This window comes from Miscanthus floridulus, chromosome 17 (assembly GCF_019320115.1).
Source record: "Miscanthus floridulus cultivar M001 chromosome 17, ASM1932011v1, whole genome shotgun sequence".
NCBI classification, from domain to species: Eukaryota; Viridiplantae; Streptophyta; class Magnoliopsida; order Poales; family Poaceae; genus Miscanthus; species Miscanthus floridulus.
In genome coordinates, this window is record NC_089596.1 from 15,391,513 (window position 1) to 15,535,691 (window position 144,179).

Here is a 144,179-nt window from a genome sequence, read left to right on the forward strand (position 1 = left end):
ACAAGCTACTAGAGATAGGGCTTTGGATGCTATACAGGTGGGAGAATTACAGGATCAATTGAGGCGTCTCACCACCGCACACAGGAATTACGAAAGTATGTTAGTTCGTACGGTGCAAGGAAGAAATGAAGCTTGGCACAGGGAAAATGTAGCTAGAGCTAGAACTCATGAGCTAGAATTCTATGTAGAAGATTTAGAAGAACACAATACATATCTACATGAGGAAGTTTATAGGCTTAGCAATCTTCTAAATCCGAATCATGAGCCTCAAGCTGATGCCATGGACCCCGGTGTCATCCTTGCCGATGATGATGAATTAGGAGAGGAAGAAGAAGAAGATCCTAAAGAATTAGTAATGATCGATGAAAGTGATGATGAAGGCGGTAATAATTCCGGAATGGATATCGAGCCTGAAGTTTGAAGAAATTGAGGAAAAGAGTAGAGTTGTATAATAGTAGCTCTAGTTAAGTTATGTAGTTCTATTTTCGTACTCGTGGGTTTGATTGTACATTAGTAAACTCTATTTAATGTGTCTAGAGTAAGCTTTGGTACAATTCAATAAAGACATGTGAATAAAGTTTGGTTTGTTATGAGCAGATGCGTCGTACGCGGGGTTCGTTTATTCCAGGAACTTCACAAGATGAGGACGGTATTCTAGATCCGCCACCAGTTCCAACCAATTTAGCTGATGCTATAACTGCACTTGTCAATGTGACGGCTAAAAATTCTCGTTTCCTTCATGAGATGGCTCAGAGTAATCAGAATCAGATGTACGGAAACCGTGGATGCCACCATAACCGCCAGGAGGCTACATATGTTGATTTCACAGACACAAGACCCTCGGTGTTCACCAAGGCAGATGAACCATTGGAGGCTGATGACTGGCTTTGAACCATGGAGCAGAAATTTGAACTTATCCCATGCACGGAGTATCAAAAACCTACGTTTGCCGCCCAACAACTTAGAGGAGCAGCAAGTGCTTGGTGGGCAAACTTAGTGGCTATGCAACCTACTGGCATTCCAATAACTTGGGCTGAGTTCCGTACTGCCTTCAGAGCCCATTATATCCCTAAAGGAGTGATGGCTATGAAGCTAGATGAATTCCTTGCTTTGAAACAAGGAGATCAAACCATGATGCAGTATGTGGGAAGATTTAATCATCTGTCCCAATATGCATCCGAACATGTCAATACTGATGCCAAGAAGAAGAGGTGGTTTATGAGAGGCCTAAATACCAAGTTGCAGACTATGATGACCACTTGCACTAATGTTACTTATCATGAGGCAGTAAATATTGCAATTGCTTTAGAGTCAAAGTATCGGCAGCATAAGGAGCTCAAAAAGAAAAAGAGTGTGCCGTCTGGATCTTTTGGGGGAAATCAAAAGAGGCAGAGAGTGATTTATCATCCAGTACAGCATAATCGTCCTCCTTATCGTCCGCCGCAGTTCCAAGCCAGGCAACAGTCAAATGTCCGTCCTGCTATAACCTATCCGAACTCACAATCAACCAATGCTCCTGGTGGCAATGCTCCAACATCCCAGGGTCACAACTATCCATGCTACAATTGTGGAAGGACTGGTCATTTTTCTAGGGAATGTCCATATCCTAGGCAGGCTAATCAAAATTATTAGAAGGCCCCTACTAATCAACAACAGGGTCAGGCACCAAACAAGAACCCCAATCAGAATGCTCAGAAGGGCAAAGATGAGAGGAAGATAGGATGGGTGTTCTATATTCAAGCTGGAGAAATTCCGGAAGGGGAGCTAGTGATGATGGGTATGTTTCCTGTTGCCAATCACCCTACAGTTATACTTTTTTATTCTGGTGCATCGCATTCATTCATCAATAGAACATTTGTCGTGAAGCATGAAATTTCAATTGGGGCAACAAAGGAAAGTTTCTTTATACAGTCGCCCAGGGGACGTCTATGTACTAAGGAAATGGTATACCAGGTACCCGTAAACCTGGGTGGGCATATTTTTCCCACTACCATGATTATCCTTAAGGATCAGGATATAGATGTAATCTTGGGAATGAATTGGATGTATTAGCATAAGGCTGTTATAGATGCTTTGAATAGGACCTTAAGAGTGAGTTTGCCTAATAGTAATTCTCAACTTCTTATCCAACTTCCAACCCTAAGAAGATCAGTGAGCAAGATTTGTGCAACTATTGTCAAAGAGATTAGAGATATTCCGGTAGTGTGTGAATTTCCGGATGTGTTTCCTGAAGATTTACCCGGTCTACCACCTGATAGGGATGTACAGTTCAATATAGAGTTATAACCTAGAATAGCTCCGATTTCTCAGAGAGCTTATAGGATGCCACCTAAGGAATTGGCCAAGTTGAAAACTTAGTTACAAGAATTGATTGAGAAAGGGTTTATCCAACCTAGTTCTTCACCTTGGGGATGTCCGGCAATTTTTGTGAAAAAGAAAGATGAGACCCTGAGGTTATGTGTTGACTATCGTCCATTGAATGAAGTGACCATCAAGAATAAGTATCCATTACCTCGGATAGATCTGCTTTTTGATCAATTGGCCAGAGCCAAAGTTTTCTCCAAGATAGATTTGAGATTAGGATATCACCAAATCAAGATAAAGCCTGAGGATATTCCCAAAACAGCATTTACCATAAGATATGGGTTATATGAATACTTGGTAATGTCTTTTGGTTTGACAAATGCTCCAGCTCATTTCATGTATCTAATGAACTCAGTATTCATGCCTGAGCTAGACAAGTTTGTAGTAGTGTTTATTGATGACATTTTAGTATATTCCAAAAATAAGAAAGAACATGCAGAACATCTCAGAATTATTCTGACCCATTTGAGAGAACATCAACTATATGCCAAGTTCAGCAAGTGTGATTTTTGGCTTAAGGAAGTGCAATTTCTTGGACATGTCTTGTTAGCCGAAGGAGTTGCAGTTGATCCAAGCAAAGTGAAGGATGTGCTTGATTGGAAACCGCCAACCATAGTTCATCAAGTTTGGAGTTTTCTGGGTTTGGTGGGATATTACCGTTGGTTTATTCCAGATTTCTCAAAGATATCAAAGTCCATAACTGAATTGCTGAAGAACCAAGTTAAGTTTGTCTAGTCATCAGATTGTGAGAAGGCTTTCCAGACTTTGAAGAGACTGTTAACCACTGCACCAGTATTAGCCCAACCTGACATTGAGAAGCCGTTTGATGTTTATTGTGATGCTTCAGGTATTGGTATTGAAGGTGTGTTGATGCAAGAAGGCCGAGTCATTGCCTATGCATCTAGGCAACTTAAGCAACATGAAGAACATTATCCGACTCATGACTTGGAGTTAGCAGCTGTGGTTCATGCTCTAAAGATTTGGTGGCATTACCTGCTTGGTAATACGTTCCATATGTATACAGACCACAAAAGCTTAAAGTATATCTTTACTCAGTCAGAGTTGAACATGCGACAAAGAAGATGGTTAGAACTGATTAAGGATTATGATTTGGAAGTACATTATCACCCCGGTAAAGCAAATGTGGTTGCAGATGCCCTCAGTCGCAAAAGTTATTGCAATTGTCTGACAGTAAGAACAATGGGTTTGAATTTATGTCAAGAAATGGAAAAGTTGAATGTAGAAGTAATTCAACAAGGAAGTTTGACCAACATAATTGTTGAAGCCACTATTCGAGATCAAGTTATTGCTGCTCAGACGAAAAACAAGGATATAGCCCATATCAAGGAAAGAGTCAAGAATGGAAAAGCGAAATGCTTTAGTATTGACAATGAAGATGTGTTGTGGTTCAAGGATCGCCTGGTGGTACCAAAAGTTCCTGAGTTGCGGCAGTCAATTCTAGATGAGGCACATGCTACTAGGTTATCAATCCATCCGAGAAGTAACAAGATGTACCATGACTTGAAGCAAAGATTCTGGTGGACTAAAATGAAAATAGAGATTGCTAGATATATAGCAAAGTGTGATACTTGTCAAAAGGTAAAAGCTATACATTTGAGGTCTGCTGGTGAATTACAACCATTACCTATTCCATCTTGGAAGTGGGAGGATATAAGTATGGATTTTATTGTTGGTCTACCCAAGACATCAAAGGGATTTGACTCAGTATGGGTTATTATAGATCGACTCACTAAGTCAGCACATTTTCTTCCAGTCAAGACAATATATCCTACGATCCAATATGCCAAGATGTATTTAGCAAGAATCATGAGTCTCCATGGAGTACACAAGACTATTGTGTCAGATAGAGGTACACAATTTGTCTCCAACTTTTGGAAACAATTGCATTCTTCATTGGGTACCAAACTTCTATATAGTACAGCTTATCATCCGCAAACTGATGGACAGACTGAAAGAGTTAATCAAGTACTTGAAGATATGTTAAGGTGTTGTGTCCTTAACTATTCTAATAAGTGGGATGAATGCTTACCTTTGGCCGAGTTCTCATACAACAATAGTTATCAGAAAAGCATTAGAATGGCTCCATTTGAAGCACTCTATGGTCGTAGATGTAGGACATCATTGAGTTGGTCTGAGCCTGGAGAAAGAAGATTCTTTGGAGTTGACCTTGTGAAAGAAACAGAAGACAAGGTTAGACAAATACAGAGTAATTTGAAGATAGCTCAATCCCGACAAAAGAGTTATGTGGATAGAAGATGGAGACCATTGGTATTTACCAAAGGAGATTTTGTATATCTGAAAGTATCACCAATGAAGGGAGTTACCCGTTTTGGTGTTAAAGGAAAGTTAGCACCTCGATACATTGGACCATATCAAATTTTAGAGAGGTATGGAAAAGTGGCATATCGCTTGAAATTACCTGAACATCTTGCAGCTGTGCATGATGTGTTCCATGTTTCTCAATTGAAGAAGTGTCTCCGAGTGCCTGAACAAAATGTTGAAATTGAAGGAGTAGAACTAGAATTGGATTTAACCTATTCCGAATATTCTATCCGAGTGTTAGATCAGAAAGATCATGTTACTTGAAGACGAACAATCAAGTTCTATAAAATACAATGGAATCAACATTCAGAAGAGGAAGCTACTTGGGAATCAGAAGATTACTTGTTAGAAAAGTTTCTAGAGTTTCTAGCGTCAATATAAAATAGAGTAGTGTTAGTTGTGCTCGGTTGCTACAAGTTGTGTTTTGTAAAGGAACCTCAGCTATTTTATAGGCAAGTTTTGGATGTTTTTGGACTGACACATTTCCTTTTCCATTACTTACCCTATGGCTTTGAATCTCGGGGCAAGATTTCTTTTAGGGGGAAGGATTGTAACACCTCGGGTGTTTAAATATTAAAATCTGACATGTCATCATATGCATTGCAAAGCATTTAGCATTTGGTGAAAACTTTGATGTACATTTACTAAAACAAGTTTACAATTGTGTAATGAATGTTGAATTGTATTGTTTGACTCAAGTTCAATATTTGTTTGGATTTTGAATTTTTCCAGAAAACCCCGCTTTTCAACATTTAAACCCTACCCTAAAAATCCATTTCAAAATCTAAGAATATTTTGGGGTTGGGCCCAAAAGAAAAAGTGTAGAGCTTGGCAAGTTATACAAAGTTTGTCTTTGGAGTTTTTCAAGTTGTTTAGAAAAATTTTGAGTAATTCAAAAAGGCGTAATTCGTTAAATATCCCCTATTTGAATTTAAAAGATCATTTCAAAATCTAGATAGAATTAGGGGTTGGTTATAAAAGCAAAGTTGTAGAACTTTTGATTTTAAACAACTTTTATTTTTGGAGATTTTTGAGTTGTTATACAAATTTGAGAGTAATTTGTGAAATTTGGCGAATGACAAACTTGTAATTTCTATGAACAGTGTTCACCGCTTGCGCTACACCGCCGGCGAGCTTCGGCTTGCTTCCAGTCGTGCACGTGGCCGTCTGGGCGTCGCGTTGGCACGGCGAAGGCTTCCACGTGGCTTCTTTGTGCTTCCTTGGTCGCGTTATAAACCAGCCACCATTGCCGTTCTTCGTTTTCTTTTCTCCTCTGTTTTCCAGTCACCGCCGCCGCAGCTCCGTCGAGCTTTTGCCATCGAACCAGCGCCCACGCCATCACAGCAAAGCGTGCTCTAGCTCCGCCGTATCCTTGCGCATCCAGCCAACCCACCAATTCAACTAGTCTAAGTTGGGAACTCGAGTTGCATCATCTTCTTCCTCGCAGCTGGCAACTCCTCCGCCGAGCACGATTCGCCGCGGCCAGAGCTCCACGGTGCATCTCCATCCCTGGTTTTGGTTGATTCTATTTTGTCTCGATGATGTAGTACTTAATCCATAGCTGGTTGCTCATTTTGACCACTGCGGTCGCCGGTACACCATCGCCGACGACGTTTTGCTCCGCCGTGACTGCTGTCAACATCGACCCGTGTCATCGTAGCTTATCCGGTCTCGTTCTTTGCTCCAACGTGTTCGTGGTGAGCTACTGGACCTTCCCATGCCCTCTGTTTCCCCGTTTTCGGCTTCGTTTCACTGGCGTTGTGTCGCCGTGCCACTGCGTCCACCATGGTCGACGATGAGCTAGTATAGGGTCGTAATCAGTGCTGATAGGGACGTCAATCGATGCGCCTAGTCTTGGTGATCATTTTGGTACGTTGGCCGGCGCCGTTGGACTCGCCGTCGACGAGAAATCGTCGGTCAGCGCCGTCGCCGTCGTAGTCAAACACGCGAGGTTAGGGATGACAGGTGGGGTCACCATGTCAGTGACTCAACGTTCAAAATGAATTTTCTGTTTTTCAGATTTGAATGAATAGTGTCTATTTTTATTATTTTTGTGTAGATTTATTTAGAGCTCCAAAAATTATGAAAATTTTTGAGTGACTTCTCTGTGATGTATATTATTTAATAAAAATATGAAATAATATTTTTCAGTATTTTTTGAATGTGGTAAAAATTGCTCAATTTATTAATAAATGAATTTCCATGATTTTTCTAGGCTTATTTAATTGTCCAAAAATTATGAAATTTATTTTGCCACTTACTTATCATGTAATGAACATGTACTAAAATTTTGAGCTCAATTAGAATAAGTTGATTTATTTCATAATTTTGAATTAAATAATTAATTCATAAAAGCAAATAGTAACCTTTAGTGATTTAGGTTTTGTTTGTAATTTTGAATTGAGTGATGACCTCGGGTCATTAGTTGATAATGATCCTTAGCAATTGATGTATGTGTTACAATAAAGATTTAGTTTATTTGACTTGCAACTGTACCGCGAAGGAAAGTTGTATTCAAATTATTAATTTTGCATCCATCATAGAGCATCATGTTTCGTATTCCGCATCATGTTAAACATGGCATTGTTACTACGTGTAGTGAACGAAGGTGAACACGTGGTAGTTAATCAAGTCATGGAAGAAGTTAATCCGTCTGTTGAGGTCGGATCGAATACTTGTGAAACGTCGTAGGAACCGGACTTTTCCGTCAACGAAGGCAAGCCCCGGATGCATACAACCCTACCTTGTGTTTTACAAATTAATTTCGCTTTTTCTTTCCGTTACTGCATTAAGTGGTTAGGAGTTAAGTAAGAGCCTAATTGGTGTATTACCACCCTTGTTATTCCATATTTACCATATTACCAATCTAAAACCCGTATATGCCTAGTTTTGCTTAGCTATGCGTAGAACGATGAAAGTCGGGTGACTACCTGCCACCTGCAAGTAACAAATGGAACATTGGTTAATTTTGTTAGCATGTGATATGAGAATGTGGAGTAATAAATCTAGACCGGGCGGACTCGGTGTGTGTGAGCCACAAGACATGGAGGTCATGTGAGCGGGTTATTTCCGCCTGTGTCGATTAAGGCATGTCCATTGTTGAATTGTATGAGGTGAGAATTTGTAATACTAACCACATACTCCGGTAAGCCTGAACTTGGCAATTCTATTACGAGAATGGCTACTCGCGCACTGGGAGTGGAGAGATGGTGGGAATAGCGTGTACCCACGTGGCCATGGGCTGGAATGGTAGAGTACTGTGTTCTCAGGTGGCGCGGACCCGTTCTTATTTTAGGGGATCCGAGGGTAGGTTGGTATATGTAGGTCGGGGACCTACATATGTCGTGTGGTCTGGAATCCCTAGCTGGGCTTAATCGGTTCGAATCGTCGTTGCTCCATGGTTAAGGAGACTCAACTCACTGTTCATCATCGTAGAATTAATAACCGGAACTTGAATAAGGCTTGTGAAGGTGTTGGATATGAAGTTTCATGATCTCAGTGCGGATCGTGTCAGCTTTGTATATAATTCTTGAGAAGTTTTCTATATAAAGAATGTTGTTAAAAGAGCTTTTACGCAAAAGAACTTTGATCATTGTTAAAGCTATACCTTGAATCCCTAAGCCTGCATTACTGAGTTTATCAGTTAATATTTTGGATAAGTCTTGTTGAGTACTTTCGTACTCAGGGTTCGTTGACCCTTGTTGCAGGTGAGCCTCATGAGTAGATCTGTTTGGATCATGCTGCATGACTATCATTCGTTCTGACGATGAGAAGTAAATGTGTGATCCTTGGGCAGGATGTTTATTTTGTGTGATATGTCTATATTAATTATGCCACTCCACTACTACTATGGTTTGTAATAATTATCGAACTTAGTTTGTAAGGTTTGAAACAACTGGTTTGTAAACTATGTTATCGTAAGACTTCCGCTGTTTTTACTCTGGTTTTGATATTTGAATAAATGTTGTAATACTGCAATGACTCTGTAACGTGATCCTGCTCGGAAATCATGGATGATTCGGGGTTCCCCGAGGACACACGATAGTCTTTTTAAGTTATTGGAAACATATGCATAAATGTCAAAAGTCATCGGACAGTGATAGGTGCATGTGGGCCCTATAACTTAGGAGGTTCTGCCACACACCATATCATGATGAAAGAGTCCGATCAGCTCGCAACCTTGTTCATCACCCCATATGGTTCATACTGCTACATAACCATGCCTTTCAGCCTAAAGAATGCTAGCGCCACCTACTAGAGGTGCATACAGCAATGCTTCATCGACCAAATCGACCTGCTCGATCAGCCTAATCAAGCCGAACGGCCGAAACCAACAATCACCATCTATGTTGATGACATAGTGGTCAAAATGGCTCAAGCTTGTGACCTGATCGCAAACTTGGCCGCAACATTCACGAACCTTTGGAGGTTCAACATCAGATTGAATCCCAAGAAATGTGTTTTGGGGGTTTCAAAGGAGAAGCTGCTAGGATACATCGTGTCTGAGCACGGCATCGAGGCCAACCCTAAAAAGATCACGGCCATCTCCAACATGGGCCCTATACGCAACGTCAAGGGTGTGCAAAGCTCACTGACTGTTTGGCTACCCTAAGCCGATTCATCTCTCGGCTCGACAAATGGGGGATGCCACTCTATAAGCTCCTCAAAAAGATGGACACCTTCATCTGCCCTGAGCCGATTCATCACCCGCTGATGTCATGAAAGTGCTTTTGCCCCCTATGTGGGTTTTGGTATATTGATGACATCCAAATTAGGGACTAATGAGATCTTAATGAGATATGTCGTAGCTATTAGTCCCATGAAAGAATCAAAGAGTTGATAAAGATGAAATGGCATCCCTCAATTTTTAAAGTTGTAAAGGTGGACGAACTCAAAGCGCTCTCCAAAGGTTTTATTTTTGCTTTTGAGTTTAGGATCCGCCGCACTATAAAGAGGGATGCAAACTTAGTTGGTCTGAGGAAGATAGAGTGATCAAGCATAAAAATAAAATCTATAGAGAGACACTCTAGCACTCCACGAGCATGTAGATTATTTTTCTATGACTGTTGGTGTCGGAAGTCCCGACATAAGCCGAAACTCCCGACCGTCGGAAGTCACGACTCATGCCAGAAGTTCTAACTCCCAGTCACTTAGCCTGCGCGGTGACTGTGGACGTTGGAAGTCCCGACGTGAGTCAGAACTCTCGACAGTGGGAAGTCCTAACCCAAGCTAGGAGTCCCAACACCGGTGGTTCTGTTGGCTGGCTATCTACGCTCATCGGAAGTCCCAGAATTTGCTGGGAGTCCAGACAGCTGGAGCTTTACTAGTTGACTAACTACGCACGTCGGAAGTCCCGACGTACATTGGGAGTCCTGATCATCGGAAGTCTCGATGTTTGTCGGGAGTTCCGACATTGACCTGCTCACATGGACTTCTGATCCTTCATGAACAGTGTTTTCTGTTAACGTCGGAAGTCCTGAGATCTGCATCGAAACTTCCGACATAGATCTGAATGGTTAGATTTTCACTTGGAGTATAAATTCCCCTCTCTTCACTTCTAACCGTTACGAACTCATTGACAGCTGACCCACTTCGTGTTCAACAGCTCCCAAGCAACTAAAGCACCCCTCTCCTCCCCCTTTGCTCCAATCTTTGATTCCCTTAGGGTTTTGAGTGAAAGGAGAGTGGATTAAGTGAGAGCATCACTTTGGAAAGCTTGAGCACTTGATTTCTTTGTCAAGCCAGTTGGTTTTGCGTCTATTACTCTTGGGGTTTTGCCCTTAGCTAGCTAGGTGTTGCCCAAGAGCTTCCATCTTGTGGAAGAGCCTTGGGAAGTTTGTATTACCCTTGATTTCTCAGTGGAAAGCTCAAGTGACCTTTGTGGTCGCTTTGAGAGAGACAAGGAGGTGGAAAGAGACTCTGACCTTGGTGGTCACCTCAACAACAAGGATGTAGGAGCTCCTTTGTGGGGTTGCCGAACCTCGAGATAAATCCTTGTGTCCTGTGTGCTTGTTGTTGTGATTGCTAGAGATTACTTGTATTTGTTTGTCTCTTTCTCTCCCAAACTTTCATTTTAAGGTTTGGACTCGATCTACAGTTTGGAGGCTTTATAGCGTCAAGGGAGTGACCCAACATCTTCACCAAACCACTAGGAAGTGGGGTTGTAAGATTATTTATCCGCAAAGTTAAATTTGGCACTGCTTTTGTAGTTCACGTAGTCATCGGGACTGCTGACATTTGCGCCGGAACGTCTGACAACGTCGGGAGTTTTGACCCAAATGCTGGGACTTCCGACATTAACTGATAAATTTGAACTTAGTATTTGTAGTTAATTTTTAGATACATCTATTCACCCCCTCCCCTCTAGGCATTGTTAGATCCTTTCACGTCACTATATTGGCACTCAATCAAACCGATTGGCGAGCGCCGCTACTCGCCTACCTTCTCGAGGAGGTTCTCCCCCCCCCCCCCGAAAGGACTAAACCCCGATGGATTGCTCGACACGCTAAGACCTTCGTCATGCTCGGTGATGAACTCTACAAATAGAGTCCATTAGGGTGCTCATGAAGTGCATCCCCACCAACCAGGCGAAGCAGCTCCTCCTCGAGATCCATGCCAGGATCTACAAACATAACGCGACCCTGAGGTCACTGGTCAGAAAAGCCTTTCGCTAAGGTTTTTACTGGCCCACCACACTACAAGATGCAGAGTCGGTCGTCCATAGGTGTGAGGGTGCCAATTCTATGCTCGGCAAACTCATTTACCGGCACGGGAGCTTCAAACCATCCCCTACCTGGCCATTCATGGTCTGGGGCCATGACATGGTAGGACCCCTCAAAAAAGGCTCGAACGGCTTCACTCACTTACTCATAGTAGTCGACAAGTTCACCAAGTGGATAGAGGCCAAGCCCATCACCAACATCCACTCGAAAGAGGCAGTCAAATTCTTCCTCGACATCATTTGCCGGTTCGGTGTTCCCAATTGCATCATCACTGACCACAGGACTAACTTCACCGGGAAGAAGTTCTTGGACTTTAGTGATGGATATGGCATTAGGATTGACTGGGCCTCGGTCGAACACTCACGTACTGACAGATAGGTCGAGCATGCCAATGGCATGGTCCTCCAAGGACTTAAGCCACGCATCTTCGACTGACTCAACAAATACGCTAGGCGAAGGGTTGCAGAGGTCCCAGCGATCCTCTAGAGCCTAAGAACAACCCTAAACTGATCCATAGGGTTTACACCCTTCTTCCTAGCCTACGGAGCTAAAGCAGTGTTGCCCTCCGACCTCGACCACGGTGCCCCAAGAGTAAAGGCTTTCGACCGTGACCGAGCCGTGGAGGCTCAGCAAGACATAGTCGACCTGCTCGAAGAGGCTCATGAGATGACCATCATCCTCTCCGCTTGCTACCAGCAAACTCTCCGTAGGTACCACGAAAGGAAAATTAGGGGGAGGATCCTCAAAGTCGGTGATCTCATGCTCCAAAGGACCCAATCAACGAAGGAAAAATATAAACTCTCTCCACCATGGGAAGGACCCTATACGGTGACCGAAGTGATCTGACTAAGCGCCTATCGACTAGAGGACGACAACGGTAATGTTCTCACCAACACTTGGAACATTGAACAGCTACGTCATTCTTCCCCTAAATTTGGTCTTACCGCTTTTTAGTCAACACTTGCTCCTGTAAAGCACCCTAGCCCAAACATTTTTAGCCCAGGTCACTCAGGGCTCCATGAGGGTACAATACTAAATACTACCTCTCTTTTTTACTATCATATGGTAAAAACTTTTTACCCGAACAAAAGGGCATTCCATTCCTTTGATTACCCAATGTGACTTTGTTCTTACTCCCAACCGAACGCACCCCGCCTGACCTATGGTTACGAGCAGTCGAGCCCCACGGGCCATGCCCAAGTTCTTAAAAGCTACAACCTATGGAATGAATAGGTAGGTGTGAAAAAGAAAGGATAAAAACAAAGCTATGCTAGGACAAAAAACAAGGAACAGATAGTGATTCGATCACAAAAATAGAACTGATGTATTCATTAATACAAAAACTATTCACACGAGGGCTCCCCCATAAACTTAACGATTATATTTGTTGACTACTTCTACTCCAAATACTACTATGGCCGCTCGGCGGCATCAGCTGATGCCAAAGGAGAGGCCACGGCACATACCACCGGACATAACCACTGCCGTAAGGGCCCCACCCGGTTCCGCTCCCTCGACTTCGATGAGCACAACGGGTACCTCAAGGACCCCACCCGGTTCTGCTCCCTTGACTTTAGCGAACGCAATGGGTATCTCAAGGGCATCGCACCCATAGATGCTCAGCAGAAGAGCATGGAGCTCCTAACCTTCTCATGCAATCAAGGCAGCTCCTGGGCAAGGACACTACCCACTGAGGTATGGCCACCGTGGCTAGAAGACATCCCATCAAACTTTATGAACTGGCCAACCTAAGCATCTATAGGCATGAAACCCTCCACCAGAAAGAGTCCACGCATGGCTCCATCCCAAAAAAGACCTCGTAGATGAATCTAGCATGCCACCTCCTTTGGTGGAAGCCACCCCTTCTCAAGCAAAGATGGCCATCACCACCTCGAGTAGCCTCCAGCTAGACATTGCGCTCTGGATTCATGAAGGGATCTGTGAGTCCTCTCCCTCGCTTACCCTCTCTCTCACTTAGTAACCGTCGTGGCATACATGCACTCTCAGTGAGGAGGAAGAAGGAGGAGAGGTAATAGTTGGAGAACAGGCAAAGGACTATGATGAGAAACCCTCTCTCTTTCCCTATTTAAGGAGGAAACGTAGTAGCTGAAGAAGGGCAAAGGATCAGAGTGAAAAACTCTCTCCCTTCCCTAATTCAATGCGGATGGGAAACGATGGGACACACTGACGCACACTAACCGACGGAACGGTGCCTGATCAGACGAGACATGGCCTGGGTATGGCCCACCACTATCGCACACCAGGCGCAAGAACCAAAGCTCCACCACGTGCAGGCGGCTCTCTGCCTTCCTAGGCGGGACATGGAAAAACCCAAACAATGGGATCTCCACCAGGAGAGACCATAAGCTCCCTAAAATCAATTGAATAGCTCAAGAAAACAACAAGAGACAGGTAAGAAGCAAAGGGATGCCCCAGGTGGGCCATGCTAACTCCATCACAAATGACGATCACGGATCCCATCGGACATCTCCGATTAAAGCTCTTCAAACCCCATCACTCAAGTCATCAAGGTAACATAACCAAACCCCACTATTTCTTTATATAATCATTCATACATCCATACACGCATTTCATTCTATATGCCCGTGCCCCTCGGATGATTCTTCTTGAATCGCCCGGGGGCTCGGGAACTAAAGGCATTGCACATGTGGCTAAATGCATCACAATGCTCTGTGTTGCTTCATGAAGCGGCAGTTACCTCATTCGACATGAGCAACAACCGACCGAGGTTCGAAGGCTAGCCCACGAAGGGCTCGAGGCCGCCTTGCATCAAATAGAGCCAGGGGAGAAAACACAGATGAGCCCCATGCGGCCCTCGCCTAGTCTACCTCGAAGCAGACATGGTCATCTCAACCTTCTTGTTCGATCCTAAACCTCTGCCAAACCCATAGAATCTCCATCGAGGGGAGGCCAGCAGGCCACCTGGTTCGATCTCTGGAGTGACCTAGGCATCTATCGGGTTGTAGGTAAAGGCGCAGTGGAATGTCACAAGAGGGCTATGTCGACCCCATCATGAACGACGGACCCGGATTCCACTCGATCATACTCGTTAGCGGGCTCACCGAGCGCGTCACTTGAGCTCGAGTGATCGAGGAAAGCGACAAAGCTTAGCCCTTTTGATTGTGAGAAACTGAGGACAGGGTAACGCACAAAACTCAAACCAACCCCTACCAAGCCCAACGGGGCTCAGGGGCTCAAGGCACCAAAAACTAACTGCCTCGGCTGCGTGGGCTGCACCGATGCTAGGATCCACCGATCCCAAAACTAACTGCCACGGCTATGCGGGTTGCATCGATGCCAGGATCCACCGATCCCAAAACTAACTGCCTTGGCTACATGGGCTACACAGATGCCAAGATCCGTGAGCTCCGCCTCGCCCGATCCCAAAACTAACTGCCTTGGTTGTGCGGGCTGCACCGATGCCAGGATCTACCGATCCCAAAACTAACTACCTCGGTTGCGTGGGCTGCATCGATGCCAGGATCTACGAGCTCTGCCTCGCCCAATCCTAAAACTAACAGCCGCGACTACATGGGCTGCACCGATGCCAGGATCTACGAGCTCTGCCTCACCCGATCCCAAAACTCACCATCGACTCTGTCGTGACTAAAATACACGCACACACGTCCACTGACAAAAACCCCTAGACAATTATGCCCGAATCGCCCGGGGGCTCGGGGGCTACACCCACGGGTGCGCTCGCGCGCACCCACTGACAAAACAAAAACTTCCCCCGCTGGCAACACAAAAAAACCCCAGATGATTCCGCCCAAATCAACCGGGGGCTCGGGGGATACACCCGCAGGTGCGCACGTGCGCACCCACCGTCGAGACAAAAATCCCCCAAACAATTCTACCCAAATCGCCCGGGGGCTCAGGGGCTCCTGCCGGGTTCATAAACCTGGGGTCCCTCATGGACTGGCTTCCCAACAAAGGCTCAGCCCAATAGACAACATTACAAGCAATGCGCAACTCATGGGCTGGCCCAAAAACCTAGATGACAGACCAGAAGGCTGATCCAATCTCCGACCGGAAGGCCTGGCCGAGGAGGAACGATGCCCGCTTCCAACTTTGGCCCACCTTTCCGACTGGAGCACTCGCTTCGGTCTCCAGCCCGCCTCCAGATGGCCTCTCCAACCGGAAGGCCTAGCCAAACACCACTTCCGACTTCGACCCGCTTCTCTGACCGGGAATGCGCCAAACCCCTGCTTACAGCTCCTCTCTGACTAGCGCAATCAGAGCTGACTGGGACCAACCGACTAGGGATGCCCGCTCGGTAAGGACCAGGAAATAGACGCAGAAAGTAAGGCAGCGTACTCAAGTCAACCATAATACCAAGGACTGTACCCTATATGCCTACATGATAGTACCATGCGACCTCCCTGACATGACAGAACCCAAGCAGTGTTGTAGGCGCCGACATTTTCTCCTACAATGTTGTGGACGCCGTCAACTCCCATACCAGACAAATACGGTAAGGCTCCCCCATGTGCCTCTGAGGTGTCAACAGTGTTGTGGGCGCCGACATTTACCATACCAGACGAACATGGTAAAACCCCTTGCATGCCTCTAGGTATCAACAGTGTGGCAGGCACTGACATCTACCATACCTAAAGAAGACGACGCAACCTCCCACGTGTATCTGACATTAAATAGTATTATAGGCACCTACCATCATCTTGTACCCGCTGGCGTGGGCAGCAAGACTTAGCAACATACGTACTCTCTCCCTCTCACTTGTAAGGCCACTCCCTTCATCTATAAAAGGGGATGCGCTCTCTCCCAAAAGATAGTTGATTCATATCGATCAAGTTCACTAGTACACAACAACAGAACCACCAGGTTCAAACCTCGAGCACATGCTTGAACACATAGCACATAGCGGAGCTCCCGTCACTCTCAGCCCCTCTGACCAGAGTCCGACCGGACCTCTTATATCCCCATCTTTCTCCTTCTTGTTTGTAACCCCACTACAAACTTCGAGCACCTAGGCTCAGGAATAAAGTCACCGACCGACTCAAACTGGACGAAGGGCACGTTGCCTGAACCAGTATAAACCCTATGTCATTGAGTGCTAGGCCACCTCCGATCACAACATACGGCAAAACTACAAATATTTACGTGTTGATCACTTTCTGCACTAACAAAAAGCTTCCCAAAAGTAGCTGCAAAGGTGTGGCCAAATGGATTGATGTTAAATCTGATCCCTTCGTTTGCCTAGCTTTAAAGCCAACTCCATAAAAGAATCGGCTAAAAAATCAAAGTACACATTTGACTTTAATTTTTTGATCATGTCTTTGATATCTTGCTTAAAATTATTTTATTAGAATCATTGATCACAATGCTTTGCCATCTATTCAAAATTTAGAAGAGCTTACATATTGCAAATGGCACAGTTCTTTTGATCATAATACACTTCTCATTGCAATATGTTTCGTCGAGTGATCCAATCGGCCATTGATAAAGGACGATTGAGATTTTCTAAAGCTCAACACATAAACCAATTGGATTCAATTGGTCTTGATGGCAAACAGGTTTCAAATCGGCTTGCATTAGTCGATTCACTAAAAGCTCAAAGCTTTAATGCCCAAGAGAGAGATGTGGAGCCCTCAAGTGAAGACAAGGTTGTTGTCCATGAACTGCAAATTGAAGATACTCAAGAGGACAACAATGTTATCACAATTTCAAAAGACACTAGAGGGCAGGTGAAGTCTCTCCAGCCAAAACAAAAGTCGATTGATCTCGTTGAGCAAGGGGAATCGGCTAAAGATCCTCCTTTGGAGCATGCCTATCAAGATGGGGAGAAGGAGGATGCCCATAAAGTTGATGGATGTAAAGGCCATGACAAACAAAGAAGTAGAAGGCCGAAGCTTAGCTTCAAGGAACTTCTAGCTAAATATGAGAAGATAGCAAAAACAAATGTCACCAATCGGCCAAAGAAAATCCAATTATCAAAATTGCCTCCAAAGCATAGTCTCAAGAGTGGAATTGGCAAGGAGATAGATCTAACGCAGCAGCAACATATTCTCCTTTTAAGCAGCCATTTACCATGTCATATGGACCACAGCCCATATATTTTCATCCTTATTCATCTTGGGGCTGGTTTGATCAAGAGACACATGTTTCGTCATATTTTAGGCCACAATATATAGAGTATGCAGCTCCTAGACATTCAGAGAGATCATCATCTTGTAAAGACTATTTTGATCAAAACTGGTCTAGAGCTCAACCAAAGAAGAAAGCGGTAAAGCAAGTTTACCGCGTGAAGTATGATGGCCGAAAGAAGAAAAGTTTAGATCTGAATTTAACAATCGAAAAGCTGATTATATTGCTGAAAAATCCGACTATTGATGGCAAAGAAGTGAGGAAATCATCTATTAATATTCTAGGTGCCAAATCTGAACAAAAGAAGATGAGAGTGCCCAAAATCAAGAAAGATTTGCTGCTATCCAAAACAAAAATAAAACCGATATGCTCAATCGGTTTACCAAAGTGGCATGAAAATAAGTTACAGAAGCTTAGTGTAGAGAAGCTAAAAGAAAAAGGCTTGGCATGGGTGCCTAAAGGAAGAATTCAATCTCAAAAGAATGATGCTCAAGCAAGTGGTGCAACGAAGGTAAAGGAGAGAAGGAGATTCAAGAAACAATTACCAAGTTGGAGGTTTGCACCAAATTATCAAAATCATTGGTCATGGCATCATCCATACTCTCTGCCTATGCCTTTGTGGAATTTATTCCCTGGTATGCATGGTTATCTCTCAGCTCATTATTTTGATCCTTGGTATGGATCTTTATGTTATGGAGGGTTGCCAAATTATTTTACTTATCAATGATCAAGAGCCAAAATATTTTGTTTTGACTATGCATATTAATGTAGATGAATTCATATGGCCGATATTTTAATATCGCCCTTAGTGTAAAATATAGTCGATTAATGCTTGCAACTATCGTGCTATTAGAAAGCCCCCATGGAATTTACTTTGATGGCTTTAAGGCCCGGGGGGCATGATATATGTATTTTTATTTCATGGGTATGACAATATGATTAATCGGCTTATAAAAAGGGTCAAGGTGTTGGTATGATCATTATTTCTCACAATGGTATTGTTTGAGATATCAAGCCGATTAAAATTATATTTGCACCAACATTTGAGCCGAATGTGAAGTTTTCTTATTCGGCTTAGCCATATTGCAATCCATGGGGTATGACATTTTGAAGCTTTTGGTGATTCCTTGCCAGTGGCACAATAGGTAGCTGGTGAATTTCAATATTTAGAATGATCACTAAAAGCTTGTCTTGATGCTTGCCTCGATGTTATCGACTATTTTGCCGAATTCTAAATTTGGCATATTCTGAGGCATGAAAATCAAAAGGCCAATATGTTAGCTCAACAAGCATCTGGCTATGACATCGGTGGACGTAATTTTCATATTCAAGAATAGCCGACGCATAAAAAATTATTTTTTCTCGTGTAGGTGCAAACCAGTTGGCTAAGCCGACTGACCTAGTCGGCTCAGCTGACTCCCCCTCTAATCTAGCCAAGTCAGCTAAGTTGACTACTCCAGTTGGCTCAGCTAACTCCCCTATGACCAACTCGATCAATTCGCCCGAAAAGCTACCAGATCGGCCCGACGCAACTTCTAGTGATGTTGGGGCCAATTTAGAAGATTGAAGGACTCCCTTGCTGAGATATTTACGTGATCCAAGTGCTAAAATTGATAAGGGTGTTCGACAGAGCGCTTTTGAATATGTGTTGCATAATGATGAGCTCTACAGGAGAACCACCGAAGACTTGCTGCTTAAGTGCTTAGGATTTGATCAAGCAAGAGTGACTATGGGAGAAGTCCATGAAGGCATTTGTGGTACGCATCAATTGGCCCCGAAGGTGAAGTGGTTATTGCATAGAGCCGGTTTCTATTGGCCTACTATGATGGCCGATTGTTTTCATTACTACAAAGAATGCGAAGAGTGCCAGAAGTTTAGAAATATTCAGCTTATGCCTGCTGCTATGCTTCATAATATCATCAAACCATAGCCTTTTCGTGGTTGGGGGCTAGACTTCATTGGCCAAACACATCCCCCATCTTCGAAGGGACACCCGATTTGTGTTGGTTGCTACGGATTACTTTACTAAGTGGACCGAGGCAGTTCCTTTGAAGAATATGACACACAAGGAGGTAATTGAGTTCATCACCAAGCATATTATTCATAGATTCGGCATCCCTCAAACATTAACTATAGATCAAGGGACATTATGGCCCGATCGCGTGCCCTTAAACCTGGCTTGATCCGCTTCTTTTTCCATCCAGAATAGTATTTTCCTCTCACAAATTCCTCCAGATTCCTCCAGATTCTTCCAAAATTCCTCTAAGCGAATTTGTGTCCAAGAAGGTGAGGGAATTTGTCGAATTATATAAGATCAAGTTGCTCAATTAATCTCCATACTATGCTCAAGCCAATAGCTAGGTTGAGTCTAGTAATAAGATTTTGATCAAGCTTATCAAAAAAAAAGATTGAGGAAATCTAAGGAGGTGGCATGAAGGGCTCTATGGTCACATCGCATTTCAAGGCATGGTGCTACAAAGGTTACTCCTTTTGAGTTAGTATATGGTCAAGAGGCCGTGTTGCCCGTCGAGGTAAATTTGGGTGCATACAGGCTTGCTAAACAAAATGATCTATCAGCTATTGTGTATCATGATTTGATGATGGATAATATCAATGAGGTGACTGATGTAAAAATAAAAGCTCTCAAGGAAATAGAGAAAGATAAAGCTCGAGTTGCCAAAGCATACAACAAGAAAGTCAAGAGCAAATCATTCTAAGTGGGAGAATTAGTATAGAAAACCATACTACCAATTGGATCAAAGAGCAATCAGTTTGGCAAGTGGTCACCAAATTGGGATGGTCCTTATAAAGTGATAAAAGTCATATGCGGTAATTCTTATCTACTAGCGACATTGCAAGGTGAACGTCTCAATAAAGCATTCAACGGAAGGTACTTGAAAAAAATACTTTTCAAGTGTTTGGCAAGAAGCCTAAGTGCTCTCCAAATAATTGCCGATACATGTATCGCCCTTAGAACAAAAATAACTGATGTATACATCGCCCTTAGCCACTGAACAGCCGATGAGATGGGTATCGTCGCTGTTTTGATATGTGTTTTCAGGTTCTTGCATCATTCACCTAAAAATAGGGGGCATATGTTGATAACCAAAAACGTTTCACCTGACAGCCTGAAGAAACCTACTCAGGTGTCTGGAGTTATCCTCACGTCGAGAGTTCCAACAATGGTCGAAAGTTCCGACTATCAGGAGTTCCGACCCAAGTCGGGACTTCCGACACAAAAAAAACCCTGTTCGGATCTGGTCTTTTGGATTCCAATCCAAATTATTCCAAACTCATGAGAAACTTGGAAAATAAGGCTTGAAGAGGTTTTCTACTGGGATAAGACCACCCCCTCTATATATATGAGAGGATTATGACCGATTGAATTTCCATCTATCCAATCGACAAACAAATCAATCTATTACCTCTACCCTAACCCTTTTACTCTCTTCTCCAACCCTCATGCTGTTCATCTCTTAGATCCGACGACTAAGGATGGTGTCCTAGGCTTGCCGACCGACCTAGGGCAACCCGACGACGTCCTTGCCCTGACGGGGTTCCTCCTGGGCAAGAGCTTCGACGGTTTCTTTGCTAGTTTACCTGAAAACTAGCCGGTTCTTCGGTACGCAAGCACGTTGGTTATCCTTGGATGGTTTGCTTGTAAACCTATCCGTTCTTCACCACGAAAGCATGACATCCACGCTGCGTTCTTCGGTTCGTAGCGGCCCGGACAGCCAAGACCCTGTTGATATGTGATTTGGACTTTCGACGTCAACACGTAGCATTTTTTTTCCAAACCTTTTAGGACTCGTGTTTCATCGTAAAATTGTAGCAGTAGTAATAGTAGGTTCCATGTTGCAATCCCAACCAACTCGGAAATGGCCTCCTCAACATCCACACACACCTCATATCCCTACCACCTTTAGGTACAAGGGACTGACTACTGAGGGTAGATTAAACTAGATTTGATGCATGTGTATCATACAAGTGATGAGGGCTAAATAAAGCTGCATCCCACCTAATATTCTTCTCTCGGCTGATAGCCTGTCTGACGCCTCTTGTGAAATAGTAATGCTAAAAAAAGATTTACGTATGTAATAAGACAATCAGTAGCAGCAGCTGCTGCAAGGAAACAACTTGAATATATACTCCATTGATCCTGTGGTGGAACGAAGTATATAAATATACTTATGTATATATTATAACTGAAAGAGGTACTTGAACTGTCGTTGAAAAAAAAAAGATAAACTGGAGGCTGTGAGAAACTGAGAGAATCCAATACATGCATGGGGCTTTTTTACCTTGGTCCTCTTCCTGCAACTGAAGATGGTGCTTTGGCCTGTGGCTCTGGTTTTACGGCTGTTTGCTTCTCCGCAATGGAATCCTCAAATCCGGGACCAGCCAAAGAAGCAGGCAGGGCAGGGGCAGGGGCAGGGTCCAGGGCATCTCGCTCCATTATCTGATTCTCATATCAGTCGGTTCCAGGCTGCTCTCCTACACAGTTTGAGAGAAATAAACATGATTTTTTTTCGTTAATCATGCTTGGAAAACATAGGAGGTGCCCACTCCGTTACAATTGCAAACTGATTTAATATTTTTATACAAATATTTTTTTTATCGTACATTTAGATATGTGCCACACACACCTCTAGCACAATCTAGTCAGGGTAAGCGAGCGACCACATTCGTCCCAAAAGCCTTTTCAACCATAGAAAAAAATCTCACATAAACGTGCTCGGATCCCACATGACGTACGGGCACGAACATCGAGGTTCTGCATGTTCAACCTAGGTGGTGTTTGTTGCCCCCTTCTAAATTTGAGTCTGTCTACCCAACAACCATGTGTTTTATATAGTTTCAACACATGAATTTTTTTACACCATAGGATTAAGATCCAACAGCCTTCACCCTTCTTCTACCTTTAGCCTCCACAGATCACACATCACAGATTACAGATCACAAATTTTTTCTATGGAATGACAAAAAGACAGAGTCAGTGACACGTGGGGCCCACGGGTGAGGTGGCAGCCGGCAGTGATCTCCTCGTGGCTGGATGCGACTGCGTCGCCTCCCGCGCCACTCCCGGTCGCGACGACAGCGCCTGCAACTGGCGGCGAGCCCTCTTCTCTCATGGCGGACGATGCAGTGCGCGTGCGCCGGCGGAGGGAGATGGAGCTCTTAGATGGACAGGTCAGGCCAGCCCAAGCTCCAGAACACGCCCTCCGGCAACGCCTGGGACACCGTCGGCTGCTGCTGCGGCGCGCGGCGGCAGAGCAGCGACAGAGGCCGGTGCCCAAGGCAGGACCGCCGGCGCGAGCCCGCCCCGCAGGAACCCGGCGGAGAAGTGGACGACGACGTCCGACACCCCGGGCGCGATCAGCTAGGTGAAGCTGTCGCCGAGGTCGAGCAGCCGGCGGTCCGGGTCCACGGCAGTGAGAGGCGACGCCACAGTTGAAAAGAGTGAGGGAGGGAGAGAAAAAAAATCGTGTGCCAGCTCTTGATAAAAACACCCGTGTGGTGTTTAGCATTTCTGCTAAATTTTAGTCGTTGTCCCATCAAATGTTTGGACAAATGTATAGATTATTAAATATAGATTAATTACGAAACTAATTGCATATGTTGCGACTAATTTGCGAGACGAATTTTTTAAGCATAATTAGTTCATGATTTGACAATGTGGTGCTACAGTAACGTGTACTAATGATGGATTAATTAGACTTAAAAATCGTCTCATGGAGTACTAACGGATTATGTAATTTATTTTTTTATTAATATCTAAATACCCCATGCAACATCCTCCCGACACACCTCCTAAATTTTAGTTACTGGATCCGAACACCACCTCAGTTCATATGAGTGCGTGTTTAGTTGGGTGAATTTGGGAATTTGGGCAACTGCAGCACTTTCGTTTTTATTTGACAATTAGTGTTCAATCATGGACTAATTAGGCTCAAAACGTTCGTCTCGGAGTTTCCAACCAAACTGTGTAATTAGTTTTTTTTCGTCTATATTTAATGCTCCATGCACGTATCGTAAGATTCGATGTGATGGGTACTGTAGCACTTTTTGAGATTTTGGGTAGCAACTGAACGCGCTGATTTTGGATGAATACCACCATTTCATTTCGTTGCATTGGATGATTGGAAGCAAAGCATGCATGCCTCCTGCCCAAGCCATACCACACATCTCGTGCATGTAGGAGTACGTCGTACGCCAAAATCCGGACAAGCAAGCGTATGCTGGAGCAGCATCGCTATCAGCCAATTCTTTCCAGCTATATTTCACTGTCCAGTCACTCGAGAGTCTGGAGTGACGCGGAACCACACCTCACCTTGTTCACCTGTAGCCGTTGGTTGAGAAAGGCAAGTCGCACCGCACTCCACTTCACCCGGCTCCCGCCAGCCCTCTCCCTCAATCCTCACCAACCACCCTCCCCTTCCCAATTTCACCTCGCTCGCCAAGTCGCCAGTTCACCACCACCTTCACTTCGCACCGGGCCACCGGCCGTATTCATTCCTCTTCCACCTCCCTCCTCGCCCTACGGCTGCAGCATCTTCCCCTCACCCTATCGCCCCGCGTCTCTCCCTCAAGATACTCCTTGGTCTCACCATTCCATTCCCCCGGCCGTACGCGCATTCCCTGCTAGCTCCTCCTCCCATCTCGGCTACCGCAGCAGCACGGCCATGATCTTGAGTTCTTGGCATTGATGGCGTTCTGGTAGCGAGCCTTCTTTAACCCACATTAACAATAACTGCGTGCCCCCACCTCTCCTCTCCTCTCGCCCTGCAGCCCGAGCTGAGGTGAGCTGATTCGGCGGGCTCTGCTCCACATCCACCCGCCTTCGCCCAATCCTGATCCAGAACCCTGTCGGCGCGGCCATGGGCACGGGCGCGCTCGCGGTGGCGGCGCCGGCGCCGGACCGGGCCAACAAGCAGCGCCGGGCCGGCGGCGCCCACCTGTGGAAGAAGGCGCTGCTCCACTTCTCCCTCTGCTTCGTCATGGGCTTCTTCACGGGCTTCGCGCCCTCCTCCTCCTCCTCCTGGAAGGCCGCCACCACCCACCCGCCGCACCGCCCCGGGGACCGCCTCGCCGCCTCCCGCGTCGCCGTCGACGCGCGCGCCACCCTCCTGCCGTCGCCGCCCGCGGCCGCCGGCGACGCGCTCTCCGCCGCCGCCTCCGCCGGCGGCGGCGCCACGGTGGACGTGGGCGACGACGACGAGGGCGACGCCGGCCAGCGCCGGCTCCTGATCGTGGTCACCACCACGCGGTCGGGCCCCGGGGAGCGCCGGCGCCGCCGTGGCGAGCTGCTGCGGCTGGCCCACACGCTCCGCCTCGTGCGCCCGCCCGTCGTCTGGGTCATCGTCGAGCCCGCCGCCGACGCGCCCGCCACCGCCGAGGTGCTCCGCGGCACCGGCGTCATGTACAGGCACCTCGCCTTCAAGCCCGAGGAAAATTTCACCACCGCCGACGCCGAGGCGCACGCGCAGCGGAACGCCGCGCTCGCGCACGTCGAGAAGCACCGGCTCGCCGGCGTCCTCCACTTCGCCGACGCCGCCGGCGTCTACGACGTCGGATTCTTCGACCAGATCCGACAGATCGAGTCAGTGCCCCCTCTTCCTTCGATTTCATGTCATGCTTGCTTTTAATTGATGAATGAATGATGCTCTGATTGATTCATTCATCTTCCTACTTGCTCCATTAAAATCATTCTACTAAGATGCAGCATAATTAGAATGTGTCAAAGATTGGAGCTTTGCATGTCCCCCTTCTTCAATTTGACATCTAATTCATCTCCATTTCCAGCATGCATCCTGTTCTTCCAGAATGTATGTTGCTTGAATCTGCATCACAATGCCTAAAATTGCAATTCCAGCTCATAAATTTCATTTCGGATCTTTTTTTATGCCCACCTACTAGGACTACGACTAGGGTTCCTCATAACTAATCACCGCTTCTTAATTTTGGAGTACCAGTAATTTATTTTATTTACTCGTCTAAATAAATGGTTTAGTAGCCGTATAGTTTGGTACATAGATAAATTATTGAAAGCATAAGCTGTCATTAGTGGGGGAATAAGGGTGGGACAATGCGTGTCTCGCCTGTACTACTTCTTAATTCTCTTATGATGAAAAGAGAGAGAGAGAGAGAGAGAAAGGGGGCACTGTAGATGCTTAGAGAACTTTAACTATTCTCTCTCCATTTCTCTGATGCGAGGAGTCAATTATTGGATCTAGCTTACCACTTTTCTGAGTCCCTTTCGCCCCAACAAACAAGGCTTCTTTTTCAGACTTAATCTTTCGCTTTTGCTCGCCCCCAACGGACCAATGTGTTCATGCCAACCACTCCAATTAGTTTAATTAAGATTTTAAGCACGTCTCATGAGCAAAGCCATAATTATTTTATGTGGTAGTGGTAGCACTGCTGTTAGTCACTGACAAATGGGCCTGTAACAGTGTCGGTGGCACCTAACGAAATGGAAAGTAAGTGGAAACACGGCATCCTTGAATTGACTCCCGAGATGTTGTTACTCCTAAAATGGGGAAGCAATATGCTGGGGAAAAATAGACACAAAAGATAGCAGGTGGGGAAAAAATAGTAACCGTAATGCCATTATGCCATGGCCATTGAAACTGATTGAACTAAATGGAGAAGGTCCTAGTCCTGTCCACACCATTAACTGCTCCCTCAAACCCCATGAATGTCAATCTGATATACACCACAGAAAGTTGCCCACTTTTATTTGGTGCAGTTTTCCTATAATGGTGCACACAGCACACCTGTGATTTAGATCTGCTGGAGCCCATAAAGAAACTTTTTTTTGTTGCAAAATGATGGTATGAATCTTCATTTTTGTGCAGACCACCAGTTGTCCTTGGAGATTTTTCTCATGAGGAGTTTGAAAATCTTGCAAAGATGAGATTTCACATTTTCATTTTACCAACATTTGATGTTGGTTATTGGGTTTTTTACTTGCATGATCATGAATTTCCAGCAGAGTATGAAATCCAATGTTTTCACCTGAGTATGAAACTAGTAGCATCTGAAGCTTGTTGTTTAGTTCTCGCTCTCTCTCTCCACTTGATCCTAACATGTGACCACCCCTTTAACCTTTGTTTATCCATCCGAAACAATGTTAGCGGATGCTGTTAAAAGATATATGCTTATGGATATAAAGCAATCTACATTTCAAAAAAAAAAAATACATAACACAAATCTTACTCAGCATCAATTCTGAAACTTTTTGCTTCTCAACCGAAAACATCCCTGAAACATTTGACTTACCTTTCGCATTCACTTTTCGGATGGTAGCATTCTAACATTGATGATGAGTGTTTGGGTTCCCAAAGAGAGGGAATCACACCTTGGTTCAGTACAATGGTACTAGTAGATCACTACTACAGCAGTACCCATGCCATGTGAGAGCACAGTGGCAATGTTCCCTGGAAGAACAGTCTTTTTCGCTGAGGGGAACTTGATGGGATAAAAGCAGCCCTCTTTTCCTCAAGCAAGGTTGCATCTGGCCACCAAAACATCTGCACTTGTTTTTCTAGTTTGCCTTCTGTTTTTTTTTTTTTTGTATCCCTTTTAGTTTTTACAGTCCTCGAGATGCGTGCACTCTGCACTCGTGGCCCCTGATACTTTTTGTGGGATTCCAGCATAATAATACAACAGAACTAGGAGCATCTATTATTCCTTGCCGCACATATGGGCCTAGCATGCCTGTCCTAGAACTTACCAGCTACCAGAAACAAACGAGTGCAGGTGCACAATATAGTGACACTGTAAGTGCAGTTTACTAAATGACGGGGTTTGACCATGGTTAATGCCTCTTGTGTCAGGTTGAGATTCTGCATTGGATTCTTTTAAGCCTAGGAGGCTGAAATATGGTTACGGTTTACCTTAATGTTTAAATAAGCTCGTGTGTTTACTATGCCTAGTTGTGTTTGACTGCACATTGGGAACACGTGTGCTTACTTTTGCATTGCTCGTCAACCATTGCATCATCCCATGGTTTGTTTGATCTGTATTGGTCAAGGCTATTCAAACTTTGGAATTGGTAATGAAACAAATTAAGCATCGGCATGTGCAGCCGTGTAGGCAAGTGGAGGGTGTAGCTGTATTGTATAGTCCATGACTCCATGTCCATATATCGGGAGGCAGTTACATGAAATAATTCGGTCTATTCCTTGTATCAAGTGATTTGGATGAGTGGTCCAAAGTATAGTAGGCAGCATGTGGAAGACATGTCAATGGAGCTATCCCCTCCATAATATCTTCTTTTGAGTTGAGGAAATCAGATGTCTCTGTTATTTTTCTTCAAATTAAACTCATTTGGCTGATGTCTGCTTAGTGCTGGTGGAGTCTCATCCTAGTCAAGGTTTGGTGGCACAATGCTTTTTAGTTCCATAATTCTTCTGATCCAATCAAGATGAGATACATAGATCACAGGCATAGTTCACTCTTGCACCACATATGTTTTGGTGCATGTTGCATAGTTCTTGTTGAATTTCATCTCAGATCTGGCGCCTTTAGAAGTTCTTTCTAATGTTTCAAATGCGCAGGGCGTTTGGCACATGGCCTGTGGCAACAATGTCGGCAGGCGAGAAGAAAGTGGTAGTGGAAGGTCCGCTATGCAGTGCCTCAAAGGTCGTCGGTTGGTTCTCGAGAGACTTTAACGATGGGACCACCCGTTCAGTGGCGTATAACGCAGAAGTTGACTTGAATCCTGCTGGTGCTGCTGGTACACGAGCCCACACGATTGACGTCTCAGGTTTCGCGTTCAACAGTTCAATTTTGTGGGATCCTGAGCGGTGGGGACGGCCAACGTCTTTACCAGATACTTCACAGGTTAGTCCACCCCCCGCCTTCTGCATGTTAATAACCAAGCAAGTCTAATCCAATTAAATTTTGTTTTATCGTGATACAAAGTACTTAGCAGGCTATGATATGTGATTGACTCAGTGAAAAGACTGGTTCTGAGATAGCATTTTTTTTAAACAATATCAGCATTTTTTGGCTGTCCATTTCTTGATCATCTCATCATCATATAAAAATTGCAAACAGGCAGTGTACAATAAAGGATCTGTTTGACCGTTGGAATTGTGGAGTGCATGCCTAGCCTAAATATGAAATGTTAAGCCATTGACATTAGTAATTTTGAAGTGTTATTTCAAGGAATGGTTTCATACTCTATGAATTGTTTTCCTTCTGTTATTTGAAAAATGAAAGTCATCAGTTTCTAATACAACAGTGTTTGCGATATGGGCTGGCATATGTGGTGATTGCTGTGCATTGTAAGGTCCTGTAAAGTTTTTATTCTCTTGATAAAAAACATGGTAAGCACGATCTCAAGAAATTAAAGGGTAAGTGGTTGGGACAGACTGGATGCTGACTTCGTCAATAGTTTAAGTCAAGCATGGGCACTCATGTTCCTTCCGAACAAGATACGGTTATACTAGATAAATCATCTGAATTCAATTCACGATTTTTTTTATCTAGAATAACCATAGTACAGCATTACTCATTTTTAACAGAATGGATATATTACCGAGCATCCAGTGCCTTCTACAGATTCTTGTCCTCTCTACATGGACCTTACCTGATATTGTTGGACTGTCCCTGTTACACAAATTATCAACTTAGATTCGTGGATTGATGTAACAACCTAGCGTTACACAAATGCCAAATCCCCCTTCAATGGGACAGATGGCACCCCTATCACTTTCATCCACTCTATAAAATTTCTGGTTCTGATTTTGTTTATATCACCTGCCAACCTACTTGACCAATCCATGAGGTACAGCCACTAATGATACTGAAAGTGGGATGTGCCACTAAACCATGATACTGATTGCTGATTGAAATGAGATAATCAAGCAATATGATACTTTCCCAATATGACAAGCAATCCCGTACAAACCAATTCGTGAAAGGAACCTGTAGATGCAGCCATGCAGGCATTCAAACCATCTGAAGCTCCATTCTGAACTATGAGCCGATACTGATAACATTCGATTTCTCTTCTACTTGTCATGTGCAAGCAATAAGCTATCAACAGTTAGTTGATGGGGACTGAGTCCCATGTTGGTTACCTAGCATTCCTACACCCGCCTGCCAATGTTACTCTTCCATCAGGTCACCTGAATTTCTACTCCCAACTGAACATGATATGTTATTACTGATGTGACTGCAGGACTCCATCAAGTTTGTGCAAGAAGTGGTACTTGAAGACCGAGCTAAGCTGAAGGGGATCCCCTCTGATTGCTCCCAGCTCATGGTGTGGCAGTATAGCATGCCCAGCTCACAATAGAGGGCAGTCAAGAGGATGTACAAGAGCTGTCGCAGCCTCGCAGGAAGGGGAAGAACTGCGGGGATTGGACCTGAGTCGATGTAAATGTGGTGGGCAATAACAAAAAGGAAAGGAAGAAGGTTGATTACTAAGGGTTCTTTTTTTTCACATTCTCCTTTTGGGTTCCCTTTTTCTCTTTCTCTCAGTTTTGGTTTTCAAGTTTGGGGGCCATGAATGATGAACTGCCCATGGGAGAAGTTCGCCCCCCAAGCGGGAAAATATGTGATAGTATTTATTCAGATTCATTTGTGATTCTTTAGCTTGGTCCTCTTGTGTTTGCGAGGCGGTGGCGGTGCCGCCTAGCGAATGCCCCTCTTGTGGGTTGCAATAATACCATATGTGTAGGAAGGATTGAACTTGGTGGAGAAAATGGCAGTGGCATGAGGAATGAAGAAGTTTACTGTGGTGTGGCATGGATTCCAGCAAGCCAGCAATTACCATCTCAAGAACAAAAAATCATGTGCGAAAAGAAAAGAAAATAATAAAGACTCTGATTTGCTCTCATGTCTTGTTGTCATCTATAGAAAGTTAGAAACTACTGTCTAATATTTCCTTTTGGGACAGTTTTTACCCCGTATTTGCTTTGAGGATGTTTGTGGTTGTTGAAAGGGAAGGAAAAACAGGTATACTTTGGGCTCCCTGCAGTTATGTCACTGACAGGTGAGCCTGATTGCAATCATGCCCTGTGAGTGACACAAGTGCAAGGAACCGAAGTCAGAGGAGCTCTCATCCGAAAAGGGAAACATGGGTTTCCCAACGGTCTGTGCCTCTGTGAGGAGCTGGTAAAGCAAAACATGGGCAAACCCAGGGGACCATTTGGGGTAATAAAAGTAAAAAACTCGGCTTGCAAAATCTGGGCACATGAATGATGAGATCCAGTGCTGCGACAACCAGATGGATCCGGTTGTCCAGTCTGAGGCCATGTTTAGTTTCCTCATTTTTCAGAATTTGGCACTATGCAAAAAGAAGATTTCCCATCACATCAAATTTGTGGTACATGCATGGAGTACTAAATGTTGACGAAATCAAAAACTAATTGCACAGTTTGGTTGTACTCTACGAGACGAACGTTTTGAGCCTAATTAGTCAACGATTGGACAATTATTACCAAATAAAAACAAAACACTACAGTGCATGAACAGTGCCGCCGAATCCGACGGCGGCGAATCGGCCTCCAACTAAACACGGCCTGAGACGCTGAGAGGAGGCGGCATATCCACAGGTACGCTGCCGCCGCCGGCGGCGTCGTTATCCCCTGCCTCGGGATTCGCACTCGCCGTGCAGTTGTGACCACAAGGAAATTAGGGGTGCGGCCCATTTGCACATCTATGCGGGCCCAAATAAAAGGTCTTTGAGAGCCTCTTTGGGGCTTGTTAACGTTACCGCCCCAAGGCCCCCAACCCAACCTAAGCTGGACCGTGAAGCCCAGCACACCATAGGTTGGTTTGTCGTCTCCCTTCTCGTCAACTGCACGAAGATTGTTTCAGAAAAGGGAAAAAAAACTGCGCGAACATCCTGTCGCTTCATTCTTCGACGCAGTCGTTATTTGTATTGAGGATTTGTAAAATATTTTTTCTTAACTCAGACAAAACTACGCAATTTGCTGTCATATTGGTTTGCCTAGATAGGAAATTGTATAGTGTTATGCGCATAATTGGTTCTTGCAGAAGTGGTCAACCTGTATACCAGAGTGTAAATATATATGTTTAGTTATTAACTACATAAGGCTTGTTCAAGTTATCCTAGCTCTACTATGGGTGAACATAATAATACCCATCCCATTATCACCCCCGCTCCAGGTAGCAAATCTCAATTGTTCATTGTCCATCCTCACCTCCTTCTCTCCCTCGCAACTCCTCTTTCTCCGACGGCCTTCCTGTGCAGGTGCAGCATGCATGGCCTCCTGGCACACAATGAATAGGGGGGTGTCGTCCCCGAGAACATGAATAATGGGGCATTGATGAAGTCGTCGGGCGGTAGCATAGCCCAGTAGACGTCAACAATCACTAAAGGAGATGAGGGCGAAGTGCTTTAGGATGAAGAGAGCGGATCCTCCTAGGCGGTGTGGGTCTCGATCGAGGAAAGTGGCGTTGGCGTGCGACTAGAGTGGGGAAAGAGGACAGGGAAGAGATGGTCATGGAGGAAGAGGACCTCAAAGACAGTGAGTGCCATGAGAGACCATGAGGGATGGTGCAGGTGGCGCCGACGGAGAGGAAGCCCGAGATGGCAGCAATGAACTTGGGATTCTGATGGGCCCAGAGGCCAAGGAGCGGCGCGACGGAGTGGAGGAAGCGACTGACAACGAAGGAGGACCCGTGGGCGACGGGCGTGCTAAAGCGAGTGGGTGGGGCGGCGGAGTGGAGGAAAGAGGCAGCAACACTGCGTGAACCAAGCCTTAATTCGCGCGAGGAGGGCATGGCCGCGACAACAGGACGTCGAGCGGTGACCCTATCGACAGAGTGAAAGGGAGGCCTGTAGAGCGCATGCAGCAAGTGGGTTACTAGGCTACATAGCGCCGATAATCAAATAAGGTCCAAATTGGACAGTGGAACGTGAAAAAAGGGTTGCATATGCAACCAATTGGACCCTATATTTGATATGAACGAGAAATATAGCACGATACTTTTAAAATGTCTTTTACACTATATAAGAACTTAATTGTTTTGGAAACTAGAAACGAAATACGAAATGGTTCTCGGATCCCGCTCCCGCTGCTAGGATGAGCGTTGCCTTGCATAAATATCTGTTGCATGCAGAGCTCCAAGTTCCAGGACGAGGAATTTACGCCACTCTCGTGAGTGATCGACATTCGACCCATCACCGGATACATATGATACATCGACGTCGTCGTCGGCGTACCACAGTGTTTCGGTCGTGAACCCGAGCCACAGCGGCCGGCAAGCAACGCGTGCAAGTGCGAGCAATGCTCTTTATATTCTTGTTTGGTTGGAGGATTGTGCAAAGTATTCCAACTAGTGTCAATTTTTTTCAACTTTATCTAAATTTATAGGAAAATACATCGACACCTACTACAGTTCGATTGGTTTTGTACTTTTTGTTGGACTCTTCGCGAAATATGTTTTAACAGTGCATTTATTTGACCTTGTACTTGTTAATATATCTTTTGAAAAATCTAGTCAGATAAAATAAGAAAATTTTGACTTAAAATAAAATTAAGATCAATTATAATAGTTTATATTATAATGGTGAGAGGAGCGTATGCCTTACGTCTGGAGGGCAAAAGCAAAGAAAACAGAGAGGTGGGGGCAAATAACTAAAAGGGAGCTGTGTAGCTAACCAGCTTTTAGCAAAGGTGAAAACAGACATCCTACCTACACGTACACCTTCTCAGGAGTCAAGATAAGTAGGTCAATGTTATCATTACACCGCTTGCTAATCTTCTATAGCAAAAGTTACAATCTTGGCTCAGCAGCGTCTTGGCAACAGCTCCTAAGGGCATGTACAACCCAGACAGGGTCCATCTCTAAACGCCTCGAATATATCGTATAGATAGATATAAAGACATGTCATACAACCCACAGACAGAGATCCGTCTCTAAGCTATTTAATGATTTGCATGTAGCTAGGATCAACTATAAATAAATTTTTACATAACATTATGTGGCTATTTGATAGAAAATGTATCAAGGATAAATAAGAGCAACATGATTACAATATTTTTTAAAAGCATCAATATATAATTATATTACATATAGTTGCAACGTCTTTTGTCTAATTTCTTTTGTTTTCATAGTGTTGCCATATACTTTGCCGACCCTATACTTTGCACAAATCCTATCCAACTTGGCTCCATCTATCAGTTTCAGGCCGACTCAGATAGCCTGAACTTGCAAGGAGACTACCCTGTGAGTAACAACTTGTTGAATAAATCGGTGGTGAGAACTGAGAAATTAACCAAAAAAAGTTTGGTTGGTTTCATCATATAGCATATATTGTATTTTAGATGCATTCTTCACCGAAAAAATCAGCATGTATTTTAGATGCTTGAATGGACATTTCAACAAACACCTAAACTACATGTCGTAGCAAGCTCGCAACACGAACACGAAGCTCAAAGTATCAGCCACAATCAGAGGCAAATCATGAAAGCAACACCCACAAGCAATCACATCAACACCTGGATGACCAGGGATTCCATGCTGCAAGGGCCAAAGGCGGAGGATGGCCGGCGAGGACGACCTGTGCTTCAACATCTCGCCGGACCCAAACGGCAGGGCAGTATGCAGCAGTAGCTCTTGGAGAGCGCCTATGTCCGATGACTACGGCTGTCAAGCAGCTTCCACGATGAATGGGTCCTACGGCCTTGCCATTCCTCATATCGCAGTCGGTGGCAATGAGCGTAGTGGCGCTTGGCTTGACGCGGCAAGGAGCAACGCGACCGGCATGAGGAGGAGCGGAGCACCATCCCGCGCGCAAACCACAATCCGCGAGTGCCCCGACAACTCGAGAAGATGCGGTCGTACAACGCAGCTCTCTCTGTCGATTGGGCCTCGGAGCACGGGCCTTCGGCGTCGTCTTGTGAGGCGACGGGGAGTCCGTCTCCAAGTGGAACAGAGGAGTTTTTCGCAAAATTACCAACATGGAGACGGGAAAGGGACGACCGTTGCATGTGCCCTAAGTTGTTGGTGTTTTCTTTCGCAGAGAAAAAGGTTCTTGGTATTTTCACATAAGGGGCAATTTTCTTCGTGCAAACTAAAGGCGGCATGGTCTTGAAACGCAAATATTGACAGCCACACGCCCCCCCCCCCCCAAATGTCAACCTAAATACCAAGTCTGCAATTTGGCAAAAGAATGAGGACCGTCTTGTCCATGATCTTGAGACAAAAATATCACAGGTTTGTTTTCTGTTTTTTTTACAAAAGATATACTCTCTCCATCTTAAAATACACATGGATTCATAGCCAGTTTTTTTTCCAAAAAATAAATACATTCCCTTAACTCTCCCCAAAACAGCAAGAACCATTTATTGGCTTACCCTAATTCTGTGGACAAGATTAGGTGGCTAGCTTGTTGCATGCATCAGTTTGTGAGTACAAGGGATTATCGTGTAGTACAAAACAAGTTAGGCTCATATGAAAACAAATCTAAACTCTATCTATTCTACCAAAGAAATCATACATTTGTAGTACTCTAGTACTATTCCACCATAGTCACAGTGGAAGAGGCGCGGATGATGAGACTGGAGAAGAAGTTGAAAGTCGTAAGCCAATAAGCTCACATCCCCATAGTCATGAAGATCAATCGATCCATCACGGGTGTTCGGCCGGTCTATAAGCCATTTGTGTTGATTTGTACGGCTGATTTGTTGGGAGAGAAAAATATTGTACCATGGCTGATAAGCCAGCTTATAATGGCAGCCAAACAGAGCCGTTGTGGCTAGAGTAGAAGCCAACGAGGTTGCTCGAACAAGGTGGTAGTCCTTTGGGTCCATATCAAGGTAGTCGAGCGCAAGGGCGAGTAGCCATGGTCAAGGATGTCATGTGTAGTATAGCCATGATCAGTACAGTCATGGGGTTGCCGAAGTCAAGGTAACTGCAAATGAAGTCATGAGCGCACGAGGAGGTCCCATGAAGACGGTGGCGCATTGGAGAAGGCGTCGTAGATGAAAGCAGTGATGCATCAAGGTAGTCGAGGAAGAAGGTCGAGTCACCATGGATAAAGCGTGTCATGGGTTTGTCAGGCTCGGGAACACGTCACAGACGAAGGCATGCACCTGTGTTGCCAATACCGGACATTGTAGGGAGGGATCCTCAACCATGTATCAATGTTTGAGGGACCAACTAAGAGGGCCGCAACAACAATTGTGGTGACTAGAACGGTGTGATTATTGGAGTAGACGAAGTAGGTGGGAAGAGATGGTGACGTTAACGATAAGGTTGTGCTAGACGAAGTGAGGACGTAAGTCCAAATGATCTAGCACAAAGCCAATAATCAGGGCATTTATAGTGACAGTGTCTAGAGTGGACGACAAAGAACATAACAACTTGATGAAGTCCATACACGCTGGGTGCGTAGAGACGTAGTCGAGGACATAGTTGATGATGGTGAAGATGCAACAGCGAGCATGACCATGGATGGCAATGTTGCAGCACAACAAGGTGATGCCGTAGAAGCCCCATTGCTTAGAGAGGAGGCATGCAGTACTCCGGGGACAAACTCCATGGAATCCTATGAAGCGAAGGTGCATGCAAATAGTTGATCGGACCGATCATGCAACGAGGCAAAGTAGGTTGCGCGCTCTAAGTTGATCTGACTGATTGCACTCGAGGTTGGAAATAGTAACAATAATGTCGAGGGTGGAGTTGGGGTTGCACTAACTTGTACTGCCCAACGCTAGGTTGGGTGCTCGCAACAAAGAGGTGAGGTCAGTAGCTAGAGCACAGGTAATGGTCTAATGGATCACATCAGGGCGGTGCGAATGGTGACGTATGGCAGAGGTCGTGGTAGTGGCGTCACTATCATTGGAGGCCATGAGGTGCTAGCGGTTGACGATGTGTAGACGAAGATGCGTAGAGGCGACATATGCAGACATCTCCTGGAATGTTGCATGTCGTGCCATACCGCACGCTCAGTGATGAATAATCGAGGCTAATGTCATAGTAGAGGCACATGAAGACAATAATAGCGAGCGACACAAACCAATCTTGGATCAGAAAAACTTCAAGAAATGCTAATCAATGATTGGCGGGAGTGAAAATCCCGATAAATGGATCGGGAAAAGACTCGCTGGGGCGGCCAATCAATGTGATCAACGGCATGAGCCCTAGGAATGAATGGCACTGCCCCGATAGATACCCCCATGGGCGATCTCCGTCAACACGAGTGTAGAAACAGAAGCTTATGGACCTATGCCAAAAGATATTTTATAAAGAATCACTCCTCGTTTCGATGCATGTCAATTGAAAACAAAAACAACTTATCTTAATTCATTTCTAGCACAAAATCACTTAATTTCTTCATAAAAGCTTATTCTAGAGATTCATTTTCAACTGCAAAATCAATCTTCATAGAAATTCAAAAGCTGAGGAAGCTTTACTGCTTGCCCTTAGTTAACTTTGGGAACCACACTTTGTGGGGCCTAGCTACAGTGCTCGGGATGAAGAAAAATAACCATATGGTACTCCGTTGCGCACATATGCGACTGTGAAAACTACTCCATAATAATATACAAACAGATTAAAGAAGAACTCGCGTGTTAGGCTGTCGCTTTGCAGCTCGTGACATATTCATTATTTAAACAGCTGATGGGAACACTATGAGTGAGACACTCAATTCTGTGGACTCCTATATATATAATATATATACGCGTCGATCATTAGTGTTTGTTTGCTAACGCTTGACCTCTAGTATCGTGCCGGGTTATTCTAAGCCTTGTACTGCTATTATAACATGACAAAGCATTAGCAACATGTTTGGTTGGCTGGTTCGAATCGTTGTTGGTTTGTAAAGAAATACTACTGGCTGATTTATGTGAGAGAAAAATACTGTTTCGGCTAAAAATTTACGATCGTTTACGACGAGCCATAGCCAAACGAACAGGTTACTATCCCTGTCCACATGCATGCATGCGGTTCTACCATAGCCTTTGACTCTCAGCCATCTTGGCCTTGGTGCCTGTTTACTAGTAAAAAGATCAACGGGCAAAAAGAGACAATTTCAACGCCTTGTGGCTTGGCTTAATGTGCAGTATAATAATACTCCAGGCTCAATTAATAATAGGCATAAAGAGTTGTTATTTTTCTGAACTACTCCCTCCGTCCCTAAACAACTATCGTCATTGGTGTGCGTGTCACAAGTTTGACTCGATTTATAGAAAATACATGCAACATTTGTATCTCGAAATAAATTTAATAAAAAACTAGATTCAAAGATCTTTTCAATGATACTAATTATGTACCATAAATATTAATATTTTTTAATATATATTTAGTAAAAGTTATTTCTTAGAAAACGAAAATGATATATATTTTGAGAGAGAGGGAGTACCTACTATCAATTATTTGTGTGAAATGACAACTGAGAAGTTTTTTGCAGGGAAAGAGATGAGATTTTTGGTTGGTGTAGTGCATGAATCTGCAGTGTTTAATCAATTGAGTGTTGCCAGCGCAAACACGCTTACATCTGGTCCGGAGCCAGGCAACATAAACATGGCAGAGAAATAGAAGCAGGCCCTGATGCTGAGTTGGCATATCATTGAGCGCCTACCACCAAATGATACCTTGCCACTTGGGCACATATATACATAATACATAGGATAAACTCAATCATTACCATTTGTTCTCTTTTATTTGGTATAAAGTATCTCCATTTTACTTGCAGATAGCTAATGACAGAACTTGAAAGATAGCGTACTGCAGAACAGTGGTTGCTGTCCTGCACCGTCGTACCCAATTTATTTGCATGTACGGTACACAAGTAAGGCCTGGTTTCAAAAATTTTCACCCCAAATTATCACATCGAATCTTACGGCACATGCATTGAGTATTAAATATAGACAAAAAAAAAACTAATTGCACAGTTTAGTTGGAAATCACGAGACGAATGTTTTAAGACTAATTAATCCATGATTAGCCATAAGTGCTACAGCACTGGCATGCGCTAATGATGGATTAATTAGGCTTAATAAATTCGTCTCGCAGTTTTCAGGCAGGCTATGTAATTAGTTTTTTTATTAGTATCCGAAAACTCCTTCCGATATCCCCGAAACATTCGATGTGACGTCCAAAAGTTTCCATTTCGCGAACTAAATACAGCCTACGCTATAGTACGATGAGTATATAGTGCATCCGTGGCTGTACCCTACCTCAGTGTTTATGTGATGCGGATTTCAGCTTTATCTGTCACGAGTAATGTCAGAACTAACCAGTCATTACCTCAGTTCGTTACTACACGCTTAACTGGCACGAGTAATGTCAAAACTAACCAGCCATTACCTAGCTGCAAGTTGGCAAAATACGCGGTGCAAACCACGTACTAAGTGAACATATATGAAAATCGATTTTAAAACACATTTTACATGTTTTTTTTTTTGAAATTTGGTGCATCCATAGTGCTCATATGCAAAAATTGAGATGCAAACTCGCTTTTAAAGATTCGTATAAAATTCACAAATTTCAGGTGTACGTGCACTAGAAGACAAAATCCATGCATCTAAAAGTTTTTTTATTATTGTCTGAATTTTTTTTTAGTTTGAGTTTGCATTCCAACTTTTGCATACGAGCACGTATTTGTATGCGCTATGGATATACCAAATTTCCATTTTTTGAACGATCAAAATACGTTTTTTAAATTAGTTTCTATGTTTTTACCTAGCATATGGTTTTCACCCCTATATTTTCTCAAATTGAACTTGATCTGCATTTCCTGTCTCGTTTAGCATGCGTGACTTAGGGTGAAGGGAAAATTCCAACTACGCTGACCAGACCGTGGCATACTTCCAACGGCCATGCAGGTATGCAGATCCATCTGAATGCCAGCCAGATCCTGCAACTGTTTGTTGCATCACTCCATGCTTCAGGCCGAAGGATTGATTCAGTCGTGTCAGTTGTCATCTTCAGATCTTCAGGGTCACGTCTAGCTGGTTCTGTCAAAGTTTGTAAAGCTTTTACTACTCCCTCTGTCAATTCTAGATTTACTAGTGGTTTATTCAGTTTTATAAAAATAGTCAATATTTATGTCTTTAAATAAATTTACTATAAAAATATTTTATAGTAAATCTAATGATACTTATTTGATATAAAAAATTGAGTATTTTTTCATGTAGAGGTGGTCAAAGTTGAAACTATTTAACTCCTCAAAAAGTGAGTATTTTTTTGGATGGAGGGAATAGTAAGAAGAAGTATTATTCCTTAAAAAAAATCTAATTCTAGAATATTGCCAATTCACAGTTGGTTTGAAATGTGGAAAAAAATTTCTATTCCTGTGCTTTTTCTTATGAAATTAAACTAATTCCTTTAAAATTCATGAGCCATTGCTGCGAAATTCCTATGCTCCACACATGCCCTCAACATTTGAAACATGACAAAATATATAAAAAGGTATTGATAGATATCGTATTAAATAAATATAATTAAATTCATCATAAATATGTTTTTTATAATATACTACACATATATTTAGAGTCATTGATAGTTTTTTTGTAAACTTAGTTAACTCTAAGATACCTTAACTTTAACCAGATCTATAATTACATTATTTAGGGATGGATGTAGTACAAAGATTTCATTTTTAAACATACTCGCGGAAACATAAGGGGAGCCCCAAGGATATGACTATGGGCTTGATTGGTTTCGCGGATGAAGTATACTAGCTCGTATCATCGTGCAACGGCAAAGCTGGAGGAGCCTCGCCTGAGCTAGACTCCACTGGGATGTGGATGAATTGTGTATCCCACGAGTCAGTTTTTTTTTAGGGAACTGGAGGGGCTTTCACCCCTACAGGCATTTTTATTTAAAACTTAAAGTCAACATATGGAGAACAGCAGCCAAGCAAAGAACTAAAGAAACAAAGAAAGAAAGAAAATGAAACTAAGCAAGAAAAATACAACAGATTTTGGATCCACTAATCAAATAAGACTGAATCTTTTGCCTTGGCCCTTAGGGACAGTAGCTGGATTTCTTTCTTGAATACCTCCGTGGCCTGTTCCACTTATGGCTGAAGGTTTTTGAAAGTAAGATCATTTCTGACAGTCCAAATTGCCTAAGTCATCAAGATTGCAGAGATCATGAAGAATCTGTAGTTGGATTGTGATCTTATCGCTATAACAGCCTCTGCAGCAATGATACCATCTTGAAAAGATATACCAATTGAGTTCCAACAATCCTTGGCAAAAAGACAATTCATGAATAGGTGTGTTGAGGTTTCTTCGGTGCTTAGATTGCACAAGACACAATTGTATGAGCCAAGCTGCATGTTTTTCCTTCTGAGAATATCCCTTGTGCTTAGCCTATCCATAAGGAGCAACCAGAAGAAAACTTTATGCTTTAGTTGACAAAAACATTTCCAGAGCCAGTTGAATGCCTGATGAACTTCTCTATGGCCGATTAGAAAATTGTAGGCTCTTGAAGGGAGAAGGTCCCCCAATTTGAATTTCATATGTCCTCCTGATGAGTCAATGAGAAATGCTCTCTAATGAATTTCACAGTTTGCAACTGGTTAAAGGCTTCTGTTGACAGGGGCAGATTGAAAAGATCATGGATTGATTGCTGATGGTAGACTGTATGCACCGAAATCCACCTATTCTTTGCAAAGGAATACAGTTCAGGATAATCAAGTTTGAGAGGCTGCTGCATCCAGTTGTCTTGCCAAAAGAGGCAGGTCTGACTATTCTGCACATTCACCTTAGATAGAAATTCGAAGGTATCAAGTAGATTTAAGATATCTTTCCACCAAAAGGACCCTTTTTCTAGTGTTTCTTGGTAATTTACCATTTGGATAGTGTTTTTCCCACACCATTGTCACCCAAGGTATGTCCCTTCTGTTTAGAAATTTGTCTAGATTCTTCATCAACAATGCTTCATTTTGCTTTTGAAGATCCAAAACCTCTAAACCTCCCTCTTCTTTTGGTTTACAGACTAATTCCCAAGCTGCTTTAGAAGGTTTTTTAGAATTTAAGTCCAATCCTCTCCCAAGACAATGTTTCCTAAATTTGTCAATCTATTTGAGCACACCTTTGGGTAAGGCAAGGGCACAGAGATGGAAGGTGGGAAGGGCAGTGAGAACTGCATTTGTCAAGTCAAGTTTCCTAGCCTGAGATAAGAAGGAAGAAGCACAAGCAAGTCTCCTCTCACATTTATTTACCAGGGGAAGGAAGTCTTCAACTTTTGGTTTGGTGTGACCTAGGGGTAACCCAAGGCAAGTAAAAGGAAAGGATCCTTTGGAACCGCCAAAGGTATTAGCCAAATGATTAAACTTGATTTCAGAGATGTTGATGGGAGCATCAGAGATTTATTGTAGTTAACCTTTAGCCCTGTGGAGTCAGATTTGATTGCCATTTTTTGCATCACCTAAATAAGACAGATAGAAATGTAGCCATTCAAACAAACACAGCTTGCACCACACCAAACAGATTGAGCAACCTCATATTTAAATACCGTACATAAAAATGATGCACCTTGAAAATCCTGGCTCAGCCTCGTGCGATACCAATCAGCCCTAATAATCCTATACTTCCTCCGTACTAAAAAATAAATAAAGTCATTTTGGACAAGACTTAAATATTGGGAATATAAATCACGAACAACTTTTAAGCTGTTGAGTTTGGAAATGTGAAAGCCATATAAATATATTTGTCTTGAAAAATACTTTCATAAAAATATACATATATCATTTTTTGATAAATATTTTTATAAAAACAAGGAGTCAAAATAATACTTTAGAGATCGTGTCGCTATCCAAAACGACTTTTGTCATGTTCGTTTGGCTGATAAGCCATGACTGAAAATACTGTTAGCTGATTTATTGTGAGAAAAAAATAATATTCATTGACTAAAAAAGTCTAACTTTCAAACGAATGGAGCGTTTGTTTTTAAGTACGGAGGAAGTATCCACTACTAGGCCTTATTTAGATTGCAGGTTTTTTCATTCTCTCCATCACATCAAATATTTAGACACATGTATGGAGTATTAAATGTAGATAAAAAAATAACTAATTACACAATTTGATTGTAAATTACGAGACGAATCTTTTAAGCCTAGTCAGGCCATAATTAAATAATAATTGTCAAATAAAAATGAAAGTGCTAGGATAACTACGATGCACATTCCGATGCCATCCCCTTCCCCTCCTCCCCCGCCTGCTGTCTCCAAGCTGTCCAAAGTCCCCAGCTTTCCCCCCTAAAAACTCCTCACCACATCACCGCGAGAGAGGAAGAGAAGGCGGAGGAGCGGCGCATCGCAACACTCACCAAGGTAACGTACACACGCTTCCTTCCAGCTCGCTGGCTTGCTCTCCCTCTCTCGCCAGTCGCCGCTGCTCCCAGCTGTTGCAGCCTCCGAACATCCAAAGCTCCTGCACTGCACCCCTGTCAGCTCCAGCCAAAATTCGTTGGCGTCGGCTGTCCGGTGCCTGCTCCTCCTGCTGCCCCCGCTCCTCGCACCTCCATCCACCTCCCGCTGCCTCCCACGCGACATGATTGCATTGCGGGCTGCCGCGGAGCTCAGCTGTCTCCCCACGACGCCTTCGTCTCTCCCGCCTCTGCCTTCGCACAACCGAAAGAGCTAAACTCTAGTCTCTAGCCGCCCGCCTTCCTCCCCTTTGCTTCCGCGCGAAGATTTGGGCGTTTCTTCTTCCGATAAACTTGTATGTGGTTTGACACCCGTCGTCTCCAGATAGGTGGTTTGGTTCGTGACTTGTTTGCTCCTCTCCAGGTGCCAGGGTGACCGTTTCGAGGAGGAGCGTGGAGTGGCGCCATGGGGAAGAAGGGCAAGTGGTTCGGCGCCGTCAAGAGGGTCTTCAGCCCTGAATCCAAGGAAAAGAAGGAGGAGGTGATGCTCCACGCTTCCCCGGCCCCTTGGATTTCTCTTGTGTTTTGCGGGTTTCGTTTTGGAATTTTTGGGGGAGCATTTTCACTCGGATCTGATCGGGTTCGTGTTTCCCTCCGCCCAGTTCCGAAGAATTCAGTAGTTTCAGTCCAAGTGTTTGTTCATTCATGGTAAAACCGGCATCTTGTTCGCCCTTTTCTAGACTTCTCAGCCGCCGTCCTCGTTTCGATTGGGCTTTCGTGTTTTACATATGGAAAAGAAAATATTGAATTTTTGGTTTGTCATTCTGTAGTTCCAACAGCATTGTTGTCAAGACGGCATTTCCTCCCCTTGCAGATCTGCGATCAAGGCGCCGCCTTTTTTTTCTTGCATTTGTTTTATCACTAAACTTCGACCTGAATTCTGATAATCACAAACCAAAACTTTGCACCTGAAATTAACAGAGACTAAGGAGGAAATCAGCAGCTAGCAACCCAACACCGCTAGATCTGACCCCATCTACCTCCTTGGAAGTCAATGTTTCGGTGCCACCCCCTCCAGCTCCTCCTCCTCCAGTTGTTCACCAGGCCGAGGAGGTCAGGATCCCTGAAGCCGAGCAGGAGCAGAGCAAGCATGTCACCGTGGAGGAGGCCCCTGCTGCCCCAGCACAGGCGTCGGTGCTGCCACCTGGTGTGCCAACCGAAGAGCTCGCTGCAATCAAGATCCAGACCGCCTTCCGAGGTTACCTGGTAATGTGAAATCTCTTCCGAATTCACCTGTTCAGGTGCCATTTGGACCTGGTTTGTTTTTTTCCTGAGATGTTTAGATAAGAACAATTGTGACAGTTGGAAATTGGTTTATATAGATACATGGAAGTGTTTGTTTCTGGTAGCTGCTGATTAGGTCTTTGATATTTTGGGGTTAGGAAGAGGTTTGTTTTTTTCCTGATTTCGTTTCCACATCGACATGACTGAGCATGCAAGCAAATGTCTGTTGGTGTTGGTGTCTACCCTGCATATTTTCTCTTTTCGTGTTCTAGCTTTTAGGTGTCTGCAGCTCGCCAACCTTTGCAAGTGTTAGTTGGCCAGTTGCTGTTACTGTAATTTGGAGTGGTACCTCTTAGCATATTGTAGCTATTTACATGTCATGTTTTCATCTAACTACTTTGTGGGCTAAATGGGAATTTATGGCTAAAGAAGTAGATTTTATTGCTTTAGTTGAACCTGGAGGAGCTGTTAATCTCTGGTTTAATTCCTCTCCTTCAGTTAGCTGTTTACTTTTTAGGTTTGTCTGTTGTTTATGTCAATGTGCATTTGTCCAAAGGGCCTACAAATCATTCTTGCAAAGTGTTAGAAAAATGATTCTTGAACAACTGGCAGTTGGTGGCAGCCACCTTTCATCACTCATTTTGATGTTCTTTTCAATTATTTTTTGATACTGATATCCTGTCTGTCCTGCTATTGAACTATCCTTGAGATAGCAATTAGTGAACGTTAACTTCTGTTCCCTGGGAAATATGACTGCATGGAAATTTGACTCGTTTCATAGTAAAGCATAATCTTACTTTTACGCTTCGCAAAAAAAAAAGGAAAGAAAAAAAAAACAAGAATCTTACTTTTACAAACAATGTTATGCTGAGTGTTTGGTCATTGTGATAATGTAGGCAAGGAGGGCACTAAGAGCACTGCGAGGCCTTGTTCGATTGAAGTCATTGGTTGAGGGTAATTCAGTCAAGCGTCAATCTGCAAGCACTCTGCGCTGTATGCAAACTCTATCGCGGGTGCAGTCACAAATACGTTCTAGGAGAGCAAAGATGTCCGAGGAGAACCAGGCCCTCCAACGCCAGCTCCTACTTAAACAGGAATTGGAGAATTTCAGAGTATGCAAACCTTCTCAAAGCTATGCAGTAAAAGTTTCATGAGCTGGTGTTGTTCAACTAATATCAGTAGCGTTTTTGTCTGATTTGCTCCAAGCCTCGAGATAATTTTAAAATATTATTGAGAGAATTAAAGATATTCTGTCTGTGAACAATGCTATCTCAGATGGGTGAGAACTGGGATGACAGCACTCAATCCAAGGAGCAAATCGAGGCAAGCCTGATAAGCAGGCAAGAAGCAGCGATAAGAAGAGAAAGAGCGCTTGCATATGCATTTTCACATCAGGTAGGAATTCCTGCTCTCAGAGCATATGCTAATCTATATATACTTGATCCTGGCTCTACGATGGTAAGCTTAAAATGTCTCGAAATGTGTTGTTTACAGTGGAAGAGTACATCAAGATCTGTCAACCCAATGTTTGTAGACCCAAACAACTTGCAGTGGGGCTGGAGCTGGTTGGAGCGCTGGATGGCAGCAAAACCTTGGGAGGGCTGCAATGGGGCTGACAAGGAGAGCAACATTGACCGCGGATCCGTTAAGAGTATGAGCTTGAACCTTGGAGAGGGTGAAATCACAAAAGCTTTCAACCGCCGGGACTCAAAGCCAGAAAAGCCATCACCACCAACTCCAAAACCGACCCGTCCTGCCTCCAGGCAATCCCCTTCGACACCATCTGCTAAAGTGGCACCAATACCTGCCAGGAGGAAATCCGCCACGCCAAAGAATGGTGTTTCACAGGTGGACGATGATGCTAGGAGTGTGCTCAGCGTGCAGTCTGAGCGACCAAGGAGGCACAGTATAGCCACCTCGACTGTGCGGGACGATGAAAGCCTCGCAAGCTCCCCATCACTCCCAAGCTACATGGTTCCCACGGAATCTGCAAGAGCCAAATCTCGCCTCCAGGGCTCAGCAATGACCAATGGCTCAGAGACACCGGAGAAAGGAGGCTCTACTGGACCGGTCAAGAAGAGGTTGTCCTTCCAAGGTGGAACTGCGGCTGCCTCGCCAATGCGGCGGCATTCTGGTCCTCCCAAGGTGGAGAGTGCAGTGAAGGACATTGTTGCGCCACCACAGCCAGAGGCCTTGGTAGTCAATGGTGGAAGCAAGTGACTCGTATGACAAGTACCAGGAGGGGAAGCGAATTATGAAGATATGTTTCATCCATGAACAGAAGTTTAAAAGTGATATCAGATCTATGAATGATTTGAATTGTTTTCCCGTTACGACCACATTGTTTGCTATATAAGATTCACAGTACCTGCCAGTTGATTCCATTTGTTGTTTCTGTAAAACAAATATCAATTTGTCACTAGAATATGTGGTGTTTGTTTGTAAACAGGTCCTCTATTTATGTGAGCCATATACTTCTTTTTCAGAAGATCCCCATGAAGTGTGCTACCCTGCAGTCTATTTACTTATTTTATCTCGCAAATTCCTATCTGTCTATAAACCACTAGCCCCGTTTCCAGAGAAGATGTAAAAAATGTAAAACCAAATACACTAACAATCCATCGATCCAAATTCAAATCTTATAAAATAATATTAAGTGATTTCTTCATTATGGTATGTAAAACAAGAATAGAATCATGTTGCCAATCAATAATATACGAGTTACAAAGCTGCATATGGAGTCAAATAACAATGAGCTACATTTCAAATTCATCTGCAGGATTGGTTCTTCAGCCCAGCATCAAATATTTCTTTTCTCAAAAACGCAGGAGAACTGCGCTTCATATTTAGAAGAAAAAGAGGGAGAGACCCAAAATACAACACGCACCACACCACCCCAAAATGTTAAGATTACATACGCGCGTGTGGAAACAAAGAGGCGACCAAAGCTAGACTATCTCCAGGCTACAGAACTCAGCATCAAATATTTCGCCAAGCCACCAATTCAGAGCAATTTTTGTTAGCATCAACACCTTGGAATGGAAGCAATCATTGGGCAATCTGACACAAATTTGCAGAAACGGCACTTCCACCTCTCCTCTTCGGCTACAAATTTAGGTTCGCGGGATCCTATCCAGAAGCTGAGGACTTCCTGGATTTGATCCTTGAACCACCTAGCATCATAAGTGAACCGGTATTCTTCAAGCAGGGAATGGTCTTCCTGTAGTTCATATCTGCACCAGTAAAGGACTAGGAAATTACTCTCTCTATATATCTGTGGTGTCCCATTTGCAAAAGGTATAGTGATTTGCCATTCGATAGTCTGTACAACAGATTACTGCTGTTTAGGCCGTAAGCCTGTAACTCATATTTACCTCAAGAGCAGCTGTTCTTGAGACCGTGGTAGTGTATGGCAGGTAACCTTGAAATATTTCAATACATCTTCAAAGGTCTGCAAACAGAAACCATGTTACAAGTCATAACTCGCAAGGACCATATAACACGTTGTAGACGGTAGCATGAATGAACATCCAAAAGTACAGTAAAAAGCAGTGTTTTAGCACACTTCTGGATTTACTCAATTTGCTAGCACATAGCAGCGAATGATTTCCCATGAATAAACTAGTTGGTCAACCACAGTAAATTGCCTGAGAACTATTAGAAGGAAGAATTACAAAGTTTAAAGGTGAGACATATCACCTTTGCATCGAATCCCAATGAGCTAATGTACCCCTTGACATCATCTGATAACAAGTAGTTGGGGTCCAGGTCAAAATAGCTGAAGAAATTCTCTGCTGGGAATTTCTCTGCGGTCAAATTGTCCCATAGATACTTGTAACACATCAGTTGAAGCCTGTCATAATCGGATAATCATCTATCATACAAACTTCATAGATGCTATCATTCTCCCATGTTCTTCAAGAGCATTCTACCATCTTATTACTGTGAGGCAAAACATTAAAACTTGAAGATAGCGACATATGCTACTAATCATATGGATTTTGTTTCTAAACAGTAACACTCATCAATGTCTTAAAAAAGATTGCACATTAATATGATACATTTTTAATGGCACAAATACAAAGGAACAACATGTGTACAGTCTGTTGTAAGAAAGCGCACTTGCCCAGTACCACCAAATTTAAGCAGTGTTCCACATTCATATACTGAATGATTGACCTAAGAGTTGTTGCTTAAAACAAAACTAACTAAAAACCATAGTTAGCAACAATAGGAACCTGTAGTAAACTGAGCGATCACACGGTTGGTAGAGATTCCAGTTGAGAGGCTGCACACTCAGGCTTCATCCCAGGTGTCATGGTTGTGTGAGTACCTCAGTAAAGAGTTTGATACTCCCATTTCTTAAGACAAAGCCAAATGGATCTCTCTAGGTACAAAGATAGATTTGCATAAACAATACACTCTAGCAATTAATCCCTTTTTTGGGTACTGAAGCTATGATTGGACAATGGTAAACGGGCCAAAAGAGCATTAATACAAGTCCATGCAATTTCAGATCAAAGCAGAAGTCACTTGAAGGGAATCCACTATTCTAGGGAACATACTTGCCGCACGACATAATTGCCATTCTCTAGGTGAAATGGTTAGGAAAGCAAAGTGTAAGGAGCAGACCTTCCATTTCTTTTTTGTGCTTCTGATGGAACTGTTCGCGTGGAACGTGTCTTTGTATCCACCAGCATGGGTTGCAATGGAATGCCAACCGTGGGCATTTGGATTTCATCTATAATTCCTATCATCCATGAACCTTCGACAACCCCAATCCTGCAACAACATGATTTACTATCAGACCTACTGAGTAGGATGCTCCCTAAGATGGAAAGCATCATATATACTTTGGAAACCAACAACATAGCAGAGTATTTCCATCGGTACACAGTATTGGTTTGCAGTTGCACAGAGAAGAGGCGAAGCTGCTGGGGCTTACACTGGAATTTCCCGTGTCATGCCCTCGAACATTAGCTGGTTTGTTCCCACGATGAAGTTCATGAATTTTACTGCCCATAGTTCTTCCGCAGATCTAATGGCAACGTCCACTCTCTCAACAACCTGTTCGAAAAGGAAACAGGTCGGGATGAGATTCGTTCGGAGAAACTTTCATGGTGAAATCATGGTGGAAAAGGCAAAGCATTCCGCTTGGAAGAATCAGAAATGTTGGCTCACCTCTTGCTCGAGCTGGGCATGGCGGTCCAAACCGACCTTCATGGCCACGGTCTTTTCCGGCTTGCCCCGTTCGAGCACGAACTCCATCTGCTTCTCGCACCATTCCTGCAGCAAGAAGTACGGTCACCACCAGAATCACTCGACACGAGCACATCTGATCTGGCCAGAAGACAAGACAACGAAATGCGAAAGGCGCGAGCTTTGGGCGGCGGCGTCACCGTGGCAGTGATATCGGTGACGGCGAGGGCGCGGCGCTCCCGGAACCGAGCGAGCCGAGACCTACGCGGCAGAGGCGTGTCCTCGATGTCGCCGGCGGCGGGCGGGTACGCCGCGCAGGAGAGCGGGACGGCGGCGCGGCGGGCCGCTGCGGAGAGGAGGGGGCGTGCCCCCGCCGCGGCGGCGGCGAGCGCGGCATCGATGAGCGCCATCTCCTCGTCGCTGACGATGTCCACGGGGAACTCCTCTGTCCCGGGGCGCGCCGCGGCGGAGGAGGAGGAGGGGGAGGGGGAGGCGTGGTGCATCGGAGCTGGAGGAGGAAGCGAGGAAGCGGGGAAGCCGCCAGATGTGGGCCCCCACCTGGCAGCGCGGAACCGGCGGCGATCGGCCGCTTGCCTCGCGACTAGCGCAACGGCACGGCAGCGTTCAACCACCCAGGCCGCCCAGTAACAACTAACGTGTGGGGTCGGCCGGTTGCCCTCTGCGTCGTCTCCGACTCTCCGTCGCTAACCCCGGGGGAAGAAGAAACGGAAACATCCGAAATTCCGCCATCGAATTCTTCTTTTCTTTACCCGGTTCTTCGTTTGACGCAACTGTTGGCCTCGCACGTATTTTTGAAATATATATACTCGTGCCATTTTGAAATGCTAATTCTTGTCTATGAACCACTAGTAGATAGATTCGTTTTTGCAAAATGTGTACGGAACTATGGACATTGTCATTTATGCTCCCTCTATTTCAAATTATAATTCTTTGTGGCTTTCTTGGATCATACGCCCTATTCGTTTGGGTTTGTTGGGCTGATAAGCCATGGCTGAAAGTACTGTTGACTGATTTGGTGTAAAAAAAATAATATTCGTTGGCTGAAAAAGTACCGCTTATAAACCAATCAAGCCCAAACGAACAGAGCGTGTGTCCATGCTCGCTGCAGATTTTCAAACTGCAGCTGCAGACTGTGGTTGCAAACGGTGAATTGTTATCTATCTAACGTAGATACTGCGTCCAATAGCCTACGGTTGTAGCCAAAAAATCTGCTGCGAGCAGGCTGAGTATGTATCTAAAAGACCAAATTAACTTATAATTTGGAACACGGAGATATTTCTTATGGTTTATAAATGCAACATTTTAACCGCTAATGAAATTGTAGGATAAATGGCCATGGCCTAATACTCTCTTCTCCAAAAAAAAATATGCAATTCTCATTTTATTTTCTGATGAATCAAAGAATTTTTAAGACTCTATTGTATTTGGATCCCTAGAGCTAATACGAAATAGTTCGGTACTAATAATTAGTTCCTTTAGATGTGAACAAATCTAACTAACAGTCTTGCTAATTGTTACTTAAATATTCTACTAACAAGCATTTTTACTAGTTGGGTCAAATAAGCTAAAAACAACTAATAGTTAGCTAGTTATATCAAATAAGGTCTTGGTTGGATCTATTAGCTATAATAGTTAGGTAGCTAATATTTCATAGGGGATATTAGTTATTACTAGTTCGTAGCTAATAGTATTAGCTAGTTTAATCTAGGTAGTGAAATAGTTGTAAGTTAGATATTCAACTAACAAATAGTTAAACTATAAGTTAGACCTGTTTGAATCTAAGGAGTTAACTATTCTGTTTGGATCTATAGAGCTAAAAGCTATATAACTAATAGTTCGTAGCTAGTATTAGGTAGCTAATTATTAGTTGGTTTGAGCCAACTAGTAAGATAGTTGTTGGCTAGCTATTAACTAACAATTAGCTAGATCCATTTAGATCCAAAGGAGCTAACTATTAATTTATGGATCCAAATAGAATCTACGCACTATTAGATTGGTTAAATATATTTTTATAGTAAATCTATTTGGAGCCATAAATGTTGATATTTTTATGAATAGGTCAAACTTGAGAACATTTGGCTAGTATCAAACATAGAATTGCAAATTTTTGTATGGATGGCCTTTTTTTCAAAATATGTAATCCCTCTGTACTGAAAAAAGTAATTATAATTATGGAATCCGTGTTAGTCAAACTAGCTCAGGTTTAACCAATTTTATAGTAAATAGTATTAGTATTTATGTCTCCAAATAAATTTGGTATGAGAATATATTCTATAAATATTTTTTATCATAAATGTTAGTATTTTTTACAATTTTATCAAAATTCAAAATATTTGATTTCTCAAAAGTCGAGAATTGCATTCTTTCTAAGACAGAGGAGTATACTTATGCCATTTTTGTAATGCTAATTCCTCCATATGAACTAGATACATTCGTTTTTGTGGAACAATGGAAATGCAAAATCTGTAAACTCGAGCCCTGCAAGATGTGAAACGACTTTCCAAATGTATATCCGGCTTATTTTCAGTTTCAAATATACAAGAATAACGCACGAAAAGAAGACAACGAGAATTGGTTTCCACGAAAAGAAGACGATGGTAAAGTTGAAGATAAATCAACTATAGTAATTATATAGTGACTGAAAGCTGACTTGTTCGACTTATTTTTTTCAGCCGGGACCGTGTTTTCCTCTCACAAAAAATTAGTATGAACAGTGAAAATCAGCACGAACAGTAGCACTTTCAGTCTAGCCGAACACTGCCTTGATTCGTCGAATCCCCGTTGTGATCGATGCCCTTTTAACACAATGATCTTGACTTTGATACGCATTACTGATTTGGTCAGTAGTATTAGTAGCTAACCACCTTTATTCACCACTGACTATACTCTTGCTCTCTTAATTTCTTACCTTCATTTATATAATTTATTTGATCGGATAAATTCTTATATATTAATATTTCTAAATTTCAACATTTTACATTTGCTCCTATGGTAGTACATTTATTTTGTCACCCTCCTTAATGGCCAGCTGTTGACTTTATTAATAATCTAGATCGAGTCATAGGCGCTCACATCAACTTCACCCTAACCAAATCAACCTCACAATCAGAGGCAAAGCTAGCAATTTTGACAGGGAGTGGAGGGGCATTGTCAACAACAAAAAAAGAATTGTATGCATGCATAATCTCTACTTTAACAAAAATAACAATACTTATACTATTTTATTATTTGGATATATGTATGTTTTGCACTACAAAAGGCTAATCTACTTAATAAATATCTTAATTGGTGTAATAATTAGAGGGGATGTTAAGGGAAATTTGCAACCTTAGGAGCTGTTTGGCCCTCACTTGCCCCTTCCCTATGCTTCTGTTCACAATATTTGAACTCAGCGACGACTGCATCAATCTCGGATAGCTCCTGGGCGTGGAGACTATTGGAGCCTCAAGCCATAGCGCTTGGTCCCCGCTCTCACGGTGTCGGTGTAGGTGGATATCGTGATGATCACCGCGGCCCTCTAATTTGGAGCATTGATCTAGTACTCCATTCCCCCTCCACTGGTCTCCACCTCCACCATCAGCGGCGCGTCCATCTTAAAGCTCATGGCCCCATGGAGGCAAACCAATTGCTCTAGATGTCTCAGTAAAGAGGAAAGAGAGCACGTGTGATAGATAATACTCGCTTCATCTCATAATTTGGAATTGAGGGAGTATTGTTTAACCTATACGAGCAGTCCATACACTTATGTTATTGAGCTATCTTTCGACGTCTTGAAGGAAAAGGCGTATGATGAAGGAAATCCCGAGCTCCTATACTCTTACTCATAAGCATATCATTCTTGCATGTAAGACGTTGCATAACTTTATTTGTGATAACAATTTGCATGATAGGAAGTTCGATAGATGTGATGCTGACGAGGAGTACATCTAAGCAACTCTGTGACACAAGCACAAGGAGATGAGAGTTCAGATGGAGATAATGCGGATACCATGAGTACCATTCAACGATGTGTTGGTTAGTGCGAGAGGAAGACAATTATGTCGACGAGGACATGCTTGTATATCTTTTGTAACTTTCTATCATCCTATTTACAGGGACTTGATGTTAATGGTGGACACGTAATTTAAAAAAAGTAATTTTCCTTTTCTTAAATGGCTATTTATATGTGAATCAGTGAACAAAGCTATGTTTTGATCGAATTGCATAAACAGTCTCTCAGACATTTAGGAGCATTGCAGGCATTTAGCACAGCTCACGGCTCACCACAACCTCTCTACGACACTTCAAACTAAACAGGTTTCAGCTAGCAATTTTTTCACAGCTTACGGTTTTCCACAGCCACAGCCACAGCCACAGCCACAGCCACAGCCTGTCAGCCCGGCCCATCTTGGACCGGGGTGGTCCATGCCTCCATGGTGACGCCACGAGTGATGCACAGCGCGGGTGGGCAGGGCACGGCACGACCAACCCCCCCACCCCCACCCACACGCCGGCTGGGTGGGTCGCGGACTCGTACGGCCCCGCAAAAAACCGGATTTGATAGCGGCCGATACGTCCGCCGCGGCGGCTGAATAGGAGAGAGAAACCGCCCCCTCTCTAGTCTCTCTCCTCCCCCTTCTCGACGAACCCGTCACACAGGCACGCGCGACGAGACGCGAGCCAAGAGGTGGGGGAGAGAGAGAGAGAGAGAGGTAGAGAGAGGAAAACCCCGCCCCCCGTCCAGGCAGCCGTCGTCGACGCAAACGGCGGAGGCCACAGAGACGCCACGCGAGGGAGGAGCCGCCGCCGCCGCCGCCGCAGCAGCAGCAGCAGCAGCAGCAGAAGCCCCCGCGCGCGGCCGCCGACGTCCCCAATTCGGCGCCCCGATCGCCGGATCTCCTCGCCGGCGCCGGGGGCCCCGATCGGCCCCTCCCCATGCCCGTGCCCCTCCAGGGGTTTCCTCGCGCGGGCGCCGGCCATGTCGGACCTCGCTTCCACCTGCAAGGTATACGCCCGCCCGCGCCCAATTCGCCACTCGATCTCCGCCGATTCCCCTCGAATTTCCCGGGGGATTCAGCTGGGCCCGTGGGATTCCCGCCCCTGCCGCCGCCTCGCTGCCGCCCGGCGGTTAATCCCGTGCCGAGGTTTAGATGGATGGGATGGACTGGCTGAGAGCTCCGACCCTAGTTTTTTCCAGCGCTGGCTGGCACCAGTGCCTTCTTTTCAAATGTGGAATCGCTTCGGCTTCTTAGCCCGGGCATGCTGCCCGTTGTAGTCCAGCCCCGAGCTTTGGATAGAGCTGTGTGTGTTGTTGGGCTGGTGTTGTGTGCTGTCTTAGCCGCTGAATCAACCTCTCATGTGTTGTACTGATTGATAGGCTAGTGCTGGATCCTTCCGTTGCATGACGCAGCACTCATTTAAGCTGCTCCTAGCTAGCGCATCGCTAACCGACAAGATTCGCTCTTTATAAATCGTTCTAGAGTCGGTAGTTCTGTTTTTTCCGGCCCATGGATCAAACATGGCAAGTGTGGCGGTGTACTTCACGTGCGCAGCAACATGGAACGGTGCTCTTGAAGATCTCACACGCTGATTCTTTCCTTGTTTGTCACAGGATAAACTTGCGTATTTTAGAATAAAGGAGCTCAAGGATATCTTAAATCAGCTGGGTTTACCGAAGCAAGGAAAGAAGCAGGTCAGCAATTGTTTTGCTCTCTTATTTTGGCTTTCGAGCACTTTGTTTCTACTCCTGGATGTGTATGATTACATCAACTGAATGGAAGCATGGCATACGAGTGTCCAGGGCGAACTAGCCATCTGGCAGTACATCATTGTTGGGTCTGTCTGCTGTAGTGCTGTGCACAACTCGCTTTGGCAGTAACCATGGGTTTGTAGGACAAGCTTCAATTCAGTATCGCAATTTCAGAAATCAGAACCATCTTCTTCTTTTTTTCTCCTTGAATGAACACATTCAGAATCTCATCTTCACTATACTTGCCTCAGCTTTGCACTTGATGGTATCTGATCCATTTTTCATAATCGTTGATCACAGGACCTTGTTGACAGGGTATTGGCAATATTATCAGACGAGCAAGGTATGGCCGGTCTTTGCTGCATATTTGCTCCCCCCCTATATTGCTGTCTTTAACTGCTGCATTTTTTATGGTTCAATATTACTTTTCAGTTGTGCTCAAGCCAGTAGGTTTGTTATGCAAATCTGTGCCATTGTAGTTTAATAATATGGGTCATTTCTTTATTTGTCCTTGAGCTGATGATTGGTCAATAAAAAATCTCTTCCGTTTTAGAGCATCAGCTAGTTCGCATTTTCTTCTTCTGAATCACTAAGTTTGGTCTTTCCATGAAATCTGGCTCTTAAGCTCAATTTGCTTATTGCAGGTCAACGCCATCATGGATGGGGAAGGAGAAATGCTCCTACAAGGGAGGTGGTGGCAAAAGTTGTTGATGACACATACAGGTTTCATTCCATCTGTTTCTAAATTTTCAGTACAAGAATACATACCAGAGAGTTGACTATGTCAGATGAAGTTGTTGACTTAATTCCTTTTGGTGCCTCGGTGCTTTCATTAGCAGGAAAATGCAAGGATGTGCTCCTGACCTTCCCTCCAGGAGCCACAGTGGATCAGATTTCAATCATTTCAGGCCCAAAGAGGAATCTTCTGACTTCTACCAAGTAGAGGCTAAGGTTCGCTGCCTTTGCAATAGCACAATGCTAAATGACAATATGATCAAGGTATCTTACCCTTTTATATATGTGCATGTATTTTGTTTTCATTTGAAAAGCACATAGGACATGAAACAATTTATCTTAACTGCAACCTGTTTGTTTTGGTGTCATGCGCCTTGTTAATCTTTTTTCTTGCATCTTGTTTCCTGCAGTGCGAAGATGGCAAATGCCAGGTTTGGCAGCATATTACCTGCGTACTCATTCCAGATAAGCCCACGGAGGGTGCTGGCCCTGATATTCCACCTCATTTTTATTGTGAATTGTGCCGACTGAGCCGGGCAGACCCGTATGTTCCGCTACAATCTGTTTGGCTTTCTTTGTTTCACTATACCTTTTTTCAAGAGTGGCTTTTGGCATGTCCTGCTATAGCTAAAATGTTGTGAATGAACTGTGCTATGGTTTTCCTTTCCTGTATGGTTTACCTTTTTTCACTCACCCAGGGTTTATTAGACCCCCCCCCCCCCCCCCCCCCCCCCCCTCTTGTTCTACCAATTCCTACACTTGATTGATCTGGTAAACTGGTAATTGATCCCATAACCTCTGGTTTAACAGCCCATGCTACTGGTTGCTTGGTTGTCTGATTGAATGTTTGTCGTACGTTTGATATGTTTTTATGTCGGTACTTGGTACACATATGGATGCCATTGAACTTGCCATTTTTAACTGCGGTATGCGCTGAACCTTTTGTTGTATTTATGTGAACTGTTACACCCATTGTTTGATTTTTCAAGCTGGATACTTGTATGATCACTCTGTAGGTTAAGCGACACTCTTTGTTGTCTTTGCCTGAGTTAATAGTGTGCCTTTAAGGCCTAAGCTCTTTCTTCTCTTTGCTTGGCTAGAACATGCTGATGGTTTATTTCCTTCTGCAACAAATATAACATGTAAAGATAGCCTACTTATTGAAGACTAAAATGCTTGATGTTTCTAGTTTTCTATGCAATTGAAGTTACTATGCCTTTTGGTTAGATCCTCGAATGTATTATGAACAAAAGCCGCTGATGAGACTTGTAAATCTGTTTAGGTGCTCTGAAGTTGGCATTGCACTTGAACAACTTTATTTAGAATTTCTTATTGTCTGCAATTCTTGTTCTCATTGCTTAATTCCACCCTTCGAATTTGCAGGTTTTGGGTGACTACAGGAAATCCATTACTACCTGTGAAATTTATGTCATCTGGTGTTGGAAATGATGGGTGGGTCTATAATGGAACTTGTTGTGGTGGCAATAGTTTATCTTACAACAATAATCATTCCCTTACCTAATGTGCATTTCTTTAATTGTTTCTTTTTTTTGGGGGGATTGTCAATACAAGTACATTACACGTGTCATAGTTAATGTCAATTTTAGGTTTGAGGGGAAATTGACACTCCGTTGTTGTCAGGAATTATTATTTTAGCCATATGGGTATCTATATTATGCCATTGATGCTGTGCTATACATAAGTATATCCTTGTTACCCAATCAACAAACACTAATATCTTCAACAACAGTCATATATACTTCAGTTCAGGATCTTTGGTTAGTAATTAAATTCCTCTGTTAGATTTGACATGATAATCCTCGCAGTCTTGTTGATTGCTAATACAAGCTTTTACTCATTGATATGAATGTATAACACTAGTACTCATTTGCATGTAGTGCCGTACAATGTTCATTGGTCTGTTCTTAAAAGATGCATTATCAGTCTGACACAGCATCCAATGTATGATATATGTGGCCATTTCTATGATAAGGTGGTCCATAGTTGTGCTTTTGGCCCATATATGCTAGATAATGGCATGTCATTTGAGTAGACTTAAACTATTCTGCTATTTTAGTTTGTATACTATCTGCATTGATGTTACTGTGTTGCTGATGCATAAATGTTTCCTTGTGAAACCTTCATATCTCTAGAGCAAGTGTACCTCAAATTGTGGAGAAGACCTTCCAACTTTCCCGAGCAGATAGAGAAACAGTCCAGAGACCAGAATATGATCTCCAGGTTTGCTCTCTCCTCCACAACCTAAGTTTCATTTGCCTCAATCCTGATAAAAATCTTGCACACTTTATTAATGACATGATGCTGCTATGCCATAAATAAATCTTAGCTGTGGATGATTATGTTCTTTCTTTAACATAGTGTTCACGCATAGTACATGGTGATTATGCTATGCCATAAATAAACCTTAAAGCACTGAGGAAGAAAACATTGGTGTATGTGAGATTAGGTCACTCGGAGTGTCTGAACTTTGTCATTGAATCAACCTCTTTAACATAGTGTTCATGCATAGTACGCTGATGGAAAATAGCTATGTATGATTATGACCTTTCTCTAACATCAAATATCTTTGATTTCTCATGTCTACCCCACTTATGAGTTATCTACGTAAATCATTTGCAAATTGTGTGTGCAATAGAGACTTGAGTGTTGCACATTGAGAGCTTCTGTCAAAAAGATCTTGATTTGATGTATTAAGATTTCTCATGTCCTATCCAACAAAGAAAAAGCGACTGGTTCTGTTGCACAGTCCTGTTAACTACCGATTGTGTTGTTGGTTTGTGGACAGGTTTGGTGCATTCTTATAAATGACAAAGTCCAGTTCAGGATGCAATGGCCTCAATATGCAGAATTGCAAGTGAATGGTAATGCATAAAATTTTATTGTATAACTTGGATTTATTAAAATGCATTTGGGCTCAAATCTTGGCATATATGTTGTATAGATATATCTGAGCCATATAGGTTTAATTTACATTGATATTTTTGCGAAATTAAGTGATTGCCAGTGTGATATTTAGTTCTGTTTGTTCAGGTATTCCTGTACGAGTAATGACCAGGCCCGGTTCTCAGTTACTAGGGATAAATGGACGGGATGATGGACCACTGGTGAGTTTATTCTTACTTTGTCCCGCTGGTAGGATCTGGATGCTGGTTGGACGGACATTTGGTACTACCTCTTTATTTCATTTGGTGGTGGTGGTTTTTTTTTTTTGGGTGGGGGGTCTAACAAGCGTTTCCATTATCTTTTGGGCATGTTCTTTTGGGTCAGTTGTACCTTTTAAATGAACTCCATTAGAACACAGCGGCTTGTTTTTCATCCGTTTTTGTGTGAAGTATATGAAGGGGTTAGTAAAATTAAGTATGTCTGCGTTAAGCTTGTTTTGTGGTCTTCACTCTTGTGGCTTATACTCCCTCCATTCACTTGAGGTTACTCTTATGGCTTATACTCCCTCCAGTCGTTTGTACTTGGTGCTCAGACAGGGAAACCAATCTCGTTTGTTCCTTGTTTTTTTGTCTGTAATGTCAACTATATATGACTGAAGTTAGTAGCATTGTTTATCACTATATGGCACTCTTAACAAGATCTGAGCACATTAGCAATTTGACATTTTTTTTGTACATGTGGGACAGTCCTCTTGAGATTCTTAAGAGCATATGTTTTGGCATGATACAGGATCCACTTGATTTTCTTCTGCTTTCCTGAAGCCAGGAGTTATGGGGGTTGAAAAATGGCCTTTTACCCCCCCCCCCCCCCCCCCCCCCCCCCCCTGCCTTCTTATAAAATGTTGCATGTTCTTGATTCATGGCATAGTCTTGGAAATAGTGTTATGTGAGCCTGAAAACTTGATGCCATATTAAATTACTGGCTAAGATACTGGAGCACATGTTCATACTTTGTTTGTGAAGGTGCTTGCTGGCCATCACCTGGTTCAGATGGCACACATTTTGGCCAAACCATTTACAAATATGGTACTGGTTTTTTGTTTCCCATTGGCTGGCTTTTTTACTCAGTGTTTATAGTTAGCTAGTGAAGCGCATGGTTTACTTCTACATCGAGCTGGATTGTGGCATGTATCATGTCATTCTTGCGATGTGGTGCATGTGAGGATCCATGGATACTATTTTCTCTTTTTTGGCAGAAAGCGTCTTGCCTTAAATTGGCTGAACACACAAGTTTATATTCAATGATGCTAGCCTGCAATCTGCATCATAGGAGTAGTAGGATTGTAAGGCTAAAGAATGCCATTGGGAAAAAGCAAAATAACATAAAAAATAATATGAAATAAACCATGAGCATACAGAATGGCATTATATTAATAGACCATTTCCCCCAAAAAATTGAATAACACATTAGCACATAGCCCTGTAGTTGATTTGAGGCAAGTCCATGATGCAATAGCCATTGTCAGGTTTTATCAAGAGATTTCTAGTGCTGATATGAAACATGCTATGAGGCAAGATTCAAGTTATACTCTTCTATCTGTACATTCAGAGATAGAAAGCAATTGGGTGCACATTTCTAGCATATGGAGACCTAGTTTCAGTTTTGTAGTTGATATGATAATTTGATCGCAATGTTGTATTACTCTGAAATTCTTTTTTCAAGTTCTGTTCATGGGTTAAATTTGTCATTCTTGTATGTTTTTGCAGGTAACCACATGCAGTAGAGAAGGGATCAATAAAATTAGCTTATCAAGAGTTGATGCCCGAACCTTTTGCTTTGGAGTTCGAATTGTTAGGAGGAGGACTGTTCCTCAGGTTTTGTTCCTTTGGCTTTCTACATATCATGTAGTTGAAATGACTATAGGATCACATGATTTCCTGTTCTTTAAATGGTGTATAAAGAATGTATTGCCAACTTTTAGCTTGTTTCATGTTAAATATCATCTAGACAGCAATATTTTGTGTTGACAATTCTTGTTAAAGCTACCACTTTTTTTATTTTAAATTTCCTGTTATGTTTCAGAAAAAAAGAATTATCCTTGAAAGGAAAAACTACTAATTCTATTCACATATTTAGTGCATTATTCACCGAGCTGTGCTCCATTTACTCTTCTCTTTCTCCTTGACACTATTGTTGATGTTCAGGTATTAAACTTGATCCCAAAGGAAGGTGAAGGGGAGTCTTTTGAGGATGCTCTTGCTCGTGTCCGTCGCTGTCTTGGAGGTGGAGGTGCTACAGACAATGCTGATAGCGATAGCGATCTGGAAGTGGTTACTGAATCTGTTACAGTCAACCTTCGTTGCCCTGTGAGTGTTGTTCTGCATATATATGTTTTTTATGACTTTTTTTTTGTTTGGCTTTGTTACATATATGTCAGTACCATTTACAACAACAACAACAACAACAACAACAACAACAAAGCCTTTAAGTCCCAAACAAGTTGGGGTAGGCTAGAGTTGAAACCCAACAGAAGCAATCAAGGTTCAGGCACGTGAATAGCTGTCTTCCAAGCACTCCTATCTAAGGCTAAGTCTTTGGGTATATTCCATCCTTTCAAGTCTCCTTTTATTGCCTCTACCCAAGTCAACTTCGGTCTTCCTCTGCCTCTCTTCACGTTACTATCCTGACTTAGGATTCCACTACGCACCGGTGCATCTGGAGGTCTCTGTTGCACATGTCCAAACCATCTCAACCGGTGTTGGACAAGCTTTTCTTCAATTGGCGCTACCCCTAATCTCTCACGTATATCATCGTTCCGAACTCGATCCCTTCTTGTATGACCGCAAATCCAACGCAACATACGCATTTCCGCGACACTTAGCTGTTGAATATGTCGTCTTTTCGTAGGCCAACATTCTGCACCATACAACATAGCAGGTCTAATCGCCGTCCTATAAAACTTGCCTTTTAGCTTCTGTGGTACCCTTTTGTCACATAGGACACCAGACGCTTGCCGCCACTTCATCCACCCTGCTTTGATTCTATGGCTAACATCTTCATCAATATCCCCGTCCCTCTATAGCATTGATCCTAAATATCGAAAGGTATCCTTCCTAGCCACTACTTGACCTTCCAAACTAACATCTTCCTCCTCCCGAGTAGTAGTGCCGAAGTCACATCTCATATACTCAGTTTTAGTTCTACTAAGTCTAAAACCTTTGGACTCCAAAGTCTCCCGCCATAACTCCAGTTTCTGATTCACTTCTGTCCGGCTTTCATCAACTAGCACTACATCGTCCGCGAAAAGCATACACCAAGGGATGTCCCCTTGTATGTCCCTTGTGACCTCATCCATCACTAAAGCAAACAAATAAGGGCTCAAAGCTGACCCTTGATGTAGTCCTATCCTAATCGGGAAGTCATCCGTGTCTCCATCACTTGTTCGAACTCTAGTCACAACATTGCTGTACATGTCCTTAATGAGCCCGACGTACTTCGTTGGGACTTTATGTTTGTCCAACGCCCACCACATAACATTCCTTGGTATTTTATCATAAGCCTTCTCCAAGTCAATAAAAACCATGTGTAGGTCCTTCTTCTTCTCCCTATACCACTCCATAACTTGTCTTATTAAGAAAATGGCTTCCATGGTTGACCTTCCGGGCATGAAACCAAATTGGTTCAAAGAGACCCGCGTTATTGCTCATTTAGGTATCATTTACCTTTTTCAATTTTTTTCTTCATATAGGTATAGGTAGTAACAAACCACTTTTACTCTGTCAGGTGGTTCTGTGCCTACCTAGCTTAGTAGTATTAGGAGAGTTGCTAACTGTTATGTATTTACTCAAGAGCAAATATAATCATTATACTAGGTCTTTAAAGTATATGTTTTCTGGTTGGCTATAACTGGCATGTTGAGCTAAGCCGCTCCGGTGCAATTTGCAATTGGAATTGTATCTAATGTATTTTTATTTTTCAGAATAGTGGATCCAGAATGAGGATTGCTGGAAGGTTCAAGCCTTGTGTTCACATGGGCTGTTTTGATCTTGAAACTTTTGTGGAATTGAATCAACGCTCACGCAAGGTCAGAATTTGTGCTTGCAGAAGCACATTCAAATATATATTGTAACTAGGCCTGTTTTGAACATCTGTTGTAGTTGGGCTTTGGCCCAGGCCAGGCCTAATTTTTGCCTGCGCAATAAGAGTATGGACTGGTTCAATACGCTTGATCAATGATCATGAATACCCAAGAATGCCATTTTTCTATTATTATTTTCGAGTAGGAAATACAGTGGAGATAGAAAAAAAATGTTCTGTTAATAATTTTATGGGCATGATCACGCCATGCTTGAGATGCATGCAAGGTTAGCCAAACTAGGCTACCCTTGGATAGTAGTCCATGGGGGGTATAGGGACTATGGATGAGGAACCATCTTTACCCTATATAAGTGCTCTTTTCCTCTGCCACACTTGATTTATTTATATCATGTTTTTCATTTTACATGGTTTCATATTTTGTATCCTACCTTCCTGATTGACTGTTCTTAGTTTTGTGCAGTGGCAATGCCCAATATGTTTAAAGAATTACTCTCTCGAGAACTTGATGATCGATGCTTATTTCAATCGGATTACTTCTTTGGTAGGTTTTTGTCTCACATTTTATGCCTTATGCTGGAATTTGTTATGTGAGTTGATTTCTGTTTTCATTTTGGATGTAGTTGCACAATTGCAGTGAAGATGTTAATGAGCTTGATGTTAAACCTGATGGGTCATGGCGTGTGAAGGGTGATGCCGCTACCAGAGATCTATCTCAGTGGCATATGCCTGATGGTACTCTTTGTGACTCAAAGGAAGATACAAACCCTGGTGTCACAAGTGTTAATGAGTTCAAGAGAGAGGGTACTTCTGATGGACATAGAACTTTGAAAATTAAAAAAAAAACTAATGGATCATGGCAGGTTAGCAGTAAAGCAGATGATAAAAAACCTGTGGTTAGACATCACATCCAAAACATCAATGGGTTCTCAACACCAAACATGCCTATTATCAGTAGCCCCACTGGGAGTTACCGAGATGGCGAAGATGCAAGTGTGAACCAAGAAGGGGGTGGTATTCAATTTGATATAGCATTGAACCAAGAGTTTGACAGTTTTGCACATAACTTTGGTCAGACAGACAATACAGAGGATAGACAACAACAGCCACAACATAATGCTGCAGATGTCATTGTTCTTAGTGATTCTGATGAAGAAAATGACCCGATTGTTCGCCCGCCACCTGTCTATGCAAATACTCCTACAAATGGTGACAGTTTTCCTTTCGTCACTGATGCTCCCGGAACTGGATATCCTGAAAGGTACCAGGAGGATGCTGGCGTTGGTACAAGTGGCCTTGGTTTATTGAGCAACAATACTGGTGATTTTGAAATAAATAACTGGCAAATGCATTCTTATCCACAACCAGAGCAAGGGTTCCAGTTTTTTGGGACTGATACTGATGTTGGCAATCCTTTTGTTGGTCCACATAATTCCTTTAATATTGCACCAGAAGACTACTCGCTTGACTGTAATGTTGGCATAGAGGATCCCTCTGCAGCTCACGATGTTTCAATTTGCCGAAACAGTAATGATGTGCATGGAAGCTTGGTTGATAACCCATTGGCTTTAGCAGGCGACGATCCATCTTTGCAAATTTTTCTTCCAAGTCAACCTTCCATTGTTCCCCTTCAGGAAGAACTAAGTGAGCATGCTAATACTCCAAATGGAGTCCACCCTGATGATTGGAGGATATCTCTTACGCTTGCGGCCGGTGGAGGGGGTAATGAAGAGTCTACAAGTGTTGATGGTCTAAAATCACAGCCAAAAGTTCCATCGAAAGAGGCAGGAGTCGAACCTTTACTTGATGCTGGTTTGTCTCCCTTTTATGAATTTAATTCTTCTCTTTTGTGATCATTTTGCTTCTAAGATAACGGTTTGCTACACTTCCTTTTCTTTTTGGTAGCCTGTCAACCATTTCCAGGATCATCAAGGTTAACTTTTGAAGGCAGGCATCTTAGGTCGTACTTTTTTCCCATAGAAAATGTGCAAAGTCTGATATCTTAAAATAGATCCCCATAAACTATTTAATTCTCTAGTCAATAAAATGAATGAGTAGGATTTTAGCAACTTTTAGAATCTGCCTTTGATTACTTCTGGGTAATAGATGACACTTGATGCTGAGTGGCTCAACTTATCCCCTTGTACTCAAAACTGTCAAAATGATGTCTATATGCATACAGCATACCTATGACTGTGAACTGAGTTTAATCAAAACCAAATTTCTGAAGGTTTTCCATTTCTTATCAACTTGTATTAGCTTGTGGTCCTGTAATATCTGTTGGTTGCAGAGCTTTATGGATTCTATGCTTGCATAGGAAACAGTTTTGATGATTTATTAATTACTAGAATAAAAAAGAACTATCTAGCTCAATTGCTCAAATGTGAGTCCAGATTCATTAAACCAAATTTGTAGTATCAAACTATGAATTTGGTTCAATTCATAGTTTGATACTACAAATTTGGTTTAATGAATCCGGACTTATTGCTGCTGTGTTCTCAACGACAGCTATCTGCATACTATACATGTTATTGTTGTAACATTTTTGTTCTCAATTGCAGCTTCTGCTCTCCCAAGCATGAACAGATGTAATGGATCTAATCTAAATCCAAGAAGGATTGAAAATATATTTTCTCATCCTCGCCAACCGCGGTCTGTTAGGCCTCGTCTGTGTTTGTCATTAGATACTGATTCAGAGTAGTTTGGACATCACATTGGGATAGCTGAATTTGCTACTAATCTGGCAAAGTTGGCTTCCAGAATCTTGATTTTTACTGTGGAGGGCTATCAGGTTATTGTGGTTGATACAAAGAGAAACACCAGTGTGGATGCTTTGTTGCATTAAACCTGGTAAGATCCTAGTGTTCTATATGATCCAAGTGGGATCTGCATAGAGTTCATCAAATGGTAAGGATAGACGATCAACTTCTTTATGTGATGGATTAGTTGCTATGTTTTATGAACTAGATTGCAGTTTGTGATTCAAGTAGCCGATGGGTAATTGAACATGCTGAACACTGCATTGGAGATGATTTCCAATGCCCCATGAAATAAAAGTGAAGTTGAGCAGGATAAAAAGAAGCAAACAAAAACTGCTAGGATCTGATCAACAATCTACCGAATGATCATAGCCTACACTTCTCCTGTTAATACTATTTATATCCTTGGTGGCATTGTTAATACTATTTATATCCCTGTGGCATTGTGTAGGGTTTCATCTCTAGACAACTTGCTTGTTACTCATATCCTTCACACTGCTCTTGCTCACGCGCACTCAACCTGGCCTCCGCTCCTCTCTTGCTTCTCACTGCTTCCCCTCACTATTCTTCTCCAACAGACCGATCTCTATTGTGGCCCCCTTCTGGATCAGCTGCTGCTGCCGCAGATGACCCAGGCGGCTCCATGGCCTTTCTGGTTGGTTCCCTATCGATTTCCTCTGTTCTGCTCTCCAAACCCCTCGCTCAAACTGCTTTTGGCTAGGTGTCGGGGACGCCTTGTTCTCCGCGAGTGCTTTGTCACCTAGGCGATGCCTTAAAAACACTGCCTATGTGAAATTTGTCGATTCAAAATGTCGCTTGATTGTTTAGCATGAATCAATGTGAGTGCATGTAGTTTCTTTGCTAGTCCAACTGATGAAACCTTGTGGTAACTGATGTGTTTTGTGTATTTCAGGTTGGTACAGGATATTTTCTAACTGGGAGTGGTTTAATGTGGCTAGTGGAGCAGGCTGTACATTTTCCCTGACATTTACTGGGTATATGGAATAGGGGGCCATCACTTGGCATAAGACAAATACATGTGAATGTTTTGTGTGTACCATCATTGTATTTAGGGTTTGGGTGCTAATTTAGATGTTTATTACCGTGATGTTTGATGGAAAAATAAATTATTCCTTGAAGTGGCGGTCAATAAACAGAGCCCCCTTCGGTTTTTAGTCGGAGCTGCTGACCGTTCATCTGTTGTTGTTGTGAAGTGGTAGCTTCCGCTTTCGTTCAGCTTCAGCTTCCAACCATGCCAAAGTCGTGTCTAGCAGAGGGCAATCGCCATGGTGTCATGCAATACAAGTGCTCGTATATTTTGCTCTACAGGATGATAAGTTTCTTTGTGCATCATGCTGTATTATGCCGGTGTACCCCTTCTCATTTCTCGCTTCACCGAACTGCTTGGCATAGTTTGATATATCTGTCCGTTCATTGGTTCGGTACTCTTTACTAGTATGTGGGTGCAGTGAAGGTGCACAGGGCAGATCGGCAGTCTTCGGACTTGCCTGTGATCTGCCTGGAGTATCTACTGCTACTGGTACTGCCTACCGGCTAGGCATTGTGTGGCATCAAAAGTAAACTTGCAGGTGATGGTGGATTGTATCAGCTTTATGAACCCTTCTGATTAAAAGGTGCAGGTGGTGGTGAATTCGTTTCTTTCAGAACATGACAACACATTGTCGGTGTATGAATGGTGAGACCATACTCTGCGCACAAATATCTATCTGATGCTTAGCTGACCAACCCGATCGGTAGGCCGACAAAACCCGTCTTGTGCAAAAGAATTCCTAACAGTAGAAGGCAGGTTGCTAATTCTAGGTGCTCACTTTTAGCGAGAAGCCATCATGGAGCCCAGACATTGAGTCCCCCACCTTCGGCCATTAAAACTACCTAATCTTTATTCAGCCAGTTCGCCTTGTTTGTTTTAGTCAGGATTTATCAGCCAGTGTTTTTCTTTTACAATAAACCAGCAGCAGTCGGGTTTATTAACTCAGAAACCAACAAGCGAATAGGCTAATTGTTTGTTACGAAGATCCTAGATCAGCTGGTTGGGTTCTTTGTGGTGGAACCTGTCTACCCGGGTCAATTTCTTGACTTTGGCACGGTTGCTCTTATTTTTCTGGATTTGTTTTAGGATTTAATGGCGCTATGCTGACTAAGTTTAGAAAAGCTCTTCGAGATTATCTAAGATGAGCGAGGAACTATAGCACATACAAGATATAGAAAAGTTATTGGAGTGTACAAAGATATAAAAACGATTTTACTCAATGATTCTTTAAATAATGAGTTAGAGATTAAATTTAGAAAGGCTCATGGAGATACCAGGTACTATTTGGATTTGAGGAATTTCATAAGAATTTCACATGAATCTAATTCTTATGTTTTGCTTACATCACATAGTGTTTGGAATGGAGGAATGAAGTTTTCCTCTCCTATGGAAATCCTTGCTTTCCTTCATGAAATGGAGGCACGTGTGCTTGTATTTTTCTGAATTTATTTTAGGATTTAACGGCGCTATGCTTTCAATGGTAGATAACGTCCCCATTGACAGCGAGACACTTATGGTGACTTCGTGAATCTCATGATTAGGCTCAGTCTTTCAGAGGTGCTCATAGAGTAGGACTTACGTACGTGTATTCATAGGGTGAGTGTGCATGCATCTATGTTGTACCGTGTAATTAAAAAAAAAGATTGTCTAGGAACCTTCGATATCTCCTGCAACGCAAGCTTTCGAATAAAGTCTCTGCCAGTTACTTTTGATATTTTTTGTGGATCCAAGTGAAGAGGCCGGTGTCGAAGTTATTGGCGAAGGTTGCACATGAAGGTTACACTGGCATTGTCAAACGGTCCTTCAAGGACTAAGGACTTTGTCAAAGCCTCGAAGGTGAAATTATCACTAGTACATAATTTTTTTTTTTGGAGGCGGTCAAAAATGATTTAGGGAGGTGAGCAAAGAAACTACCTCCAATCAAAGGTCACGATTAATGCTTATTAACCGAGGCGGTTGCTTTGCCCGTCTCGGTTAATCAATTAAAAAAAGATGAGCCTAGACGCGAGCCCATCCAGGGCTACCATGCTCCGAGCCCGCCGCCGTCGTGTCCACTCCGCCGCGCTTCGAGCTAGATCCAGCTGCCTGCACTAGATCTTACCGCTAACTGCCTGGATCCGCTCGAAGGGAGCCGAGAGCCGCCTGGATCTGGGCACGGCCGCTTGGATCGAGCTTCTCGTCGGATCCGGCGGTGCTAGAGGTGCTCCGCCTCTGCCTCCACCGCGGTGCGTGCACCTCAACCGCCACCGCGCAACCCGCCGCCTCCGCTGGCCTGGGGTGCCATGCTTCGTCGGCCAGGGGCGCCGCCGGGGAGGAGACCCGCCGTGGTGGAGAGGAAGAGCGTGTGCCAGATTTGCCTCCTTGCGTCGCCACCGGCCGGATCTAGCCTCCCTGTGCCGCCATCGGCCGGATCCAGCCTCCTCGAGGGAGAGGAAGGGGGTGCTCGGAAGGGACAGGGTGCTCGAGAGGGAGAGGGTGCGCCGCCGTGCTCGGGAAAGAGAGCCTGCGCTGTCGGGCTCGGAGGGAGAGGCGCGTGGGAGGGAGAGGGGGCTCCGACGTCGGGCTTATGGAGGGAGAGGGGCGCGGAGGGAGACGGGGCGCCGTCGGGCTGAAGGGAGAGGGGGCGCTCGATGATAGATGTGAGGCTAGATTAACAAGTGTTGCCCGATAGAAAGGCAGAGATGGGTTTTTTGTGGGCTGCGAGCTAGGGCACTATTTTTGGAGACGGGCCTTATAGAGTGCTCGTCTCCAAAAATAGATTTACGGAGGCGGGCTCCTTAAGACGACTGTCTCCGGAAATAGACTATTTTTGTAGGCGGTTGTCTTAAAATGCCCACCTCCGTAAATTGATTTTACGAGACGGGCAAAAGTGACTGCCTGTGTAAATCAAAATGTCTGCCTTCGTTAATCATCTGGAATTTTTCGAGACGATTGGATTTTGTGGCCGCCTCCGTTAATTAAAGTGCAATGCCACACAAAATCAATTTTGTAGTAGTATATATAAATGAATTGTGTGAATAGCATTTTGCCTTAGGTCATTAAGGGATATTTAGAGGCTATATGTAGTAGTCATATGGGGGAAGGAATTGTGTGAATACCATTTTGTCTTAGGTCATTAAGGAATATTTAGAGGATATATATCTAGTAGTCATATGATGGCGAAACAGTCAATGTGAGTTGGAGTGGTTGAGCCACAGCCTATAAATAGCATGCTTATGTACATGAGAAGCCGATATAATGAAATAACTGAAAAATTCTTCTACAACAGCTAAGTCTTTTGCAACTTTTCGCACTCGACCTCAACTACACGACCTCAAACATGTCTACCAGACTTCTGGGAGTACGATAACAGTTGGCGCCATCGTGGTTCATTGTAGAAAGTCAAGACATCTTGAGGACGGCTCCCGCGAAGGCCGAAGGGTTCCAAAAAGGGTAAACCCCCATGGCCACGACCTCGAAGGGTTCTTTACCTTAAAAATCATCCGATAACAACGAAGCCGGTGACGCTGCAAGAGCTCGAAGATCCATTCAATGCATTCAACTTGATGATTGTACAACCATTAGATAACGTAGACAAAGAGAAGAAGCTAGAGCATGCAAATCGCACAGCTCCCACAGAAGTCGCCGATATACAAAAAAAAAAAAAGATTGCAAAGAGATCTTTCAGGAGAAAGTGTCCATCGCCTAGATAATTCAATTCTTAGACAAATCACCAATCTCACGCAAGTAAAGAAGCATCTCAACAATGAAATTGAAGCAAAAAATTGCCTCTACCTAGAAACAAGTTTTCCTATGACTTTCTGGGGCAACACTTTGTTGTTGGATGAAGATTCCTGCAAAGTGCGACTTTGTAGGCTAAACCGCCAAAGGGCATGTCAGTTCGCGTTGATCGATCCCCAAAGTCCTGAGCAAATGAGGTGAAGCTTTGAGCAGCAAGCCAAGTCCAGAAGCTAGATGATTGAGCTTCCATGGCGTCAAATGAAGGCTCCCTGTTTGGTAGAGCTCCGGGCGGCTCTGGCTGTAACTACTCATCTTTGCATTGTAGTGAGGAGCTATATATATTTTTTTCTCCTTTTTAAATAAACTAGGAGCTGATAAAGCCGCTACTTTTTATTTCACCGGCTCCTCCACGTATTGTAGCAAGGAGCCAGAGCTATCCCAAGCTAGGTCAAAAACTCTAAGCACATAAAGTCTCAAAAGTTAGCAGTTATCAACACTTTACCTTATGTAACGACCTAAATGCCCTGAGATTGCTAGAATCTTAGTCAAAGATTGGTGAAGGAGAGAGGGGTATTTACGTCATATATACGTGTAGTTCCCGTGCTATAAATACCCCTCCCCTATTGTATACATTAGTGACCAAGAGCAATACATGCTTTTCTCCTCCATTTATCTCGTGTACACCGCCGTTGCGATTCTCGGATCCCACCAGAGGCCATGAGGTGCTTTCAGAAGCGAGCTCCTTTGTTCATTGTAGTAAGCTTCCTCCTACTTCAAGCTTGTGTCGCCGGAGCTGCAGCTTCCAGCGTTTCTGCATCTTCGTCCTAGCTCCCTAGTGAAGCATGGCGAGACGGCGGCCGCCGTGCACGTCCGCAAGCTGCTCACCATGAGTAAGCAATACCTCACGTGCACCGTGCGCGGCTGATGCATGCATCTTATCTCTACGCCGCCGGGAACATTAACACACGTACTTGTGCTTGTGCAGCCACTGTACAGGCGGCGGCGGGGATGAGTGCAGACACGGCGGGGAAGACGGCGGCGGAGGCGGCGCCGAGCGAGTGCTCGGAGGACGCCGTGGAGGTGTCCCAGTCCCAGGACCAGCAGGGCGCCGACCTGCCGCCGCCGTCGCCGGGCGGCGTGGGCACCTACTCCGTCACCACCGCCAACACCTGCCTGCACTGCACGGTGCGCGACGTCCACATCTCCTGCGGGGAGTTCGGCCAGGCGCAGCTCGTCGTCGCCCCCGCCGACTTCCGCCGCGTGGCCGTCGGCGACTGCCTCGTCCGGGGCGGCGGCGCCCTGGGCCCCGGCGAGTCCGTCTCCTTCCGCTACTCCAGCTTGTTCCAGTACCACCTCCACGTCGCCTCGGTTTCCTGCGGCTAGCTGCTATAGCTTCTCGTAGTTTGGGCCGTGGCCGTCGTCGCCGTGCGCGTGCGCGTGCGCGCGTACATCGGTACATGCATGCTACTGTGCATGGCAAATAAATCAGTGTGCCTAGAGATTAGAGATCTTGGCAATTCTGTGCAGTTTAGTCGTAATAATGCTTTTTTGATCAAGCCCATTGGAAGTTTATGTATGTGTGTCCATAGGTCATAGGCTACGGACGATCATGCATGTCCTGTTCATATGCGTGGTAGCGATTCGGATTTGGGGATTTATCCATCACAGTTTTTTTGGCTCGAACCTATCAATTCGGATTTAAATTCTTCACTTTACTCGAGCCACGGGGGAGAGACGTCCCCAAGATGTTCCATTAAGAAGATGAACTTCTCACACAGCTCGATAAAATCTCTGAACCTCAGCCCCACCCATATATAGCGGCATCTGCATCCCCGTGAGACAGGACGACCATAGACCCCTGCTTTGGTGTGGCACAGATGATGAGATTGTTTTACCCTCAAGCCTGAAATTTGTCCCCATGAAGAATCGACCTCATGACCTGAGGGGTGCTTTTTACCCTCAAGCCTGAAATTTGTCCCCATGAAGAATCGAACTCATGACCTGAGGGGTGCCGCCGGAGCCATCTAACCAGTTCGTTCTTCACTTTACGTAGATGTTTGTATTTTTTCTAAGTTCGTTTTAGGATTTACGTGTCCGTTGAAGGTTCGTCTACAAGGACTTCGCTAATCTCAATATTTGTATGTTCATTATCCCGAAAGTGCTCATATAGAGGTAGAGTGTATGTACTCCCTCTATATCGTAATTAGAAGTCGTTTAGGATATGAGTGTGATTACCAAGGAGTCATTAATTAGAGGGTATTTTTTTCTGTCTACCCCTATTAAATACGCCTGCGGGTGCATTGTATACGAGAACGAATCAGAGTTGGAGTGGCTAGCGCAGTGCTGTTAGTGCCCCAAGGTCCTAAGTTCGATTCCTGGTGGGCACACATATTTTTGGATTTTGCTATTTTGCATGGCGATTTTGCATGCTACTGTGCGGAACGAGTCCATCATGGGCGCTCGCGCCTGGGCGCATTTGCTTTCAGTTTTGGTGCGGTACCATCGAGTTTGGGCGCCCGTGCCATTCAATTTTTCATTTTTTCGGCCTGGCGCTCGTGCATGCGACGTTTGGGATACATGCAGACAGCTTAATAAAGCGCCACAGTCCTTCAATTCATCATGCCACATCTATTCTTCATGCCACTTCGTTTGAGTAGTACTGAGCCATATCTTTAGCTTAGCATGGCTGATTTGCGGACTGGGTTCGATCTGAACGAGCCCGGCGATGAAGATGACGACGACGCCGCTACGTTCAACCTCGACGAGCACGAAGATGGTGACGGCAACGCTGCGTTTCATCTCGACAAGCCTCAAGATGACGACAACGCTGCTGCGTTCGACCTCGACGAGCACGACGCCGCTGCGTTCGATCTCAACATGCCTCCGATAGAGGATCAGAATAACAATGGTAATGGTATTTCCTTTTATGATATTCACAGCAGCCATGCAAAAGTACTCCGTGCCTATTAGACAGAGTTTGATTTGAACTACAATTGGAGTTGTTGAATTGGATCAGAATATGGAGCTGTTGATTTTGATTATTTACAGAACCATGCTGGTACGTACTACAAGTGCTTGTTAGCACAATCTTTTGAATAGAATATGTCGTCTGTAAGTTGCATGATTGTGCTTGTTTTAACAGATCATGTTGCTGGAACTAATGAACGTGCTTGTTTTAACAGAACATGCTGCTGTGGAGAACCCCACCGTGGAAGAACAAGTTCAACGACCTCACCGAAGGAAAGAAATGTCTGAACACCTTCGAAAACAAGTTTATCAAGCTTTGTTGGCTAGGAGCAACAATGGGAAACTAGGCAAGAATGACACTGCAGCTGTTGCCGAGCAATTTGGGCTTAATATTCGGTCAGTTAAGAGGGTATGGCGGAGAGGTAAAATACAACTTGCAAACTCAGTTCCGGTTGTGGTTTCTAGTCTAAAGAAGGGTAGAGTAGGCCGTAAGCACATTCCTGTTGATTTAGACGCATTGAGAAACATTCCTCTAAAGCAAAGAATGACTATAGATGATGTGTGCACCGCACTAAATATGAGCAAATGCCAGATTCAAAGGTATTTGAAAAAAGGTTAACTTAGGCGCCACTCTAGTAGCATCAAGCCATATCTCACTGAAGCTAACAAGAGGTCTAGGTTACAATGGTGTGTTGATATGGTTAATAGGGAGTTGCTTGATGATCCAAGGTTTAAGGAGTTGTATGACTTTGTGTTCATTGATGAGAAATGGTTCTACCTATGTCAAAAATCTGAAAGATATTATTTGCTACCCGAAGAAGATGAACCCCATCGGACTTGTAAGAACAAGAACTACATCCCTAGGCTCATGTTCTTGTGTGTTTGCGCTCGGCCAAGGTTTAGGGATGGGAATTGTATTTTTGATGGTAGGATTGGATGTTTTCCTGAGGCAATGAGAGAACCGGTCGTGTCCGTGAAGACTTGGATATGAAGCCCATTACATCGATCACAAGAGACGTGATTAGAGATTTCATGATCAACCAAGTGTTGCCGGCCATTAGAGCGAAATGGCCAAGAGAATATGTGGGTAAACCAATATTCATCCAATAGGATAATGCACCCTCTCATTTGAAATTGGATGATTCGGATTTTTGTGAGGCCGCTAAGCTAGGAGGATTCGATATTCGCCTAATTTGTCAACCACCAAACTCTTCGGATTTCAACATTCTTGACTTGGGTTTTTTTCGAGCTATACAAGCAATTCAATATAAGAAGAATGCAAAAAACAATTGAAGCACTTGTTCTAGCCGTGCAACAGATAATTTGATCAAATTGTTCACACATATTTCAATGTCTTTTTCAACAATAAATTTGCTCATTCATTCATTTCTTGCACAATTGTTTTGTAGGCATTTTTGGAGTACTCGCCACGCCTTGCAAACCGGATGTTTCTAACACTACAAGGTGTCTTGATGGAAGCTATGAAAGTGAAATGTTGCAACAAATTCAAGATACCTCACATGAAAAAAGAGACACTAGAAAGAGAAGATCAGCTGCCATCTTGTATCCCTTGTGATCCATCATTGCTACATGAAGCCGAGGCTGCTCTTGCTGCATGAAAAAAATAGATTGATGCTATAATTAGTAGACATTCTTGCTGCATGAAACAATTTGATTGATGCTATAATTAGTAGTAGAGGCATTCTTGTAACAGTTTAGCATTATTTATCTAGAACATGCTTCTTACCGATGCTTTGGCGTCGTCCTTTGTCGGCAGCAAGCCCTTGTAATGCTCCATGAAAAGCTCGCAGTCCACCTTGATGCGGCCGAGCATGGCGTCGATGGAGTAGTCCGTGTGGACAAGACCACAGCTAGGGCATGGATAGAACCGCAAGTGCGCACGGTTCCATGCTTCGCGATCCTCATGGACGAGACCACAACGACCGCATACAAACGCCCCCGGCGGCAAGGAATTTGGCACCACCTCCATGGAGTCCAGCAACTCCGGCGTGATGGAGTCCGGCGGTATCTGCGACTCCGGCACCACCTCGTCCGGCTCCTGCGAGTCCAGCGCCACGCCGTCCGCGGGGACCAGCACGTTGCCCTCATCCGGCTCCTGCGAGTCCAGCGCCACGCCGTCCGCGGCGACCTCCTGCAAATCCGGCACAACGCCGTCCGCGGCGACCTCCTGCGAATCCGGCACGACGCCGTCCGCGGCGAGCAGCACGATGACCTCGTCCGGCTCCTGCGAATCCAGCGCGACGGACAGCAGCGGGTCGACGACGTCCTCCATGGCGACCTCCTTCGACTCTGGTCCGATGTCCTCCGCGGCGAGCACCTCCAACTCTGGCCCGACGCCGTCCGCGGAGACCAGCACCCGCGCGCCGCTGGTCTCCATAGCGATGAAACGAACAAAACAGTACTAAACCCTAGCCGCTGGAATCCACAGGCGAGCGTGAGGGAGATGAAGTAGGCGTGCGGACAGGCGGCGAGCGTGCTGTGGGCGGTCTGCGTGCTGAGGCGATCTCTTCAATCGAGGAGTCCACGATTAATGGCGAGGAGACCATGCGAACGGGCGGCGCGCGTGCCTAGCCAAGGGTAATCGCGTCCAAAATCGCCCTTGTTATCGTGAACGACTTCTTTTGCCGCAACCGGCCTGACCTCCAGAACGACACCTAAATACGATATGGAGGGAGTACACTTATAAGAGTGAGCCGTTTGACTTTTCTAGATACATACACCATTGTTCAATTCATTGTGTGTTCCCGAGGCAAAAACGAAAAAGCCTTTGCTGTCTGAAAAAAACAGTTTCTGAGTGGTTGGAACACAAATGTAGAGGATCGTCCCAAAAATTGGCCCATGCAGACCCAATAAAAGTTGGCCCAACTAGCTCGTGGCTTAGTTCTCTTTGACCGTGTGCCATAATTAATTAATTAATTAATTCCATCTCCAACACTTGAGAATTCAAAACAAACACTTCGCGTGACACACTGGCTCCGTTCGCTTGTCTTAAAAATAGCTTGTTCGGCTTCTTTTTTTAGCTGGAACAGTGTTTTTCTCTCACAACAATTCAGCCGGAACAGTGTTTTTTCAGCTAGTTTCAGCCAAGTTTCAGACCATTGAGGATTTTTCCCGACCTATGCATGCACCATTAATTTCACAACCATGGTTCTTAGGTCCTGTTTGTATTCAAGGGGTTAAAGATTAGCCCTCCACTTTTATCCACTTTTTAGCCTTTGGGGATCAAACAGGAGGGCTAAAAGAAAATGCTAATTTTTAGCCCTTCATTAGCCTATTAGCCATTGCAAGGTAGGCTAAAGAGGGCTAAAGTGCTAACATGGGACTTTACTGTCTTTCTCTCTCCTCTCTCTTTCACCTTTTAGCTACTTTTTAGTCATATATCCAAATAGGTCAAATGGGCTAAACTTTAGCCTCTTTATTTCAAGGGCTAATCTTTAGTCTAGGCTAAACTTTAGCCTAGGGTATCAGGGCCTTAGTTCCTTCACCAATGAATCTGAACTCGCTCACGGTCAAATATTTGAATACCGAAACAAACAAACAAACAACACATTGTTCAATGTGTATTCGGTGTTCCCGAAGCGAAAACTGATTAAAAGCCTATGCCCTCTGGAAAATCGGTTCTGTTGACTGTTGTGGTTGGGCGACGAATGCCGAGAACCATTTCTAATGATCGGCGGCCCATCCTGACCCAATAAAAGATGGCCCAGGTATAATTCGTGGCCTTTTGACCGCACGCCGTAAAATTCCATGCAAACAAACACTTGGCGGTGAAATTCCCAAGTAAACACCGTCATTATCCCCTTGCTAATAAAGTAGTGCGTACTCCCTCTACTCCCTGAATAAAACGTGATGTAGGTCAGTCAAATGAGACATTAAACCATGGAGGATTGGAGGGTGCATGCATGCAAACACGCACAACCAGCGCGAGATCAGCAATTCAGCACCGTCGCGCTACAATGCAAGTTGGGTGTACAACCTTCTCTTTCTGTTAAGAAAATGTTTGCTCCGAAGATGCATCAGACTATAACTATTCCCTCCGTTCCAAAAAAGAGTGACGTTTTTTAGTTTCAGACATCGTGTTTAACCGTTCTGTCTTATTCAAAATTTTTGTGTAAATTATAAAATAAATAATCATTATTAAAGTATCTCTAATGATAAAATAAGTCATAACAAAATAGATGATATTTATACAAAAAAAATTGAAAAGGATGAATGGTCAAACAAGATGTCTAAAAGTAAAAAACGACACTCTTTATGTGACGGATGGAGTACGTATCTCAGGTGTATGTAGCCAAAACATTAGAATTCTACAAATGCATCGCTGATATATTTATGAAAAAAAGAAAAAGAAAATTGAGAGGATGGACACAACTACATATTTCATTTTTAGAGGATTTGGGCCAAAAAAACAATAGCAATTTTTTTAATCCTGAAAGACCCCAACGGGCAGTCCCATAAAAAAACACGCTCAAACCCACGACCTCAGCCTTTGCACTTTCCATACTTAAGACACTTGCGTTTATTTGGGATATTCGTCCACCTCATTTTATCGTCATCTATTTTTGCAATGAGTATATATTTGAGACCCTAAACGAATTAAAATGTAAAAATTATCAACTACAAAGTTTAATAGCGTTTCGAGATATACAACTTTGATTTTGGATCATTTCTCCATCAGAGGTTGTTTGAAACTTTTAAATTTCAAATATGAGAAATTCAAACATAATTTACTTTGCATAGATGAGTTTAAAATAAAATTTGTCAACTGTAAAGTTGGATAACTTTTTAAGATCTACAACTTTTATTTTGGTCATTTCTCCATCCGATGTCTTTTAAAGAATTTGAATTTTACTATACAACTCTTATTTTTAGAGTTAGCCGTCTGAAAATCAATTTTTAAAGACGGCTGGAAATACAACCACCTCTAAAAATCGATTTCTACAGGCGGTTGGAAATAGACCCTCCTCTAAAAATAGGGGCATTCGCAGAGACAGCTGGGAACAGTTGCCTCTACGAATGCTTTTTCTAGATGTGGCACGGTTTGTAGGCCACTGTAGAGGGTGGTGTAAATTGACATGCCTCGATTTAAAAAAGCTCCCATGGTTGACAATCAATTTTGTAATAGTGTGGAGTTAAAAAACTTCACATTACTTATGTTCCTCACAAAACAGCTCTAGCTTCAAAGGAATATTTTGTATTGTAAGGAACTATTTTGCTCTCTCTTTTAGAAATAAATCAAGAGCCAGTAAAACTATCATTTCTAGCTTCACCAGCTCCTTCAAAAGAGCCTGAGTCCAAATAAGCCTTGCCGACCTTTGTAGCCATTCTTTGTGACCTGTGTCATGATGAATCAAGTCAAATCCTATCAATGTCTATATGTGTAGGTTTCAAAAAAAGTGTCTATACCGGAGTGGTCCGTCTACGCCTCCTTTATGAGGACTCAATATAATAAACATCACTATCAAAAACAGCTTCACCAGAGTAGTAGTCGTGAGAGCCGAAGCCCTACTGCACTAGGGAGGTGTCACAAATCACGACTTTTTTGGCTTGGTCTGAAGGTTGCGGAAGCAAATACGTTGGCCTTCCTCTCTGTACTGTTTGCTCGGCAACGAGGCGACGCCGGCGTGGTGCTTCACCAGCATAGTGGGCGGGCAGCAGCGCGGGCAAGCACATCATGGGAGCACGCGGCGGCATGGTAGATGGCAAGCGTTGCGTGGCAAGGGCAAGCGGCGGCGCAAAGGCCCACGTGCGAGCGAACCACAGGGGTGGTGCTCTTTGCACTTCCAACTAGAAAACTACACCCTCCGTTCCAAATCAGCTTCAGCCGAGAACCGAGCCTAGCAGCTCGGGTCGCAAGGCCCGGTGGTTGAGACCTTGCCGGCCGGAGTTCAAGCCCTCGTGGCTACGAATTTTCGGTCTCTCACCGGGTTTGCTCCTAATAAAATTTTATTGTCTCTCACACGTAGAGTCATAGAGGAAATGCGACGTGTCCGTCGCCTACGGGTCCATAGTTGGACCCTGTGATCTCACAAAGGACATGATCTTGTGATCTAGGTATAGTTGTAGGTTTGTCATATGCTACAGCTGTATCCAGATGAGAGGCGTAAAAAAATCAGCTTCAGCCGACTTATCAGTCATAGAACAATGTTTTTCTCTCGTAACAAATCAGCTTTAGCCGGCTTATGAGCTGTAGAAACTATTAGCCGAACAGCTATAAGTCATTTCAAGAATCTTGCAGAGTCAAAGCATCTTAAATTTGACCAAAATTATAGAGAGAATTATAAAGATTTTTTACATCAAATGGGTATACTATGAAACTATAATTGATGAAGAGTCTCATGATACTTAGTTGACATCATAAATGTTATTATCTTATAATATAATTTTAGTTAAACTTGAGATTCTTTGACTCTCCAAGATTCTTGAAATAACTTATAATTTGGGATTGAGGGAGTAGATGTTTACACCCTTCGAACAATTAAAACCGTCCTATTTACCTCCTTGAGCGGTTTTGAAAGCTGTTTTTACTGACGTGGTGCCGTGTCAGTTGCCTACATGGCGTCACGTCAGCCACGAGGGAGATAAAGCGGGCTTTCACGATAGTTCAGGAATGTCAAATATATTTTATCCAGTATGTGAATGCTGAGTCAAAGTGTAAGCGCGGTTCAGAGTTAATGGATTTCTCAAAGGAGTTCTATTCCGCTTAATAGGACGCTTGACCTGGGTTGGTTAATCGTTTGACCTTTGATATGAAAAGTTCTGCGTGGTGTTATCCTAACATTTGATCAACACTTGATAGCTGATTCGTTCTCGGCTCTAATAGCCTGGTACCAGGAGGGTATCACCTCTAGTTCAAAAAATGAAAATCTTCAAAGATAATGAAAGCCGATACGATATGTATCGCCTATAGAGCAAAAACAAAAGGCAAAAACAGTCATACACAAGGGCATTGCACTGAGGCGCATATATGAAAGAACATGAGTTTTTGTTCATCAGATTACTCTAAGTATAGACTAATCAAAGACCTTGTTCACCACATCCTGAGTGGATGTGATGTCTACTATGGCCTTCGCTGCCATGATGAATTCTTCGAGCAGGTCCTCATGCTCCTTAGGGCCGTCGCCCATTGGGAAACCAGTTTTCATGACGTGGAGCTCGTACCCAGTTTGGACTTGTGCCGCGGTCAGCGCCACTGCCGCACCATGACGAACGCCGTGGAGGGTGATTTCCCGAACGCGGACCGGGACGTCTTAGAGACGAGCGTCGATAGGGGAACCCCGGGCATTGATGGCGTCTACGGCCACGTTCGTCGCTAGTTGGAGAGATTCCAACTGCGTTGTTAGGGCTGACAATCACGGGGACAAAAAGACTATCAAGATGAAGACAATGGAAGTCGGAGTAAGAAGCGTTCATGGAGTTCATCTTACCCACCACCGTGGCGTTGGATTCGGCCAACCGTGCCCGAACGACATTGGCCTCCTCTTTGGTGGCATGAAGGGCCACCTAAGAGACCCCGAGACGGATCTCAAGCTAGCCATTTTCTCGAGTTGCTTCGGAATAGCGGTTCTGGGCCACCCTCCACTCTCGGAGAAAGCACCGGGCATCATCGCCATTGTAGTCCTCCTCCTCGTCCTCGTCCTCCTCATCCTTGTCCTCCTCATGTCGTGCTCCGCAGGACCCTTGCCTACATTGATGCGAGTACGAACATAAGAGGTCCCAGCAGCCGTCGTGTTGGAGGAACCTGCTTGTGTCGACATAGTGCTCGAGCATAAGGAACTAGACATGTTTGGGTCATAGGGCATCTCCCATGGAGTATCCACGCAGTTGAGCTTCTATGCCAGCTTCTTGCAGCTCCTCCTCACTTTCTGGAAAAAAAAAGAAAACACAGATGAATGAGTCATGTGAACTATTTAACCATTGTCATGGCTTTGAGAATAGAATGTACATCAACGAAGACATGTAGAATGTCATGTGGCTCCCCTCTGGTCTCGTGAAGTCATACGACTGCTTCATTAGATAGACTTGTCAATTATGTTGTCTACATACATAATCGAAGTAAGTTCGTATCACTACAATTCATAGAAACGCCGACGTGCAGTTGTATTGAAATTTAAATTTCTTACCACGTATCTCTATAGCAGGGCTCTCTGAAGCTGTGTCTCCATCCTTGTCGCCTCGTCGTACGCTTCAACAATATCATCCTCGTCTTTGTTCTCATCAATTGGCTTGTTAGTGTAGGGGGCCTGCATATGTGTGCGGGTACTCCTATGCAACCATTGGAGGTAGCGATCGAAGTTGCATTGGTCGTGTGGTGGTTTCTTGGCGATCAGGACCCTTTGCCTATTCTCCCAGTCGTGGATGTACCCCGCGTGCGTCACGACCCAATTCTTCTCCTTGTACCTGTTCCTTCGATCGTACCTACAAGTTTAACGTAAGTTAGTGGTTGTATATATGCACATGACTGCTAAATTATTATGTTATGGTCACCTCACTAATGCCGAAGAGAATACGGTGTTGGGCGACTAAAGGTAGAAAATCGAAGGGTTCCCTTAATGAAAGCCGTGTTTTCAGACTCAATTGGATTGAGATCAGAAGTCTGAGATCGGCTGTTTTAAATCGGCTCTTTAGCCAAAAAAAGAGATACAACGAGACAACAGGAAAGTATGGTTATCGTCAGTTTTACACAAGATACATATGTTAACCTACGGATTACAAGTTCAAAACATCCTAGATATTTTTCAATATTTCTAGCCAGATAACATCAACTTCTGCAATCTTTTGCTCGTATTCTTTGGCTATTCCAGGAATGTTCTCAAGACTACTACGGATGGCTCTGCTTCCTTTTACTTTGGCCAACAGTTCCTATTTCTTCTGTTTGATGGCATTAGGTATTTGGGCCAGAGTAGACTTGCGACGATCAATAGCAGCCTTCATGTTTTCTAGTTCCTTCTCAAGTTCAGCATGTCTGATTTCTAGTTGGGAAAGCTCTGGGTCGGTCCTGAGGGAAGAATTTTTCAAATCATCAATCAGCCGCATAAACTCTTTAGCCTCTTGCCTGTTAGAGTTATCCTTGGCCATCAGAGCTTCACGATTGGACAGGTTCCTCTAAGTCTTTTTTACCTTCAGGGCTTGATCTTCAAAAGCAGATAAATATGACAAGACTCTAGAGAGGGCTAGAGATGGATCGCCCTTTATAGCCAAGAAAATTCTCTGCATTGAATCAATATCTTGGACCAAATTGGCTACGTTCTTCTCAAGCATTGGCAATATGTGTCTTAGCCGGTTTCTGGTCTCTTCCAACAGAGCTTCGCTAGAGGAAGTAGCTAACGATTTGATCTCATCTTCATCAAAATATTCCTCAAGATTGAGAGAGTAGCTCCGGGCTGGAGGATCGAGTACCTATGTATAAGGAAAATCTTGATTAGAAGGATCAGATTAGCTTATAATAGAATGGACGAGTAAGATGAGATATAGTACCTTTTCTATGGTAACTTCTATCTGAAGGGAAGGAATAGCTAATGATACACTAGCGATATCTGGTTGAATCGGCCTAGAAGTTTCAACATTGGCATATGCAAACATCGGAAGGTTTTTAGTTCATGCCTACCGTAGAGAGACAAATTGAGCGAATGAATCCCTCACCATTAGTTGTTTGCCGGACTGGAGACTCAACAGTCTAAGTGTTGATGGTAACAAGATTACCTTCAACACCTATAGGGTCGTTGAGCAGACTGTCAAGCTCTCGATCTTGCATAGGTGTTTTGTCAGGAAGTATCTAGCACAGTAAAAGGTCAGGTGAAGGGTAAAAGACTAAGCAAATCAAGAAGTTAAAGGAAATACTTCAACAAGCATCAAAGAAAAAATTCACATTTTCTACCGTTGTGGAAGCATCGGTTACTTCTACCGAAATTGGCTCCTTTTGAGGATCGGCCGAAGGAGGTTCGATTGGCGCTGAGTCAAATGCCTGAGACAACAATTCCGCACCAGGGTAGGTTGAGACGTGATGCTCGATAACTATGAATGAATGGGGTCAGGAAGTTAAACATCAGTTCAAGGAAAATATGGATCGTTCACCTGAGCAGCTGATGGCCTTGCCCTGTGGAGTCTTTTTCCAGTAGTGGCCTTCTGAGTTGCTCCTTGGACCGCCTTGCACTTTGGGGATTGACATGTCATAATCGTGAGAGCAGCATGAGTCCTCATCAACTTCTTTAATGAGGGTGCGGTTGATCCCATCCTTGAAACTGGGCATGGCGACTGGTAATCTATAGGACGCCCTCTCCTATCTAGGCTCGGAGGATCGATTTTAATGTCCTAAAAGGGTCGATTAGAGCAGTTGGCAAGAGAAGTCACCTAGTAATCTCTTTAAAAAGGGAATGAAAGATTACCTCACTATCAGAAGCAAACTCCCCGTCCAGAGCTATGCACAGAGGGTGGACCGACCCACAGAAGAGATGAGAGCACCATTCTTGCCACCAAGAGTCAAAGAGATTGGAAGAAAAGCTAGCCCTGACCCAGTCATGCAAGTAAAGAGAAGGAAGGAGAGAGCAAACAGGCCGAATGAGTCGGAAAAGATACTATTGGGACATTATGTAAGATTCGGCCCGGGAAGTCGGGACTCGTGCATATATCTCGGGGCAAATCGGTTGCGGCATGGTAAACGGATAAATAGGAATTTTGGAATAAAATCACTTTTATCCCAAAATTGGGGGGCATGTGTTTACAAAAAAAATTGGGAGAAGAACGCAGGAACTCTCTGGCTTTCGAAATTGTGCCAATCAAGGAATCGATTGCGGAAGGATCGCATCAGCCGATTTAGATACGAATCTAGAATCGGATCTCTTGGGACGACGTCAGCAGATAGCGATGATGAGCTACGGTTGGCGACAGTAAACTACATATCAGACTCTACAAAAGAGGGAAGGGTTAGGGTCCAAGTTATCTTAAATTAGGAATGTTTTCTTTTATGACAGAAAATTGTAATAAATTGTGCTCGAGTAGGATTCATGTTTAGACTCTAGGTATAAATACCAAACCCCAGCTATTGTAAAGGACAACAATCAATCCAATATACAAGTCATTTATTTTTTTGGCTCCGACCATCCCTTAGGAGTAGGAGTAGAGTAGATCCCGGTGAGTTTTTCAGCAAGTACGGCTGCATCAATCTGGTCGACCTCTACTGCTTGTTGTAAGTACCATCATGGCTTATATCTCTATTCGTACGGCTGCATCGATCCGGTCGACCTCCACTGCGGCTCTGGTATAAGTTAGTTATCGATTCTTGCCTAGTTCAAGTATGGCTGCATCGATCCGGTCGACCCCCACTGTATGAACTAGATCAATGTCAAGTTATCAGCTCTACCTTAGAATGACAGTCTTTGGTAGATTCATTAAGTTATCGATATTGCTTATTGCTTTCATTATTTATCTAAATTATAGCAATATTACTCTGCCCGATTGGGATTGATCTAGATCGGCCTTATATCCTGTTTAGCCCATCGTTTGTTAATCTAAAACTGATCTAATCTGTACATTAAATGACGAGTTACGTTTTATTGGCAGTTTTACATCAATCTTGATCGTGCATAGCGTGCGGTTAGAGCATGTTGCATCTTGAGTAGATTTATTGGCTAGCGAAAACTGTTCCATGGCCCATTATCATGGCCTGTGTGATTCTGCCTCACACCCCACTATTAGCACCGTGGAGTAGGGATCGTTATTCGGTAGATCTATTCCTGATAAGGCATGACTTTAACTGTGCGCTATGCCTGAATCGGTTGTTTTAGCCGATATCGAGTGCTTTCACAAATAGTTTGCATCACGAGACCGTTGAAGTAGAGATAGGTTGAAAGATGTGTTAGCCCCATGATCTTAGTATTGTATTACAGCCTGCATGATTCTGCCTCATGCCCAACTGATATTAATAATGAGTTAGGGTTGTTGAGTCTATTGTTATTTCTACAGCCTACATAATTCTGTCTCATGCCCCACTGGTCATAGCGATAGATGAGATCTAACATGTTCATTAGATTTATCTTTATTAAACGGTTAAATGGTGTTGAATTGTTTTTTATATAAAAGAGGTTTGGTTGCTTGTAATCATTGGCTCAGCATAAACCAATCATTGTTGACATCTTATTGCCATTGATTAATATCTACTCAAATAATGACGTTTATCTTGAATGATAATCGATTCTTCTTATACAACCCAATGAGCTTTAACCGATTTATTCTCATGAATATGCTGGAATCGACTGTTTAGTCGATCTCCTTTTATATCGGCTCTCAGAGCCACACATTTGAAACTGTCTGGCAACACGAGCAAGTTCCGCCCTTAATTACTGATAAGCTTTCTCTTCTTGTCAATTACAGAGTCAAATTGACTGGCATGTCTCGGGAGGAGTGCGTAGGATCGACCATCCCTGCGCTGAAGCTAGGCGGATCTACAGCTCCATCGAGCAGACTCTTCCGGCTTGCTGCGTGTGTCCTCGGTACGGGACAAAAATTCTGTGTCGACACCTTCCTTGCCCTCTTCTCTTCTAATGTTATCCATCTCTCCAATCCCCATTTGTCAAGCCCAACATCGATCGGGTTACAAATACCGCGCTGTCTAGCAAACTCACGCATCTTGTCTTTGTGATGTTTAACGAATAGGTTTACGTAGTCAGGTCCATATCCCCTCTTCCGTGCAATTACTTGCTTCCCCTTCAATTCATCTAAGAACTTAGTTTGACCATCGTAACATTCCCACCTATATTTCCTAGTGCTCTGTTCAAACAAAAAATTATATCATATATGTCTTAGCAAAAGAAACAAAATATGATTTCATGGTTACAATAAAAATAACTAACCTCATCATAGTCAACCATATGTCTGCAATAATAGCCTATTCCAAGCTCCGAAGGGACTAGACCGTAGTTGGATTTAACACTACATTCGCACTTGACTGGAGGTGCTTTGTAAATTAACCTTTCTTTCTTCTTTTGCTTTGCCTTTGAAGGTTCTTCTGGCCATTGGTTCTTAGGACCATACAACCACTCCTTGAAATGACACTTCGTCATTGAATACACCTAAATAAGGTGACATTAGTACATGAACACATATAGCTCAATATTTCAACACATACACTTTGCACTTACTTCATGCTTGTTTGGACACACAAACTCCAACGTATTCTCAGGGTTTATCACAGCTCGATCTCCACAATTGCACAGAGGAGGTTCCTCGAGTCATCTAACTATGGCTAAGTGCTTCTCCTTAGCCGTCATTGGAGGGGGGTTCAGGGGAGGTGGAACCCACCGCTCAAAGTGCTCTTGTGGATGTCGCCCTCTCCACCAATCGTCGAAAAGGAGGTACATGGGGTCAAACTTGTCTGCACAGTCAATCCACTGAAAGAAAAAGCACCTATCATGGGCCTACACAACAAAATTCCAACAAAATATTGGTAACCTAGTAATACAAATGAAGAAAAAAAACATACAGAAACAATTACTTACATTAAAACGACTGCATATGTAGAAGCAACGAGCCGCTGTGTTCGGATGTCTCGATTGAAACACGTCGACCGGACGACCACAGTCACAGTTAGGGACAGGAAGTTCAGAAGGGACGGGGGCATCTTTGCTACACTAGTCGGGGTACAATTCTCTAGGACGACCCCATTTTCGCCATAACTGCTCCCAAAACATGTCTTCCATCTAATAAAACAGTTCAAATTAAACATCAATCAAAACAACGCAAATTAATGTAAAATATAATCATTTGCATTGCAACTAAAATAATATAACCAACACTTATAGCAACAAAAATATACATGGTAAACATACTTCTAACTAAATAATTAACCTTAACATTGACAAAATCAACCTAATATCTTCCTCCAAACTGTAGCCCATAGTTCCTAAATATAATTTTTCTCCTAACCTTAACTTCCATTCATAATATTCCTATCCACCATTCAAACGAAAATAAAAAGTGTGTCATTACCTTGAACGAGGATGAGGAGGGAGGGAGGCGGCCGGGGAATGGAATGGAAGGGAGGGAGGGAGGCGGCAACGGAGGGTCGGGCGGGCAGCGGGCGCGGCGGCCAGGCGCGGGCAGGCGGGCTTGCTGCTCGGGCAGGCAGGACTGGCCGTGGGGCTTTTATTCGGCTTTGCCGCGCCATGGATCAGGGCGTGGCACTACCGCACCAAGATCGGTGGCGCGGTAGGCCCTGCCACATCACCGGTCAGCATTTCCGATCGTCGCCACGTCAGACACCCGCCGCGCCACCGTGCATGGCGCGACACAGGCTTTTCACCGCGCCATGGCAATAGGTGCGGCCAAAAGTGTTAGTTTTGAAAAAAACTGTGTTAAATTTAAAATTAGTTTACAAAAAGTGTTAAAATTAAAAAAAAAATCCTTTGAGGTGTACCGGCCGCACGTAGGGTCGCTCGTCTCGTACTCTCGTCATCACTCTCCTGCTAATAAAAATTGAAAAAGAAAAGAAAGAAAAGCCTTTGTCTCTCTTGCTATGATTTTTTTAATTTTTAACTCTTTTTAAACTATTTTTAATTCTAACATTGTTTTTTTTCAAATCTAACACTTTTGACCGCGCCTATTGCCACGGCGCGGGAAAACAACTCTATCGCGTCATGCATGGTGGCGTGACAACGGCGATGACGTGGCACTTCCTCGGGCAATGACACACAGCGCGGCAAGGCTGGCGCGCCCCCAGCCATGGCGCGGTGGTCAAAGCGGCAACAAATAAAATAAGGTACTTCTGTTATGTTCTCACATGAGACAAGTTATTTCGTCATGTCGGTTTAACGAATAGGTCAGCAGGAAGGTTAAGTGCACGAGAAAATCAATACACAAGTTCATTAATACTAACTTGTACACATCCCAAGTTCATAGCAAGTTCGACAATACCTCTATTCGATATAAGTTCAGCAAGTCATAACTACGACACAAGTTCATCAATACATAAGTTCGACATTACTCGACATACTACATGTTCCATCTGTATAAGGGTGTCTAAGTACAAGTGCACCATGTCATCCTAAAGAACTCCTATGACCTAGGAGTATATGGGTACCACGGACGTCGTTGCCTCTTCGGATGTGAAGGCAGCACGTTAGGGGTGAACCCAACGTTGGTATGGTCTTGCTGGCGGTACACCCGGTGGTACTGCTGAGTGTATTTAGGACCCTGCAATTACAATATAGGCATCGTTACTTACAATATTTAAGTAATTGTGACGTATATGGCGAAGGGTTGTTTCAAGTACCTGTTCGTCGAACTGTGTAGGAAATGGTGCATCACCAAGCCAAGACATCCCAATCTCATCATAGTCCTCGTCCTCCTCAATGTCGTGCTCCGTAGGACCCTTGCCTACATTGACGCGAGTACGAACATAAGAGGTCCCAGCAGCCGTCGTGTTGGAGGAACCTGCTCGTGTCGGCATAGTGCTCGAGCATAAGGAACTAGACAGGTCTAGGTCATAGGGCATCTCCCACGGAGTATCCACGCAGCTGAGCTTCTGTGCCAGCTTCTTGTAGCTCCTCCTCACTTTCTAGAAAAAAAAAGAAAACAAGGATGAATGAGTCATGTGAACCATTTAACCACTGCCATGGCTTTAAGAATAGAATGTACATCAACGAAGATGTGTAGAATGTCATGTGGCTCCCCTCTGGTCTTGTGAAGTCGTACGGCTGCTTCATTGGACAGACTTGTCAATTGTGTTGTCTGCATACACAATCGAAGTAAGTTCGTATCACTACAATTCATAGGAACGCCGACGTGCAGTTGTATTGAAATTTAAATTTCTTACCACGTATCTCTGTAGCGGGGCTCTCTGAAGCTGTGTCTCCATCCTTGTCGCCTCATCATATGCTTCAGCGATATCATCCTCATCTTAGTCCTCATCAATTGGCTTGTTAGTGTAGGGGGCCTGCATATGTGTGCGGGTACTCCTATGCAACCATTGGAGGTAGCGGTCGAAGTTGCGTTGGTCGTGTGGTGGTTTCTTGGCGATCAGGACCCTTTGCCTATTCTCCCAGTAGTGGATGTACCCCGCGTGCGTCACGGCCCAATTCTTCTCCTTGTACCTATTCCTTCGATCGTACCTATAAGTTTAACGTAAGTTAGTGGTTGTATGTATGTACATGACTGCTAAATTATTATGTTATGGTCGTCGCACCCGTGCAACTTTCTGTTGGTTGTGAACAACGGCGGTGGGCATGGCTGCAATCTTCCAAACTGCCTATACACCCTTATAAGGTAGTGCATCTTGACCACGTGGAAGAAAATTAGTGGCCCATTAAAAAACCACTCATCCGACTCTTCCACAGTGTGAGGATTTAGGTACCCCTCTAGCTTGAATCTGAGCCAAGGACACCAATTCACCTAAAAGTTAGGTAACTACTGTTAGATTTTTGGAATAATAAAAAAAAACAACACCAACTAGCAGTATCAAAGTGGTCGTTACCTGGTGCTATGTCAGGATGTCTAGCGTGTCCGAGTACTGCATGTACCGCCGCTTCGGGTTCCTTCTAACTACCTCCGCTTCTTGTTAGACGTACAGAGCAATTGGTCCTACGTCCACGTGATTCGATGCCTACATTGAAAAGGATAGTCAGTCACAAGTGCGGCATCAAGTTTGAGGAAAATAAAAAATCGATGCACTTACAGGTAAACCGTGAACAACAGGCCCCCCGACTGGCCATCGCTCCCAACACCAAACCTGTAGTAGGTGGGAACAACCTCCTAGGTTGGCACCTTCTGTACTGCATCGACAGGCACCACAGAGTTGATGATAGATCCATGCTACGACCGCGCTGCCCCAGTTGTACGCTCCTATATTCTCCCATGGCTGGCTTAGTATGTTGAGGAAGGCCCAGCTGATGGTGTTACCCAACGCGTCGAGCAATAGGAAGGCACCTAAGAAGTGCCACAACCACACCCTAACATACCTCTCGATCTCCTGCTCTGGAGCGTCTGGGTGCAGCGGCGCCCTGAAGTTTTATGTTATCTAGACCGAACTGACACCGGATGTTTTCCTGAAATTTTTTAAGGACAATTACATGAGAGCTGAAGGAACAAAAATAAACATTAAATTAGACAAAGACAATACACATCATAAAAGTTATGTACTACACCCTCCATTTAAATAGCAAAATAATTTGCATAATATGTAGATCAACGACAGACTTAGACCATAACATATATTTATGATATAAGAGACCAACCAAAGACTTGCATGTGCTGGTGTCAAAATGGTAAATGTTTGGAACGTAGAAATTCTTACTTTGCTCTCTTAGCATCCTCGTCCTCGGGTGGTCTTCTGCCACAAAACTGCTCCACCAAGTCCATCCAGTGATCGTTATCAAGGATCCCAGTCACTGGAAGACCCCCCAACCGTAGACACAGAATCATCTTCATGTCCTGTATCGTGATAGTCATCTCGCCGCAAGGAAGGTGTAAGGTGTGGGTCTCTGACCTCCACCTGTGGGTCTCTGACCTCCATCTATGGGTTTTTAATTCAATACAAGAAGTTTTTTAATTCAAACAATGAGACAACTCAATGCTTTGTACTTCACCAAACATGTATCAAATCATACCTATCGACAGCAGTAGTGAGAAGTGCAGGGTCAAGGATCGGTAGCCCAGTGTTGAAGACTCGGACGATCTCAAGGAAGCCGGCACGCTGTATGTATGGTCGGTATCGCTCGTCCCAGCGGTGCGGCTGGTGCGTGCGTAGTCTAAGAGGTACCAAGTCCTCCTAAAGCTCCGACAGGTGCTTGGCTCGGTGGTCCTTGTCGTAGTGCACCTCAAGAATGGGGTACTACGAATGATGATCCCCCGTCCTAGTTCAAATTTCAAATGGGTGTATTAGAACAAACATTAAGAGTAACTAATCTACTATTAACACCTATACTGCAGATGATGACCCCCCATCTACAAAAGCATTTCAAAAATCTTCATCAAGTCGTCAAAATCATCGTACGTACTGTCCATAGTAATATTAATACATATAGTAACTATAACTATACTAACTAATCTAATATTAACACATATACAAGACTAACTACAATAACTAATTATACTAAATAGAATAACTAACTAGACTCACTAACTATACTAACTAAACTAACTAACTTTACTAACTATACTAACTTAATATACGACCTATACTAACTAACTTTAACTATACTAACTATAATTTACTAACTATACTAACTTTACTTATTGTACTAACTTACTATACTAACTATACTAACTAATCATTCAAACTAATTTTGCATCTTAACCCTAAGTAACAACAATTTTCATTCAATCAACAAATACACAAGGAGAGTACCTTGACAACGAGGGGAAGATTGAGGCTTAGCCAAATCCACCAATGGCGACAAGGTGGCCGTCGGCGGCCGCCGCGTGGCCCTACCTTGCGCGTAACGACGGCGGGGCGCGTGCGCGGCTGCGCGTCGATGCACGGCGGCGAGACCTGTGGCGGCGGCGGCGCTTGTCCTCGCGGCAGCAGCGTGCGCTCGTCCTCGCGGCGGCGGGTGGACACGGGCGGGTGACGTGGGCGCTGGCCTCGACGGCGGGAGGCGTGGGCGTTGGCCTCGGCAGCGGCGGGTGGACGCGGGCGGCAGCAGCGGCCGCCGCGTCTCTCCCTCAATCTGTTTGTGTGACAGAGAGACAGTGAGGAGAGGGAGGTCGGGCCGCGGTCCTGTGTTGGGCTTCGCCGCGCCGTGGGCCGTGGCGCGGCACCGCCGCTCCTGCCACGTCAGCGGCCATGGCCCGGGGAAGTGCCACGTCATCGCCGCTGCCGCGCCGCCATGTATGGCGCGGCATAGTTGTTTACCCGTGCCGTGGCAATAGGCACGACCAAAAGTGTTAGATTTGAAAAAAACAGTATTAGAAATTAAAAATAGTTTAAAAAAGTGTTAAAAATTAAAAAAAAAATCCTTGCTGTCGTGCCGCCCATGCACGATTGCATAAGAGGAAAGAAAAGCAGATCTCGAGATGACACGGTGCACCCTGTTGCTCATATTGTATTATGAGAGAGAGCTCTTGTATTATTGTAGACTACTCCTGCAGTCGTGCTAAGTTGTCCACTAATGCCTGTCATTTGCGCATGCGCTGGTCAACTCGATGCTCACCTCGATCATATCAGCATGCAGGCAGAGAGGCAGTCTATACCCTGCCAACCTTTAACTTGTACTTGTAGTACTATTTAGGACTTAGGAGTAACACCCGGCCCGGTCTAGCCACATCACATCTTGATGGTGTTTAATTTGTTTCCACGACAAAGGCATCATTTCATTTCATTTCTAGCTATTTGTGGTGGCTGCAAGTGCCAAGTGGATGGATTTAGATTCTGTCTTACTATTGGTTGTACCTCCCTTCTCCTTTTAAGCTGCTAATATACATGGTATATTTAGATCGGATAAAACTAATTAATAGCCGGAGCTCACATTTAGTCGCTTCCGTGATTGGATCCCGAGCTTATAGGTCCATATATCCATATATATCAATAAACCATTCCCCTTGTTAGGCTACTCCCTCCGTCCTGAAATATAGCGTACCGTGACTTCTAAAATTTGTACTAAAATATAATGCATTCTGCATAATGATTATGTTTACATTTGGCAAAGTTTGTTAAAAAGGAAACCATGATTCAAGGAGAAACTCTATAATTGGAATAATTTATGGGCACATGCGCCATTTGGGTGTTCTCTTAAGTTATCTTAGAATTTTTAGAATGCACTATATTACATTATAGAGGGAGTAGATGTGTTTGGCTAATGAGCTAACAACTAGTTATGGACTTAGTTTAAAAAATAGTCCTTTTGTTTACATCATTATAGCTATTTTTAGTTAAAATTAGGATCAAATAGGCCCATAGTATGAATGACAATCTTAGAATAAAATTACTCCCTTTGTGATGTGTTCCTGTTGCTGTTTCTTGCTACATAGTTTTTTTGGCTCATTTATTTATTTGCAAATGCTTTTCTTCCATAATCTAGTTTTGTTCCCGTTGTTCCACGAGAAACAACACGATTGAAAAAAAACATAGGAGGGGCAAACTGGTCTTTTTGCCTTGGACTTAACACCATTACAACCAAAAGTGACGGTATTGTCAATTAGGAAAACAAAAGACGAAATGGGTGATAGATACGGAAGATTTGAAGTTTTGATGTCAAATGGGGAAGAAGATTTTTGGTGTTAAATAATGAAGCAAACTGGGAAACAAAATGCTTTGACCTTATAGCCTTCCTTTTTGAAGAGATAATCCTGTCTACACTTCCTCCCATTTTTTTTGGTATTTATTTGTCTGATTTGCAAATTCTATAAAACATTTTTTTGCGAATTACACAGGTATAGACGCAGATGCTCACAACACGTACGCACACTTGCTTCTATGAACACATGCACGAACCGTACCTCTATGAGTACCTCCGAAAGACTGTGCCGGCACATCTTGAGATTGACGAAGTCACCACAGGCGCCTCGCTGGTCGAGGAAAACGTCGCCTACCACTGAAAGCATACGCCGTTAAATCCTGGAATAAATTCAGGAAAATACGAGCACCCGTGCCAAGCCGAGGACTTTAACTAAACCTAACCAACTGAGGGCTCAGTTCGCATTCCATAAAACAATTTAAACTGGTGGTTTATGTAAGCATGCCGCCATTGTGAATTGATTTAAAAAAAAACTGGACCTGTGAGGGTATGATCATCCCCACGCATTGCATTAAGAAGAAGACCTTCTCATACAGGCTCAGAAAATCTCCGAACCCCTGCCCCCCTACACAACGACACCGTCGCCCTGTGAGAACGGGCTGGTCCTTAGACCTGTGCTTTGACGTGGGACAGACGAGGAGATTTTTTTAACCCCAACCTGAAATTCGCACCTACGGAGAGTCAAACATAAAACCTAAGAAGTGCCACCGAGACGCTCTTACCAGTTAGTTGAACTAGAGGCCTTTGGCATTGTGAATTGATTTACGCTGGTAGCAGCCTTAACCAAATCACCAGCGGAAACATTTACATAGATGGTTCTCAAGTGACGTCAGCGAAACATCTTGATTTTCACTCCTTTCGTACTGGCGGTTCACAAAGTGGAATTCCAAAATATGCCGCCAGTACAAATGTTTTCTTTACTAGTGGGTGTTTTGTGTTTTCCTGCTTAGCGTTACATAGCTTGCATAATAGATAATTTTGCCATTCTTTTTTCTGAAGATTATTTGTTGTTAGTAGGATTTTATTATGCATTGATGCCCAGGCGAGGAATCATCATTTTGGTTCCGCTTTAGGTCGCCAGATAGGGTTCTGTTTTGAGCTGCCCAGAATTGAATGTTATAAGCAATTGTGGCTAATGTACTAGTATTCTCCAGCATTAACTTTTCCGGTTTTCCATCTGATTCGGTCTTACGTTCTGCTGTACCCCTTGAATAACTTTTCATAGTTTTAAAAAATTCTGTCTCTTTGGTTTAGGAGAAATTGGCATGACATACAACCAGGGGTGAAAATGGTATGGATATTTTCCGATCGTATTCGAGACCGAATCCGTTTAGAGGAGTTCAGATCCGTCCATATCCGAGTCTGGGTATTCAACATCCGATACCGTATCCATATCCGAATACTCAAATCGCATATCTATGATGTCGATATTAAATCATATTCTATCCGACATGGTTGACACTATCCGTATTCGAATCCGAATCCGGATAGAAATATAAAAATAAATGTAATATCAGTGATATCCGTCTGTATCCGATCCATTTTCATCCCTACATACAACGGTTGTTCTTGTGAGCCATTTGCACTATGATTTGTTTTTCTGATTGCCTTTCCCATATAAATTTGGGACAATACTTGGCCCTGTCATTTAACCATGCCGATAGCCAAAAACTTGGCCCAATCACCCTGTAGAGCTTGCAATTGGATACCCATAAATAATTACAATTGTGTACCGCTTACACACATGGGCCGAGTGTAACACCCAAAATTTTTCATTCTTTTAAATAAGTAAATTTGATTTAATTATGTTATTAAGTGTGCATTCAATTATAGGAAACTAATAATTTTTAGCGAATTAAAATCAATTATAAGATTTGAAACTTTGAATGCATACATGCTGCTGCACTATTTACTCATGTGCTGATTGTTTTTGAATTAGAGTTCAAATGAAATAAAAAATTATTTGAAAATGCTTTTGGGAAAATTTGTTTGGAAAATAAAAAGTGAAAATGATCATCTCCCCCTTCCTTGTTATCGGCCCACATGGTTTTTTTCCCACGCGGCCCGTTCACCCTCCTCTCCCCTTCCCCGCTCAGCCCAGCCGCCGCTCTCGGCCCAGCAGCCGCGCCCAGCCCGGCACCGCAGCCCAGCCGCGCGCCTCGGCGTCGCCAGCCCAGCAGCCGCGCCTGCGCCCGCACCAGGCAACCGCCCGCGCCCGGGCCCACCTGTCGGCGTCGCCCCCAACCTCCCGCTCGCCCCGCGCCGCAACCGTCGCCCACGAACGGCGTCGTGGGAGCGCCCCTCCTCGCGCCTCGGCCGCTTCAAATAGCAGCCCGACCCCTCCGCGCGCACCCGGCTGCCCCCCCCCCCCCCCCGCTCTCATTTTCGCGCTTGCCAAGCACCGAGGAAGGCCGCAACCGCCGCTGCCGTGGTCGCCGGGATCCGCCATCGTCGAGCTCGGGACCTCCGCGCGGACAGCCTCCTCCGAGCCGCCTCCGTCTCCATTTCCCCCTTGGTGAGCTTCGCCGTCCTCCCCTCTATCTCCCGGTATCTCTTTTTCTCGTTTTTGTTGGCTTCCCGAGCCTTGGCCACGAGCTCCGCGGGACCATGGTCGCCGGCCATGGCGGCCACCGCGCTAGCCCCCGTTTTCGGCCGCCGAAACGGCATGGCCGCGACCCCCTTCTCCCCCCGAGCTCACGGGTGCCCTCGGTGGTCAATTTGGTGAACCGTAGGCCCTAACCGCGCGCTCCGGCGAGACCACTGCCGCCGGCCATGGCGCCTGGCCGCCGGTGTTACTGTTCCGGCCAGTCGACCCCCAGGCCGATCCTAGCCGCCTATCGCGAGATCAACGGCCAGGATTAGAAGATACCCCTTCACGGGTGATTTTGCAAAAGAGCCCCTGGACTTTTCTAAGTCCTAACCCACAGTCCAAAACGTATTTCCCCGAATGCGCAATCTCGATTGGAAAGCGTAAACTCCACGGCTTAAGTCAAAAGTACGCTTTCAGTATTTACAGAAATGCCATTTGAACTGTTTCGCTTATAAAATTGTCGTTTTAGCTCCGAATTGATCCATTCAAATCGCGTTAGCTTCGTAATTTCATAAGCTACATGTTGGAGCTACTGTTAGTCAAGTTTGGAACTTTTTAATTTCATAATTAGATTTAATTAAATATATGGCTATAGGAAAACCCGTTTAAATCATAACTTTTGCATTTTAGCTCCGTTTTTCGTGAACTTCGCGTTGACGTGATCGTAGCGAGACGTAGATTAGTTTTACAAACATTTTATCTTGATTTCAATGCTGTTGGTGTACTGTTCTAATGATAGGAATGTTTGCTTTGCATGAATGCTTTGGAATGTTGTATGTTGCTGTGTTGGTCGTGTTCAGACGGTGAGGAAAACGTTGGAGACCAAGAACTCTTCGACGACCAGCAGGACCAGCACGAGTTTGTGAACCAAGGCAAGTATAACATGGGTCTTCCTTGATGTCCTATTTCACTTTAATCAATTACTCATTTGCATGTGTCTAATTTTGATACCCGTAAGGACATCCTAGTGATTGTTATCCTGTTCCTTGTCTCCTATGGGTTAAATGCATATGGGTAGATTGCTAGTGCTCTAACTGAACTTGATATATATGTTGATGAATGATACTATGGAACAAAGTGAGTAACATGATTTATAACAACTGTTCCATAGGGCGAAAGTGCAAATGACCTTTGTTCATATTGCTCCCGGCCCTCCATAAGGACTTATCTATCGACAAAAGCTGGGACTGACAGTGCAACCGGGAGAGTCATATGGCTCTGACTTTAGCTCAGTAATAGGATCTTTCCTAACTAGTTAGAGGTTACCTTTTTGGCGCAAATGGGGCTTGCCACTTTGGGTATAGGGCTGCCTCTGTTCTTATGAGTATAGCCGCGATGGATTTGTGCCATAGGAAAGGGGGTCCCTATATCTGCCTGCCAAGGAAACCTAGCGATCCTAACTTGTTAGGGAAACCTATGAAATGGCTTCATAGTGTACCCTGCTCGCTCACCTTGGTAGTGACATGGGAGTAATTAACCCGGGCATATGGGGATCACGACTCGCGGTGAATGTGCACCACCTCTGCAGAGGGTAACAAACTGTTATAACAGCCGTGCTCACGGTTACGAGCGGCCCAAAAAACTCACAGAATAACTGGTTAATTGCTGATGATCATTTAAAGTTGTTCAATGATGATATATGGTACACCTGACCCCGATATTTGTTCTTATGGGAATTAAATGGGTGCTTAAGCATAACTTGATAATACTTGAGAATAAAAGCTTGACCTATTAAAAATGCTAACTGCAGTAAACCAGAGTCTATCCTCTTTGAGCTTCATAACCCCATGTTAGCTTGCTAAGTACGGAATGTACTTACACTTGTTTATTTTTCTTTACTTGGATAAAAATCCCGGATGGGTAACAGATGACAACGGGTATGAGGATTTCCCAGAGGATTATTAGGCTTGTGGTCAACCAGTTGACCTTCCCTATGATGATGGCCACGAGAGTTTTATTATCTTTTATTATTCCGCTGTGATGTAAAAGACTAAGTTTTATTATAACTCTGATGTATGAGACACCGTGATGATACTTTATGTAATTTGTCCGCTTATGTGTGTGATTGATTCCTGGGCACACACGAGTTTTGTGCATTCAATTTTATCCTTAAAGTTGGGTGTGACACCGAGAGAGAGAGTACATAAATCACTCTCCGTAACCCATTTCCTCATTTCTTCCTTGGCGATTGAGAATCTGAGATAGTACTGCACCCATTCAAATGCTCAAAAATGTCCGCCGTTAGATAAAAAACCTTCTGAATTCCGCTCATAAGAGATGAGCGAAGGAGATTAGACCATGGAGGTGGCGATGAATCTTACTTTCCATTTCTTACGATCTCTCATTCTCTACTTCTTATCCTCCGAATTTGACACGGCTCCATAGTTCAGATTTAGAAAGTAGTGGAATATTATATTCTAAACTAAATAGCCTAGTTCATAAAGTAGATTCTAATTTAGCTCAAATGAAAAGATCCAAACATACCATCAACTCAAATCGAGGGGAGCCGCAAACCAACACGAATCCGATGCGCACGGGAGTGAATTTGGCAAAAATTCTCCAACGGATTCGAAGCTGCTCGGCCTAGCCCATGCATAGCCGGTGACTGTGGGGTATGACCCCTAGTATCCACAGGATAAGACATGGACTGCACCATCAAAGGTGGTCCAACCCACAAGATCAATGTGTGTGGTGCACGGCACTAGTCGGCATGCACCGTAAGGCTACAAGAAGATATTGTAATACCAAATATGATATTTTCCTTGTAGTCCTCCCCCTCCAGAGTATATACGGAGAGGCAGGGGTCCCCTAGACAATATATCGAATCGGATGATACACAATACAATCAACAAAGACACAGGACGTAGGTTATTACGTTAAGTCGACGGCCCGAACCTGTCTAATCGCTGTCTTTTACGTTCTATGTCACCATCCAGTTTCCTCACACGCACCTCCACCGATTTATCTACTACCGTGGGCATATCCCTCGGTAGACTGCCGACCGTATTTCATCGACAGTGGCACGCCAGGTAGAGGGTGTGCGTGCTGATTCTGTGGCAGACCAGATGGGAATCTTTTCTTCAACCAATATCACCGACAACTCGGCATTCGGCGACAACTCGACGCTGGCACGCAGCGGATTGATTTCCTTGGCGAACGGCCGCACGTGCTGGAGTCCGATGCCTTGCCATACACCTCCAACAGACGCAACACGCGACAACAAGATCGGAGTCAAGCAATCTAAGAAAGCTAAGTCAAGTCGCTTTCTAATTAAATATTCTTATTATACTTCCATATATATCCGTATGTCTGCATGATTTCGATTGGGAGAAACCTAATCGCATCTTGTTATTGCTCGTGATTTATGATCGGATAGGCAAGATCGTTTCCACGGATCACGACAACCAGCAATCAGGAAAGGCGACTGGCGATAACACGATGTGGAGCAGTGTTTCCACCAAAGATGCTGGTCAGTCGTACAAGCTAATTGAAATAGTTGAAGAGATATACAAGCACATATGCATCTGGATCTACACCACCATGCAAGCAACCTCACGTATCTCAGACATGATCTCAGACTGCACCCTCGCCTTAGTCGGACACGCCCAAGGGCTTTGCCTTCCCACGCGGATTGACTTCGTTAGTCTCCGATTACGCACATTCGTCTACGACTCCGCGTACTCGTTCGAGCTGTCAAGCGAACCGTCCAAGCTGTCAAACGAGCCATCCAAATTACACCCATCTACTCGGACATCATGACTCGCCGACTCCTCTACTACACTCGGCGTCAATCAAGATAAGTCATGTTTTAATATTCTTCTAAATATTCTCTAATCTTCATATGTCTCCGATATCGCTCCATGCTGTTTTCTCCATAATTATTCTCCAAACGACTTTTTTCTCCGCGTATACCATCTTAAAGATGACACATGCTTTCGACTCAACAAATCCCCAAACAGTTATGTTGACACTCGGATGTCCCCAGAGACGGCCCTGTCTCTGGCTTCTCCCTTCACGCGCATGAGTGTGTGCCCTCTGCGTTACGGGTGGTCGACAGTGGCTCCTTGGCGACGCTTTGTTCTTCCTACACGTGCACGGGCTCCAGGCTCCGCGCTCTACGTTATGGTTAACGGGTTAGCCTGGATAGAAGACTCAGCTACAAACTAACTGTTCAGATGGTTTATATTAAATATAAACACTTCATCCAAAAACAAACATAATGTTCATCTACAACTGATCGCTGAGCTGAATACGTTATTTCATCACTACGGATTTTCCTCTGGGTTTCATATATTTTATTTTTACATCATGAACTACCCATTCTATATATTTTTTATTTCAGGGCCTAATTCAGTCAACGAGCTTACACTCAGGGACTGGATCCGTTAGGAAGGATAAGAGGATCATCGTTTGGGTGGTCGCGCCACCTGGCACTCGGACTTCACCACCGATCAACTGGTTGGACCGTTCGGTTCATGGACTTCATCGCTGACCAGTTGGTCGGACTGTTCGATGCTCACTTCTGCTCAGGCATTCACTTCACCGCTGATCAAATTGCTCGTTGCTTCGGCTTCATCGACAACTACGCTGGGGAGTGCTCGGCGCTTGGATTCTTCGTACAAGAGTCGCCAGGTAAGCTTGGGACTCCTTGGCGTTTGGATTTTGCTACGTCTCATCGCTGTGCTTTCAAGTTGCTCCATGTTGTTCGTATCAGGGTGCTGATCTTGGGCAACACGTCTAAGATCTTGATAAGTATATGATAGATGGCGTTGGCAAGCTTTTAGATTTATTTTCTTTGACCCTGCTATAAGATTTATTTATTCATCTTCCAGTAGGCTCGTGGACTAAGTGGCTACACTTCACTTGACGGTGAATGTAGTGTTTTTTTTCGATTTACCCTCCTTATTCACTAAGGAGTCTAAGTGGCTACACTTCACATAAGGTGAAGAATTTTCAAATTTTATCTTGAGCCCCTTACGTGCTTCTGGCAAGCCTTACTCGCGCAAGTTCGAGGCCTGCCGACCAGTTTGCTTCAATCTTCACCGCTCAGTTTACCAGTTAAACTGGTCGGTTTCAATCTTCACTACTAGGCTTCATGATAAACTACTCGGACTTGATCAAGACGACGACGCCAAGTGGATACAAGACGCTCGGGAAGTAGCTATGGAGGTATGACCCCTGATATCCACAGGACAAAACATGGGCCGCACCATCAGAGGTGGTCCAGCCCATAAGATCAAGGCATGCGGCGCACGACACTGATCGGCGTGCACCGCAAGGCTATAAGAAGATATTGTAATACCAAATATGATATTTTTCTTATAACTCTACCTCTCCAGAGTATATAAGGAGAGGCAGGGGTCTCTTAGACGATATATCGAATCGGATCATACGCAATACAATCTACAAAGACACAGGACGTAGAATATTACGTCAAGTCGACGGCCCGAACCTGTCTAATCGTTGTCTTTTACGTTCTGTGTCACCATCTGATTTCCTCACGCGCACCTCCACCGATTCATCTACTACTATGAGCATACCCCTTGTAAACTGCCGACCGTATTTGGTCGACAGGAAGCATCAAAACTGTACGACAATTACTGGACTCGTCGTCGGAGAAACGAAACTAAGGGGGTGTTTGGTTGCCCCTCCTAAATTTTAGTTGTTGTCCCATTAAATGTTTGGACATATGCATAGAGTATTAAATATAGACTAATTACAAAACTAATTACATAGTTTACGACTAATTTACGAGATGAACCTTTTAAGCCTAATTAGTTCATGATTTGATAAGGTAGTGCTACAGTAACATATGCTAATGACGGATTAATTAGGCTTAAAAAATTCGTCTCGCAGATTACTGACGGATTATATAATTTATTTTTTTATTAATATCCTAACACCCCATGCACATTCTAAATTTTAGTCACCGGATCCGAATACCACCTAACAACTTTGAAGGCGTTACTAGACAGGACGTCTTTAATAAATTCTTTCACCGGTGTGGAGTGGAGTGGAGTGGCTTGTGGCTGGCATCGAGCTGTAACTGTCATCACTCATGAAAGCGAGCTGAGCTCACTCTTACTCTCACTCTCGTTCTTGCGCTGCGTGCTCCTCTCTTCTTGGTTCATGGTCATGGTGGAAACTGGACACTGGAGCCGTAGCTTTCGTGAAAGCGATTGAGCAATCTCCTGTCCAGTCCTGCATATTCCCCCCAATTTCTTCATCTCACTAAATGCAGCATTTTCTACCTTGGTCAGCTCACTAGATGACTAGAATCCTCTTTGAAATAACACATCATTACTACTACTAATGACCTGCTAATAAATATATAGGAGTACTCAAAATAGACAAGGGTGAAGAAATTTACAAGAAATTCCAAGTGAATGCACATTTATATTTACACAGGAGCATGCATCTTTGCTTGGATGGAAAAAAAAATACTACTACACAGCAGAAGGAATGCCGATTTAACAGCAGAAGGAAACAAAAGGGGAAAACATTATACTGACGGGAGGGTCCCACCACCAGTCCCCCATCTCCATCACTCCACATCTCCATCTCAGTGGCCGGTCAAAGCCACCGCCGGCGCCGCGTGCCTCCTCCGGCCGCTGCTCCCTCCGTGGGCCCAGAAGCACCCGGCGGCCGTCGCATCGGCCGCGGGCCCCGCCGCCATCTTCGCGGCCGCGGTCGTCGCCGGCTCCGACTTGCACCGCTGCAGCACCAGCGGCCGCGCCGACGAGCACCGCAGCATCTCGTCCTCCTCTTCCTCGTCGTACGCATCGAACTCGTCGTCGTCTTCTACTTCATCCTCTTTTTCTTCTCCGCCCAGGATCAGCTGCGTCTCCTGTTGCTGCTCACGCGCCGCCGCCGCTCCTCCTTGTTGCGTCGTCACGCCGCCCTCGTCCGCCGCCGCCGGCTTCCGCGGGGAGGGCGAAGGCGAAGGGGACGGTGACGGCGACAGCTTCTCCGGCTTGCCGGCGGACGGGGACGCCGTGGCGGGGAGAGCGTCCCTGGTCGGCGACGGCGACGGTCCCAACCCCGCGGCGGTGGAGGGGAACCGGGAGGTGAGCGGCGACGTGCGGTTCTGCGGCGCGGACCGGCAGCGCATGAGGAGGAGCGCGTTCTTGGGCGGCGTCGTGGTGGCGGACGACACGAGCTGCGCGTCGTCGTCCTGCTCCTCGCCGTGGCAGCCGGCGTCGATCCCCATCTTGTCGCCTTCCTCCCGGCCGATCGATCCGAAGACCCCGACGCCGACCTGCATCTGCTCCTCCTCGTCCTCATCCTCCGCCCGGCGACCGCTCCTCGGATCGGCGGCCGTCTTAGGCGCCGCAGCAACAGCGACGTCCCTGCTGCTAAACACCCACGGCGACCGCCGGCCGCGCTCCGCCGCGGGAGCCTCCGGTGGCGGCGCCTTGTGCCTGCGCTTGCGCGAGTCGAACGCGAACAGCCCGCCGCACAGGAACGCCTTCTTTAGGCAGCGGCAGTAGTAGTAGTAGCCGCCCCTGGCGCCGGCGGCGCCGCCCTTGTCCCGCTCGGCCCCCGCCGACGACGATGCAGACGCATCAGGCTTCTTCCCCGCCTTGCGCATCCGCACCTGACCAATGCAGGTGACCTTGGGCGACGAGGGCTCCACCCCGTCGGCGGCGGCGCGGGTGCGCGCGCCGCGGGACACGAACATGGGCGACGTGGCCGGCGGCGCCCGGCGCGACCGCGCGCCCCGCCGGCTCTTGCTCAGCAGCAACCGAGCCAGGGCCGGCGGCGCCGGCAGCTGCGGCTTCTCCGCGCGCCCCGGGCTCGCCGCCGGCGGCTTCATATGGCTGGCTGGGTTGGTTGGCTGGCCGCAGCAGCGGAGGGAGAGGGAGAGGGAGAGATGGATGGGTGCTGCGCGCGCGGCCGCGAGCTGAGCGAGGTTATAGAGCGGCGGGCGGCGGGTGGGTGGCGCGCGCGCGCGCGTGCGGGCGAGCTGAGATCCTCCGGGGCTCGCGCTCCTTGCGTTGGAAACGTCGTGGGTGTGCGTGTCCTAGGATTCGCTCGGTGGTGGGCCTGGACCCGGTCCATGGATGCGTGGATGGATCTGTCCTGGCTACGCGTTTATGGCTGGGTGGGCTTCGTGGGGTTGGCCCGTGGGCAGTGCATGGACCGGGTCCACAGCCGTGGTGGTCGGGGGGTGAACATGAGTTGTACTGGCACGGCCAGGGAGAAGGATGGATGTGATTTGTGATGTGAACGATCTCGCCATTGCCAGCCATGCTGGCTGAGCCTCCAGGACCTCCATGCAGCTGTGCTTTTGCTTGCCGCCATGGATGGCACTGACACTGCCATGTGCGATGTGCCCTGGCCATGCACGATCCGTCGATCCAATGGCCTGTTTAGTTTGCAAAATTTTTGATGAAACGGTACTATAATACTTTCGTTGTTATTTGACAATTAGTGTCCAATTATAGTCTAATTAGACTTAAAAGATTTGTCTCGTAAATTTCGTCTAAACTATGTAATTAGTTTTATTTTTTATTTATATTTAATGTTTTATGTATGCGTTCAAATATTCGATGTGACGAAGAATCTTGAAATTTTTTGCAAAACGAGGTGGAACTAAACGATACCCAATCCAATCCTCCTTCGTCTACCTCTGGCTGGCTGGTGCAGTGCAGTGCTGGATGGATCCCTTTATTTCCGCACCCTGCCTGCATACCCGCCCGGCGCGGCTGCCGGCGGCTTGTTTATTTCACATCCATACGTCCCTCACTCTCTCTGCGCGCTCAGGCTCAGGTCAGGTCAGCCTCCTCCACGTCTTTTTTTTTTTCCAGGAGACATTTTCTTTTCTACTACTCGTACTAGGAGGAGTAGCTAGCTGCTCTGAGTTGAAAGGAAAGGAAGTGAAATGCTAGGGGGACCAATGCGCTAGGTCACCACCAACATCAGTACCGTACATGTACATCACTAGCGTCAAATGACCGTGAAACATCCAAGATCAAACAAGCACGGATTGGTTGGTCAACACCTATTGCACGGTAAATATGATCTACTACCATGCTAAACACGCCCGCTTTGAAGTTTATTAAACGAATAGACGGGTGACCTAAATCTCAATGAATGAAGGTTAAATTTGGCGCTCAACGCCCAAGCTACATGTTGTACCGTAACATGTTATCTATCATTTACAAACGTGAAAATAAAAGTAGCATCTAAGGCTTTCCACGGTATGGAAGTGAAGCCTAGTAAAAGTCAGATCCCGCCACGAAAAGACAGCACCGCTCTTCATCAGTTGCAGTGGCCAGTGGGCATGCAAAACCGGGCATCGCTTCCAGGCCCACCAACGCCAGCGATGGAACTCTCACATAGCCTCACAAAATACGTATTTTGCTAACTAGGCACCAACACCTATTTTTGTGCCGCTCCACGGATTCTCGGCAACGCTAGAAATTTGGCACCGCCAGCCACGGTGTGTAGAGTGACAACCCCCCCTCCCCATCGCCTCTCTCAATTCTAGGCATCGCTTTGGCGTCGCATTGTGTAGGGCCTAAATAAAACAATATAAATATGATGCCGGTTGATGATGCCATGGAAGAAATCTCCCATGTAAGACGTCTTTGTGCTCCACCATAAGTTGTGTCTTGCTCTAAGGACTTATTAAAACTAGAAGAAGAAAACATCTTCATCGCAGTTTTTTAGTGCCGGCTTAGGCCACCTTGAGCTCTTCCTTGTGAAGCATCCTTGGAGAGGTGCATGCGTTGCCTCCCACTGGTACCACTAGCGTTGGAGGCTTAGCCGGAGCCCAAGATGACGTCAACCATTATAAACGGGGCTGAAACAGTTGGTCAAACGTAGTAAGTTAAAAAGTACATGATTATATTAGCCTAAAAAGAAACGAGAGTGGCGCGTACCTACTCCTAGCTTGGAGCCATATGCGTGGACACACCCGGGTTCCCGTAGCTTCAAGAGGCCCATTGTCGTCGTCCTCCCTGATTGGACCAGCCGGCCGGCCGGGGCGTGCGGACGTGCGGTGCAGCCGTGCAAGGAAGCCTAACAGCACGGAGTATGGAGTAGTACTGCAACAGTAAAATAAAGGAGGTGTTGCACGAGTGGGTGCATCAGCAATGGCAGCAGCTTTCACTCACTTCACTCTTCCCCCCCCCCCCCCCCCCCCCCCCCCGACCCAAAACTAACCGTGTGTGCTCAGTCGATGGCATCTGTTTGATGATGATTGTTTAGTGATTTGCTGTCAGGGAGAGCACCCATCAAGGCCGTGCGTGTGCGTGCGTCCTTAGCTGGTGCCATGTGGAGGTGGAGAGAGCTCCCTCCTCTGTCTGGGGATCCGATGTGTGTTTGTGTGTGTGTGTTTGGATCCTGATCTGAGAGCCGGCCGTTTCTTTTTGTTCCCTCATGTGCTTAAACAATGCTAATGGTATCTTCCCCACTCCCCAAACAGCTAGCTAGTACGACTCTACTAGTAGCTAAGCTACTGCTTCCTCACCAAGGAAATGCAGGTCACTTGTGGTTGTGGTCTTGTGGACCATGTCTGGTTGGACCGAGGGCCCGTTTGGTGTCTCTCTGCCGGGAAGCCGCACCAAACGCAACAGTAACGAGGAACGTTTGATATATAGAGGCTGTAATGTAAAAGGAGTTTGTTTGGTTGTTACATGCGCCATAAGAGAGTCAGTTGATGATTTCTGTCCGTTTTCTCGCCACACCTGTGGCGCTGATTTTCTCCGCCTTAACTATGGCCGCGCCGCCACACCTGTGGCTTGGCATGACGTGGATGGCATGCATGGCCAACCGTATAAACTAATATAAGTGAAAAATCATCGTCATCGATGCAATTTACATTTGGATGGTTTCGGTACAACCTAAATCTTAGTTATTTCTAAACCAACAGCAAATGGCCCACTTGACTACTTGACAAGTGGCAACTAGAATAAATTAGAGGAGGTAAGAGCTAACTTTGAGTTGTAGAAGTTTCCCAACCTTCTCTCATCCCATTTATATATGTTTGTCCGAATTTGGTACTATGATACATTTGATTGGTATTTGTAAGTGTATAAATAGATATGTTTAGATTTTGAGTGTGAAATTAGTATCCTTCAGCAATGAGTCAAGTTGATCACGTCTTGGTTAATGATATTGAGGCAAATCCTTTTTCTTCTTGTTTTCCAGTTTCCACCATTGTTTGCCTGTGCAAGTTGATTGATTGCAAATTAATTAAGAGGGATTCGTTTTGTATTGATCTTTTTCCTTTTTCAAATTCGGAGCTGCACACATCAACAAGTGCGCAACTTTTGATTTGGACTGAGATGATCGTTAATATCGACGGTGCATAATCTTTTCTCTTTTAATCGATTAATCTCGCAACTTTTAGCTAGGCCCTCTCAGCAAACATGGTGACTTCATTTTAACCTCTTGTAACAATAAGATAACATATCATCTCCACTCATACTCTACGTTGAGTAAATAGTTAATTATATTTGACAAGGTTTGTGAAACGGTATGTAAATACAAGCAAATGAGGTTCATTCATTGCTCACATACATTCTTTTGTAATCCAAATAAAATTTCAGAACTGGGCAGAAGAGAATAAATAACAACAAAATCTGGAGTTTGTGTGTGACCATGGAAATGGAGGATTCCTTTATGTACGCGACTCAATAGTACGGGTACATGCATTTCCCCCCTGACTGTACAATGCAAGTACCATAAACACCTACTATGTCACCTTTCTTGAAAAGCACGCACAGCATCAAACCGGCACAAGATACAGCCCTGCTCGCTTAAACTATTTCAGCCGTACTTTTTAGCTAACAAATAATATTTTTTCTCACAATAAATCAACATAAATATCCACGTAGGCCAAATTTCAGCGATACTAATAAGCATCGCTGCCCTTTCCCAACATGCTAGGCAGAGGCCATGAAACAAAAGGGATTAGGCAAACTAGGGGTCGGTCCTACAGCTACAATCAATACGAGTCAAATGGAAGCATACAAAAAGGGTTCTATCCAAGAAGAATCCAGCACAATTAGGGACAGGACATATAGTGTATGAGTAGCATCTAGGGCATGCATAACATGGTGATCTTTTTTACAACAAAATTTGGAGTGTGACTCCATTTTTTTTTTTTACTTTTTAGCCCCCTGTGGATGCAGAAGTTCAATTTGTACGTACCCCTTGTATGCATGGCAAACGAATTTTATTGGACTGTGCCAAACCTGCAACAGGAAGAGAATAATTAGTGCACACAGGGACAGGGCTGGCTAGCTAGGTCGTAGCTAGCTAGTGGCCTAGTGCCATTATTTACTTTGAGACGGTACGGTGTACCGGACTGGACAGCACGTACGGTAACATCCTTGCGATCACGGCTAGCCGTATGTCTCCCACAGCACGAATGACGTAGCAAACAGATCCATCAGAGGTGCATGAACAACAAGGCAAGAGTGACGATAATCTGCTTGCAAAGAGGGGTCGTCACCATGATCGTACCTACAGTTGATATTCCAGGAGTAAACCAAACAGCCCTGTAAGCAAAGAAAGAGAGGTGTCGCCGCGAATCATTTCTGTAGTAGTGATTCTTGCTCTAAGAGCTGCTTGGCCTTGAAATCCCGATAAATTTATTGAGTGTACTCCGTACACATCTAGGCTCCACAGACCAAATCATGCATCATCATCAAAGACAATATGGCGGCCTCTCCTGGACGGCACTCCAGGAATACCACCTGACCCTGTGACACACCGTGGAGAACGTTCAGCTAAACGAGCAGCCGGACAAGCTTGTATGGAGATGGACTGCGGACGGGACTTATACAGCGAGTTCGGCATACAGAATGTTGCACCACGGTCCACGGCACCACCTCTTCCCGCGGCCACCGGCTTGTTTGGAAGACATGGGCTCCGTTAAGGGTGAAGATCTTTCTGTGGCTGGCACTCAGACGTCGTCACTGGGCCGCAAATAGACGTGCTCGTCACTGCCTGGAAGCTAGGGATACATGCTTCCTCTGCGATCAAGACCAAGAAACAATCGACCATATCATCGCAGCGTGCCCATTCACAAGACAGCTTTGGCATCACATCCTCCAAGCTCTTGGCCTTCAGTTACCTGCAGGGACAGGCTAGCTCATCTCTTGCCTGGTGGCAACGCATCCGGTCATTGACCAATGTACAGTGGCGCAAAGGTCTCGACACACGCTATTTGCTTTGGTCTCTTGGTAGGTTTGGAAAGAGCGGAACGCAAGGTACAGTGGCGCAAAGGTCTCGACACACGCTATTTGCTTTGGTCTCTTGGTAGGCTTGGAAAGAGCGGAACGTAAGGTGCTTCTGCGACGCTACGGCAACAGTCGTCGACCTGCTCCAACTCATCAAGATGTAGGCTGATCGATGGATTGAAGCGGGCGCCGCCGGGCTTGCAGAACTAGCTAGGGGTTAGCCATGCCTAGGGTCTGCTTTTCAGTCATGTAGCCCTGAATGTGCAGCCGGCTTAGCCGGCAAAATCTTGTATTTCAATTTGCTTCCTTCTTGATGAAAATGATGCGCAAATCTTCTGCGTTTTCGAGAAAAAATCATCATCAAAGAAATACTGTAGAGACGAGAAATGACAAAGAAATAAAAGTGATTTCGGATAAACGCGCGCACGAAGAATTTTTGAACAATAAAAGTGGCCATATATCATTCAAGATACTAAGTCTAGTACTAGGTCTTAGGTTTTTTTTTTTTGAGGGGAAGTACTAGATCTTAGGTGGTTGTAGGCCGTACGTGGCATGCATGGATGGGGGCGTACACGACACATGGCGTGGGCCAAGGCCAAGGCCCAGCAGGGCCCAGTACGTTGTGCGGCTAGCAAGGCATCACCAGGAGCCGCGTCTGACATACGGCACGATCCAGCAAAACCTTTTCCGTTCCTCCTACGCTGCATGCAGCTAGTAGCACTGCATGTCTGCATCGCTGCAACTTTTTTTTTTTTCCTTCATCATTCATCTTCATCTATGTATATATTTCCCTGTCCGTTTTGGATACGTGTTGCAAGTAAACTAGCTATGTTACACTGTAGATGTAGATTAAAAAAAGGGAGATACAAAGTCACATGTTTTTTTTTCCATTACTTGGATAGTGTTTTATTAGCTGAATATATATACTTCGATAGTGTTTGGATGTGTGTGTCTCTCACTCTTGGATTGGATGCCCACCTTTCTTGGTCTCTCTTCTCATGAGTCATGAGAGATTGAGAGGACCTCACATCATCACCTATACTGCAGCTAGCATATACTCCTATGGTAAAGCAAGCCCCCTCCTCATAGAGCTAGGGTGCCAACCGCCAAGTGAAGGAAGGGGTCACTTCGCTATGGTGATCTATCTTATCTTGATAGGAGTGGTACATGTATATAGTATAGGACAATGATGAGTTTTGGGGTGTATATAGATGTCACTTTACATATACATACATCCATTCGAGAGCCTCGCAAAAGGAAAGAAAGATTATTCCATTATGGTGCACTGAAAAAAATAAATCCAGAGTCAAGACTCAAGACCTCCATAATGGAGTACTATTGAAGTCAAAGACAGGAGTAAATAAATGGATCGATCGAGACTATTTCCGAATAGGCACATAGAGAATAGAGAGATGCATGCTTGAGCATGACGATGAGGGCCACTATTTCTGAACAGGCACACACAGATGGATAGATATGCATGATGGACCATGAGGGTCAAACCGTACCATAGTAGATACGAACTATGCTCTGGTACTACATAGATTCACAATTGGTGATAAGGCAGTTGAGATTTACAGTTAAACGACGGTGCACAGGTTCAGCACAGCACAGTGTGCAGATACAGCGTTTCTTTCTTTCTTTCTTTCTTTCTTTCTGTGTGAATGGAACAGCTTGTACACCTGGTTTGCTCAAGTCCGTTCCTTGCCGCATATATACATGCATATATGACCGAACATATTCTAGAAGTTTGAGCAGCATTGTTAATTATAGGCATTAACATGCAGAGTATGTTTGTTAACTGACTCTACCAGAACGTACAACAAGCTAAGCTTAAGTAAAATCGGAGCAGACACGGTGTCACTCACATGCGTCTCCAAATAGAGGTGTGGGCGCATGACCGTGTGGGAGCATCAGATCAGAGCATGCATGCTCCCTCAAAAAAAAAAGAAAAAGAAAGAAAGATAGCATGCATGCATGTTACTGGTAGGGTACAACCCTATTCGTTTGTGCTTGTTTGGCTGATAAGTCATGACTGAAAGTACTGTTGGCTGATTTGGTGTGAGAGAAAAATACTGTTCGTTGGCTAAAAAAGTACGGTTTATAAGTCAAAAGCCCAAACGAACAGGGCGGTGATGGTCCAATTAAACAAAGTCAACTTACTCAACTGCGGTGTAATAACGTTGGGTCTGATCGGATCCTCCATGTTGTTGGGCCCGGGCGCCTGGGCTTGGTTTGGTTATACATTCTGTTTGCTACAGGCCCACACATGGCTTTGGGGGCACCTCAAGAGCAAGAACTAGCTAGGCTAGCCCGTTGATGCCATTGCCAAATAAAGCAGCAAACCGCGTACATGATTTCTTTTCTTTTTTCGAAAGATCCGTTACCGGCTTTCATTGATAAGAGGATAGCATAATAATTACAAGAGACTTTAGCGCGAGAGGCGCCCTTTTTGCATGGCGTTCACACTGAAGTGAAGGCCTTGCCACCCCTACTTAGTGTAGTTCAGATTACATATATCTTATAACAACAGCAGCTAAGTAAGTAAAGCATCATCTAACTAAGACACCCCTGGCCCAGCTCGAAGAGCTTGCCAAGTCGATGGTACCACCTCTTCTAGGCATTTGCTTCCCGCTCTAATCCACGCTTTGGCCTCATCTTGGATTGAACGAAACACCTGGTCCGGAGATCTGCCATTCCTGCTGAAAATTCGATTGTTTCTTTCCTTCCAGATTTCCCATGTAGTTAACATCACCATTGAGCGTACTCCCTCCAACTTGACCCTCGGTGCATTGTTTGCCAGCTCTAGGAACCTACCTGCCCCTCCAATTTCCCGGTCTCATCGTTGTCGCCGTGATCCATAAGCCGACCCGATCCCAGATCTCTCTTGGGAAGCAGCATTCCTGGAACAAGTGCGACACCGTTTCTAAGTTTCTGATACACAGGGGGCAGAAGTAATCATTTGGCCATCCTCCGATTTGTAGGCGCGCAGCCGTCCATAGTCTATTCTGGAGCATCAGCCAAATGAAGAATCGACATTTCGATGGCGCTTTTGTCGTCCAGGTGCACTTGGCTGTCATGGATGTAGTCATTCCTACGAACTGCAGTTTGCATGCCGAGCTCGCCGTGTATTGACCATTAGAGCTGTGCAGCCAGTAGCAGAATTGTGCCTTGAAGGCGCTCCCACAAGGACACAAACTCCATAATTATCCTTTCAGTCATATTGTGATCCACGTCTGTCACCCATTTGTTGTCCGTAAGTGCATCCTTAACCGATCTATTCTTCCTTTTGGAGTGTTTGAACAAGGTAGTGTATATCGTTGCAGGTGCTTCTCCTTGTAACCAGCGGGAGGACCAGAAATTAGCCCGTTCTCCGTTACCTATTGTCGCTGTTGTTGCAGCATACACGATTTCTTTTCATGTGTATAAAATCCGTGCATTGCAACAGAAATAAAAAACAGCAATATCATGATCATTCAAATTTAAACATATCTTGTACTATTACCAGAAAACGATATTTTGAGTGTCATGTCCGTGACATTCTGTTTTGTAGTCAATCGTCACTGCTACATGAGTCTTTACGAAGAACGAACAATTTGCAGATAATTGAAGTTTTGATGCGAATCAAAACAATCTAGTTCGTACCGTAACAATCGTGTTTATTACGACTACCTATTCTACTACGTCTTGTGTCTGATGCGCCTAAAATAGTCTTACAGTCCTCAGGGACTTAAAGATCTCCTGAAACTTCCATCATATAGACAATAGCTGGATCACAAAGTCCCTTCACAGACTATCCTGTGCAAAGTCAGATATGAAATCTGAAAGTATCTCATATGCCAATGTGTAGCATACTTGCATTATACAAAATAATAAATTGAAAAGTGCATATGACCGTGAAACAACGTTTACATCCACCAAGAATAGTTCTTGCATGAAAATTGTGACCCTTTGTGCACGTGACTTGTGTGTGGAACATGACAGAATCGTAACAGACACAGAGGACCAAGAATCAGTTGTTGCCTATTCACATTTCCACAAAAAAGTAAAGAGCAAAGATCAAATGAGCCAGCCAGCGAATCAAAGGCATCCCTAACCTTCTTTTGCTGGATACGTAAAGAACTAAAGATGGAGAGAGGGTGCACATTGGTGACAAGTTATATGGCGATTTAGCATATCCCTATTTGGTACAGCTTATTTGGGATGTGCTTCCCAGATAAGCTGCACAAATAGAGTAAAAGCGACGATCAAAATAAGCTGGTCTGATCCAGCTTCTGCTTTTTAGTATAAATGAGAGTTGTGGGAATAAGCGTGGTCAGAATAAGCTGCTGAAAAACGTAGCATTTGGCTGTTGATTTCAGCTTATTTTGGCCATAAGCAGCTTATAAGCTGTACCAAACAGGCCTGCAGTTTTACAACTTTATAAAGGAGAACAAGAACAGGACTGAGGCTTAACTTCATGAGACTACTGGTATGGTAACAGGTTAGAAATGGAGCATGGCTCAAGCATGACCTTCAAAATAACTTCCGCGTAAAGACAGTAGATGAGAGATAAGAGGTTCAACATTATTTCATCAAGTAGTCATGACATGATTACTTAAAATTATTGACCAGTATGATTCATTACAGAAATTATCAACATGAATCCAAAATAAACGACATGGTTCGGTACTTCTTTTAGATAAAAATGGGGAAAAAGTTTCGGCTTCAGCCATCTTTAGTCCACAATTATTATACTACAAAGATGTAGCAAAAGCTACCAAATCCACAGGTAAATGGTCATGACAATAGTCCCACAAACGCAAACCTTAAAAACCAATTGTGCATGAAAAAAACGTGACCCATATACGAAGTGAAGATCTACATTGTTGTTGACTATATTGATCGGCATGCAGGAGTCATCATCTCCTTTTGGTCATTATTTCGTTGCAAGCACTCATAATCAGAACCAATGCACCCCCTAAATAATACCTGCAAATAAGACTTTTGGTTAACATTTACTGTCAAATACTAACTCATTCCTTCTGAGCCACATTGCCCAACACAATAATGCGGATGCCCTGTCGACATTGTAAGTCTAATGCTGGATCCCATCTTTCATCCTCCAGTGATTGACCACATCATTCGGTGATGTAGAGTTGAAGGTAAACTGAAATGCATGCAAAAAAAAAGCACACTGACAAAGAAAAGAGAAGTTGTATAGTTTGATTGCAATTGCAGAAGTTGGAAAATTTTGCTTCAATTATACGTTCTTCTATTCAAATTTCCCTTGGTGAGAATAGCTCCTCTTTTTTGTTAATACCACATAAAGGTTTGAATCTTTAAAAGGCTGAATTTCTTTATTCAGAATTATAAGAGCATATGTTAGAATGAGTCTACCAGCAAGTTATCCTTGACTTGATTGAGCTACCTCCATTTACTATATATATAAGGCTATTCAGTAGCCGGCTACAAAATAAGTTATTCTGTAGCCACCTCCATTTACTATAATTTTATATACTAATTTACCATAATGTCAATACATATTTACGATAGTTGGGTTACTATAACATATGGAGATATTTACCATAACGTTATATTAAACCACTTAGTAAGGAGTTACTATAATCTCGTAAATTAACATAGTAATTATCATAACTCAAAGTGGCTACAGAATAAGTTATTCTGTAGCCAGCTACAGGATAGTAGTTCTATATATATATATATATATATATATATATATATATCGGGGTTATCACACGAAAGGATCCGGTTGCAGAGATAGCTAGGAGAATCGGCTGTGACTTCTGCGTGGACTACACGTTGTCAGAGCATAATCACAACAACGGAGGAGGAATCTAGTGCTGTCTGTTTCCTTCGGAATGACAAAAATGACAAAAGATAAAATGAACCAAGGAAACAAATGTAGCTTGTATAGGGAGCGTACGATAAAGAACTAAAGACGGAAAAAGAGTGACAGAGCTGGCTATATATGGTAATTTAGCATCATAGTCTGGTATATTACTTTCCATAAAAAAGCTTATTTGGTTAATCACTTAATCTCTAAACCGAGGGGATTGGAGGTGGTTATCGGAGATTCAACCCCCTTCAAGTCAAAATCCCCCTCCAATCCCTTAGCTAAAATGCTAAATACTCCCTCGGTCCGATAGTTTATAGGATGCATCTTTCGCAAAAAAAAAGTGTATAGGATGTCTCCAAAAGAGTCAGCAGAACTTAAGACCCAGTTGCAAGAATAGCTTGACAAAGGCTATATCAGGTCTAGCTCGTCTCCATGGGGATATCCTCCTATCTTTGTGAAAAAGGACAAAACTTTGAGGCTTTGTGTTGATTATACGCTTAATGAGGTAACTATAAAAAATAAGTACCCTCTTCCTCGTATTGATCTCCTCTTTGATCAGTTTGCGGGAGCTAAAGTGTTTTCCAAGATTGATCTCAGATCTAGGTACCATCAAATTAAGATTCGACCTAAGGATGATATGATTGTTTTCACAACTCGATATGGTCTTTATAAATATCTTGTCACGTCCTTTGGTCTAACCAATGCTCCAGCTCACTTTATGTACCTAATGAACTCCGTGTTCATACCGGAGCTCAACAAGTTTGTTGTTGTTTTAATTGATGACACCTTGATCTATTCCAAAACCAAAGAAGAGCATGCAAAACATCTATGTGTTGTTTTGAGTCGCTTGAGAGAACACCAGCTATATGTGAAGTTCAGTAAATGTGAATTCTGGCTCGAAAAAGTATCATTCCTTGTCATGTCTTGTCTGCCGAGGGTGTTGCTGTTGACCCTGGCAAGGTGAAAGAAATCCTTGATTGGAAACCACCAACCACTGTCCTCCAAATTTGCAGTTTTCTCGGAATGGCGGGATATTACCATCGTTTCATCCCAGGCTTCTCAAAAATATCAAAACCTATCACTGAGCTTAAGGAATCAAGTCAAGTTTGTCAGGTCACCCGAATGTGATGAAGGTTTGGACTTTAAAGAAGCTTTTGACCACTACTCATGTTCTAGCTCAGCCAGACATTGAGAAGTCTCACTGCAACCGTCTCATAGCGAGACCATTGGATAGCACTTTGTGTCAAGAGATGAAGAAGTTGAATTTGGAAATCTTTCAACATGGAACCTGGGCTAATGTTGCTATTAAGTCTACCACTGAGGATCAGATTGTTGCTGCTCAAAGTGAAAACAAAGGGATAGCTCACATTAAAGAAAAAGTTATCAGCATGTTCGGTTGGCTGGTTCATATCGTTGTTGGTTCGTGAAGAAGTACTGCTGACTAGTTTGTGTGAGAGAAAAATACTGTTCTGGCTGAAAATTTACGATCGTTTATAACAAGCCACAGCCAAACGAACAGGCTGTATGGCAGGAGGTTTCGTGTTTCCTGATTGATGACAAAGGTGTCCTTTGGTTCAAGAACGGTCTAGTAGTACCATAAGTAGTAGCACATCCATCGGATTGGCATGGGCAATCCACGACGGCAAAAGCAAAGCAGCAGCAAAGAGCAGGTACGCGTAGACCTGCTCTATCCTAGCGAGCGACTTCAAGAGATAGGCTCCGTTTGGCCTTATAATCCGCACTATTCAGCTTATTTTTTTTAGCTAAAATAGTATTTTCTCTTACAACAATTCAGCCATAACAGTATTTTTCAGCCAATTCAGCTAAGTTTCAGCAAGCCAAAGGGGGCCATAGACCTGCTTAGCCAAAAGCTAATTTGCCTGCTGCCCTACTCATGTTTCTTCTTTTCCTTTCAGCTTCTCCAATTTTTTATTTCTCTCCTAGCGACTAATAAGCAAAATAGGAGTCAGGATTGGTGATCGGCAATATGCGATCTGCACGGACGGCAAAAGTGCACAAGCCACAGAGCATGCAAAACCGATTTTTTATTTCTTTACCCTTATCGTGATTTGTAATTCATATACTTATGTATCGACATTATGTCTGTAGCAGTTAAAAAAGACTAAATGATGGATCACTCTAGTTACAAATCCTAGCTATGTAACGCAAACGTCTCGAGAGCGTTTCACGCCGCCGCCTAGGGCCTAGTGCAGGACCGCAGACTCCTCGCTCCACCGTCGCACCTAGGGTTTGAGCCCAAATAAATTTATGGCAAAATCAGATGATTTTCGGTCGGGATCGTGTTTCCTGCGATGACTTCGATGATTGCTACGACGAGATCGCCGTTGTAGGCGTCGATTTCATCGACATATGGCCAATTCGTAGCCTTTATCTGCAAGGGGAGGGGTGCTTCTAGGATCCCCCTACAAGGACAGTAACTCCGGATCATTGATCTCATCGTCGATGGTCTCGGAGAGAAATTCAATGTCTTCAGGTGATGATTCTGCAACCTATGTCATACCCGATGATGCAACTACCGATATTCTTTCAGCGGTTTAGATTGGTTCCGAAGCGTTGGATCTTGCGGCATGTTCAATATTTTGGGGTTGGTCATTGGATGCGGTATAAAAACTGCACTTTGGATCCAGCGTTCGAGGGAAGTCATTGGGGAAGAAGATCGAAGAATCTAGATAGAATATTATGTATTTTTTATTTCAAAAATTTTTTATATATAATTTGTTATGTACTGTGCCAAGGTTTAATATAAGTCCTCATTCCCTTGAAAAAAAAAACAAATCCTAGCTACGTACTTGGTTGGCTATTGTCGATGTTTTGGACCGGCGGGTTCTCAACTGACTAGTGAAAATATATTGCGTGCCCCTAATCTCGGATGGTGATGCAAAGAGACATAAGGTTTATACCGGTTCGGGCGATAGGTGCCCTACGTCCAGTCGAAGACAGCGATCTTGTATTCCTTGCACCGAGGTGCTTGTAGTAGGGGTTTACCAGCAGGGCGAGAGAGGGAGCTAGTCCCAGGTCTCTACGTAGAGTGTGAGTTGCTTGAGATGTTGATCTCTTGCAGTGAGGAAGAGTGTGTGTTACAGAGCGCTGCGTTGTTTGCCCATGTGTGTCCCTGAGTGTTTGTGTGCCTAGAAGCGACCCCGGTCATTCCCTTTTATAGTCGAAGGGAGGCACGGGGGCGGTACATGGATTTGCTACGTGGTGTTTTGTGAGTAGAGGCGGCATGTCAGAGCCCTGCAGCTTGTAACTGTGGCGGCATGGTCGACGGAGCGGTCTTGTCCTCGGTGCACTGGAGCGACGCGCCGGTCATGCCCAATCCTATGCGGCGTGGGAGGTCCTGTGATGGCTTGGTGCAGGGCATGGCGCATACTGTGGACAACATGCCGGTCGCTGTATGTTGACAACGTAGAGAGCCGAGGCACAGTCGGTGCAGAGGCTGAACCATTGTGGGGGGCTCGGCGGGCGCGAGTCCCGAGGCTACCGAGACCCCGAAGTGGATAGCCGAGGCTTGGAGGGAGCAGTTGGTCTTTGTACGTCGATTCCGAGGCTACAGGGACCTGGACATGACTCTCCACGCCGCGCTGTCCTCGGAGCAGGGGTTAGGCAGCACAGTGCAGCACGGGTGTCAATCATGGGCACAGTGCCGAGCACAGCAGCCGGTAACCCCTGCCCTGTCCTGTCCTGGGTGGCATGGTGTCGATGTGACTTACGTCTCGTCGGCCACTCCGCTGTATCGAGCCATCATTCGGCTGATGTCGCGGGAGTGGTTGAACGCGTTAGTTGGACGTGACATCCTGTCAGAGAAGTCGATCAAGGCGGAGGCGACGGGGTTGTTGCCGAGCCAGCCTCGAGCGAGGCGGAGAATCGGTACCTTGTCCGAGGCCTTACGCGCGGGGCCTCGGGCGAGGCGGAGAATCGGTACCTCGTCCGAGGCCTTGCGGTTCGGGGCCTCGAGCGAGGCGGAGAGTCGGTACCTCGTCCGAGGCCTTGCGCGGGGCCTCGAGCGAGGCGGAGAATCGGTACCTCGTCCGAGGCCTTGCGGTTTGGGGCCTCGAGCGAGGCGGAGAATTGGTACCTCGTCCGAGGCCTTGCGGTTTGGGGCCTCGAGCGAGGCAGAGAATCGGTACCTCGTCCGAGGCCTTGCACGGGGCCTCGGGCGAGGCGGAGAATTGGTACCTCGTCCGAGGCCTTACGGGCGGGGCCTCGAGCGAGTTAGAGAATTGGTACCTCGTCCGAGGCCTCACGGTTTCATTTTGGGCCGAGCCCGCTTTGGGTGAGTCGGGATACTGTCCGAGGTGGGCCGGGTGATCCAGCCGGGCCTCGGATAAGGTGGGGGTTTGCCGGTGGTTGTCTCTTAGCTTCGATGTTTACAAGGTCTAAGCAATTTTTTCGGTCTTTGCTTAGGGGACCCCTTTTTATGGTACCTGACAGTAGCCCCCGAGCCTCGGGGAGAGTGTGAGCGCTCTTCTTGAGGTTTTGACGAGACTTGGCTCGCGGTAGCTCCTGGCGGGATGGTGTTTCGTACTCGAGGCCTCGGTGGGTGCGCGCGAGCGCACCCGCCGGGTGTAGCCCCCGAGGCCCTGGAGGAGTGGATTTATTCCTCCAGGGGCTTTTCTCACGTTGAGCGAGGGGTTTTATCACGTTTGCCGAGCCCATGAGTGCGAGTTTGGGTCGCTGGGCCTCGGCTTGGTTGCAGGAAGAGCCCCCGAGCCTCTGCTTGGAGCAAGAGGGTGATCAGGAGTTTCCCTGTCTTTTTGGTGCGGCCCTCGCGCATCCTTTTTGTTTAGAAGGAGGGGTGGAGTATGCCAGGCTACCCTCGGTGGGCGCGAGCAGTGACACCTCCGGTGAGCTGTTATCGGGTAAGTCCGAGTGGAGGCCCGTGCCCCATTTGATAGGGGTCAGCAAGCGGTCCAGAGACACACTCCAAAAGTACCAGAGGGCTTCTCTAGTGGGTCCCAGGTCTATTCGATTGGCCCCAGGGGCTCGGTGCCTCTCTACGGTGGGATCCCATTTAGAGACCTCCCTGCCGGTCTTGGACACGACTTAGGGCATCCCAAGCAATTGCTCGCTTGGGCCTCAGCCATGTAGGGCTCGCCCATAGTCATCCCTGACTCTATTTGTCTTGGGGTGGCTGTCGAGACCCTCGGGGGCCCAGCCTTTGAACCCCTGGACCGTGACAGGCTCGGTGCCTTTTATCACGTTTGCCGAGCCCCCGAGTGCGAGTTTGGGTTGCTGGGCCTCGGCTTGTTTGCAGGAAGAACCCCCAAGCCTCTACGTGGAGCAAGAGGGCGATCAGGAGTTTCTCTGTCTTTTTTGTGTGGCCCTCGCGCATCCTTTTCGTTCAGAAGGAGGGGTGGAGTATGCCAGGCTACCCTCGGTGGGCGCGAGCAGTGACACCTCCGATGAGCTGTTATCAGGTAAGTCCGAGTGGAGGCCCATGCCCTATTCGATAGGGGTCGGCAAGCGGTCTAGAGATGCACTCCAAAAGTACCAGAGGGCTTCTCTAGTGGGTCCCAGGCCGTTCGATTGGCCCCGGGGGCTCGGTGCCTCCCATTCAGAGACCTCCCTGCCGGTCTCGGACACGACTTAGGGCATCCCAAGCAATTGCTCGCTTGGGCCTCGACCATGTACGGGCTCACCCATAGTCATCCCTGACTCTGTTTGTCCTGAGGCAGCTGTCGAGACCCTTGGAGGCCCAGCCTTCGAACCCCTGGACCATAACGGGCTCGGTGCCCAGTTCGTTAGTCCAAAAGGAATCGAGTGGGGGATATTCCCCTCCCATCGGCTGACAACGGCGGGTGCACCTTTTGAGGCGGTTCCTCGGGGAGACAGAATGGCGCCTGCCATTGCTGTGGTCAGATGCGATGCGACGTCTACGGATGGGACGTTACTGTGTGCGTGTGGTTAATAAGGAAAAGGTGGACGCATGGGCGGTTTAGTCAGATCCGGATTAACTGCGCTAGATTTGAGAGAAACTTCCCTGGTTTCGTCGCCCATCCATTTCGCCCCCTTCCCTCATAAATACGTGACGAGCCTCGCCCCGCCCCTCCTTACCTTGCCTGCCTGCATTCGCCCTTTCTGCCCTCGAGCAGTTGCTAAGAATAGAGGAAGAGAGCACCGGGGAGAAGAAGGGTGAAGGGGGAGGAAAGGCGAGAGAGAGAGCACGTCTTACCGCCGTAGCCGCATTCTCCACCGCACCCATGGCTGGCGACACTATTGTCATCTAGGTGGATCCTTGGGGTCTGTTCGACGTGTCTACGGCGACGCTGCAGTCGCTTGTCGATGACAGCCTCCTCCGCCCGGTTACCGACCCCAACAGACCAGAGTGGATTGCTCCGGGGGCTGAGCCAGAGCTGAGGCCATGCGATGGCTACATCGTGAGCTTCGTGGCCTTCCATGAGCGTGGTCTCGGCCTGCCAGCAGACCGGTTCATGTGGGCGCTCCTGCATTACTATGGCGTGGAGCTCCACAACTTCAACCCCAAGTCCATTGCGCAGGCGGCCATCTTCGTCGCCGTCTGTGAGGGGTACTTGGGCATTGCCCCCCACTGGGAGCTGTGGCTCCACCTCTTTCGGGGGGGCTCACCACCAAGCCGGCGGGCATGACGGACACGCAGAAGGTGTTGAGGGCCGGCGGCTACACTCTCCAAGTGCGCCAAGACTGGCAGCCCCTCTACATCCCAGCCCAGCTTGCGTTGTCCAACCGTCACTGGTACAACAGCTGGTTCTACCTCCACAATGACGACGGTGGGCTTCCCCCTATACCGGGCGGGTCATGGAGAGCCAGCCGGAGAGGTGGAGGTACGGTGTCCCGATGGCTGATCAGCCCAAGCTGCGGCCGCTCCTAGAGGCGCTGGAGAGGCTACGCAGCCGCGGCCTTATGGCGGCTGTGGTTGTGGCAGCCTTCCACCACCAGAGGGTGCTGCCGCTGATGGCTCGGCGGCAGCGCCTATTTGAGATGACACCAGATGAGCCGATCGATGGCGTCCGGTTGTCCGCCGTCGCCCTCTCCGACGAGGAGATTCTATGTCGGGTGAGAGAGACGGTGGAGGGGCAGCTGAGGAGCAGTGGTCTGACCCCGTTCCCAATGTGCCCGTCGTGGGGGTACATCTCTCTGGTGAGTTACACGCTGCTGCGGCCCCTGAGGCCTCCTTGCTCCTTACATTTTCGATCTATTCCCTTATTTGCGTTTGTCGTTCCTACAGGGGATGAGGGATGTGTGAGCCTCCCCGCCGCCCATTCCCGAGGACGCAGAGCGGTGGGCGATGAATAGGGCACATGCCGAGGCATACAAGGAGTGGAAGGACACCGAGTAGGCAAGGCGCAAGGGGAAGAGCCTCGAGCGCGATGAGCTGGAGAAACATCGCCGGCAGCAGAGGCACGACGGTCTCTCGGTGGAGCCGTCTCCGTCACTGTCGTCGATGGATTCTTCGAGTGATGATGACGAGAGCGAGGCGAGGTGGGGTCCTCTGGACCATCTCCCTGACGTTAGGGGAACGGCGCCCAGGGCATCGGCGAGTGGCTCGGCGTCTCTAGGAGGAGGAGGAGAGGACGCCTCGGGGCTGGCAATCGCCCACCCCGGGGCCGAGGCCGACACGCCTGAGGCATGGGCGTTGGGGAAACACGCCATCAGCCCGATGAGCTCGACGGTGGAGGTGGAGCGGGTGACGGTGGGGGCGACCCAACCGACACCGCAGAGGGTCGAGGGGGCGTCGGAGCCCGGCAAGGGCCGGCTGGTACCGGCGGACATGGGGGCCGTGCAACAGCCGCCGCCACCACCACTATCGAGGACAAGGGACACGGTGCGGAAGCTGTTGTGTCCCCGTTCGAGGTAAGTGTTTTGTCAATGGAGTTTGCAGCATCTTCCACTCGTTCTTTGGCCGTATGCTGACCTCGTGAGTGCTTTTCCTTCAGTCGAAAGTGTCAGGCGGAAGCGCCTGCCCTAGTGCCACATAAGGCGCTCAAGGTGAGCACTAGCTCCACCGCCCAATGGGTGGTGGAGGCGCAAGCCACCATACAGCGTGGCGCGGCGTCGGCCAAGGCCAACCCGAAGGAGTCGGTCACCTAAGGAGAGGCTACCGAGGCGGCCACGAAGCAAGCGGGGGAGGAGGCGCCTACGCCCCGCGAGGCCGAGGCCTACAAGTCAGATGAAGCCGAGGCACCCTCAGTCGCTGAGGCCACCAAGGGCGAGGCCGAGGCCCCTAGGACCTCTGAGGCCGAAGCGGCGGAGGCCGGGGCTTCCAGGCCTTCCGAAGCCGAGGTGGCGGAGGCCGGAGCTCTCGGGACCACCAAGGCCAAGGCGGCGGAGGCCGGCATGGGCGCGGCAAAGCCAGCGGCCCAGGATATAGAGATGGAGGTAGGGCAAGCCTCAGTACTGCCCCTGGTCCAAGACCCGCTGTCGTCGTAGGGGAGCGCCCGGGAGTTGGAGGTCCATTCGATCTCCTCCAACGATACTTCCTGGGGGAAGGAGGTGGCAGACGCTGAGGCGGCCAGCACCACGGAGCAGCCAGCTCTGACCTCTGGCGAGGGGAGCTCAGCCCTTATCCAGGTACAACTTGAGCCCCGCGGGTGGGATAGCCCACGTGTCTTATGGCAAAGCTGGGATGACCCTGAGGGGGAGCCTCTATTCGCCCTCGAGGACGCGGCCGAGGGGGGCGCTAGGACTCCTTCGAGCAATTCCGCTGTTAGGTGGAGCAGTCGCTGCGGACAGCGCTGTCCATTGTGGTTGACGACCTGCCCGGCGTTGCCCAGGTACGCGCCTTCTTTTCTTATGCTGTGTCGTCTTTTTCCCAAGTTTTCTCGCAGTGCTTGACGTCTGTTCTGCCTATCCAGGAGCTCGAGGCCCGGTCCCTCGGGAAGTCATTGTTCCTCCGGTGGGAGAGGGACATCTGGGACTAGCTCCGATAGCAGAAGGACCTGCTCGCCAATGCTAATGAGCTTCTGTCAGTGCGGAGCACGGAGGTGGAGGACTTTCGCCTTTGCTGTGCTGATATGAAGGCCGAGGCGGCCACGGCTCGGGAGCAGGCCGCCCCTTTGGCAGCGCGGATCAAGGAGCTAGAGGAGGAGTTGACCCGGGTGGTCGGCGAGCGAGACACCTTCAGGTCGCAGGCCGAACAAGTGGAGGCCTCTGCCAAGGCTGTCGCCGGGCAGCTGAGGGCAGAGCAGGGTGCGCACCTGCTGATGAAAGGTGCCCTGGCGGAGGCCCTCAAGGTGGCCGAGGCCTCTCAGGTCGAGGCCTTAGCCTGGAAGGAAAAGGCCGAGGGTGAGTCCCGTTGAGCCGCGCCCCATGTTTTATTTGTTTTTCTTGCGTTCGACCCCTAACTCCCCGATGTGACACAGGGCTAGAGAGGGAGGCTTCCATGGCGGCCGAGGCCTCCTGGGTTGAGGTCCAAAACTGGAGGGAGAAAGCCTAGGGTGAGTCTCATAGGCTTGCGCCCCTATTTGGCTTGTTTTCTTTTGTGCATAACCCCGTCCCGCCTGTCTTGGCGTAGGGTTGGAGAAGGATGTCACCCGGGCAGCTGAGGCCTCTGTCGCAGTGCAGGCGGTGCTCGAGGCCATGATCCGAGAGCACAACGTGCTGCAGAGCACTGCCCATACCGCCTGCAAGGCCCTAGAGGTCGGGGGGGGGGGGTCGAGTCGGGCAGCTCCCTCAGGAGCCGCCTGATCACATTGAGCAGCCGAGTCCACAAGCAGCTCCAGGGGGTGCTGCATACGGGCGTCAAGCGTGCCCTAGCCATCGTCTCCTCGCACTACGCCGGCATCGACCCCGAGGCCATCAGTGATGGTTACGTCGTGACTGAGGATGACGAGAAGGCTAAGGAAGAGGTAATGAAGCTGGTGGAGGCGGCTGAGGCCCCTGGCACGGCACTGGCCAAGCTATTCGAAGAGGAGGTGGTTCCTCCTTCGCCGACCGCCGATGCTGGTGACCCTGAGCTTTGACATGGGCCAAAGGGGCCATGTAAATAGATTAGGACTTACATTATTGTATCATAACGCTTGTGGCCGTCGAGGCCTTTTTGAAGTACTTATGTGTATATGCTTTTTAATTGTTTTTATTGTATTTCCAAGCCTCTGCCCTCTGTCTCGTCTTTGAACATATCATTTGCAAAAAACTTCCTCGGAGCCTAAGCTGCCCCTCGGGCAAAAGGTGGTGAGGGAGTTGCCGTAGCCTAGAGGCGTAGGCCATCTCACGGCTTGACCGGCCTTTTGGCCCTAAGACAGACTTTTGGTCCTTAGGTTTTTTACAATCGATTTGCCAGAGTACGCTAGAGAGTTTGGCGTAGAATTTTTTTTGAAAAATGACTAAAAAATGGTGCCTAGGACTTAGGGGGGGTCCCCCCTTCTAGCCCCCGAGGGAGGCTCGGTTCTGCTGAGGCAGAGCCGAGTCTTGTTCGAGCCCCGCGGTGGGCACCTTTGCAGAGGCAGAGCCAAGTCTCCCTTGTAGCGTTATCGTAACGCTGATCCCCCATCGATGGGCTCAGGGGGTTTCTTGAAAAATTAGAATAACTAAAGAATGCTTCTTTATTGTATTTTGAGAAACAATATATATAATGCTTGGAAATTTAAGGGTAGAAGCGACGTAGCTGTTCTATGTTCCAAGCGTTGGTGAGGATTTCACCCTTCTCTTTGGCTAGCTTGTAGGTCTCGGGCTTTAGCACTTGGGCGACGATGTACGACCCTTCCCATGGTGGGGTCAGCTTGTGGCGGCCCTTATTGCTCTGCCTCAGTCTCAGCACCAGGTCGCCCACCTTCAGGTCTCAGCTTTGAATGCGATAGGCTTGATAGCATCGTAGGGCTTGCTGGTACTTGGCCGAGTGTAGCAGCACAACATCTGAAGGCCTGAAGCCTGTTGGCCTAAAGCCCGTTGGTTGAGGGCGTCCTCGCGGGTAGTGCGGTTGCTCTGCTCGTTGTAGGCCTGAAGCCTCAGGGAACCATACTCCAAGTCAGTGGGGAGGATGGCCTCGGATCCATAGACCAGGAAGAATGGTGTGAACCCCATGGCTCGGCTTGGAGTGTTCCTCAGGCTCTAGATGATCGACGGGAGCGGGCCCCTCATTGTCGTGGTGCCGTCGCCTGCTGACCACATCGTGGTCGCCTTGTGCCTCACGTTGGTCATTGAGGCGGCCATGCACCGAGGGGGCCTTGTTGGCTCTCGGTGCCCGAGCAGGCTCGAGGCGAACCGAGGCCTCTCTATCCTGCCGAGGCGGTACTACGGGTAGTTCCGAGGCGCCCCCGTACCGTTGAGAGGCGGAACTTTTGGCTTGCTATACCATGGCAATCTCGAGGAGGTCCCGGAGCTCGCCGCGGACCTGTCACCCCTCCGAGGTAGAGGGCTCGGGCATTGTCTGTAGTAGCATCGCCGCTGTCGCGACGTTCTAGCTAGCACGATTGAAGATAGGGGGTTGCTCGCCCCCTACGTCGTTGTTGATGCGACGGTTGACGTCGCGAGCCCTCCGCCAGACTGCTCCGCCATCACCATGGCCCCGCTGCTCTTGCTTGAGAGTGTCTCGAAGCTGCTATAGAAGGGGTCGGTCTTGTTCGACCTTGGCCTAAAGCTCATAGAGCTGCTCTAGGTCAAGGCATCGAAGTTCCTCGGGGGTGGGGTTCCCGTTCCGCGCTGCTGGAGGCTCGACGCGTGGAGGTGTGGCGTCGCCTGCCCCCTCGTGGGGCGGGAAGCGACTGCATGCCCCTTCGTCCTCATCGCCCACGCTTGGCATCCCGAACTCGACGTTGAAGCACTCACGAGTGGGATCGTAAGTGCCTTCGTCATCAGAGTCGGAGTAGCCGAAGCAGTAGTTGCTCGTGGCCATGAAGCAGCGCATGGCTTCAGGGTCACGAAGCCTAGAGAAGTCCGCTCTGACCCACGCCTCGTCCTCCTCCGAGGAGCCAGCATGGGTGTGGGTCGAGGTTGTGGCGATGAGGTCGAGGGCAAAATGTTGGTGGCATCTTGGGGACTCTACGTGAGCGGAAGCGTAGGCGGAGGCATAGGCGGCATTGCTCAACCCGAAGGGGTACGGGGATGGTGTCATTGTGGGGCTCTGCTCCGCCGGAGTCGACTCCTCAGGAGGTGGCGGGGCAGAGCTTGATGATGAGGCGTCGCTGTGTGCCACCGACGTCTTTCCCTTGCCTCGGCTTAAGCTAGATAGGTCCCCAACCAGGGAATCCATACCAACAGCCAGGCATGGGATACCAGCGGAGGGCGGTGCATCGCCCTGAGCTTGCATGGTGTCGGGGTGGTCCCGCTTGCGTCGTGCCTAGCGAGGGCGACAAGAGCGGTGGCTTGGGCGCCGTCTGCGCCTGGGCTGCTGGTGCGTGATGTCGTCATCGGTCGGTGGGGCTCTAGGTGTGAGGAGTACCATATCGTACTCACATCCTAGAGACATGAACTCTAGGCTCCCGAACCAGATCACCGTACCGAGACGTAGTGGTCGTATGGGGTCTGCCATCCAGAACTTGTTGGGATGACTAAGCTGACACGCAGTATGGCCCCTACCTGGTGTGCCAACTGTCGGTGTTTTGGACCGGTGGGTCCTCAACTGACTAGTGAAAATGTACTGCGTGCCCCTAATCCTAGATGGTGATGCAAAGAGACACAAGGTTTATATTGGTTCGGGCGATAGGTGCCCTACGTCCAGTCTGAGAGAGCGATCTTGTATTCCTTGCACCGAGGTGCTTGTAGTAGGGGTTTACAAGCAGGGCGAGAGAGGGAGCTAGTCCTAGGTCTCTGCGCAGAGTGTGAGTTGCTTGAGATGTTGATCTCTTGCAGTGAGGAAGAGTGTGTGTTACAGAGCGTTGCGTTGTTTGCCCGTGTGTGTCCCTGAGTGTCTGTGTGCCTAGAAGCGACCCCGGTCATTCCCTTTTATAGTCGAAGGGAGGCACGGGGGCGGTACATGGATTTGCTACGTGGCATTTTGTGAGTAGAGGCGGCATGTCTAAGCCCTGTAGCTTGTAACTGTGGCGGCATGGTCGACGGAGAGGTCTTTACCCTTATCATGATTTGTAATTCATATACTTATGTATCGACATTATGTCTGTAGCAGTTAAAAACGACTAAATGATGGATCACTCTAGTTACAAATCCTAGCTATGTAACGCAAACATCTCGAGAGCATTTCACGCCGCCACCTAGGGCCTAGTGCAGGACCGCCGACTCCTCGCTCCACCGTCGCACCTAGGGTTTGAGCCCAAATAAATTTCTAGCAAAATCAGATGATTTTTGGTCGAGATCGTGTTTCCTGCGATGACTTCAATGATTGCTACGATGAGATCGCCGTTGTAGGCATCGATTTCATCGACATATGGCCAATTCGTGGCCTTTATCTGCAAGGGGAGGGGTGCTTCTAGGATCCCCCTACAAGGACAGTAACTTTGGATCATTGACCTCATCGTCGATGGTCTCGGAGAGAAATTCAATGTCTTTAGGTGATGATTCTGCAACCTATGTCATACCCGATGATGCAACTACCGATATTCTTTCAGCGATTTAGATTGGTTCTGAAGCGTTGGATCCTGCGGCATGTTCAATATTTTGGGGTTGGTCATTAGATGCGGTATAAAAACTGCACTTTGGATGCGGTGTTCGAGGGAAGTCATTGGGGAAGAAGATCGAAGAATCTAGATAGAATATTATGTATTTTTTATTTCAAAATTTTTTCATATATAATTTGTGATGTATTGTGCCAAGGTTTAACATAAGTCCCTGTTCCCTTGAAAAAAAAACAAATCCTAGCTACGTACTTGGTTGGCTATTATCGGTGTTTTGGACCGATGGGTCCTCAACTGACTAGTGAAAATGTACTGCGTGCCCCTAATCCCGGATGGTGATGCAAAGAGACACAAGGTTTATACTGGTTCGAGAGATAGGTGCCCTACATCCAGTCTGAGAGAGCGATCTTGTATTCCTTGCACCAAGGTGCTTGTAGTAGGGGTTTATAAGCAGGGAGAGAGAGGGAGCTAGTCCTAGGTCTCTACGTAGAGTGTGAGTTGCTTGAGATGTTGATCTCTTGCAGTGAGGAAGAGTGTGTGTTACAGAGCGCTGCGTTGTTTGCCCGTGTGTGTCCCTAAGTGGCTGTGTGCCTAGAAGCGACCCCGATCATTCCCTTTTATAGTCGAAGGGAGGCACGGGGGCGGTACATGGATTTGCTAGGTGGCGTTTTGTGAGTAGAGGCGGCATGTCCGAGCCCTGTAGCTTGTAACTGTGGCGGCATGGTCGACGGAGCGGTCTTGTCCTCGGTGCACTGGAGCAACGCGCCAGTCACGCCCGATCCTGTGTGGCATGGGAGGTCCTGTGATGGCTTGGTGCAGGGCATGGCGCATACTATGGACGACGTGCCGGTCGCTGTATGTTGACAACGTAGAGAGCCGAGGCCCAGTCGGTGCAGAGGCTGAACCATTGTGGGGGGCTCGGCGGGCGCGAGTCCCGAGGCTACCGAGACCCTGAAGCGGATAGCCGAGGCTCGGAGGGAGCAGTTGGTCTTTGTACATCGATTTCGAGGCTATAGGGACCCGTACATGACTCTCCACGCCGCGCTGTCCTCGGAGCAGGGGTTAGGCAGCACAGTGCAACATGGGTGTCAGTCGTGGGCATAGTGCCGAGCACAGCGACCGGTAACCCCTGCCCCGTCATGTCCCGGGCGGCATGGCGTCGATGTGACTTACGTCTCGTCGGCCACTCCGCTGTATTGAGCCATCGTTCGGCTGATGCTGTGGGAGTGGTTGAACGTGTTAGTTGGACGTGACATCCTGTCAGAGAAGTCGGTCAAGGCGGAGGCAATGGGGTTGTTGCCGAGCTGGCCTCGAGCGAGGCGGAGAATCGGTACCTCGTCCGAGGCCTTACGCGCGGGGCCTCGGGCGAGGCGGAGAATCGGTACCTCGTCTGAGGCCTTGCGGTTCGGGGCCTCGAGCGAGGTGGAGAATCGGTACCTCATCCGAGGCCTTGCGTGGGGCCTCGAGCGAGGCAGATAATCGGTACCTCGTCCGAGGCCTTGTGGTTTGGGGCCTCGAGCGAGGTAGAGAATCGGTACCTCATCCGAGGCCTTGCGGTTTGGGGCCTCGAGCGAGGCAGAGAATCGGTACCTCATCCGAGGCCTTGCTGTTTGGGGCCTCGAGCAAGGTGGAGAATCGGTACCTCGTCCGAGGCCTTGCGCAGGGCCTCGGGCGAGTCGGAGAATCGGTACCTCGTCCGAGGCCTTACGGGCGGGGCCTCGAGCGAGTCAGAGAATCAGTACCTCATCCGAGGCCTTACAGGCAGGGCCTCGAGTGAGTCGGAGAATTGGTACCTCGTCCGAGGCCTCACGGTTTCATTTTGGGCCGAGCCCGCTTCGGGTGAGTCGGGATACTGTCCGAGGTGGGCCGGGTGATCTAGCCGAGCCTCGGATAAGGTGGGGGTTTTGCCGGTGGTTGTCTCTTGGCTTTGATGTTTATAAGGTCTAAGCGATTTTTTGGTCCTTGCTTAGGGGACCCCTTTTTATGGTACCCGAGAGCTATCAGCACTAATCCATCATGGGTTGAGGAACCAGGGACTTGGAATTAGGCCCGGCCCCCTCGCTCTCGATGGCACAGCGTCAGGGTCGCTGGCCCAAACTGGACCACCGTTGATATACTGATTGAGAGGAGTGAGGAGGAGAGAAGACAAGCATTGAAACAACTTGTTCCAAGAAATATGCCCTCTGTTCTTTTGCTTCTTCCTTCTTCTTTTTTCCATCTTTCTGCCGAAGTTGCTGGTTCAAGCCTATAGTTGTTGTGCCTGTGCGCACCTGTGTCATTTAGCCACGCTCGTGCTACCGACAACATAATAGATTATACTCTCGTTATAACCCATGGGCATATTTGTTAATATATATAAGAGAAAAAAGCATTCCCACTTACCATTCCCACACTAGTCGCTCACGAGTGCCTAATCACCGATTCTGCTCCCTCATCGCCTCCGATCTAGAGGATTGATGCGATGTTGTTGTAGTAACAGAGGATTGATGCATTGTATGTCTAGGATTTCTTGTGTGTTTGCTGATGCACTGTATTTCTTGTACCTATGCGTCCTTTGCTTGATTGATGAGATGGTGTTGTAGCAAAAGCAATTTCATACACTTTTTTTTTTGCATTTTTTATGATGTACTAGTTGAGTACCCGTGCGTTGCTACTGGATAAATATAGAGGAATCCTATAACACACAAACACCATTGAATTGGACCAATATTAAGCATTAGTCAATTTTTCCATAAGATTTAATTTATGCTCCATGTCAACGAAGAACTAAAAGAAATAAACATACATAATCGATAGTCTTGGAAGGGAAGCTTGGCTGATGTGGATCTGTTACCGTGTGTTTGGATTGAGGGTTGAGGTGGGATATCCCGGGTCGGACCCAGATGGAATATGCCTTCCAGATGCGGGTTCATTTGATTTCTCCGAATTCGAGGGGCCGTGCTGGATCGACTGGGTTTGACGAATCGAGCTCAGATGGGGAGCCAGTGGCAGCGCGCAGCCACGACGGCGCACGGATGCACAAGGTGGGGAGTACCGGTCGCCGGAGCGAGGGAGCGCTAGCCGAGGCTAGCGCGCAGCCATGGCGGCGTGGGGCGGCACAAGCACAGTGGCCGCGACAGGCATACGTACGCGCTGAGATGTGGAGGAGCGGTCGCCGGTGCCATGCGAGTGCTAGGGAGAGAGGAAGTACGTACTATCAATTATTTGTGTGAAATGACAACTGAGAAGTTTTTTGCAGGGAAAGAGATGAGATTTTTGCGCCATGTTCGTTTGGACTTGTTTGGCTTACACTACATAAAAAATGATTTTTAGCAACGGGACGATTTTTTTGTAGGGGCGGCTGGTGATGGAGCCGCCCCTATAGTGACGTGCTCAGGAGCCCAGACACTAGCCTGCCCCTACAAATGGAACAGCAGGAGCGGCTGGTGATACGAGCCGCCCCTACAAATGGGTCTAATTTGTAGGGGCAGGCTCACTCACCAGCCGCCCCCGGCGTTGCTATTTGTAGGGGCGGCTGGTGATTGAGCCGCTCCCTACAAATGCCCCCATATAAATACCTCTGATTTGTAGGGGCGGCTCAATCACCAGCCGCCCTCTATAAATGACCCACATATAATACAACTGCAAGCACCTTCTTCCTCCTCGGGTCACTCACTCTAATCCCGTGAAAGAAAGGATGGAGAGGCCTTTGGGACACCTCCCAAAAATTGCTCTACTAAGAGGGAAGGTTTTAGTAAGAAAATACTATTCCTACACTTTTTTTGAAGTTTTAATGGTTGGTTAGTGAGTAATTAAAGTTTTGTTTTTCTCTCTCTTCTATGGTGCTTGAGCTACTTATGAAGCAAATTAGACCCAAGTTTTAAATGTACTAGGGATAAATTAGGATGGGAACAAGATTCATACCCTTATTTGGTACATGTTTCTTGATTTTTAGTGAGCAATTAGTTAGTTTTATGCATGTTTCATGTGCATGTAGATCTAGATATAGGGTTTAGTTTTTTTTATTAATTTCGTTTTTGTAAATTTATGGTTGATAAAATTGGACTAGGGTTTGTATGAAAGATATTGGTTAAAGTATAATTGTTGCTAATTGTTGTCTTTGAAATTGTTTATTGTAATCAATAAATATGTATTTTAATTATTTATGGATAAATGGGCCATTAATTATTTTCCTCTACCATGGTGTGTTTGTATGCTTCATGTAATTATATTAGATTTATATTCATATATATCTGAAGTATATACAATTATTCTCAAGTAATTATTAATTTGATTTATTTATATATATATATCTGAATAAGTAGTCCTTTGATGTTTGTTTTGTTGTTGTTGTAAAAGATGGAGTACAGGAACTCTTGGATGTATGGTTCGTTATGGTTCAAGCCAGGTTTCCGTGAAGAGGTGGATAAATTTATTGAAGCCGCAAAGAAGCATGCAATGACATTGAAAGAGAATAAGGATACAATTATTTATCCCTATAAAGATTGCAAGAACCGTATGGCATGGACAGATGTGACTATTATTAGATCACGTTTGATTATGTGAGCATTTGTTGAGGACTACACAGTGTGGATTCATCATGGTGAAACGGTTATTGTTAACGACGAGGATGTGGAGGAATACGACGACAAAACCATAGAATCCCTGTCCCAATATTTAGCAGAGCTTGATGCACGAATGGATTTTGAGTTTGGTAATGAACAAGGTGGTGATGCTGGTGGTTGGGATGGTAATGATGAAGTTGGTGCCAATAATGATGGTGGAGCACATGTCGGGCATGAAGATGATTTGGAGGACATGATTCGAGCCCTTGGACCAGAGATTTTACTAAATAGCCTGAAAGGTCTAGAAAATTTGGAAAGGGTGACAAAAGCATCGAAGAGACTGTGTATGGTGTTGAAAAGGGTTGTCCGACACATTGGACATTGCTACATTTTGTGCTTGAGCTGCTCATCCTAAAGGCTAAGTACGACTGGTCAGACTATAGTTTCAATGATCTATTGCATCTCCTGTCATGGGTGCTGCCACAACCAAACTCAGTTCCCACCAACACATACCAAGCGAAGAAGGTCATAAGTCCATTGACAATGGGGGTTGAAAAAATCCATGCATGCCCCAACCACTGTATACTTTTTCGTGGTGAAACGTTCAAGTCACTGGATAAATGTCCCCGGTGTGGGGCCAGCCGATACAAGAACAATGACCTTTACGGTGGGGACGAAGCCTCCACGAGGAAAAAGAGGAATAAGAAGGGTACAAAAAAGGTGGTACAAGAATCTCAGCCCCTAGAGGACACTCCATTAGGTAACGATGCAAAGCAGAGAAGAATTCCTATCTTGGTAATGTGGTACCTGCTAGTGACCGATGGGATGATGAGCGCAAGCTGGATGATTGTGGTGGGAATTCCTGCTTGAGACGTATCTTCCTAAACCCTAAAGAAGCCGCACTCATGACATGGTGGGATGATGAGCGCCAGCTGGATGATGATAAGATTGCACACCTGGCTGATTGTAGTCAGTGGCAAAGGTTTGATGAGAAGCATAAAGAATTCAGCGATGACCCAAGGAATATACGGTTTGGCTTGAGCACCGATGGAATGAATCCCTTCAATGAGAGGATGAGCGACCACAGCATTTGGCCAGTGATCTTGACCATGTACAACATCCCAACATGGTTGTGTCAGAAGAGAAAGTCCCTTCTCCTCACTATTCTTATTTCTAGCCCTAAACAACCAGGCATTGATATAGACGTGTTCCTCGAGCCTTTGATGCAAGAAATGGAGAGGCTATGGAGGCATGGGGAGCAGATGTACGATGTGTTCTGAAAGGAGGACTTCATATGTAGAGCAATAATATTTATTACTACCAATGATTACCCCATGATGTTTGCTTTGTCTGGACAGATCAAAGGGAAGACGGGATGCTTGGTTTGCTTGGATGGTACTACATGGGTGTACCTGGATGCATCCAAGAAGATAGTTTACCTAAGGAACCGACACTTCTTAAAGACAAGTCACAAGTACGTAGCAACAAATTATTCTTTAGATTTTATGACAACGCCCCTAGAGATTGAACCCCCTCGGAGAGATGTCATAATGGAGAACATGTGTACAGAATGGTGAAAAACATACGCGTCAGTCTATGGAAAGAAGAATCCAGATGGGACGAATAGAGATAGAAGCACACCTCCTATCAAAGGTGTACCTTTCAAGAAACTAATCGATCTTCTTTCAGTATCTGCCTTATTGGCCAGACTTGGAGGCCCCCCATGCCATTAATGCTATGCACGTGCTAGAAGAATGTCTTTGAGAGTCTCATTGCTACCTTGATGGAACACAGGCAAGTCAAATGAATGGTCTAAAAGCACGGAAAGACATGGTGCAGCTAAATGTGATGCCACAGCTTCACCCGGGTACCTGAGGCTAATGAAAATACACTCTACCCACGACGTGCTTCAACCTAACACCAGATGAGAAGAGAGCTATATGCACTTTCCTGAGGGGGGTCAAAGTCCCAATTGGGTTTTTCAACAAATGTGAAGAAGCTAGTGTCGATGAAGGACTTGTCAATAACACACTGCAAGGCTCATGATTGCTATGTGATGCTGATAGTATTTCTACCTATTGCAATCAGGGCTATAAAGCCAGAGTTCTTGAAAATGGCCATCACCGCATGTGTTACTTCTTTTCGAAGATCTCATAGAAGACGATTGGCAAGCAAGAGCTGAGTGACCTACATGAATTTGTGGTGGAGACACAAAACTAACTAGAGATATGTTTACCTCCTGCTTTTTTTGATATAATGCCACATCTCATGATTCACATGGTTCATTAGATACAGGTGCTGGGCCCTTGCTACTTGCATGAAATGTGGTCCTACGAGCGGTTCATGTCGGTTCTAAGTCGATACGTGCATAATCGAGCATACCCAGAGGGCTCCATGATAGAGGGTTACAGTACTGAAGAAGTCGTCGAGTGATGTCAAGAGTACCTAAAAGTACAGAAAGGGATTGGTAAACCCGATTCTTGTCACAAGGGTAGGCTGGCTAGGAAGGGCACTAGTGGTAGAAAAGTGTTCATTGACCATGATTACAAAGAGGTGAGTCGGGCGCATTACAGTGCCTTGCAGAGTACACAACTTATGCAACTGTACATTGATGAACACTTGGTTATCATTATGGTAGAGAGAAATGGTTGTTCGGATGATTGGGTCATGAAACAACACAAGCAATTACTAACTACATGGTTAAAGGACCAAAACATACCGCCTAGAGAAACCATAGACTCTATGACCATCAGTAGGTTGGCAGAGGGGCCATCGAGACAAGTGACATCTTGGAATGCATTTGTAGGGGCGGCTGGATCAGGAACCGCCCCTAGAAATCGTTCTGAGTGTAAATACAAGGGCGCACGGGTGAAAACCTGTAGGGCGCTCTCTTCTTCCTCCGATGCTATCAGGTTGCCCACTTTTTCCCCAGCGCCCTACCGACGCCGCCTCCTAGACCTATCCCAATGCCCGCGCCCCCTCTCTACACCCCCAGACCTCTCCCGACGCCCACGCCCCCTCCCCGCACTTGCACACCCTATCTCCATGGCGGCTAGGGTTTTAGAGCCCCTGGCCGGCGGCGCTAGGGTTTCTGACCTTGAGGTGCCGCGGGCCTGCTCCCCGCCCTCCCGTGGCCTAGGAGCGTCGGCGTCCATGCTCCCTCTCGCGGCGAGCGGCCACGGTGCCTAAGCTCTCCGGCGTCCGCACTCCTTCCCTAGCATCCACACCTCCAACGGTGGGCGGCCTCCGTGCCCCTCCACCAGTGTCCGCACTCCTTCCCATGCTCTCCGGCATCCACGCACCTCCACCGGCGTCCGCACTCCTTCCCGTGCTCTCAGACGTTCGCGCACCTCCACCGGCGTCCATGCTCCTCCACACCTTCCCCTACACCTGACAGGTAATTCGGATCCACCTTGAGTTAATTTGGCTTTTGTGTTAATCAACCTTGTTGGCTTTGTGTTAGTTTATTTATTTACTTAAAAGCAAATTTGGTGTGGTGTTTGGTTCCAGTGCAAGCGGAAATGCCCTTGTGATTGTTGCTTTTCTCGAGTCCTATAGATATAGATCGACTAAGACTGGCGACTTAGTTTTTGTAGGATCCTGTTTTTCTGATGATTGATGCATGTGTCATGTGTGTGCTTCTATGTGTACTGTCGAATCTAGTTTATGTGCCAATTGGGGACAATTAGGTGGCTACCACCTTTGCATCCCATTCACTGAACAGCTAGCATGACAAGATGATCGAGATGCCAGGCATTGCTCCTCTAAACAAAGACAACATGGCAGATATGTATAGCCTATCAATCCATAGCTTAGAGCTGTCCCAGGCTACGAAGCTATCACTTGTGCACCAACTGCATGTGCCGCTGCTTGAGCCACAGCTGCTGTTCATTGAGAAAAAGGATGGAAATAAAATATTAGAGTATGGTATTATGATATTAAAGAGTAAAATATGTGCATGTATATCTCGAGAAAAATCATGCACACATACACAGAAAATTAATCATTTCAGTTTCTCATAAATTGCATATGCAAAGGTTTTCTCTCTATTACATTAGAGGCCTTGAGCTATAGAGCAGTTTGCTATTGTCCTATATGCAGCTATGATATTTAAGCCCAAAATAAAATGCTTGTGATATAAAAATTGGCAAAGCTTAGGCAAGATCTCCTCAGGTAAGTTTGAAAAAGAAAACCTATCACTCACATGTCAGCTACCAAAAGCTTCTAGTTAAGCTGCACCACAGACCAGGTTGCAAATTTGCTAGATAAGTTGAAGCTTAGTTTAGGCCAATCACTTTTGGTGCCATATTGCTAATGATAGATTAGTATGCGCTAAAGTGCAATAAAAACATGGACAATTTTGGAGGATTGATACATAACTTAAGCCTACCTTTCTAGACTGGTCATGTCATTAGTCAAACAAAGTTCAAGTATTCCCATTAGCTAATTAAGGTGCAGGCCTTGTTGCCTAATTTGGAGACAGTCGCCACACATTTTTGCAGTACATTAAGAAGCACTTGATGCATGTCGTAGCACGTAGTGCACTGCATTTGATCCCATGTGTATCTGAACCTAGGGTTCTAGTTCAGTGGTTTTGGGGATTAGTGGTTTCTGGTATTGCCTGTAAGTTTCTTTGATATTAATCATGTCATTTGCCTATAGCCATTCTCTTCTATTCTGTTATTCTTTTGTCAGTGTACTTCCATAAATTCCTGTGCTAGAACAAAGCAAAAAACTTCTTGATTCTTTGATGCAAAGGGACCATCCAAATTCTAACTGTCCCAGCATTGTGGTTGTGAGAATCCACTCTACATGCATGCAACTTGTGGCATGATCCGATGGAATTATAAATTCCCCGAGCCAGAACTGATAGCACCTAGGCCCCTAGTTGGGTTTCGATGATTAATGACAATACGTGATTACTGTGACTAACGTGTGTTTTGTAGAAACAATTGAGTTAGGTCACGGTAATGGAAATCGATTGGGCAATCATGGTTGTCATGCCCCTACGATGGAAATCATTTCGGCTTTCAAAGGATGAACGACAAGGTTAAGGATGGACTAGTTCTAAGTGTCAATTGGAGTTGGAGAGACACTTAGAGTAGTTTAAGACTTTGTTTTTCCTTTGGCCATACTATTAAGGGGGTATGAATGGGTAGCTTGACCTAGGTGAGTCTAGTGAGTTAGGTGTGGTGCACACTTGTTAAAACTAGCACTAGGTAGCTCCAAAACAGCCCTATGATCCAATGGAGCAAACTTCATTCACATATGATCGAGAGTTGGAAGTGAATGGAGGGTCAAATACTGACCAGATGCTGGCTCCGGTGTGACCGGACGCTGGCTCAGGGTCCAGTCAGTTCATTTGACCAAGGTGATTGCATCTGGTTTGACCAGACGCTGAGAGGTCAAGTGACCGGACGCTAAGAGGCAACGTCCGGTCGACTCCAGTAAGGTTCTAGAGAGGGAAAATCATGACCAAATGCGTCCGGTCAGTGCTGACTGGATGCTGGCCAGCGTCTAGTCACACTGTAAACACTGGAGTTCGGGGTATACTGACCGGAGCGTCCGGTTAACATGACTGAAGCGTCCGGTCACCCCGCAGAGGCACATAACGGTTCGTTTTCAGCCCATGTTATAAATACCACCTCTACTCGTGTGTCGGGGTACTTTTGCTCATTCCAATAGCTAAGAAACACCTTAGAGAGTGCCAAGAAGTGCAAGGTCCTAGTGAGGTGATTGAGATTTGAGAATCCAAAGAGAGCCCTCATTAGTGAAGATCAAGAGTAGCAAAGTGTGCATCCACCTTCTCATTAGGCTTGTCGTGGTCAAGTGAGAGTTTGTGCTTGTTACTCTTGGTGATCGCCATCACCTAGATGGCTTGGTGGTGATTGGGACTTCAGTGATCACCCGGCAGAGCTTGTGGGTGACCCAACTCAAGTTGTGAGCGGTTGTGGGTGATTCACCGCGATGGAGTGTCGAAGAATCAACCTGTAGAGAGCACTTGATCCTTGCGCAGATCAAGGGGGAACTACACCCTTGCGTGGGTGCTCCAACGAGGACTAGTGGAGAGTGGCGACTCTCTGATACCTCGGCAAAACATCGCCGCATTCTTTCCTCTCTATTTACTTTGAGCATTTACTTTGAGTATTTACTTTGCACAATTCAATTCATGTCTTTACATTCTTAGAATTGCCATGCTAGAGTAGGATTGGAACTTAGGTTGCAAGTCTTTTGTGTGGTAGAACAATTAGAAACACTTTTTAGGCATAAGGGGTTAATTGGGCTAACCATAGGACTTAATTATTGCAAAGAAATTTAGAATTAGCCCAATTCACCCCTCCTCTTGGGCATCTTGATCCTTTCAATTGGTATCGGAGCCTCGTGCTCACATATTTAGGCTTAACCGCCTAGAGCAAGATGTCTCACGGGGATGGACCTCCTCCTATCTTTGAGGGAGATGACTTTGCTTATTGGAAAATTCGCATGGAGGCGTATCTAAAGGCTCTAGATGTTGGTATACTTAGAGCCACCTCACAATGCTTCCCAAAACCTCAGGATGCTACTAACCTACAAGGCGATGAGGTTAATTACGAGAAGTGGAATGCAAAGGCTCATAACACCATCTTTAGAGGCCTTTGCGAAGATGTGTTTAATTGGGTGAGGAACCACAAAGACGCCCATGCACTATGGTCGGATGTTTGTGCGCTCCATGAGGGAACCAAGAGTGAGCGTGAGGAATGCTATCATCTTGTCATGAAAAAGCTCAACTCTTTTGAAATGCTTCCTAAGGAAAGTGCTAATGAAATGTATTCACGTTTGAATGTTCTTGTAGAGGAAGTCAATGGGCTTGGACTCACTCAAATGCAACCATCTGATGTTGTAAGAAAGATCTTGAGTGTCCTCCCTATTGACAAATATGGGCATATTGTGACCGTGCTACATCAAGGTGATCTTTCCACCGCTACACCGACACAAATCTTGGGGAAGATCAATGCTCATGAGATATACATGCACATCACGCCACAAGATGGCTCATCCTCTACCAAGAAGAAAGATAATGACTTAGCATTCAAAGCTAGCCAAGAGAAAGGCAAGGCAAGACTTGAGTATGAGAGCTCAAGCGAAGATGAAGTTGATGATGAAAGCCTTGCTCTCATGATGAAGAAGACCGCTAAGATGCTTAAGAAGCTAAACAAGAGTGGGATCAAGTTTGATGGCAAGAAGAAGAAGTTCTTCACTAGCTCTAGAAGAAAGCCAATCTCCAAAATGGATTGCTACAATTATGGAGAACTTGGTCATCTAGCTCACCAATGCACAAAGCCCAAGAAAGACAAGTTCAAGAACAAGAACAAGGGCAAGAGAGATGACTCAAGCAATGAAGATAAAGATGAGAAGAAAAAGAACAAGTCATACAAGAAGAGAGATGGCAAGAAGGACTTCCACAAGAAGAAGAGTGGAAAGGCTTACATCGTCGGTGATTGGCTCACGAACATTGATTCATCTAGTGGATCATCCGATGATGAAAGTGACAATGAGAAGGTGGCCGCCATTGCTATTGACTTATCATCTTCATTGCCTTCACCGCCATCATCCTCTACACACCTATGCCTTATGGCCAAGGGTGAACGCAAGGTATCTCATGATGATGATAGTAGTGGTGATGATCATGCTCATAATGATGATAGTGATAGTGATAGCGATGATGAATATGAGTCACCTACTTATGATGATCTTGCTAAATTACTAAAGAAATACACTAAGATCATTATAAAGACTAGAGCTAAAAATGAAAAGCTTGAGATTAAGAATGATTCTCTTTTAGCTAAATGTGAGATAGCCAAAAAGGCTAGTGTTGAGCTTAGAGAAGCAAATGATGCTATGTTATCCAAACTCAAGGAGCTCAAATCTTCTAAGAAAGAGCTTAAAGATAAACATGATAAACTTGAGTGGGTGCACAAAGAGCTCATCACTAGCCATAACAAGCTAAAAGATGAGTACACTACTCTTAAGGTTAATCATGATACCCTTGTTATTGCTCAAGAATTTTTACCCAATGAGCCACATGATGCCACTAATGATGTTGTTAAGATTGATATAGCTACATCATGTGATGATCTTATTGATGAGAGCATTGAGCAAAGATCTAGTGGCAAAGGCAAGCAAGTGGTTGAGTGCAATGACTATGATGAGTATGTCAAGCTCAAGAATGATAATGCAAAGCTCAAGAAGGATCTTGAAGAACTCAAAACTACCAAGCCTATTGTGCTAGAAACTATTGTTCATGATGATGGTTTAATCCTTGAGAATGAGAAGCTCAAGGATGAGAACAAGAAGCTCAAGGAAGAAAAGAACAATGATGCTCTCAAGGAAGAAAACAAGAAGCTCAAGTTAGAGAAAGAGCATCTTAAGATTGGATTGAGCAAGTTCACTAGAGGCAAGCATCTTCAAAGTGAGCTTCTAATGAATACCGTCATGAAGATGGATGGAAGTGGCATTGGGTACATGGCAAACAAAGAAAAGAAGGCTCAAGTTCAACAACAACAATTAAAGCCAAAGCCAAAGCCAAAGAGATGCTTTGAGTGTGGACAAGAAGGCCACTTTGCTCATGAGTGCCAAACTCCACCACCACAACCCTTGCCCAAGCATGCTAGACCATTTGCCTTCAATGCTCACTACATGCTTAGAAAGGATTCTAGTGTGAAAATGAAAGTGATGTTCTTAGGTCCTCCAAACAAGAATAGGCCTAAGAAAATTTGGGTTGCTAAGTCACTTATTGAGAAGGTGAAGGGCCCTCAATAAGTTTGGATTCCTAAAGCTTGATCTCTTGTGTGTAGGTGAACTATAAGACCGGTGGAAGTCATTGGGTTATTAATAGTGGTTGCACACAACATATGACCGGTGATCCTCATATGTTCACCTCACTAGATGAAGAAGTAGATGGGCAAGAAAGAATCACATTTGGAGATAACTCAAAGGGCAAGGTCAAAGGATTGGGCAAAGTGGCAATATCAAATGATCATTCCATCTCCAATGTGCTATATGTTGCTTCATTGAGTTTCAACTTGCTATCCGTTGGACAATTGTGTGATCTTAGCTTCCAATGCTTGTTTACCGAGAAGGAGGTTGTTGTTTCCAAGAAGGATGATGATCATGTGATATTCAAAGGATTTAGATACAACAACCTATATCTAGTGGACTTCACCTCCGAAGATGCAAACTTGAAGACATGCCTATTCACCAAAACAACACTTGGGTGGCTATGACATAGAAGACTTGCTCATGTTGGGATGAGCTCACTCAAGAAGCTTATGAAGAATGATTTGGTGAGAGGGTTGAAGGATGTGAAGTTTGAGAAGGACAAGCTTTGTAGTGCATGTCAAGCCGGCAAGCAAGTTGCAAATACCCATCCAACAAAAGCTTTCATGTCAACCGCAAGAGTGCTAGAACTCTTTCACATGGATTTATTTGGACCAACAACATACAAGAGTTTGGGAGGAAATCTTTATTGTCTTATGATTGTTGATGATTATTCAAGGTACACATGGGTATTCTTCCTTCATGACAAATTCGAAGTTGCATCTTGCTTCAAGAAGTTTGCCAAGAGAGCACAAAATGAATTTGAAGTGAAGCTCAAGAAGATAAGAAGTGACAATAGGAAAGAGTTTGACAACACCAATATAGAAGCTTATTGTGATGAAGTTGGAATCAAACATGAAGTCTCCGCAACATATACTCCTCAACAAAATGGTATAGTTGAGAGGAAGAACCGGACATTGATCACTCTTGCAAGAACAATGCTTGATGAGTACAACACCCCCGAAGCTCTATGGGCGGAAGCAATCAACACCGCATGCTATGCATCCAACCGCCTATTCCTTCAAAAGTTCCTTGGCAAGACACCTTATGAGTTGCTCAATGGGAAGAAGCCGGATGTCTCCTTCTTTAGGGTGTTTGGTTGCAAATGCTACATCTACAAGAAGCGGCAACACCTAGGAAAGTTTCAAAGACATTGTGATATTGGTTTTCTTGTTGGTTACTCATCAAAGTCCAAAGCATATAGAGTATTTAATCATGCCACTGGCTTGGTTGAAGAAACATATGATGTGGAATTTGATGAATCTAACGGCTCCCAAGGAGCACATGAGAATCTTGATGATGTAGGTGATGAACCATTGAGGGAGGCTATGAAGAACATTCTGGTTAGAGACATCAAGCCTAAAGATGATGATGATGATGTACAAGTGATTGATCCACCCTCTTCATCAAGTGTGCCACAAGATGATGAAAAAGATGGGAGAGTAGAAAATGAGGATACTCATGTCTTCCATGAACAAATGGTGGTACAAGCACAAGATGTTGATGCTCCACAACCGACCCCTCAAGTGGTCAATAGAAGAAATACACCCCTACTTCAAGATCATCCACAAGATCTCATCATAGGGAGTCCATCAAAGGGTGTAATGACTCAATCTCAAAAACATGCTTCATTTATTGCTCATCACTCTTTTATCTCTTGCTTTGAGCCTACTAAGGTAGAAGAAGCTCTTCAACATCCAGATTGGATAAATACCATGCATGAAGAGTTGAACAACTTCACTCGCAATGAAGTTTGGACTCTTGAAGAGCGGCCAAAAGGTGCAAGAGTCATTGGAACAAAGTGGGTGTTTCGAAACAAGCAAGATGATCAAGGTGTTGTTGTGAGGAACAAGGCAAGACTAGTTGCAAAGGGGTTCTCTCAAGTTGAAGGTTTGGATTTTAGAGAGACCTTTGCCCCGGTTGCAAGATTAGAAGCCATCCGTATCCTCCTTGCATATGCATCACATCATGAAATAAAACTTTATCAAATGGATGTGAAAAGTGCATTTTTAAATGGCTTTATTAATGAACTAGTCTATGTTGATCAACCTCCCAGGTTTGAAGACCCTAG

General features: G+C 45.4%; 6 protein-coding genes across 11 annotated transcripts; 4 read left to right on the top strand and 2 right to left on the bottom strand.

Annotated features, from left to right (window-relative positions):
• The first annotated feature begins 24,290 nt into the window (after positions 1-24,290).
• On the top strand, positions 24,291-30,408 carry LOC136516560 (probable beta-1,4-xylosyltransferase GT43A). The gene is made up of 3 exons (XM_066509984.1): positions 24,291-25,155; positions 28,118-28,403; positions 29,749-30,408. The coding sequence occupies exons 1-3, from the start codon at positions 24,434-24,436 to the stop codon at positions 29,863-29,865; spliced, it is 1,125 nt and encodes a 374-aa protein (XP_066366081.1). The 5' UTR covers positions 24,291-24,433; the 3' UTR covers positions 29,866-30,408.
• Positions 30,409-42,696: 12,288 nt separating this feature from the next.
• LOC136517092 (protein IQ-DOMAIN 2-like) lies at positions 42,697-46,641 on the top strand. Of its 2 annotated transcripts, none has more exons than XM_066510611.1 (6): positions 42,697-42,834; positions 43,294-43,410; positions 43,851-44,135; positions 45,050-45,265; positions 45,429-45,548; positions 45,648-46,641. In XM_066510611.1, the coding sequence occupies exons 2-6, from the start codon at positions 43,336-43,338 to the stop codon at positions 46,371-46,373; spliced, it is 1,422 nt and encodes a 473-aa protein (XP_066366708.1). In that variant the 5' UTR covers positions 42,697-42,834; positions 43,294-43,335; the 3' UTR covers positions 46,374-46,641. The 2 variants fall into 2 exon arrangements, with proteins under 2 accessions (XP_066366708.1, XP_066366709.1); XM_066510612.1 differs by lacking the exon at positions 42,697-42,834 and adding an exon at positions 42,857-43,225.
• Positions 46,642-46,820: 179 nt separating this feature from the next.
• LOC136517620 (exonuclease V, chloroplastic-like) lies at positions 46,821-50,119 on the bottom strand. Its single transcript, XM_066511244.1, has 7 exons — positions 49,553-50,119; positions 49,335-49,439; positions 49,099-49,220; positions 48,786-48,935; positions 47,853-48,006; positions 47,528-47,604; positions 46,821-47,386 (listed from the first exon to the last, which is right to left on the bottom strand). The coding sequence occupies exons 1-7, from the start codon at positions 49,853-49,855 to the stop codon at positions 47,179-47,181; spliced, it is 1,119 nt and encodes a 372-aa protein (XP_066367341.1). The 5' UTR covers positions 49,856-50,119; the 3' UTR covers positions 46,821-47,178.
• A 3,845-nt stretch (positions 50,120-53,964) lies between these two features.
• On the top strand, positions 53,965-66,925 carry LOC136517518 (E3 SUMO-protein ligase SIZ1-like). 5 transcript variants are annotated; one of them, XM_066511108.1, is made up of 18 exons: positions 53,965-54,357; positions 54,964-55,044; positions 55,402-55,444; positions 55,746-55,824; positions 55,938-56,100; positions 56,247-56,380; positions 57,220-57,288; positions 57,990-58,077; positions 58,643-58,718; positions 58,888-58,961; positions 60,507-60,614; positions 60,945-61,106; positions 62,720-62,824; positions 63,299-63,379; positions 63,459-64,647; positions 64,741-64,795; positions 65,397-65,742; positions 66,508-66,925. In XM_066511108.1, exons 1-17 carry the CDS (start codon positions 54,331-54,333, stop codon positions 65,425-65,427), a joined length of 2,565 nt encoding a protein of 854 aa, XP_066367205.1. In that variant the 5' UTR covers positions 53,965-54,330; the 3' UTR covers positions 65,428-65,742; positions 66,508-66,925. The 5 variants fall into 5 exon arrangements, with proteins under 5 accessions (XP_066367205.1, XP_066367203.1, XP_066367201.1 ...); XM_066511106.1 differs by lacking the exon at positions 64,741-64,795 and adding an exon at positions 66,173-66,249 and having other exon boundaries at positions 53,966-54,357; positions 65,397-65,685; XM_066511104.1 differs by lacking the exon at positions 64,741-64,795 and having other exon boundaries at positions 53,966-54,357.
• Positions 66,926-71,289: 4,364 nt separating this feature from the next.
• Positions 71,290-71,748, top strand: LOC136515287 (TPD1 protein homolog 1B-like). Its single transcript, XM_066508927.1, has one exon. It carries the CDS (start codon positions 71,290-71,292, stop codon positions 71,746-71,748), a length of 459 nt encoding a protein of 152 aa, XP_066365024.1.
• A 30,743-nt stretch (positions 71,749-102,491) lies between these two features.
• Positions 102,492-104,203, bottom strand: LOC136518169 (uncharacterized). The gene has a single exon (XM_066511832.1). It carries the CDS (start codon positions 103,982-103,984, stop codon positions 102,731-102,733), a length of 1,254 nt encoding a protein of 417 aa, XP_066367929.1. The 5' UTR covers positions 103,985-104,203; the 3' UTR covers positions 102,492-102,730.
• Positions 104,204-144,179: the final 39,976 nt, after the last annotated feature.

Excerpts from the sequence above, each read along its gene's own strand:
- LOC136517092 (XM_066510611.1), top strand. The coding sequence starts at position 43,336 with ATGGGGAAGAAGGGCAAGTGGTTCGGCGCCGTCAAGAGGGTCTTCAGC. Across the intron at positions 43,411-43,850 it reads CCAAGGAAAAGAAGGAGGAG|AGACTAAGGAGGAAATCAGC; the intron begins GTGATGCTCCAC and ends TGAAATTAACAG. Across the intron at positions 45,549-45,647 it reads CATATGCATTTTCACATCAG|TGGAAGAGTACATCAAGATC; the intron begins GTAGGAATTCCT and ends TGTTGTTTACAG.
- LOC136518169 (XM_066511832.1), bottom strand. The coding sequence starts at position 103,984 with ATGAAGCCGCCGGCGGCGAGCCCGGGGCGCGCGGAGAAGCCGCAGCTG.
- LOC136517620 (XM_066511244.1), bottom strand. The coding sequence starts at position 49,855 with ATGCACCACGCCTCCCCCTCCCCCTCCTCCTCCTCCGCCGCGGCGCGC. Across the intron at positions 49,440-49,552 it reads TCACCGATATCACTGCCACG|GAATGGTGCGAGAAGCAGAT; the intron begins GTGACGCCGCCG and ends TTCTTGCTGCAG. Across the intron at positions 47,387-47,527 it reads CAAGAACAGCTGCTCTTGAG|ATATGAACTACAGGAAGACC; the intron begins GTAAATATGAGT and ends TTACTGGTGCAG.
- LOC136516560 (XM_066509984.1), top strand. The coding sequence starts at position 24,434 with ATGGGCACGGGCGCGCTCGCGGTGGCGGCGCCGGCGCCGGACCGGGCC. Across the intron at positions 25,156-28,117 it reads GACCAGATCCGACAGATCGA|GGCGTTTGGCACATGGCCTG; the intron begins GTCAGTGCCCCC and ends TCAAATGCGCAG. Across the intron at positions 28,404-29,748 it reads CTTTACCAGATACTTCACAG|GACTCCATCAAGTTTGTGCA; the intron begins GTTAGTCCACCC and ends ATGTGACTGCAG.
- LOC136515287 (XM_066508927.1), top strand. The coding sequence starts at position 71,290 with ATGCATGCATCTTATCTCTACGCCGCCGGGAACATTAACACACGTACT.
- LOC136517518 (XM_066511104.1), top strand. The coding sequence starts at position 54,331 with ATGTCGGACCTCGCTTCCACCTGCAAG. Across the intron at positions 55,045-55,401 it reads CGAAGCAAGGAAAGAAGCAG|GACCTTGTTGACAGGGTATT; the intron begins GTCAGCAATTGT and ends CGTTGATCACAG. Across the intron at positions 57,289-57,989 it reads TCTGGTGTTGGAAATGATGG|AGCAAGTGTACCTCAAATTG; the intron begins GTGGGTCTATAA and ends TCATATCTCTAG.